This window comes from Pituophis catenifer, unplaced genomic scaffold, assembly GCF_029215685.1.
Source record: "Pituophis catenifer annectens isolate HBS135680 unplaced genomic scaffold, rPitCat1.0.hap2 SCAF_4, whole genome shotgun sequence".
In the NCBI taxonomy this organism is placed as follows: Eukaryota; Metazoa; Chordata; class Lepidosauria; order Squamata; family Colubridae; genus Pituophis; species Pituophis catenifer.
This window is the reverse complement of record NW_027256884.1, coordinates 54042161-54186339: the sequence shown is the minus strand read 5'-3', so window position 1 is coordinate 54186339 and position 144179 is coordinate 54042161. Positions and strand designations below refer to the sequence as shown.

General features: G+C 41.7%; 1 protein-coding gene across 1 annotated transcript; it reads left to right on the top strand.

The window, feature by feature from the left end:
* Nucleotides 1-54038: 54038 nt before the first annotated feature.
* On the top strand, nt 54039-143961 carry MBTPS2 (membrane bound transcription factor peptidase, site 2). The gene is made up of 11 exons (XM_070944025.1): nt 54039-54211; nt 56440-56585; nt 56851-56989; nt 60056-60159; nt 74173-74300; nt 76522-76640; nt 98161-98341; nt 105970-106064; nt 134978-135179; nt 140767-140842; nt 142785-143961. The coding sequence occupies exons 1-11, from the start codon at nt 54137-54139 to the stop codon at nt 143005-143007; spliced, it is 1488 nt and encodes a 495-aa protein (XP_070800126.1). The 5' UTR covers nt 54039-54136; the 3' UTR covers nt 143008-143961.
* Nucleotides 143962-144179: the final 218 nt, after the last annotated feature.

Here is a 144179-nt window from a genome sequence, read left to right as displayed (position 1 = left end):
GTTTCAAGACATGTTTAACCCGGAACTTGGCAAGTATGTGGGCACTCCCATTTTGTTTAGTCTAGACTCCAGCATAGCACCCATTCGGTTGAAGCCCCGGAGGGTTCCCTTTGTTCTAAAACCCAGAATAGACAGGGAATTGGATAAGCTTATCTGGCAGGGCATCCTTGAGCCGGTTGACCACACCAAGTGGAAGATCCCAACTGTTACCCTGGTCAAGGGTGATGGCTCTGTGTGCATCTGTGTGGACTATAAGTGTACCTTAAACAAGGCACTTCAGCAGAGTGCATATCCAGTACCCATAGTCCAACACCTCTTACATTCCCTTGGGCTGGGGAGAATTTTCACCAAATTAGACCTCGTGCAACCGTACCAACAATTGCCTGTAGATGGTGCTACTGTGGAGGCTCAAACTATTGTAATACACAGGGGGCATTCAAATGTCACAGTTTACAATTTGGTGTTAGCATTGCCCCGGGACATTTCCAGAGTATAATGGAAAGTCTGTTGCAGAAAATTCCCGGGGTAGTGCCATACTTTGATGATGTTTTAATTTCTGCTGGTGGCAAGTATAAGTATAAGTATAATTTTATTTCTATACCGCCCTTCTCCCGAAGGACTCAGGGCAGTGTACAGCCTATTTAAAAACACAAGACAAACATCAATTAAAAATTTAAAATTATTAAATAAATTCGGCTGAATTTAAAACCCCAAAAATTTAAAATACCCCAATTTAAAATTGTTATATTGATAGCCCAGCCTGGCGGATCAACAGGGTCTTCAGTGCACAGTGAAATACCCGGAGGTCGGAGATCTTACGAATTTCAGGGGGCAGTTCATTCCACAGGGCTGGGGCTCCCACAGAGAAGGCCCTCCCCCTGGGTGTCGCCAGCCGACATAACTTGGCCAATGGTACCCTGAGGAGACCCTCTCTGTGGGAGCGAACTGGCCGGTGGGAGGCTATTGGTGGCAGAAGTCGGTCTTGAAGGTACCTGGGTCCTATGCCATGGAGCACTTTAAAGGTGGTAACCAACACCTTGAATCGCACCCGGAGGACCACTGGGAGCCAGTGCAGCTCATGCAGGAGGGGTGTCACGTGGGCACAACGAGTTGCGCCCATAACCACCCACGCGGCCGCATTCTGGACCAGTTGGAGCCTCCGAGTGCTCTTCAAGGGGAGCTCCATGTAGAGAGCATTACAATAGTCCAGCCGGGAGGTGACAAGGGCATGAGTGACCGTGCGCAAGGCGTCCCGGTCCAGAAAGGGCTGCAACTGGCGAATCAGGCAAACCTGATAAAAGGTCCCCCTGGCCACGGCTGTCATATGCTCTTCTAAAGACAGCTGTGTATCCAGGAGGACGCCCAGATTGCGAGCCCTCTCTGTGGGGGGGTAAGGATTCATCCCCAATAGTCAGTGATGGCACCTGCTGACTATTTCGGGACGCTGGAAGCCACAGCCACTCGGTCTTGGATGGGTTGAGTCTGAGCCTGTTCCTCCCCATCCAGATCCGCACGGCCTCCAGGCAGCGAGACATCACATCAAGGGCATCGTTGGGGTGGTCTGGGGTGGAGATGTACAGCTGAGTATCATCAGCGTACAGATGACACTTCACCCCAAAACCACGGATGATCTCACCCAGCGGCTTCACATAAATGTTGAACAGAAGGGGCGAGAGGACCGACCCTTGTGGCACTCCCCATGCGAGGTGCCTCAAGGTCGACCTCTGCCCCCCTGCCAACACAAACTGTGAGCGGTCGGAGAGGAAGGAGGAGAACCACCGCAAAACGGTGCCCCCTATTCCTAATCCCCTCAACCGCTGCAGCATGATACCATGGTCGGTGGTATCAAAAGCCGCTGAGAGATCTAATAGGACTAGGACAGAGGAGCAACTCCTGTCCCGAGCCCTCCAGAGATCATCCACCAATGCGACCAATGCCGTTTCTGTGCTGCACCCCTGCCTGAAGCCCGACTGGCACGGGTCCAGATAGATAGCTTCATCCAGGTGCCAGGGAAGCTGTCGTGCCACCACGCTCTCAACAACCTTCACCACAAAATGAAGGTTGGAGATCGGACGGTAGTTGGCTAATTCAGCCGGGTCCAGGGAAGGCTTCTTGAGGAGGGGCCTCACTACCGCCTCTTTCAAGGTGGCAGGAAAGGCACCCTCACTCAGAGAAGCACTTATAATTCCCTGGAGCCAGCCTTGTGTAACCTCCTGGGAGGCCAGTACCAACCAGGAGGGACACGGGTCCAATAAACACGTGGCGGCACTAATCTTACCCAGAACCCTGTCCACATCCTCAGGAGCCACAGGATCAAACTCCTCCCAGATAATATTCTCAAGACCTACCCTCGTCTCCTCCCCTGGACTCATCCAATCGGAGTCCAAGCCATCCCGAATCCGAGCGACTTTATCATGCAGGAATTGCACAAAATCCTCAGCACGACCCTGCAAGGGATCTTCCCGCACTCCCCCCCCCCCCCGAAGAAGGGAGTGGGCCACCCTAAACAGGGCGGCTGGGCTGCAGATGCGATAAGAGCGGAAAAATAGTTAGATTTTGCCACTTTTATCGCCACTAGGTAGGTCTTGATATAAGACCTCACCTGTGTCCGGTCGGAATCGGATTGACTAGTCCTCCAAATGCTCTCTAGGTGTCTTTTCTGACGCTTCATCTCTCTCAGCTCCTCAGAGAACCAAGGAGCCAATTGAGATCGGCATCAGGTCAGAGGCCACAAAGGCACAACACAATCCAAAGCTCCGGTGGCCGCACTCTCCCAGGCGGCCACCAGCTCTTCAGTCGAGTTGTGTGTCAGAGTCTCAGGGAATGGCCCAAGCTCCGTCAGGAACCTTTCGGGATCCATCAGGCGCCTGGGACGGAACCATCTTATCGGTTCCGTCTCCCTGCAAACAGCAACTACATTCCCGTTTGCTGTCAAAATTTAGGTCTGTGGGGCTCCAAGTCAAGGGCAGCAAATGGCAGATTGGAGTCCCCAAAGTCAAATTCCTGGGTTACAGGATCAATGGGGAAGGCATCCATCCTACCCAAAGGAAAGTCAGGGCGATTCAGGAGGCTTTTGGTGTGGGGGCTGTGCTTAGCCACCGACTCCCTAATGGAACTGAGGCCCCAGTTGCCTACTTCTCCAGGATGCTATCCAGCTGGACAGGGAAGCGCTGGCTGCAGTGGCCAGGGTCAAGCGGTTTCACAAATACTTGTTTGGGATAGATTTTGAATTGGTTATGAACCACAAACTTCTATTGGAGGGAGACTGCCCCATGCCTGTGGCTTTATCACCTCATTTTACAAGGTGGACCATCTTCTTGTCAGCATACTGCTACAAACTGCTTCACCGGCCCGGAAAGACTTTGGGGCATGCCAATGCCCTCAGCAGATGCCCTCTGCCAGACTTGTTGGACGACCCAACCCCGGGCATTCCAGTCCTCCTCATTGACTGCCTAGACAGCTGACTGAGAAGGTCATCAGATGTTGTATCAAAATTGCTGTGTATCTATGTTCCTCTGACAAATGAACAAAACACTTCATATTAGTCGACTTTAAACAACTTGAAATAACTACCTACAACTACCGTGTGGAAGGGCTTCTTTATCATAAGCAATTCCATCATAATATTAATACATTAACATGCTTCAAAATACATTAACAAAAAAAATTATGTACGCATAATAATCATTTTATTTAACGCTGAGCTTGTTGATTGAAAGGTCGGCAATTCAGCGGTTCGAATCCCTAGTGCTGCGTAACGGGGTGAGCTCCTGATACATGTCCCAGCTTCTGCCAACCTAGCAGTTCAAAAGCAGGTAAAAAATGCAAGTAGAAAAATAGGGACCACCTTTGGTGGGAAGGTAGCAGTGTTCCGTGCACCTTTGGCATTTAGTCATGCTGGCCACATGAGCAGGGAGATGTTTTCGGACAGTACTGGCTCTTTGGCTTTGAAACAGAGATGAGCATCTCTAGAGTCTGGAACGACTAGCATATATGTCCAAGGGGAACATTTACCTTTATTTATGAATATTTACTTCCTTCAGTATTTTAAAATGCTATTTGCCTCATCATTTTTATACATAAAGGGCTTGTCATCTTTTGTGACTTCATATAAATTTTATACTTGATATAAAGCTGTCATGAAAGGATTAAGAAAAAGAAAAGGTGACAAAGAAAGCATATTTTTTAATAATTTATTTGATTCAATTTTAGTGGCACTCAACTTCTTTCCAATTCTGTACAACTTATAACATAAGCAAAATAAAATACCATAGGGTAAAGAAAAATAGAATAAAAATAAAACAAAATGGAAAATCCAGACATATGTCATAAAATTGAGTTCAAGCCACTCAAAATAGAATTTTCCAATAGTTCTTTTATTCTTGTGTATTCAGACAATAAGCAAGGCAAGTGTGCAATTAAGCTTAATTAGTTCCTTTATATTTGTACATATACTTGTCTAATTTCAAAGTTACCTTACCACAATAAGCTATGTGTCAGGGTTGCCTTCATCCATTTCCTAGGGGGAAAAAAACCCTTGGCTCCATAGATTCAGACAGTGGTGGGATTCAAATAATTTAAAAACTGGTTCTCTGCCCTAATGACTGGCTGGGTGGGTGTGGCTTGGTGGTCATGTGACTGGGTGGACATGGCTGGGTGGTCATGTGACTGGGTGGGCATGGCCAACTTGACATCACTCATGCTGAGGGGCACTTCACCCCGCTTGCCTGGCTTCCTGAGCTCTTCTGGTCTTTGTCTATTAATTTGTCTACTACTACAATGTCTGGTTGATTATCTAATGCCTGCCTGTCTTTCTGGATCTGGAACTCCCACAGATTCTTAGCTCTATTATTCTCCACAATCTTCTGTGGAAACTCCTTGATGGCTGGCTGGCGAATTCTGGGAGTTAAAGTCCATACATCTTTCAGCTGAGAGACAATGATCTTGTTGTGACCCCGACTCCCGAGCCTGTCCTAACAGAGGAAGAGGAGTCAGAAGGTGATGGGGAGGAACTGAAAAGGCCTCCCTCTCCAGGACCCTCCTTTCTGGCAATGCCTCAGGTTCCATCCAAAGGCCAGGAGGAACAGCCTGGGATGTGCCAGGAGGAAGGCATATCGGAGCACCAATTGATAGGGAGCGAGGAGAATGAATCCTGGCTTGATCCCAGGAAGCATTGGAGGGAGAAGCGTGCACAGCAACGGAAGAGGCATGGGAGGGCCAGAGATTGAGCTGAGTCATGGAGCCACACCCCACCAGGAATAAAAGCAGGTGGGATTGCTCTTCAGGCTTTGTGACGGACAAAGTTAAACCCTGAAAGTCACATTGTGATCTCTGAAATTCAGCTTGGATATATTTTGGACTCAACATTGACTAAATTCTTGTCTCGTGGATAATTTGTTGCTCCTGGAACAGACTGAAGATAAGTCCTCTTCTGCTTTATGGGAGTGAAACCTGTCTTGGCAGGCATTCAGCAGTTTGCTGCTAAAACTTTGGTCTGCCAAGAATTCTAATCTGTTTACCTAATAAAAAATTGGCAGGCGTGCTTGGTATTACGTTTGCCTGTGTGAGGAAGGGGGACAGAACAGATCTACCCCTTGGGTTCTATCTAGTGCGGTAAATCCCTGCTTCTATGGATCGGGTGCTTAGTGCCTGTTCTTGTGCTGTTATGATCAGTGATCAGTGCTGCCTTTTACACACACACACACACACACACACACACACACACACACAGAGCACAGGTCTAATTTGCCAAACTAGGTTAGTTGGTTAGTTGGCCAAACTAACCCCTCAGTCTCCCCTACATTGGGTTCAGCAGCAGCTTCGATTGGGTTGCTCCATCGGCAGTGAACAAACAGCCCCATCGTATTGTGCCTCCTCCTGCTCCCAAGCGTGCCCAGCCTTGCATGGCCTTTCCTTCGCCCATGCCATTTCCCGCCATTTCCCACTTGCCTCTGAATGCCGGTTGAATGCTCTCCTCCCAGGCCTCTTGCTGATGGCTTCCTGGCACTTCTTCTCCTTGTAGCACTGAGCTTCTTGGCTTTTGAAATCCAGCATGGATTTCAAGTTCCAGCTGCCGAGCCCAAGCAGCTGATGGATGCTGGATTTCAAAAACCAAGAAGATGGAAAGCAACTTTTCAAAGCAAAGGAAGCAAGGGAAGGAACTGCAGGATTAATCAAAAGTTAAAAGGTGTCTTGTGATTAAAATCGCTGTTAGATGTGGACCAGGGGTGAAATGCTCCTGGTTTGGACCAGATCACCCGATACAGTAGCAATGGCGGCGAGTGGTTCGGAGAACCAGTAGCAAAAATCCCCCCCCTCCACCATGCCCAGCTGAGCTGCACGAACATCAGAGGCTTTTTTTTTTACTTTTAAAAGCATTTTTTCTACAACCTCTTCTGATGAAAAAATGCTTTTAAAAGTTTTTTTTAAAAGCCTCTGGTTGATCGTGCGGCTCAGCTGGGATCGTCAGAGGCTTTTCAAAGCATTTTTTTCTGCAACCTCTTGGCCGACAAGGCGGTAAAAAAAAATGCTTTGAAAAGTCTCTGACGATCCCAGGTGAGTTGCCTGATCATCAGAGAGGCTTTTCAAAGCATTTTTTAAAAAGCCTCTCTGACGATCCCAGCTGAGTTGCCTGATCGGCAGAGGCTTTTCAAAGCATTAGAAAAAATGCTTTGAAAAGTTAAAAAAAAAAAGTTGGCCACACCCACCCAGTCACCTTACCCCCCACACACCAAGCCACGACCACAGAACTGGTAGTAACAAATTTGACATTTCACCCCTGATGTGGACTCAGAGTGAGGAGCCAGGATGCGGCATGGTGCAGTAAAATAGTTTATTTCTGCAGTTTAAAAAGCAAGCAGCAGATGCACCGGCAGCTCCTTTTAAACCCCGGAGCTGTCCAGCATTTCATCCACTCATGTTGGTCCATTCTCCTGCCTTGGAGTCTGGACCAATGAGGGGGAAGTTGTATAACATGACTTATTTATTTATTTATTTATTAGTTTGATTTATATGCCGCCCTTCTCCGGAGACTCAGGGCGGCTTACAATGCTTTTAAGCAATAGCCTTCATACTTTTGTATATACCTCCTTAGTAGGGCGGTGTTCTATTTTATACAAAGTCAGCTTATTGCCCCCACAAACCAGATCCTCATTTTACCTACCTTGGAAGGATGGAAGGCTGGGTCAACCTTGAGCCTGGTGAGAATTGAACTCGCAGTAATTGCAGGCAGCTGGCAGCTAAATACTACTTTAACAGTAGTTTAATCCACTGCACCACCAGGCTTCTCATTAATATTCAACACCCTTCCCCTCCTGGTAAATTCAACCAAACTTACGTTACGTAATTGCTTAGGTAGGTGGGCCTCCGATGGATGCAACTGGACTTGCGCAGTTCTCTTGAATTGGTTTCGGTGACCTGAACTGTCGGGCCTGCGTCCACTTGGGATTCTGCCTCTGGGAGTGCCTCGATAGATTCTCGAGGCGTGGCTGGTTCCGCGGGCCCAGGCTCTTCGGAAGAACTCCACTGGGTCTCCCCACCTCCTAGGCTGTTGTTCTTTTGTGTGTCCCCCCCCACCCCGGTAAAAGTGGGCTGTAGTGAAGTTTTGTTAGGTTGCAATTGTCGGGTTCTGTGAATACCAGTTGCCGGTTGTTGAAGTGTTTCTGGCTCCAGAGTTGGTCGATGTGTCTATTCCAGATCTTACCATCATTTAATTCTACCCTGTAAGATCTTGGCCCAGTAACTTGAGTTATTTTTGCCGGTACCCACTTTGGGTCGCCCATGTAATTGTAGGCATACACTAAATTCCCCACTTCAAATGACCGGTATTTACTGGTTGAATCTATGGGTACCTCTGCACTATAATTAGGGTGTAGTCTGTACAACTGACAACTTATCTTCTGGCCCATTAACAATTCTGCTCGGCTTTTGTGTGTGGTTGCATTAGGCGTAATGTGTTGGACTAAGAGTTGGACTATCTATCTTTTCCTGCCAGTCCCCTGGGCCCATTCAGGCTAGTGTTTCCTTTGTTGACCAGACCATTCATTCCCCTAATCCAGCGGTTCTCAACCTGGGGGTCGCGACCCCTTTGGGGGTCGAACGGCCATTTCACAGGGGTCGCCAAAGCCCTCTCTCGCCCACCCCCACGCCTTCACTCACCCTCACCCTCTGCCTCTGTTGGATTGCCCGGTCGCCGTTCGCTTACCCTGCCCACTCCCAATCTATTGCTGCCTCCGGAGTCCCAGCTGATGGCTAGAGGGAAAAAAAACTTTAAATTCTTGCCGCGGGGCTTCAAAGAGCTAGCTGCAAAGAAGTAAATTCCTGGAGCAGATTTTTTCCCCTCTAGCTATGCTGAAAAAGCGAAATTGAAAGTAAGCAGGCTGCAACGTGACAAAATGAGGCAGAGAGATTTCTTTTTCTTTTTCCTCACCAAAAAAGGTAGGTGCAAAACTGCAAACAATGGGAAATTTAGGGCAAAAGAGGAGAGTTCCAAGATTTTAAAACACAAAAGAAAAAAAGCTCTATTTAACTAGGGAATTGTAATAATTGAGATACTATTAATTGGTTAAGTTGTGGTTTGGAGGAATATATGGGGGAAATTATTTGGTTTATTATTATTGGTAAATATAATTAATTGATTTGTAAGAAATTGGATTGCATGGAAATAATTGGAATATTCATGTTCATATTGATTAATATACAAAAAGGATAGTTATATAACTAATTGATTTATATTAAAATGTTGAATTTATATTAAACAACTGTATTACATAATTAACCAATGTGAGGATGGATATTAAAATAGATGACAATGTATAATATAGAATAGAAGGGAAAAATTGAATTTGATTAAGATTAGTGATGAGGATGAAGGGTAATATTGTTTTTTTAAAAAAATAGATGAGGAATAAATATGGTAAAAAGGAAATATAGAAATTGTAAATTTAATTGAAATGACTAAATACTGTGTTGGAAGAAATATCCTTCTGGGTTCTGCTCCAAGTGGGGAAAAAGACACTGGAAACATGGAGACTGCTTGGAAAGATGGTTTAATGGTGGACAGGATCACATGGCTTGATGGGGCCCATTGTGTTAGTTTCTGTTGCTATTGTGTTGCAAATGTCCTTTGACAAAGGATTGACTTTCTGCCTCTGGCCCATTAACAAAGGGTGGGGGGCAGGAAGGTGGGAGCTGCTTTGTCTGTAAAATATGCTTCTCCATTTCTCATCCAGGTAGGGAAATATAATATTCTGCCTTTTTAATATTTCCCAAAATATTTCATTCTTCTAGGAAAGGGGTGGGTGCTAACCTCCTACAACTGTTTAAATTTGTGAACCGGCCAAATACTCTGTTCAAAGAAAATACGTTGTATGTTTGTATGTGTGTTTCTAATTATTGCTATTTATTGCGATTTGTTCTCTTTTATTCTTTAAAGTTTAACAATTCATTCTTTATTTTAATATCTTAATATTTGTTTGGGGTTAGCTTTCTTCCCTTTCATCTTTTTTATTGTACAGCAATCTTTCTCCTCAAATTTACCACCTCTGTCTTTTCTTTCTTTCTTACTTTCTCTTCCCCCCTCTTCTTCTTCTCCCTACTTCCTCTTTCTTTCTCTTTCTCCTCCTCTCTTCCGCCCTCTCTTACCTTCACTCCTACTCTAATTTCCCTTCCCTTCCTTCATCCCTCTCTACTGCTGTATCCTTTTATGCATATGGACTACTCAGAGGGCTGAAAAAGTTATTTTTGACTGGTCCTCGCACTTCTAACCAGTCCTTGAACTTACGACTGTCCTCACAATTTACGTATTTGCGCTATCTTGTCACCATGGTGAAGAGAAGCAGCTGTGAAATGAGTGACACGGTTGTTAAGAATGGTATAATGGGCATAAATGATGACCAGTCATAACTGCGAAGACCGGTCAAAAGTGCAAGGACCTGTCAGAAATCACATTTTTCAGCCCTCTGGGTAGTCCTTTTGTGCACAGGGACTACTCAGAGGGCTGAAAAAGTTATTTTTGACTGGTCCTCGCACTTTTGACCAGTCCTCAAATTTACAACTGTCCTCACATTTTACGTTTTTTGCCCTATCTTATACCATGTTGAAGAGAAGCAGTTGTGGAATGAGTGACATGGTTGTTAAGAATGCTGCACAGGCATAAATGTGAGGATAGTCATAAGTGTGAGGACCAGTCAAAAGTGCGAGGACCTGTCAGAAATGACTTTTTTCAGCCCTTTGAGTAGTCCCTATACATATAGCCCTGGCCACCCAGTCACATGACCAGCTAGCCACGCCCACCCAGTCACATGACCTCCAAGCCACACCCACAAAATAAGCCATGCCCACAGAACCGGTAGCAAAAAAATTTAGAACCCACCCTTGGTTGGGGGTCACCACAACATGAGGAACTGTATTAAAGGGTCACGGCATTAGGAAGGTTGAGAACCACTGCCCTAATCCATTAGCTGCCGGATATGCCGGGGCTGCCAGGGCATGTCTGATTCCTTGGCTGGCTAGGAATATTTCAAACTGGTTGGCTATGAACTGGGGCCCATTTTCTGACATTACCACGTCTGGTATTCCATGGGTGGCAAACAGTCTCCTCAAGACCCTGATGACTGCTTCTGTCATGGTTGTTTTCATGAGAGCCACTTCGAGCCATTTGGAATATGTATCTACCACTATGAGAAATGTTTGGCCACGTACCAGCCCAGTAAGGTCAATGTGTATGTGTGCCCATGGAGATTTTGGGGTTTCCCAGCGTGGAAACGCTTAATCCCTGCCACTGCTGCCAATGCCTCTTTATCCAGTTGGCTCTAATTGTGTTCAGTTTTTGACAGCGTTCTTGAATAAAAAGCAATTGGTGCCTCTGTTCCGTTTGATAGACTGTGGCTGAGGACTGCTCCAATCCCGAATGGGGATGAATCGCAAGTCAGTACGAGAGGCAGTGTCTTACTATATGGCATGAGGACGCTCTTAGAAGTTAATAGTTCTTTTACTGCCGCAAAAGCAGAAGCTTCTTTTCCTCCCCACTTCTATTCTGCTGACTTATCAAGCAATTGATGCGGCAGCAGTTGTAAAAATTCAATAGCCCCAGAAATGCTTGAAGTTCTGTTTTATTTGTCGCGGTGGGGGCTTCCTTAATTGCCTTGATTTTGCCATTCGTGGGGTGGATGCCTGCATCATCAATTAAGTATCCCAGAAATTTGACATTAAGTACTGCTATTTGACATTTTTCCTTCTTTATCTTAAGGCCAGCCTCTTGGAATCTACTGAAAACTCATCTCAGTCTAACAACAATTAGTTCTGTGTTCTCTGAGGCCACAAGGACATCATCAAAGTAAGGCACCACCCCTGGAATGCCATGTAGGAGGCGCTCCATTAAGCATTGGAAAATTCCTGGGGCCACACTAACCCCCCTCTGGGGTTAGTGTGGCCCCAGGAACTAAGCCCCCCTCTGGGTCACAATTGTTTGTGCCTCTGCAATAGCCTCATCTACTGGTAATTGTTGATACACTTGGGTCAAATCGAGTTTAGCAAAGATTTTTCCTTTTCCAAAGGAATGCAACAGATGTTGTACTATTGGTACTGGGTAGGCGCTCTGTTGCAGTGCCTTGTTTATTGTTGCCTTATAGTCAGCGCGTATGCAAACTGACCCATTGTCAGGTTTCAATATCGTCTTCAAATAAAATAAATTGCATTTCCAAACAGATAGTCTTTGAAGAAATCTTTCATTTTATTAAGCATGACAATCTGGCCCCGATAGTGGCATAGCCAGTTCTAGCTCCCTGACCCCAGACCCTCCCTTTCCATTCCCCAAATCTCTGTGTCTCATTGGCCTTCTTCCAAATCACTCTCCCCATATCTACTACCTAAGCTCCCAGGAATGCCCCCCTCCCTCTTATCTCCTAGGGGATATTATCTTCAATGAAAATAAGTAGGTGAAGTGTCAAACGGCCTCTTGCCAGCTGGCCCCTCTTCTTCTTCTTATGTCAGCACTAGAGTAAATGCAGGTTGAAGTGCTGACATCCAGTCCCTCCCCCTTCATTTTTCCAGGGTGGCCTGTGTAAGACAAACAGCAAGTTAAGTACCATTACCTCATCCGGGGGTATGTGACCCACCCCCTCCTGCCTTGCCCGGGTGATCTGCATGGAACTTGGCTATAAGGTGGTCAGCTTGGATGTTTCTGCTTTTCACCCAGGAAGCCTCTGACAAGGGGTAACCCTTCCACTAGATTAAGTATTGGAGGTGACCCCTGTGCCACCTCGAATCGAGAATTCGCTGTACCTCATAATGAGTGTGGCCCCCAATGACTAGGGGCCTGGGGGGTCATGTGGCACCAGCTTAAAGTTGACCCCACCACAGGTTTCAGGAGGCTACTGTGGAAAACCGGGTGTATCCTCCCTAGTAGTCGGGGCAGCTGCAGTTGTACTGTAACCGGGTTGATTACTTTTACTATAGGGAACGGTCCTATAAATTTCGGGCCCAGTTTCCTACTCGGGAGTCTGAGTCTCAAATACTTGGTAGAGAGGTAGACCTTTTCTCCCACTCGGAATGGTCTTTGGGGAGTTCGGTGCTTATCTGCTTGCTTCTTATAGGATTGTGTCACTTTGGCTAATGCCTTCTTGACATTCTCCCAGGTTTCTTTCAACATTTCCATCCAATCGGTCAAACTGACTGAGGAAGGGGGTTCTCTTGGGTACTCTGGCATGGGGACAAAATCCATACCACTCACTACCTTAAATGGGGTTAGTCCTGTGCTACTGTGGACAGCATTATTATACGCGACCTCCACAAAAGATAGGAGGTCCACCCAATTAGACTGTTGGTAGTCGACGTAGCACCTCAGGTATTGTTCTATCATGGCTATTCAGTCTCTCTACCCTCCCATTGGTGCTCAGGTGAAACGCTGAGCTGAGGCCTTGGGATGATCCTATGGATCGTAGGAATTCTCTCCAGAATTTTGCTGTGAATTGGCCACCTCGATCGGAGATGATTCTTTTGGGTACTCCATGCAGGTGGTAGATGTGTTTCAGGAACAGTTTGGACAACTGGCGGGCTGAGGGTAGTCCTCAAGATCAAGAGGGGCCTACACAGTGGTGGGATTCTGGGGGTTCTAGGGGGTTCGGCTGAACCCTTTGTTAAATTGCTGGCTCGTCCACCCCTCACCCCGCTCCGCCTCCCACCTGCGCGGCGCCAGCCTACCGTAGCCAGGGGTAGGCAATTGTGGCTCTTTTACAACCTGTGGACTTCAACTTCCAGAATTCCTGAGACAGCTTGGCTGTCTCAGGAATTCTGGGAGTTGAAGGCCACAGGTTGTAAAAGAGCCACAATTGCCCACCCCTTCCCTAGCCTGAGTTCCGCTGCCTGGGATCCACGTGGGCTGCCACATGGTTCCCCACTGGCTCTGGACGCAAGAGAGCAGGATGAAGAAAGCAGCTTCCACGCCTTCACTCACCCTCACTCTCTGCTCTGTTGGATCGCCGGCCGTGCGGTTACCCCGCCCACTCCCCATCAATTGCTGCCTCCGGAGTCCCAGCTGATGGCTAGAGGGAAAAAAACTTCAAATTCTTGCCGCGGGGTTTCAAAGGGCCGCCCTAGAGCCAGTGGTGCAGCTGAACCCTTTGCTAAATTGCTGGCTTGCCCCGCCCCTCCGCACCACTATTTATTGCCAATAAATAGTGGTGGGCGAGGGGCGGGGGAGCCAGCAATTTAACAAAGGGTTCGGTGTTTTTTTTTGTAATTTTATGGCCCACGGAGCTTCAGCAGAGGCTAATTGGCCTCCCAGCTCTCAGCTGATTTGTCTCAGCTGTTTTGCTCAGAGCTCTTCTGCTTCCTTGCAAAGAGTGCTGATTTTTTTCCCCCTACCATTGCTAAGAAACGAAACTGAAACTGCTTTGCTGTTGCTGCAAGGTTGGAAAATTAGGCAGGCAGAATTCTTTTCTTTTTCCTCACCAAAAAAGGTAGGTGCAAACAATGGGAAATTTAGGGAAAAAGAGGAGAGTTCAGGATTTTAAAACACAAAAGAAAAAAAGCTCTATTTAACTAGGGAATTGTAATAATTGAGATACTATTAATTGTATATTTCTGAAAGAAGAAATGGTTAAGTTGTGGTTTGGAGGAATATATGGGGGAAATTATTTGGTTTATTATTATTGGTAAATATAATTAATTGATTTGTAAGAAATTGGATTGCATGGAAATAATTGGAATATAAATGTTCATATTGATTAATATACAAAAAAGGTAGTTATATAACTAATTGATTTATATTAAAATGTTGAATTTATATTAAACAACTAATATTACATAATTAACCAATGTGAGGATGGATATAAAAATAGATGACAATGGGAAGGGGTATAATATAGAATAGAAGGGAAAAATTGAATTTGATTAAGATTAGAGATGAGGATGAAGGGTAATATTGGTTTTTTACAAAAATAGATGAGGAATAAATATGGCAAAAAGGAAATATAGAAATTGTAAATTTAATTGAAATGACTAAACACTGTTTAAATTTGTGAACCGGCCAAATACTCTGTTCAAAGAAAATACATTGTATGTTTGTATGTGTGTTTCTAATTATTGTTATTTATTCATATTTGTTCTCTTTTATTCTTTAAAGTTTAACAATTCATTCTTTATCTTAATATCTTTATATTTGTTTGGGGTTGGCTTTCTTCCCTTTCATCTTTTTTATTGTACAGCAATCTTTCTCCTCAAACCTACCACCTCTGTCTTTTCTTTCTTACTTACTTTCTCTTCCTCCCCCTCTTCTTCTCCTCCCTACTTCCTCTTTCTTTCTCCTTCTCCTCTCTTCCTCCCTCTCTTACTCTCCCTCCTACTCTAATTTCCCTTCCCTTCCTTCATCCCTCTCTATTGCTGTATCATTTTATGCATGTGGACTACTCAGAGGGCTGAAAAAGTTATTTTTTTACTGGTCCTCGCACTTTTGACCAGTCCTCGAATTTACGACTGTCCTCACAATTTACGTTTTTGCCCTATCTTGTCACCATGGTGAAGAGAAGCAGTTGTGAAATGAGTGACATGGTTGTTAAGAATGCTACAATGGGCATAAATGATGACCAGTCATAAGTGCGAAGACCAGTCAAAAGTGCGAGGACCTGTCAGAAATCACTTTTTTCAGCCCTCTGGGTAGTCCTTTTGTGCATATGGACTACTCAGAGGGCTGAAAAAGTTATTTTTGACTGGTCCTCGCACTTTTGACCAGTCCTCGAATTTACGACTGTCCTCACATTTTACGTTTTTGCCCTATCTTGTCACCATGGTGAAGAGAAGCAGTTGTGAAATGAGTGACATGGTTGTTAAGAAAGCTGCACGGGCATAAATGTGAGGATGGTCATAAGTGTGAGGACCGGTCAAAAGTGCGAGGCCCAGTCAGAAATGACTTTTTTCAGCCCTCTGAGTAGTCCCTATGCACATAGCCACACCCACCCAGTCACATGATTGCCAAGCCACACCCCCAACTAAGCCACGCACACAGAACCTGTTGTTAAAAACAAGGTTGTAGATTCCCTTGCTGTTCTTTTGGAGTAGCACAGCCCCCACTGCTACATCACTGGCATCTGCTTGGATCATGAAGGGTTGTTCGGGGTCATGATGCTTTAGGATCGGTTCTTTTGCAAACATTTCTTTTAGCGTTTCGAATGCTTGTTGGCAGGCTAGGTCCCACTGTAGAGGTTGTCCTGGGCGGGGTTTTGTTGCTAGACTCCCTGTTTTTAGGAGGTCTGTCAGAGGTTTGGCAATTCTTGCAAAAGAGGGGATGAATTGTCTGTAGAAGTTCGCGAACCCCAGGAAGCTTTGCAATTGTCTACAGGTGTGAGGGGGTTGCCAGTTTAAAACTGATTGTACTTTGGATGGGTCCATTTCTATCCCCTCATTCGACACTCGGTAGCCTAAGTAGTCTAGTCATGACTAGTGGAACTCGCATTTTGATAGTTTGACATATAGGTTCTCCCCCAGCAGTTTTTCCAGCACTTGGCGGACGAGGGGTATGTGTTCGTCTATGGTTTCCGTGTAAATGAGAATGTCATCTAGGTAGAAGAGGACCCCCTTATAGAGGTGCTCATGTAGAACCTCATTTATTAATTGCATAAACACCGCTGGGGCTCCCTGCAGTCTGAATGGCATCACCTTAAATTGGAAACTCCCTAGGGGCAGTTGAATGCTGTTTTCCACTCACCCCCTTCCCTGATGCGTACCCGGTAGTAGGCTTCGCAGAGGTCTAGTTTGGTGAAAACTTTCCCTTTGGCCAGATGAGCTAGCATGTCTTTCATGAGGGGAAGGGGATATAAGTTGTGTACGGAGACAGCATTGATAGCTCTAAAATCAACCACCAGGCACATAGAGCCGTCTTTCTTCTCTTTGAAGAGGACCAGTGCCGTGACCAGTGGTTTCGCTGGTTCAATGAAACCCCTTTGTAGGTTCTTGTCTATGTAGTTCCGCATTTCTTGCATTTCACGGGGCGTCATGGCATACAGTTTGGGTTTAGGTAGTTTTGCCCCAGGGATGATCTCGATGGCACAATTGGCCTTGTGGTGGGGGGGCAGAACGTCACACTCGGCCTCGCTAAACACCTCTGCAAGGTCTTGGTACTCCTCTGGGACTTGTTCTGTCTCATGGGAGCTGTCGGATGCGGCCGCCAGGTGCTCTGGTGTGCCCTTGGGGGGGACCCTTGTTGTGGCGGGAGGAATTGGGTCCCCTGCATGGGGGGCATCTCGCCTGGTTGGAGCGGAAGGGGTTGGGGGCCCTTTGCTATCCTCAGTCTGTGGGTTCCCTCTTGTCACCAGATGATGGGGCCCCATTTGTCTAGCCAAGAGAGTCCCAGTATGACTGGATCTGTCATTTTGGGGACTATTATGAACCGGATGGTTTCCCAGTGATCCGCTAGCTCCAGCTTCACTGGTTCAGTCAGGTGTGTGGCGTAAGTTCCCCCCACTAGAGACCCATCAACTTGTTCAAATCGAATTGGGTGGTTGAGCTTTTTGACTCGGATCCCTAATTTTAGGACTGTGGGTAGGTTAATCAGGCACCTCATGCAGCCCGAATCTATTAGGGCTTGGAAAGTCCCTTGGGTCCAGGAAAAAGAAAAGGGTGGATGGGTCCATTCACCATTGGGTTGTCTTCACCCTCGTCCTCGCTGTCATTGATTGATTTCCATCATCTGGGATCCCCCTGGTTTCGGTTAGGTGAGCAAAGACTTCTAGCCCTGGGGGATTCTCCGTGGTGCGTTGGTGGTGCGCTTGGGCCCTCGTTCCGGTCGTGCCTTGGGCGGTGGGTCTGATCTCGGCCTCAGGGTACCACGCGCTGCGGCCATGTCACCAATTCCCCCACACCTGTAGCACCTCAATGGGCTCCGCGGGACGACAGGCCTCTGGGTGGGCTGTGGTGCTGTGGTTTCTCGTCTAATGGGTGGTCCCTGGTCCGGTTGGCCCGTCTGCTTGCTATCTGGTTGCTTTGACATGTCGTTGGCTCGCAACCCTCTGTCGACTTTTATCGCTACTCAGAACCATTCGGAGAGCCGGTTCGGGATGTCCCGATAACCGGTCACTTGGGCGATTCGCTTGTCTAGGCTTGTTCTAAAGAAATACACCAGTAGTCACTCTGGTAAGGGAGGTAAGGTCCCAATGACTCTCCTGAATTCACGGATATGCTCTCTGATGGGCCTCCCCTTCTACATTAGGTTCCTGAGCTCGTCCTCCACATGGGGGTCCTTCTCTACCTCCTCAAACCGGGCTCGTAGTAGTTGTAAGAACCCATCTGCGTCTTGCAGTTTGGGGGCCCTGTTCTTGTAGATGGCTGCTGACCACCTCCTTGCTTCTCCCTCCAACCTTTCTGAAATGGCACTCACTAGGGCTCTGGGAAATGGGTAGAGGTGTCCATAGCACTCAATGTAGATCTCAGCTGTATCGAGGATTTGGGCTAGCTGGTCTGGAACACCATCGAACTTCCCTCTGAAACAGGGTGGGTCCTCCCTCGCTGCCCTCTCCTCCCAGCGCGGGGCTCTGTAAGCCTGGCCTGGGTGCTGCTGATCCTCTTCCTCATCTCTCATTCTAGGATGGGGAGGGGATGTCCTATCCAGACTGCTCTGCTTGCTGTGTAAGGGAGGAACCCATGGATGCATCTTCGGGCTTCTTCTCCTTCTGCTGGGGGGGGGGGAAGGGCTGTGCTTCAGCCTACAGCCTCTTGGTTCATCAGTCCAGATGGATTCCCTCTTCTCTTTTGGCCTGCATGATGCCCCCTCCTCCCCAAGGATGGCACGGTCAAATTTCTCTTTCAATTCATCTATGGGGCTCTCGAGTGGCTTTCCTGAAGCTTTTTGGTGCCTGGCCTGCTGCCAGTCCCATAGCCAGTCTGCTCTCCCCAATTCACTTAGGGGTTTCCCCTTCCCCTGAATGCTCGGGTGGGGAAACTCAGCTTCTTCAGCTTTTGGCAAAACCCCCGAATACTTATCTTTTCTCTTCTTGGGTTGTGGAGCGATTGTCTGATCTTGGCTGTCTGGCAGCTTCGATGGGGGTGGGGGGTGGTTTGAGGCCTCGTAATATCTTGAAGCCCCATAGCATCCAAGCTGGCTGGGATCAGAACTGGCTTTTTTCCAGTTGCCTGGATTAGGCTGTCTTCGGATAGCTTACTTTCTGCCATGATGTCAGGGCTGTGCCTCCATTCATTCCATACATCTGGAAGGGAGCTGGAGGTTTGGAGGTCAGCCAGCTTGGCTTGGAAAGGAGAGCTGGTTATCTGTCAGGTTTCGATATCGTCTTCAAATAAAATAAATTGCATTTCCAAACAGATAGTCTTTGAAGAAATCTTTCATTTTATTAAGCACGACAATCTGGCCCTGATCGTGGCATAACCAGCTCTGGTTCCCTGACCCCAGACCCTCCCTTTCCGTTCCCCAAATCTCTGCATCTCATTGGCCTTCTTCCAAATCACTCTCCCCATATCTACTACCTAAGCTCCCAGGAATGCCCCCCCTCCCTCTCATCTCCTAGGGGATATTATCTTCAATGAAAATAAGTAGGTGAAGTGTCAAATGGCCTCTTGCCAGCTGGCCCCTCTTCTTCTTCTTATGTCAGCACTAGAGTAAATGCAGGTTGAAGTGCTGACACCCATCTGGTATCACAGGTGTGACTATAGGTGTCTCCCACCTAGCGTGGGTGGCTCCAATTTCCCTGTGCAATTAATTTGTCTAATTGTTCATCGACCTTGGCCCGAAGAGGAATAGGAATTCACCTCGGTTTCAATCTGACAGGGTAATGCTAGGGTCTACATTGAAAGATATAGGGGTCCCCATATAGTTGCCCAGGCTTCCATTGAAAACATCCTTGAATTCCGACTGCAACTCTGCTTGCAATTCATTAGGGTCCTCTCCTTGTAGGGAATGTATGATTAGTTCTATGTCAATGTCTTTAAACCATTCTACCCCAAGCAGGCGGGGCAGGTTGTTAATGGCAGGTGGCCTTGAATTCCTTGAATTTGACAGAGAAAAATCCTGTTCCCAGGACTGGGATTTAGTTTCCTTGATAATCCTTTAGTTTGATTTGTTGTGGCTCCAGTTGTTGCCTGGTTATTTCTGGGACTGCCTTCTTTATAGTTGCCCAGGATACTATGGAGATATAGGATCCACTATATCTCCATACTACACGGCTCTTTCCCAATTTGTACTGTGATGTGCATTTTTTTCCCTGTATAGGCATCAGAATGCCCTATTATTGTGTGCTCATAGTCCCTGTCTCTTTTGGTTCTGTTTCCTTCCTGCCTGTAGTTTGAGTTTGGTGCCCTCTGGAATCCCCTTTGTTATGGGTCATGTTGCCTGTTGGGAGGCTGTCTCTGATTGGGATATGCAGGCAGGCTCGCTCTGCAAGCTTCTGCAATGTGCCCCCTCTTTTCACACCATCAGCATATGGTATTCTTAAACCTACATGCTGACCTGGGGTGATTCCCTGCACACCATGGGGTTCTCTGCTGTGCCTAATTTTGCCTTCGGTTTCTCTCTGCTTTGAGTCTATAGATATAATCTTCTTCTTCCTTGCTTCTCTCTTCTTCACCCCTGTCTATGTATCTATAGTCAGCCCCCCTGGAGGAATGGACACTTCCTGTCTTGGGGTTATCGGTCACCAGCTTATCAGAAAGTTCAGCTGTCCTCACCTCTTTTAAAGTGAGCACTTTCTTAGTTACTACTTTCCTCTGCAGTCTCAGGTCTCATTCCCACAAGGAATGCCTAGTAGCATTTGATCTACCTTTTCAAATTTGCAACCAGCTGATATATCCCTCAACTTGGTAACATATTCATTAATGGTCTCACCTGGTTGTTGCTCTCTACGGTAAAACTCAAGTCGGTGGGCGAATGGTGATGCCGTGGGGGCATAATGTTTCTCCAGCATTTCTTGTAGTTCTTTCCATTCCATGGTTTCGATGTTCTTTGGAGCAGCTAGGGTTTGAGCCATCTTGTACAGGCGGTTGCCGCAATAGCTGAGGAATAGGGCTCTATTCCTTTCGTCCCCAGTTCCTTGCAGGCCATTAGCTTCCAGGAATATCCTGAATTGTCCCATATATGCGAGCCAGTTGTGTTGGTTCAAGTTGAAAGGTTCGGGGTGTGTGTAAGTAGTCATCCTGCCGGCCGGTGTGGGAAGAAAAGGCAATCTGGTTGGAGGGGGAAAAAATGGTTGTCTGTGCCATGCAGTGATTGTCCTTTGTTATCCTCTAGGATCCCACCTTCATCGCCAGTGTTAGATGTGGAGTCAGAGTGAGGAGGCAGGATGCGGCATGGTGCAGTAAAATAGTTTATTTCTGTAGTTTAAAAAGCAAGCGGTAGATGCGCTGGCAGCTCCTTTTAAACCCCGGAGCTGTCCAGCATTTCATCCATTCATGTCGGTCCATTCTCCCATCTTGAAGCATGGACCAATGAGAGGGAAGTTGTACGACACGACTTCTCCCTCATTAATATTCAACAATTGCCATCAACTTTCCTAAAGTGATTTGAAACAACCCCAAGGGTGGGATGGGGTGCTACAATGAAGTTTCTAAAGTGTGCATGCTATCACCCACAAACTGCATTCCCCAGCTTCTCAGCAGGACCTCTCCGGGCTAAGCTCACATCATCCTCCCTGGTGCTGCTTGTTGGGCCACGCTCCACCATATCTTTTTAGCTATGCTGGTGTGAAAGGGCTGGTTGCCATGGTGACAGGACATGGGGAAAGGGCATCGAACTGCAGGCACTCACAGCTATGACTGGCATTCTGTGTGATTGACTGAATCGGGAAGTGAAGTTCTCGCGGAGAGTGGGTGAGTCCAAGGAAGCAGGGTGTCATTGCTTTGAGGTGCCGCCCCCCCCAGTTCCCCGCAGGCTCCTCCAACAGGAGGGAGCATTCATATAATTTTTTTTCACCTCGTCTCAAAACAGATCGTGTCTTTTCCCTTGTAACCGAGCCCCACTTCCTTCATTCAGGGTGGGAGAAAAGCACCAAAGTGCATGACATTTTAGATATGCTCAGAGGCACTGCAGTCTCCATCATGCTGTTTTTGGTGTTTTGCTTCTGCCACATCCTTGGAAAACAGGTGCCTGAGTTGACATTTCTGTCTGCCTTTTATCTGCTGCAAGGGAAGATTAATTTCTTTTTTATAGATTAGAAAATAATATGAGGGATTTTTGAGGAGAAGGCCCTGTGCATTTGTGGTGTTGGAATGGATTATATGTCTACTCCTAGTGACCCTATAGATTTTAACTGTTGGAATTAAGCTCTTGGAAACTTTTGGAAGTATTCACTTGTGGTGACTGAGAGCAAAAGGTATTTAATGGCAGTACATTAGAAGTACCTTAGAATTGAAAACAACTATTTTTGATGACCATGCTTTATGAAAATAAAAATATTAGACCCTGTTTCCACACAGTTACTTTGTACTGTATTTTCCAATTATTTAAATAAGCTCATGTGATAACTTTTCCTACAAACTGTTCATGTTGACTATTTTAATAAGCTCTCTGAATTTGCAGAAAGGGTCCTCTGAGAAGGGTGGATTTGCAGTATTAAAAAATAAGATAGAGAATGGTGATTTAATGACTGATCTATATACACTACCAATTATCTGCGGCCTGGGGTCCTCATTTGTACCACCCAGAGGGCAAATCTATGCCTGTACATACTTTGCTAGTTGCTTGGCAATTTATCTACTCCACCTGTATGTATATATTCTTCAAAATATATTTAAACTTTTTTAAAAATGGGAAGCTGATTTGCCACAAAGCAAAACACCATCCTTCAGAAAAACCATTTATTTCATTTATATTCCATCATTATTTTGATAAGTAATTCAAAGCAGCAAACATTCCAAATATCCCTCCTCCTATTTTCCCCACCACAGTCCTGTGAGGTAGGCAGGGATGAGAGACGGAATCATTGGCCTGAAATCAGCCAGTCAGTTGTTAACTCACTGAGCCATTTCTGAACTTTCCTGCAATGTGCAGCCAGTGTTTTGTTTAAAAGTGTGTCCACCTGTCTTGAAAAAGCAGAAAAATTATAAGCATAGAACTGTGCATTGCTATGGTGGACAGGGATGCATTTGTCTGCAATTCTTTAAACAAAATATGAAGTTCCATAATCTCAGGGGGGGAAATGCAGCTACCTTAAAGAATTGCAAACAGGTGCCATATTCCTTTCTCTGTGCTCTCCAATATATATATATATATATATTTGCATTTGAATCAAAAATGCAGTGGTACAGTACAAGAAGGCAAGTAAGAATACACAATCAAGAAATATTATTGACTTCTGGTGGCACCGTAGGCGCCGAAGATGCTCCTTTTGTGAGTGCCAGCCCCGCAATCACATAAAGCCACTAGAACAGCGCATATCAGCTGTCTAGCGGCTTGGAAACTTTCTCCCCGGGAAAAGGGGAGGAAGAGAGCAGACAGGCGTAGGTAGAGCTCCCCAAGAAGCCCCAGGAACAATTCTGGGGCTCGAAGGGTGAGAGCTCCCTGGAAGCCTGACAGAGCTCCAGATCCAGGACGATTCTGCTTTAAGCAGAACAAGACGCCGTGACCACCCCTGCAAACAATGCTTTGAATTAAATAGTGGATTTGGAAGCAGGCTGAGCAAAGCCAGGAGACATCAGATTTGCAAGTACTAAACTTTAACTCCAAATGTGTATTACTTCCTTCTGAGCTATTAAGGGAAGAAAGTGAAACCAAGATGGCGATTGAGCTCTAATGGGGCGTGAAAGTGAAAGTTAAAAGGAAAGTTCCATTTAGTGCTGGTAGCCCCTGTTTAAAACTAGAGATCTCTGCTTTGAAAGAAAGAAGATTAAAGGTCAAAAAGACTATAGTAGTGTTCTTAAAAAAAATGATTGACATTATTTAAAGATTGGAAACTTTTGGATTTGGTGGATCTGTTGTTCTGGTTGCTGAATAAATTTAAATTGGAAATTAAAAATGGCTTCAAAACAAATAAAGACTGTTGTTAAAAGTGCTGGGAGCTCGCCAGCTCAAATGTCCAAATTGCAATCCCTCACTGCTCCAATGGAACCACCAATATTAACACTTGAAATGTTGCAGGAAGCCCTTAAAACACAAGCCTCTGTTACAGAAAAAAAAATTACTTCAGCATTTGAGGATAAAATGCGAGATGTTGCTGATGAGATGGCTGGAATTAAACAGTTTATTCAAAATCAAAATCAGGAAATTAGAGAAGATATTGTCATGGCAGTCCAAGGTCTGGCAAGCCATATTGAAACACTAGATGAAAGAGTGGAAGAAATTAAGCAGTTTAATGTGAATTTGGAAAATAAAATGGAAGAGGTTCAGAATAAGATGGAAAGAGCAGAGGCCGATGTAACAATGATACAATATAGAGACATGGAATTTGCTTTGAGAATAAGAGGCCTGAAGGAAAACAAGCAAGAGAATCTGAGAGAGATTTTTTCAGAAGCATTTGCACAGATAATGGGAGAACAAAAAGCAAATCTTGAATGGCAAGTTGACAAAATTTACCGAGTCAATTCACGGGTCGCCAGACAGAAACATTTACCAAGAGACATTGTAGTTTACTTTACTACAAGGAGAATACGCAATGAAATTTTACAAGCCACCTTTAAAAATAAATCTCAAGTGCAGGGGCAGGAGGTTTTAATACTGAAAGAAATCCCCCCTAAAATGTTAAGAGCCAGAAGGGATCATACCTTCCGGGTGGAAGAACTGAGAAACCATCAGATACAGTACAGATGGGAGGTTCCAGCTGGACTAATGGTGAATTATTCAGGAGAAAGATATCGTCTTAATTTAGTGTGGAAGGCAAGAGATTTTTACACCAATGTACTAAAGGCTGGATGCCCACGGTCCGCAGAAGCCAGAAGGAAGACGGAAGTAGAGGGGACAAGAAAGGGGGAGAAGGAAGAATCGTTGGTACAGGCCTAAAGGGGAGCTTTGATTATTCAAGAAGATTTAATCCAACTTTTGACTACTGTTCAAGCTTTGGAGGTATTTGAAAAAATAGAAGAACCTAAGGATCAAAGACAGACTCGAGCGGCAGCCAAGCGTCAAGAAGAATTAAGAGTGCAGCAACTTCAGATGACAACTCAAGAAACTACAAAGACAGAAGCAGTGGAAGGAGCAAGGCCCAAAAGCAAAATGCATGGAGATTTCCAGCAAATGCTCCACAAGCTTCAGGGTGCCAAGAATGGCAACTAGATTTCTGACTTGGAATGTTAATGGCTTAAATTCACCACAGAAGAGGAGAAAAATATTTCATTATCTGAAACAGTTTAAAAATGAAGTAATCTGTCTACAAGAGACTCAAATTAGAAGGAAAGATCAAAAATATTTAATAAATGCAAGGCTAGGTACACATTTTGTTGCATCTGCTCCTGAGAAGAAGAATGGTATAGTTATATACCTAAAAAAAAGATTTAATTGCTAAACTAAAAGTTGGTATCTTGCAAAATGAGGAGAACTTGGTAAAACAAATTAGAGACCAAAGTCAAATGCATATAAAAAGGTTGTATAATGTATTAGTAGAAATAGATTCAGAAACAGAGCTAGTTAAGGACTGTATGATAAAATGGGCACAGAATATTGAAGAACCAATAATGATGGAAACATGGGAAAAAATATTGGTTAGAAATGTAGTTTATGCAAGCCCAAAACTTAAGAGAGAATTTTTATAAAATGTTTTACAGATGGCATCTAGATCCTAAAAAGCTAGCCTGTATGTATCCAAGTTTGCAGCCTAAGTGTTGGAGATGCAAATGTGATGATGCTACGTATTATCATATATGGTGGATATGTAAAAAAATTAAGGCATTTTGGATAAAAATATGGTGGATTATCCAAAACATTCTCAAGAAAAAGATAAAATTTACTCCACAGTTCTTTCTGTTGGGTATAATTACAGATTGTACGGATATAGAGACTAAATTGATTTTAAATTTAATAACAGCAGCCAGACTTCTGGTGGCGCAGTATTGGAAGAAGAAAGACTTACCTTCTATTGAAGAATGGACATTAAAAGTAATGAATTTAGCAGAGATGGCAAAAATTTCGGCATACTTGAAGGACCATTCAAATGAAAGATATATATCAGAATGGAGAAGATGGTCCGATCAAAACAAATATCAGACTAAAAAGTTTCAAATAGCTTATGAATGAAACCAAAATTTTCTTTTTGAATTATGTTTTGTTAGAAGAAAGAGGAGTTAAACAGCAAGAGGGAGTTTGGACATTACAGAAAGTTAGCATATTTTAGTTTATGTTTGTTAAATATTATACCCTGTATTTGCTCTGGGAAGTCCAGGTGGGGGTGGGGGGAGGGGGGTTGGAGGGAGAGGGGGGATGAGGGATGGGGGGTGGGTGGAGGAGGGATGGGGAGGGTAGGTGGAGGAGGAATGGGGGGGAGGAGGGATGGGAAAAATTGTTGTAATACTTGATAAAACTTTTTAATAAAAAAAATGTTATTTGAAATAGGTGTTTTGTAAACTTAAAGTTATAACAATATTTACAAATATATACAATATTTTCCCATATTAATTAGACTCTTAGATAATTTTTATATGTGGACTTTACATCTATTTTCTAGCCAATTGTACCCTATATTCCAAATCTTGTAATATTCCGTTTCTTCTCTATCTTTTAGTTCCATGGTTAACTTGTCCATCTCTGCACAATCAAGCACCTTTTTTATTATCTTTGTGTCAGAAGGAATGTTGTCTTGTTTTCAATTTTGAGCAAAAGTAATTCTAACTGCGGTTACTATATGGAGTATAATATATTGCATTTTTTTGCATATGTTTTCTCTTATTATGCCCAATAAAAATAATTCTGGTTTCAACTCAATTTTCTGTTCCGTAATTTCTTCTATCCCATTCTTTATTTTGACCCAGTACTTCCTTGCTTTTGGGCAAGTCTACCACATATGGAAGAATGATCCTTGTTTGTAGTTACATCTCCAACATTCCGTCAATTTATTCGGAAACATTTTAGCCAATCTTGCTGGAGGTAAACGCCAACAATAGAACATTTTGTATAGGTTTTCTTTGTGGGATGCTGACAGTGTTAATTTGTAATTCTTCTCCCATAATTTTTTCCCAGTGTTCTAGTTCAATGTGATAACCAAAAATTTTAGCCCAAATTATCATAGTCTCTTTAACTGTTTTCTCCTCCATTTTAAATCTTAAAAAAATAATTATATGTTTTTGATATCATTTTTTCCTCTGTCCCCTGTAATATTTTATCTTGTAGAAGCCATATTGTTCTAGGTTTTTTGTATCTTGTCCGAATTTGTAGATATAGTCACCAATCTATCTCTATTCCTTGGCATTTTAACTCTTGGTTAGACTTTAATTCCCCTGCTCATCCAATATCTCTTTATATCTTACTATCTTATTTAGATCTAATACATTGGGATAAATCATTGCCTCCATAGTTGACAACCAGATTGGAATTTTAATATAATGATTTTTCTTGATTTTCTCCCAAATATATAGCAGGGCATCTCTCACTTGGTGTCTCTGGAAATATGAGTGTGATTTGTTTCTCCCTTCCCAGATAAATGCGTGCCAGCCAAGTTGCAGATCATGGCCCTCTATTGTCAGTATTCTTTTGTTTTTTTTTTTAATTTATCCAATCTTTTAGCCATGTCATGGCTGCTGCATGATAATAGAGTTACCAATCTGGGAGTCCAAAGCCTCCCTTATTTCTACTATCCTGAAGAAGTTTTAATTTTATTCGGGATTTCTTCCCTAGCCAAATAAATTTTATTATTACTTTGTTTAACTCTTCAAAAAATTTCCTTCCTAATTTTATTGATACAGTTTGGAAGAGGAATAAAATTTTAGGTAATATGTTCATTTTCATTGTAGCAATTCTTCCAATTAGTGATAGTTGTAATTTCTCCCAGTTATCAAAATCTTTTTTGTATTTATTGTAATAATTTATTATAGTTGTCCTTTTTTATAGATGAACATTTTGCTGTCAGCCAAATTCCAAGATATTTCACTTTCTTAATTATCTGAATTCCCAATTTCTCTTCCAATTCCTCTTTCTGACTATGGGTAAGGTTCTTAGCTACCGTGTTTCCCCCAAAATAAGACAGGGTCTTATTTTCTTTTGATCCCCGAAATGTGGCCTTGGCCTTATTATTGGGGGGGGGGGGTTTCTTATTATTTTTCAGGTGCAGGAGGCCCCTAAACATAGGCCCACTGCAGGGAGACTGGTGCCGGAGCGCCAACCAGCTGCTTTACTGGTTCCGCTCAGGCCACTGTCTCTAGCAATTGTGGCAGCTTTTAATTTGCTTCCCATGCAAACAGCATGAGGTGAGGTGAGGTAAGGTGGGCAGGGGGGCGAATGGTGGGGGAACATGCCCCCCGCGCACTTGCCATCCACCCGCAAATCGTAGCTTGCACGCCCCTTCTCTTAGTGGCAGCCAAAAGAGCAGCCACAAACAAACTCTTGCCAGCCCTAGCCCTGTCGACTTGGGGGGAGGGGTACTGGCACCAGAGCTCCGAGCAGTGGACAGTGTCAGCTGTCTGCACAGCCATGAAGTAGGATCTGCGTGGCCAGTTCTTGCCTGCAGAGTTGCCAGTGAGGATCAGGTCAGAGCCACTGCCGCTGCCACATGAGATCAGCAGGCCAGATTCGGTGAGCCCGACACATCGCTGCCATTAAGGAGAAGAGAGAGAGAAGGCGCTGCAAGAGAGCCCATTTCTGACGTTCTTCTCCTCCTGAGCGGCAATAGCATGTTCAGCTCCCCGAATCAGGCTTGGTGATCTCAGCCCATTAGGGGGAGTGGCAGTTGGGGAGGGGTGTGGAAGCAGAGAAGCGGGAATTCTGCTGCTCACCCAAACCCCAGATCTCCTGTTTGCCCTGCAGGCTCTTCAAGAGGAAGGTGATCAAACTTTTGCAATCCAAGCCAGCGCTTCTTCTTCCGCTCCCCTTTCCTCCCCCCTGGAGCCGAAGCAGAGAAAAAAAGGATGGCTGGGAAGAGTTTAAAAGAGAGAATCCAAGGTGCTGGTTCTCAAGTTACACACCATGGGGTGGGGAGGCTGGGGCTTCTTCTCCTGCTCCCCTTTCCTCCCTCTAGGGCTGGCAAGAGTTTGTTTGCAGCCACTCTTTGCGGCCGCTACTAAGAGAAGGGGCGCGCAAGCTACGATTTGTGGGAGCAGCCTCTGCAAGGCTGTTCTGGGTGGATGGCAGGTGCGCATGGGGCATGTTCCTCCACTGTTCGCCCCCCCCACCTCGCCTCCTCACCTCATGCTGTTTGCACAGCAGCTGCACATGCGTATAAGTTTTTTGGGGGGGCTTATTTTCTGGGGGGCTTATTATAGCGCGTGCGCTCGAAAGCACAATTGGGCTTATTATGGGGACATGTCTTATTTTTGGGGAAACACGGTATTATCTTTGTCTTCTCTTCATATATTTTAAGCCCTGCTACTTTGCCAAATTCTTCTATTTCTTGTATTAATGTTGTTCCTGTCTCTAGTGGGTCTTCTATAATAAAAACCAAATCGTTGGCAAAGGCTTGTATTTTATACTCTTCCTTTTTTATTCTTAATCCTATTATTTCTTGCTTTTGCCTAATGTGTCAGTAGAATTTCTAATGATAAATAAAAGGGGAGATAATGGTCATCCCTGTCTTACCCCTTTGGTTATGTTAAATTTGTGCGTTATTTCCCCATTTAGTATTATTTTTGCTGTTTGAGTGGAATATATCGCCCTGATCATCCCTATAAATTTTTCTCCAAAGTTCATAATATTTAATTGATTAATGAGGAACTGCCAATTTAAGTTATCAAAAGCTTTTTGCGCATCCACAAATATCAGTGCTATTTGCTTCTCGGGATGGGCTTCATAGTATTGAAGTGTTGAATGCCCCAACACTGGAAATTTTTAAGAAGATGTTGGATAACCATTTGTCTGAAGTGGTGTAGAGTTTCCTGCCCAGGCAGGGGGTTAGACTAGAAGACCTCCAAGCTCCCTTTCAACTCTGTTATTCTATTCTATTCTATTCTATTCTATTCTATTCTATTCTATTCTATTCTATTCACACATTCATTATCATTCTTGTATTATTTCTCAATTGCCTTTTTGGTAAAAACACATTTTGATCAGGGTTAATAATTTCATTTAATATTTTTTTTAATTCTTTCCACAATTATTGTGACAAATATTTTGTAGTTGGCATTTAGTAGCGAGATTGGCCTATAGTTTTTGATCTGTTGACTATCTGTACCCTCTTTTAACATTAGCGTAATGTATGCCTCTATCCATGAGTTTGGTAATCTGGCTTGTTCTAATGCTTAATTATATAGGTCCAGCATTGGTGTCCCAAGTGGCTTTTGAATTTTTTTGTATAGTTATGCAGGGATTCTGTCTGGCCCTGGTGTTTTATTATTTTTTTGTTTTTTAATTGCCTCTTTTATCTCCATCGTGGTGATTTTATCGTTCAGCATTTCTGTTGCTATATCCGGAATTGTAGGCAGATCCCTCTCAATTAAGTATTGCTTAATATTTTCTTCTGATATATCCTCTTGGCTATATAATTTTTAAAAAATATTTTGGGTAATGTTTTTTTTCTTCTGTCTGATAGTGAAGGTTCCCATTCTCGTCTTGCAATTGTTTTATTAGTTTTTTCTCTTTCTCTTTCTTCAATTTGTGCAACAGCCACCTCCCTGTTTTATTCACATGTTTGAAGAAGTTTTGTTTTGCCATTCTAAGGTTTTGTGCCATTTCTTCTTGTGTCATTAGATTTATTTTATGTTTTACTAAGTCCCTTTCTCCTTTCATTTTGTCATTTTGGGGTTCTTTTTGCAATGCAAGTTCCAATTCTTTAAGTTTTTCCTGCAATACCATTTGTTGTTTCTTCTTTTCCTTATTCCTTCATGCCACATAAGATATTGTGAAGCCCCGGATATATGTTTTAGTTGTGTCCCATAGGTTTTACAACATTGTTTATTGTTTATGTGTAAGTCTCAGTTCTCTCTTTGCTCTTGTCTCTCTTTGCGCTCTTGTCCTCGCACCTTCTCTTTCCTGGTGTTCCATTTCCTTCCATTCTCTTACATTTTGGTCTGACTCTTTTTCTTCTAATTGCTGTTCTTCTTGGCTTATGTTTTCTGTATCTTCTCTACTATCTTGTTCTTCATCTGCAGCTAGGTAGTGTTCATAGAATTCTTGCGCCTTGTCCAAAGTGTTAATTCTAAATTTCTTTTCTTGCTATGAGACCAGCATACCTTCAGGAATGAGCCATTTAAACATGACCTTATATTTAACCAGTTGCGAGGATAGAAAATGGTAGTTTCTTCTTTGTTCCCTTAGGACTTGGTTCAGGGTTAAGATTTCTTTTCTTTTGTAGATCAGCGGCTCATCTCTTGTCCTCCTATAGACTTCATCCCTAGTTGTTTTCCTTGCAAACCTCACATGGACATCTCTTGGCAATTTATGTCGACATGCATAATTAGTATGGATTCTATAGATCTTATCTATGTCATTTTGAGTCTCTTGTTTACTTTTCTGCAGAACGTCGGCTAGCAGTTCTACCATGAGGTTTAGTAGGTCTTCTTCCTTGTTTTCTATTACATTTTGGAATTTCAGAAAAAAAGCAGATTTCTCCATTTCCAGGTGGACTATTGCCTCTTCCAAGTCTCTAGACCAGTGGTTCTCAACCTTCCTAATGCCGCGACCCTTTAATACAGTTCCTCATGTTGTGGTGACCCCCAACCAAGGGTGGGTTCTAAATTTTTTTGCTACCGGTTCTGTGGGCATGGCTTATTTTGTGAGTGTGGCTTGGAGGTGATGTGACTGGGTGGGCGTGGCTAGCTGGTCATGTGACTGGGTGGCCATGGCTATATGTATAGGGACTACTCAAAGGGCTGAAAAAAGTCATTTCTGACAGGTCCTCGCACTTTTGACTGGTCCTCACACTTATGACTATCCTCACATTTATGCCTGTGCAGCATTCTTAACAACCATGTCACTCATTTCACAACTGCTTCTCTTCAACATGGTATAAGATAGGGCAAAAAACGTAAAATGTGAGGTCAGTCGTAAATTCGAGGACTGGTCAAAAGTGCGAGGACCAGTCAAAAATAACTTTTTCAGCCCTCTGAGTAGTCCCTGTGCACAAAAGGACTACCCAGAGGGCTGAAAAATGTGATTTCTGACAGGTCCTCGCACTTTTGACCGGTCTTCGCAGTTATGACTGGTCATCATTTATGCCCATTATACCATTCTTAACAACCGTGTCACTCATTACACAACTGCTTCTCTTCACCATGGTGACAAGATAGCGCAAATACGTAAATTGTGAGGACAGTCGTAAGTTCAAGGACTGGTCAGAAGTGCGAGGACCAGTCAAAAATAACTTTTTCAGCCCTCTGAGTAGTCCATATGCATAAAAGGATACAGCAGTAGAGAGGGATGAAGGAAGGGAAGGGAAATTAGAGTAGGAGTGAAGGTAAGAGAGGGTGGAAGAGAGGAGGAGAAAGAGAAAGAAAGAGGAAGTAGGGAGAAGAAGAAGAGGGGGGAAGAGAAAGTAAGAAAGAAAGAAAAGACAGAGGTGGTAAGTTTGAGGAGAAAGATTGCTGTACAATAAAAAAGATGAAAGGGAAGAAAGCTAACCCCAAATAAATATTAAGATATTAAAATAAAGAATGAATTGTTAAACTTTAAAGAATAAAAGAGAACAAATAGCAATAAATAGCAATAATTAGAAACACACATACAAACATACAACGTATTTTCTTTGAACAGAGTATTTGGCCGGTTCACAAATTTAAACAGTTGTAGGAGGTTAGCACCCACCCTTTTCCTAAGAAGAATGAAATATTTTGGGAAATATTAAAAAGGCAGAATATTATATTTCCCTACCTGGATGAGAAATGGAGAAGCATATTTTGCAGACAAAGCAGCTCCCACCTTCCTGCCCCCCACCCTTTGTTAATGGGCCAGAGGCAGAAAGTCAATCCTTTGTCAAAGGACATTTGCAACACAATAGCAACAGAAACTAACACAATGGGCCCTATCAAGCCATGTGATCCTGTCCACCATTAAACCATCTTTCCAAGCAGTCTCCATGTTTCCAGTGTCTTTTTCCTCACTTGGAGTAGAACCCAGAAGGATATTTCTTCCAACACAGTATTTAGTCATTTCAATTAAATTTACAATTTCTATATTTCCTTTTTACCATATTTATTCCTCTTTTTTTTTTAAAAAAAACAATATTACCCTTCATCCTCATCTCTAATCTTAATCAAATTCAATTTTTCCCTTCTATTCTATATTATACACATTGTCATCTATTTTAATATCCATCCTCACATTGGTTAATTATGTAATACAGTTGTTTAATACAAATTCAACATTTTAATATAAATCAATTAGTTATATAACTATCTTTTTTGTATATTAATCAATATGAACATGAATATTCCAATTATTTCCATGCAATCCAATTTCTTACAAATCAATTAATTATATTTACCAATAATAATAAACCAAATAATTTCCCCCATATATTCCTCCAAACCACAACTTAACCAATTAATAGTATCTCAATTATTACAATTCCCTAGTTAAATAGAGCTTTTTTTCTTTTGTGTTTTAAAATCTTGGAACTCTCCTCTTTTGCCCTAAATTTCCCATTGTTTGCAGTTTTGCACCTACTTTTTTTGGTGAGGAAAAAGAAAAAGAAATCTCTCTGCCTCATTTTGTCACGTTGCAGCCTGCTTACTTTCAATTTCGCTTTTTCAGCATAGCTAGAGGGGAAAAAATCTGCTCCAGGAATTTACTTCTTTGCAGCTAGCTCTTTGAAGCCCCGTGGCAAGAATTTAAAGTTTTTTTTCCCTCTAGCCATCAGCTGGGACTCCGGAGGCAGCAATAGATTGGGAGTGGGCGGGGTAAGCGAACGGCGACCGGGCGATCCAAAAGAGGCAGAGGGTGAGGGTGAGTGAAGGTGTGGGGGGGGGCGAGAGAGGACTTTGGCGACCCCTGTGAAATGGCCGTTCGACCCCCAAAGGGGTCGCGACCCCCAGGTTGAGAACCGCTGCTCTAGACACTACCATCAATTTTTGTTCTGTTATTTCTAATTTCTTTTCTCTTTGTTCTGTTTTTTCTGTTCATTTCTGGCTATCGCCTCCTGTATCGTTCCTATTCTATCATCCAGTTTATGGATGTCTCCTTTCACCTCCCTAATCTCGCTCTTCATTTCTTCATGATTTTTCATTATAGACTCCTGTGTTTTCATCATCATTTCTTGGATCATAATAATGGTTGACTGCATGTTTTGCAGACTCAATGTAGAGCCTGATTTCTCGCCACCCAACATATTTTCTATTGAGCATTGTCCCGATGGGGAGGCTATCATCGGTATTGCTTTTTTTCCTGTTTTTGTCATCATCGTCATACTTGTCATTTTCAAACTCCTAAGGAAGTTCTTCCTCAATACTATAAATCAACTACTATTTACCTATCAAAAATAAATATAAATCCAAAATAAACTAAAATAAACTAAACTAAAACCTATCAGGTTTCCACTTGTCTTATATATAATTTCCCTAATCTAGACACTTGTCATATATCAGTTGTTATTTGGAATTAGATAATATATAGTATATTATATTGATATATCTACAACAATGACCACGTTATCCATAATATAATATAATCTGTAATATATTGTAATCTAAGATTAATAATATAGTCTAGAGATTCTGAATATTGATATAGATAACAATCTATATCACCTTACAGCCATAAAGTTATAAATATTATACAAGTTTTAAGAGTTATGCTTTAGGTATATATAGAATTGTAAAGTTAAATGTAATTTTTTAATATTTTATAAATCAATGCACTGCTGTACAGTTTATTTTTAGATATTTATAGCATACTAAATAATATTCTTTTAAGTTAATTCTTTATAATATATATATATATATATATATATATATATATATATATATATATATATATATGTATACATGTGTATATATGTATATATGTATGTTTTCTCAGGTTTTGGCGGGTGTTTGTATGTAGGTCTTTGGTTATTCGGGTCTTCTCCCACGTAAAATTGGAAGTGTCTTGGCGACGTTTCGACGAAGTCTCATTCGTCATCTTCAGGCTGGTGTTCTCGGCTTCGTGCTTCCAGGAGCAATGTGAGATCGCAGCTGTCTCTTCCTTTTAACTGCTAGTGGGGGTGTGAGCTGATTGGGTGGGAACTTGGCTGTGTTCTGATTGGGTGGAGGTGTGTTCTGATTGGTTAGGGGCTTGGCTGTGCTCTGATTGGATGGGGGGTTGGTTGTGCTCTGATTGGCTGGGGGTGTGTTCTGTTTGGGTGGGGGCTTGGTTGTGCTCAGCTTAGTCTGAGTTGCAGGGGGATTTGAGCTGGTGAGCTGCGTTGTTGTTGTTTGGCTTCGTGTTTGTGGCCGTGCGAGCTCTTCATGGTGGGTGTCAGTCTGCTTCATGTATGGATTGGAGGGGTTTAAAGTGGCTAATGATGCAGCTGCGGTCTGGCTTCTGGTCCTTGGTCGTGGCTCATTATCAGTGTGGGTTTGAGTCTGCTTTCTGCGTGGATGTGTGGTGGTGACATCCTGTGTGGCTCTCGTGAGTGTGGGTCTGGTGTCATTCGTCGTGTTAGGGACTCGTTTGTCAATAAGGGCGGGTTTGCAAATGGCTGGTAGGCGGGAGGTATCGTCTCGTTTGTTCATGCTGTGTGGGCGTTTTTCTATCTCGATGGCTTCTCTGATTATTCTGTTGTTAAAGTGTTCAGTTTTGGCGATAGTTCTGGTCTTTTTAAAGTCAATATCATGTCCTGTGGCTTTAAGGTGTTGGACCAGGGAAGAAGTTGTTTGGACAAATCCAAACAACTTGCTGTCTGGAGAGCCGAAACACAGACCACCCTCAAGACAGACACACACACCAACAAACTCCTTAGACTACAAGAACGCCAGAAACAATCCCCTCCACCCTCACAGCCACACATGAAACAAACAGTGCATAACATCTCAGATAGGATCCTCACCAAAGCCGAAACCAATGTCCTTTCCAAAGGATTCAACTTTGCAGTCGCTCCCAAAAGCATCCCCACTGAAACCATTATATGCGGAGTTGAAACCAGCCTGACCAAAATCAACCCCGAGGACGCAAACAGAATCAGACTCGAAATCACCAACATCCTCTGCACCAACAAGCCACCCAAAAGTAACTTACCCAAAGAGGAACAGACAGCACTACTTAACCTGAAAGAAGACACCAGCATAATAATCCTACCAGCAGACAAGGGCAATGCCACGGTGGTTATGAACACATCTGATTACCAAACCAAATTAACCAACCTATTCCAAGACTCCATATACAAACCCCTAAACACTGACCCCACCACCTACCTGGAAAAAACCACCAGATCCAAAATAAAAGCCTCCCCCATCAGCGAAGAGATTCAGCAAAGAATCATACCCAGAGAGAAATCATCCAGATGCCCTAAGCTTTATGGTCTCCCCAAGATACACAAAGAAGGAACCCCACTTAGACCCATAGTCAGCTCCATAGGCTCACCTCTACAAAACCTAGCCAAATTTCTCGCCAAACAACTACAGCCCTATGCAGAATCCATCACCTCATACGTAAAAAACTCATTCCAGTTCATAGACATCATAAAGCAACAAAACTTACAGCCCAGTGACCTACTCGTGAGCTTCGATGTCATATCCCTCTTCACCCAAGTACCAATCAAAGAAGCCTTGACAGTTATCCAAAACAAATATAACCCCCCCAAGCACATCTTAGATCTGACCAACCACTGCCTATCCAACACATACTTCATCTATAATGGACAGAAATACAAACAAACAGAAGGAGCACCCATGGGATCACCCCTCTCACCTGTCATTGCCAACCTCTATATGGAATACCTTGAAACCCAAGCTCTAGAAAAATCTGATCACAAACCCAAACTCTGGCTCAGATATGTGGACGACACCTTCATAATCTGGCCACATGGGAAAGAAAAACTGGACAACTTCCTCACACACCTCAACAGCCTACACCCCAAAATACAGTTCACCATGGAAACAGAAGTGAACAACCAACTTCCCTTCCTGGATGTCTTAGTCTACAGAAAATCCAATGGCTCCCTAGGACACACTATCTACCAGAAGAAAACACACACAAACCGCTATCTGCACGCACTCTCACACCACCACCCTGCCCAGATCAACTCTGTAGCCAAGACACTCATTTCCAGAACAAAACGCTTAGCTGACGAACAACACCTAAAAACCGAACTACACACTCTCACTAACGTACTAACATCCAATGGATTCCAAAGAAATAAGATCACCAACCTAATCCAAAAAGAAACCCCCACTAAAATCCAAGACAGAGAACAAGAAAACGGCAAAGCCCTCCTCCCATACATAAAAGGCACCACAGACAGAATAAGCAAAATCCTCCACAAACATAACATCAAGACAGCATTCTGCACAAACCGAAAAATATCCACCATCCTAAGGAACCCCAAAGATAAAATTGAGTTAGAAAATCAAGGAGTATATGAAATCCCATGCACCGCCTGCCCCACCACATACATCGGACAAACCAACAGACGAATAAGTGCACGCATAGAAGAACACAAGAACTCAGTCAGAAAAGAGGAACCAACTTCTTCCCTGGTCCAACACCTTAAAGCCACAGGACATGATATTGACTTTAAAAAGACCAGAACTATCGCCAAAACTGAACACTTTAACAACAGAATAATCAGAGAAGCCATTGAGATAGAAAAACGCCCACACAGCATGAACAAACGAGACGATACCTCCCGCCTACCAGCCATTTGGAAACCCGCCCCTATTGACAAACGAGTCCCTAACACGACGAATGACACCAGACCCACACTCACGAGAGCCACACAGGATGTCACCACCACACATCCACGCAGAAAGCAGACTCAAACCCACACTGATAATGAGCCACGACCAAGGACCAGAAGCCAGACCGCAGCTGCATCATTAGCCACTTTAAACCCCTCCAATCCATACATGAAGCAGACTGACACCCACCATGAAGAGCTCGCACGGCCACAAACACGAAGCCAAACAACAACAACGCAGCTCACCAGCTCAAATCCCCCTGCAACTCAGACTAAGCTGAGCACAACCAAGCCCGCCCCAAACAGAACACACCCCCAGCCAATCAGAGCACAACCAACCCCCCATCCAATCAGAGCACAGCCAAGCCCCTAACCAATCAGAACACACCTCCACCCAGTCAGAACACAGCCAAGTTCCCACCCAATCAGCTCACACCCCCACTAGCAGTTAAAAGGAAGAGACAGCTGCGATCTCACATTGCTCCTGGAAGCACGAAGCCGAGAACACCAGCCTGAAGATGACGAATGAGACTTTGTCGAAACGTCGCCAAGTCACTTCCAATTTTACATGGGAGAAGACCCGAATAACCAAATGTCATGAATAAATGCCTTGCCTCTGATCCAGAGCTAGATTCAGGGGGGCTGGACAAGCCAGCCCCCAAGGTCCACCCTAACCCAATAACCCCTCCTTACCTTAGCCACGCCCTGGGGGTACTTAAGGGTCAGCCATGCGGCCCTGCCTCAGTTCCAGACTTGTACCTGCAACGACAAGATGCATAATCAATAAACGATAATTGATCTAATGAAAACCTGTCTATGGAGTTATTGGGCATGATCCTCGAACACATTTAACAAAATGGTAGCAGAGGATGGTTTGACAGCCCAATCCTAATACTCCACAGCATGCAAAGAGCCACAATAGACAGGGTGAATACCAGAGCATTCAACAAGAAGATGGCAGAATGATCTGCCCAACCCGAAACCACGCAAGGAGAGGCCCCCGAGACGAGCGGCCTACTCCACCACCCAACCACCCCGGTCAGAAGCAACGAGGGGTGGACGAAACACGAAACCTCAAAATCCACCGAAAAGGCCAAAGGAAACTTCGCGCCCTTTTTACGGCGGCCATCTTGGGAGGCGGCGTCATCAAAAATGGCCGACCACCCACCAATAGACTCCCGAGATTCAAATCCCATGGCGGGAATCGGGGCCTACTCAAAAACAACCGACCAAAAATACTACAAAAAGCACAAAAGCCCCAAGCCAAAACCTACAGGCCCGCCTACCGAGCCCGAGGTCAATAAAGCCATCGAACTAATCGCCGCGGCCCTAGGGGACAAGGTGAAAATACCGAACATACACCCCGGTGCCAGGCCAAAAAGCAAAGGGGACCCTAGCGCGAAGAGGGCCGGCACCGACACCCACCCTGGGGAACTAACCACCATCGCATGGACCCAGGGCCACCCAGAGCCCCTAAGGAGCCTACCCACAAAAACGAGACACCAAGGGCGATGGGATTACTCACCGGACCAACGACCGGGACCAGATCCATGGACCACGAGGCCATCCGCAGGCAGGGGACGTCCATCGGCGGGCAGGGGGCTCGGCCCGACACCCACTGGCGACATCCGCACGAGACCGGGCCATCCGGGACCATTCGCGGCCCCAGCGGGACTCCCAGCATCCACCGACGATCCTCACCGCTTCCCGAGACTCCAGACGGCGATCCGCGACGTTCCCGAGCAAGCGAGGCCTACCAGGAAGGAACCGAAGGCCCATCCGGAAGATTGGGGCCTTCACCTGGGAGCTGCATGAACGAGCTCCTCACTCCACGGCGACTGGGGAGAAATGAACCTCACGCATGCGCAGCACATCCCTGTAAGAGAAACGGAACAGGACATAGAGCTACACCGACGCAAGCACATAGAGACAAGTCAGTTCAGACTTGCCACAGTCGTTCCTCTGCCTTATTGTGAGTATCCTTATGTGAGGAACCATGGACAGCGACATAATGTAAGTAATTTAACTTACAATTCAGGGACTTTGCCCAGTGACTTTCCCAAACTAAGGCTAGATGGGGAGAATTTTCTGGACTGGAATCAACAGCTCCAAGCCACCCTGCTAAAGGAAGATCTATTGTCCATGGTTACAGACCCCCCAGAAAAACCCTGGACTTTTGAACTAGATTGCATCCACCACAAAGCATACTGTATTGTCATTGCCAGCATTACCCCCAGTATTTACCCCAGCATTAGCCACCACCTGACTGCTCTAGAGATAATACAGAGAATGCACAAACTATTTTACTGCCAAAGTGTTGCCAGCACCACCAGACTGTCCAGGGAATTTTATGCCACCAAACTCAAGGCAGGGACCCCAATGAGCGAGCATTTACTATCACTAAATAACGCCAGATCCCAGCTGACACAAAGGGGGGAGGTCATAAGTGAAAGGACCATGATAACTCGTACATATGGACCTAGTGGGACCACTAAGACCCTCCATCAAGTACAGGAAAAGGTACTTCCTGACCATAGTAGATGATTTCAGCTGCTATGGCTTCGTGTACACCCTAAAACACAAGAATGAGGTATTCCAAAAATTTAAGGAATTCTATGCGAGGGTGGAGACACAGCATAATACCAAAATCAGGCAAATAATGACAGACCGGGGTTCTGAATTTTTATCAAGCGACTTCTCGCGGTGGCTGAAGGCACGCGGGATGGTCCATTACACGACTTCGCCATTTTCCGCCTTTCAAAATGGCGTGGCAGAACGAAAAAACAGGACACTGCAGACCATGATGAGGTGCGCGCTAGAGGATGCCGACCTAGGGCAACATTTCTGGTCCGAGGCACTCATTTATTCGAATTATACTTTGAACAGGCTATGGTCCAGCGTACTGAATAAAACTCCATACGAGTTGATGTACCAAAGGAAACCACAGGTGTCACACTTACACATATTCGGGGTCACAGCAGATGTGCACATTCCCAAACAACTCAGACGTAAGGGAGACAGGGTATCCAGGAGGCTGAAGTTCATGGGATATGAACCAGGGACAAAGGGATACAGGTTCATAGACAACAACAACAATTTCGTGATATCACGAACAGCTGTCTTTCACGAAAATGCTAACTGGTCCAAGATACACCTCAACGAGGTGTCCCTTAGCAAGGCCGGACCAGGGGATGATCAAGGGGAAACAAAGCACCAAGCAGGAAGGGGCACAGAGCAGGGAAAGAGCAGACCCAAAGGGCAGGAGATATCAGTGAAGGGATGGAAGGAAAACCACCCATGCATCAAAGTGGGCTCACTCACCGAGAGAGAAGCTAGGTACATGCATGACACAGAGACACCTCCTGACAGGCCAGTCAGGGTAAACAGGGGCAAAAAGCCAGAAAGGTTAGGGGACTACGTACTATCCCTCCACACTAACTAACTAACCCCCAACACATATGAGGACGTACTGAAGTTACTGGATGAGGAGAGAGAAAAATGGGAACAGGCCATGGAAAGGGAAATGGACAGCCTGAGGGAACTAAACGTATACACTCCCTCTAAAGTCCCAATAGGAAAGACAACCATAGGCACTAGGTGGGTCTACAAGGTTAAAACATTAGAGGGAAACAAAGCGCTCTACAAAGCTAGGCTGGTGGCACAGGGGTTCGCCCAGAAATATCCTGATGACTACACGGAAACATACTCCCCCACGGTCAGGGCTGAGAGCGTGAAGTGTACGCTGGTAATTGCATCACTGCTAGGGTTAGAAGTGCATCAATTCGACGTGCAAACCGCTTATCTGCACGCTGAACTCGATAAAGAGATATACGTGAGAGCGCCACCTAGCCAAAACACCAAGAAGGGAGAAACCTGGATCCTAAACCAAAGCTTGTATGGACTCAAACAGTCAGGGAAACGTTGGTACGAGTGTCTATCCAAGACACTGAAATCCATGGGATTCTCAGCCACCTCGGCCGACAACTGCTTCTTCACCAAGAAGTCAGACAGTTCCCTCGAGTATGTTTTGATATACGTAGACGATATATTGTATATCGGTGATCAAGCTAGCAGATGTAATAACTTCGCCAATGAGCTGGGAAAACACTTTACGCTAAAAATATTGGGCAAGGTAGATAAATACTTGGGGGTGCAAATCACAAAAACAGACAAAGGTTTCCAACTGTCACAGAAGGAAAAAATTTTGGAACTAATACATAAATGCAACATGACAAACGCCAAGGGGTGTGAAACACCAATGCAACCAGATTTCTTGAAGGACATGTATAATGAGGCTGAGGCGTTCATGGACAACACATTATACAGATCCACCATAGGCTCCCTACTATACATTGCAAACTGGACTAGGCCAGACATCGCCCTGCCAGTTAACTTGCTGTCACGACATGTGGGTAAGCCTACTGTGTACCACTGGGAAGCCATCAAAAGGGTATTGAGGTACCTAAAGCAGACCTCCGAGGCTTGCCTATCACTAGAGCCCGAGAACACCACAACACCCACACTCACGTGCTATGCAGACGCTGACTGGGCTGGGGATGTGAAGTGCAGAAAGAGCACTTCGGGTTACGTATTCTTTCTAAACAACAGCCCAGTTCATTGGTACACAGGCAAACAGGACCTGGTAGCCACATCCACTACAGAGGCCGAGTATATTTGTTTGTCCAAAGCCGCCAACAACCTGGTCTGGTTTGATGACCTGCTCGCTGACATATGGGCCGAACCAAACTACCCCATCATCATGCATGAGGACAATAAGGCCGCCATGGAAATATCTAAGGCTGAAGCAGTGGGTCAAAGGTCGAGGCATATCGATATAAAATATAAACACGTTAGACAGTTCGCGAGCATAGGATTCATAAGAGTTATACATTGTGACACAGAAGAACAAACAGCGGACATTCTAACAAAACCATTACAAAATAAACAGCACACGTACCTCGCATCAAAATTAGGTGTCCTCTTGAAAAGGACACCTCAGGTATGCACCACGCAAGGATACCTCGGCCAGGCATTTAAAGGGGGTTTTGTCATGAATAAATGCCTTGCCTCTGATCCAGATCTAGAGGCAGGGGGGCTGGACAAGCCAGCCCCCAAGGTCCACCCTAACCCAATAACCCCTCCTTACCTTAGCCACGCCCTGGGGGTACTTAAGGGTCAGCCATGCGGCCCTGCCTCAGTTCCAGATTTGTACCTGCAACGACAAGATGCATAATCAATAAACGATAATTGATCTAATGAAAACCTGTCTATGGAGTTATTGGGCATGATCCTCAAACACATTTAACACCAAAGACCTACATATATATATATATATATATATATATATATATATATATATATATATATATATATATATATATATATATATATATGAATTAAAAGGAATATACATATATACATATATACATATATACATATATACATATATACATATATACATATATACATATATACATATATACATATATACATATATACATATATACATATATACATATATACATATATACATATATACCTAGGTCTTTGGTTATTCGGGTCTTCTCCCACGTAAAATTGGAAGTGTCTTGGCGACGTTTCGACGAAGTCTCATTCGTCATCTTCAGGCTGGTGTTCTCAGCTTCGTGCTTCCAGGAGCAATGTGAGATCGCAGCTGTCTCTTCCTTTTAACTGCTAGTGGGGGTGTGAGCTGATTGGGTGGGAACTTGGCTGTGTTCTGATTGGGTGGAGGTGTGTTCTGATTGGTTAGGGGCTTGGCTGTGCTCTGATTGGATGGGGGGTTGGTTGTGCTCTGATTGGCTGGGGGTGTGTTCTGTTTGGGGGGGGCTTGGTTGTGCTCAGCTTAGTCTGAGTTGCAGGGGGATTTGAGCTGGTGAGCTGCGTTGTTGTTGTTTGGCTTCGTGTTGGTGGCCGTGCGAGCTCTTCATGGTGGGTGTCAGTCTGCTTCATGTATGGATTGGAGGGGTTTAAAGTGGCTAATGATGCAGCTGCGGTCTGGCTTCTGGTCCTTGGTCGTGGCTCATTATCAGTGTGGGTTTGAGTCTGCTTTCTGCGTGGATGTGTGGTGGTGACATCCTGTGTGGCTCTCGTGAGTGTGGGTCTGGTGTCATTCATCATGTTAGGGACTCGTTTGTCAATAAGGGCGGGTTTCCAAATGGCTGGTAGGCGGGAGGTATCATCTCACCAGATTATGAAGGTGTCATCTACATATCTGAGCCAGAGTTTGGGTTTGTGATCAGATTTTTCTAGAGCTTGGGTTTCAAAGTATTCCATATAGAGGTTGGCAATGACAGGTGAGAGGGGTGATCCCATGGGTGCTCCTTCTATTTGTTTGTATTTCTGTCCATTATAGATGAAGTATGTGTTGGATAGGCAGTGGTTGGTCAGATCTAAGATGTGCTTGGGGGGGGGGGTTATATTTGTTTTGGATAACTGTCAAGGCTTCTTTGATTGGTACTTGGGTGAAGAGGGATATGACATCGAAGCTCACGAGTAGGTCACTGGGCTGTAAGTTTTGTTGCTTTATGATGTCTATGAACTGGAATGAGTTTTTTACGTATGAGGTGATGGATTCTGCATAGGGCTGTAGTTGTTTGGCGAGAAATTTGGCTAGGTTTTGTAGAGGTGAGCCTATGGAGCTGACTATGGGTCTAAGTGGGGTTCCTTCTTTATGTATCTTGGGGAGACCATAAAGTTTAGGGCATCTGGATGATTTCTCTCTGGGAATGATTCTTTGCTGAATCTCTTCACTGATGGGGGAGGCTTTTATTTTGGATCTGGTGGTTATTTCCAGGTAGGTGGTGGGGTCTGTGTTTAGGGATTTGTATATGGAGTCTTGGAGTAGGTTGGTTAATTTGGTTTGGTAGTCAGATGTGTTCATAACCACCGTGGCATTGCCCTTGTCTGCTGGTGGGATTATTATGCTGGTGTCTTCTTTCAGGTTAAGTAGTGCTGTCTGTTCCTCTTTGGGTAAGTTACTTTTGGGTGGCTATGTAGACAACACCTTCATAATCTGGCCACATGGGAAAGAAAAACTGGACAACTTCCTCACACACCTCAACAGCCTACACCCCAAAATACAGTTCACCATGGAAACAGAAGTGAACAACCAACTTCCCTTCCTGGATGTCTTAGTCTACAGAAAATCCAATGGCTCCCTAGGACACACTATCTACCAGAAGAAAACACACACAAACCGCTATCTGCACGCACTCTCACACCACCACCCTGCCCAGATCAACTCTGTAGCCAAGACACTCATTTCCAGAACAAAACGCTTAGCTGACGAACAACACCTAAAAACCGAACTACACACTCTCACTAACGTACTAACATCCAATGGATTCCAAAGAAATAAGATCACCAACCTAATCCAAAAAGAAACCCCCACTAAAATCCAAGACAGAGAACAAGAAAACGGCAAAGCCCTCCTCCCATACATAAAAGGCACCACAGACAGAATAAGCAAAATCCTCCACAAACATAACATCAAGACAGCATTCTGCACAAACCGAAAAATATCCACCATCCTAAGGAACCCCAAAGATAAAATTGAGTTAGAAAATCAAGGAGTATATGAAATCCCATGCACCGCCTGCCCCACCACATACATCGGACAAACCAACAGACGAATAAGTGCACGCATAGAAGAACACAAGAACTCAGTCAGAAAAGAGGAACCAACTTCTTCCCTGGTCCAACACCTTAAAGCCACAGGACATGATATTGACTTTAAAAAGACCAGAACTATCGCCAAAACTGAACACTTTAACAACAGAATAATCAGAGAAGCCATTGAGATAGAAAAACGCCCACACAGCATGAACAAACGAGACGATACCTCCCGCCTACCAGCCATTTGGAAACCCGCCCCTATTGACAAACGAGTCCCTAACACGACGAATGACACCAGACCCACACTCACGAGAGCCATACAGGATGTCACCACCACACATCCACGCAGAAAGCAGACTCAAACCCACACTGATAATGAGCCACGACCAAGGACCAGAAGCCAGACCGCAACTGCATCATTAGCCACTTTAAACCCCTCCAATCCATACATGAAGCAGACTGACACCCACCATGAAGAGCTCGCACGGCCACAAACACGAAGCCAAACAACAACAACGCAGCTCACCAGCTCAAATCCCCCTGCAACTCAGACTAAGCTGAGCACAACCAAGCCCCCCCCCCAAACAGAACACACCCCCATCCAATCAGAGCACAACCAACCCCCCATCCAATCAGAGCACAGCCAAGTCTCTAACCAATCAGAACACACCTCCACCCAATCAGAACACAGCCAAGTTCCCACCCAATCAGCTCACACCCCCACTAGCAGTTAAAAGGAAGAGACAGCTGCGATCTCACATTGCTCCTGGAAGCACGAAGCCGAGAACACCAGCCTGAAGATGATGAATGAGACTTCGTCGAAACGTCGCCAAGACACTTCCAATTTTACGTGGGAGAAGACCCGAATAACCAAAGACCTACATACAGACACCCGCGAAAACCTGAGAAAACACACACATACACACACACACACACACACACACACACACACACACACACACACACATATATATATATATATATATAATATTTATAAGCCAAGTCTAGCTTTTATATAAACACTTATATGTGTTATGGCCCACCAGCAGCCTGCGCGGATTGTGGCTGATCCCGATGAGGAGGAGGCTGGTGTGGTGTCTCGCCAGCAGCCTGTGCAGCCGGTGCTTGAGTCAGACAGTGAGGAGGCTGAAGAGGATGTGGTGCCAGAGGCAGAGACTCAGCCAGGGCCTTCAGAACCTCCAAAGACTCCTTCAAGTGAAGAGAGTGAAGTGGAGAAGCCTCTTCTCAATGCTCGAGCACGCAGGGCTGCCAAAAGGCAGGAATGGTTACTCAGGAGGAGGTCTCCTCGAGAGTAAGGCTTGGGGTTAATTGGCCACTCCCTTAGTCTATTTAAGTTTGCACACAGATAGCAAACGTTGCTGGAAATAACGTTTGGTCCTACGCAGAGCATTTTGAGAGTGAGTTTTTTGTTACAACTTGGTTTCTGGGCTGATTGCCAACCCTTGTCAGACTTTGTTTGTCTCTGTAATTCATAGCAGGCTGATAAGGACATTTGTGGTTAAAGCCTGCATTTTGAAAGGGGTCTGTTTGTATTAAATGGAGTTTTTGGAGCTGTGTGTGTGTGCTACACTTCTTGGGATCCGTAGCTGGGGCAGAACAATATGTATATAGATATAAATAAACTTCTCTGCGCATGCTCGAAGATGGCGGTGTTGGGTGAGCTCCCGGTCTGACGATGGGGGCTATTTGGTCTTTTCGGGGGGTGCAGGGTCGCTAAAACCATCTGCGACCCGAGCCCCAGTGAGGAGAGCCCCTGCCCAACCTGGGGAGGATTTTCGCTCCCTCTGTGACATCGTGGTTGGAGCGAGGGGCTAGTGGTTTGGAAGAGGCCCTGGAGAGTGCCGGGGACGCCGAGGACGCCACGGAACGCCGCAAAATTGATGGCAGCGGCGGCGGCGACGCTGTGGGACCACCCTGGGCGCTGCGGAACTGCCTGGACCCCCGCGAGGCTATGGCGGCGATGAGGGCGCCGTAAAACAGCTGAGGGCGCCGAATAACAGCTGAGGGTGCCGAGAAGGCAAAGGCGGTGATGGCGGCGGCAGTAGCAGCGGTAACGGCGGTAGCAGCGATGGTGGGAGCAGCTTGGTGTAGCCGCAGAGAGAGAGTCATCTGGCTGCGGCCTTTATTTTTCATCAAAGAAGAGGGGTTGGAGGGGGACGGTGGCTCTGGCGGTAGTGTGAACGGCCGTGGGGCGATGCCCCCCCTCCTCCCCTCCCCCCCCACTCAAAGCAACAGAGCCAAGGCGGGGCTGGCGGAGGAGGCCAGTTGGTGGCGCTGGTTGCCCCCCCCATGCATCTCTTACGGTGCTGGGGTGGGGGGGGTGACACTGGCGCCAGTGATGGCGTCTGCCGCAGAATGCTGCAATGGTAGTTTGCTGAGAATGAAGAGGAGAAGCTGAAGTAAGTAGGCCTGGACTTATAGTTCGGCAGAGGAAGAGATGTTACCGTCCTCTGGGGATATTGTTTTTCCTCTCCCTGCCTTCCTGCACCCCCCTTTTTATGGGGGGAGGGGCTTATGAACTGCTGCACTCTGGACACTTTGGACCCCCCCCCCCACCATGTTCCACTCATGCCCTCGCTGGCAGGAGAAACTGAGCACCATTTGAAAGAACTGAGGGATTTTTTGTATCCCAACGGGGAGGATAGAACACTGCCCCCGTTAACTTCTTGTAACGGGACCGGCCGTCGTAAGAGGATGGTTGGCTATTAGCCTCTGTTGGAGAAAAAGAACATTGGACCTTCTCCCTGTTGTGAGAGGACAGTGGAGTCCAGCTCTACAAATGGACATTTTGTGATCCTTATGCTCAGTTATCCCTTTGGACTATGATAGACCCCCGGACTGGCCTTCTTTCCCATCTTTGGTTCGGTTGATGCTCCAAAAAGCTGACCTTCTCGCACTGCGAGACTCCCCCCTCTCGCAGGCCTGGCCCTCCACATTATCGAGGGCCTATCTTGATAACGGGCTTTGGAACCCCGAGAGATGGCATGTAGCGAAGAGGGGGTTGAGGGGTTTTTTAGTTAAATTTTTAAAGAAAATCTTAAGGGGACCCGGGAGGGTGGGTGGGGGTTGTAAAAGCGGGCCTGGGGGGGTCCGGATAGCGACTGAGCGGGATGACACCCCTCCTGTGCGAGCTGCACTGGCTCCCAGTGATCTTCCGGGTGCGATTCAAGGTGTTGGTTACCACCTTTAAAGCGCTCCATGGCATAGGACCCGGGTACCTTCGAGACCGACTTCTCCCACCAATAGCCTCCCACCGACCAGTCCGCTCCCACAGAGAGGGTCTCCTCAGGGTGCCATCGGCCAAGTTATGTCGGCTGGCGACACCCAGGGGGAGGGCCTTCTCTGTGGGAGCCCCAGCCCTGTGGAATGAACTGCCCCCGGAAATACATAAGATCTCCGACCTCCGGGTGTTTCGCTGCGCTCTGAAGACCCTGTTGTTCCGCCAGGCCGGGCTATTAACATAACGTTTTAAATTGGGGTATTTTAAATTTCTGGGATTTTTAATTGGAGCCTAACTATTTAATGATTTTAAATTTTAATTATTGTTTTGTTTCTGTGATTTTAAATAGGCTGTACACCGCCCTGAGTCCTTCGGGAGAAGGGCGGTATAGAAATAAAATTATTTATTTATTTTATTTATTTATAAGAGTAGCATATATACAAAATAGCTATAAAGTTATATCTGGTTTATATTTTTTTTACTGTTAATAGGTATGGTCCATTGTCCAAGTGTCATGGAGAAATCTCCTTTAGGGTCACTAATTATAGTCAATAAGGTCCACCAATATTTGGAGATAACTGACAAATTCTTTGTCTATTTCTATTGCTATTGCATCAGCTGTTCTTTGTCTCTTTCTTTCTAAAATGTCACCCTCCTCCTATTTAGCACAGTCACCGTCTCTTCTCCACTTCACCATCTCTATCCAAAACTTCTTATAGGAATTCTCTTTCCAAACTGCAAAGATTCGTCATAATCCCAGTCCAAATGCTTAGTCTATCCTTAAGATTTCCAGGAAGTACCAACTCAGACCTTCAATCACTCCTTCCTCTTGATCTGTCAATATCAGTATCTGTCTTCTCAAGCCTCTACTCCCACCGCTAAATCACCACTTTTTTTCCACCTTGGAGACTCACTTATCAGTGGATATAGTTCGTAGGTCTCAAGATCTCAGAGGGTCAATCAGGATTGATATTCGTCAATCTCCTCCGATATTTCATGCTACTTCCCTCTCTTCTCTTCCTACTGCATTCAAACAGGCTGTCACACCTCTGGATCCACCTTAACGGCCGATCTCTTTCATGCCAGATTCAAGAGGTTTCTCTTACTGTAATGGGAGATCACTCTTCTCCCTGTTACCCCCCGAACTTCCCCTCTATATTGCTGGTCCCTCCAGGATCCAGCTTTGCCTCTAAGGGCCTCCAAATGTGAAAAATTGGGCAAAAGAAATGGAGCCCCATTTCATTCACACCGTGCCACCATGATGTCACTACTGGAAGTCCAAAAGGCTTCAAATTTAATTGAATATATATAATTAAGCTAAAAATGCAATTCCAGTAATTTAGGATTTGCTCACAGAAATTCCCAGATTAACCCATGACATCTCCAGCAAGTGATAGGAAGGCTCTTTTTCCACCTAAGGCCCAGAAGTAGTACTGAGTTAAATAGACTATAAGCATAAAGGTAAAAAATGATATATGCAGTGTTATCTTCATTTTAGATGTCTCAAGGGTTTTGTGGCTCCTGGTGTTTTTGTTTCTGTGGGAAAGAATCCCAGGGCAATAACCATATTGAATTCTACGGTATAATGCAATATCGAGTTTTCAATTTCAATTGTATAAAATGTAAAGGATGTATGTGTTTTTATTTTTATAGTTATAATATACAGTGAAGATGGCATTTAACTTTGTTGTACCATGTGCAATGACAATAAACTAACTAACTACAATGCCTTTTCAGTACCACATCTTGCACTTTGAGAGTTCATATTTTTTTCTTGTTTTTTTTTTATTCTCCATATTTTTTTTAACATTATTATTCACCACTGGCAAATGGTTCTAAATATGTTTCCCCCTTGGATTTCTTGGGGTCATTTTCCAATAAAAGGTATTCTCTCACCCAGTTCACATACCACTCACTTTATCTGCTCCAGCACTGTTTTAGGTATTCAGCCTGTCTTCAGCTTCATCACAGCCATGTTTGCTGCTGCTGCTCCAAGTCTTCATGAGGGGGCTTTCCTAGTCAGGGAGAAGAGATGTGGCTCTCCTCGACCTGCCAGGTGATTTCCCTTTATTTCACCACCCCTCCAGGGTGGCTATGGTTCAATTTTGAGCCCTCCGACAAGGAGAGAGCAGAGCAGGGCCGCAGAGTTTGTAGTCCAGCTTCAGAAGGTGCCGGAAGTACAACCAGAAGTCCTCTGCTGCCTCTATCAATGTCTTCCCCTTTGCACCAGAAAAATTAAAAGCATCCATCATCTCTCCCTGATCTGATCAATTTTTAATCTTTTGCCAATAACATGTGTGTTCCACCCACATATTTTGGCAAAAAAGGGGGGTTGTAGGGAGTTGTAGGTCTCAAAGAAGGGATTAAGTTTGCTTATTTAAAGAGGACGTGCCTCTGGTGCAAATGTCACGCCCCCTGGAAGGCTTGGTCGCTCCAGTCGTTCTCTTAGAGTGGGCTGCCTGTGAACAGTTGAGATAATTTTGAAAAGATCTTCGAAGCCTGCCCTTCAATTGCTTTTGAGTTTGGAAAAACTCAGTTAACAGTTTTTAGTTTAACAGACTAACAGACTGCCAGATCTCCAGCTTTCTTCCCTTGATCCTTTCCCCTCATCCTCAAGCGAAGCAGCTGCTCTGAACCATTGGCTGAAATTGGGTTGTGTGAACTGATCAAAGTCTGAGTGTTTATCCTGCATCACTAGGGGTAAACTAAGCTGGTGGGGTTGGGAGAAAGAAGGGGGAAGGAAGAGTTTGGAATGGTTTCCTGCCCCCCTCCAGCCCTCCTATCTTTTCCCCTGCTCGAGAAGTGGCTGCAAGAGGCGTTGTTTAGCTGGCTCAGGTAGGATTAGCTACCAGACTGGGGAAGCCGTGGTGAATTCCAGGCTGGCAGTCTGGGTGGGGGGGGGAGAGTGGGCAAGAGAGCAACACAGCCCCTTGTGTTTTGGTGGTGTGGGGTTCTGAGCATGCAAGAGAATGGCCGTCAGGAGAAAAGTTTTTTGGGAAGCTCCAGCAACTGGAGGAAGGCGCTTTTCTTGGTTGTTGTGTGAATTGGCTGAGATTGTTCTTCGCAGCGCTCCTGGCCACCACATCTCCTTTTGGACCTGTAATCACTCTCCTTAGGAGGGAAGCCGACAGTTGGGCACCCAGCCGGCCCTCTTTCCCCCCCCCCCACTGGTCCTGCCACCACCACCCCCTCGCCCCCAGCAACGGCGATTCTCATGCTGTCCAGCAGCACCAGAGCAGCTAGTGGGGCAGAGAGGGCGGTGGCAGGCTGTGGCGGCAATCCGTTTGCACCGGCTAAGAGACAGAGGCTGCTCCTGGAGCAGCCAGGAAAGGGAGAAGCCACCAGCGGGGAGGCAAGCTGTCCCAAGAGGACTGGAGGAGAGCGCAGCTCCTCACTCATGGAGACCCACCAGACGGGAAGCGGTCGCAGTAAGCGACAAGATGCATGCTGGCCAGGAAGCAGCCATGCTCCCTGGTGGGAGAGGGTTGCATCAACCTTTGCTGGTGTGAACGGCCTGCCCGCCTCATGCTCCGGGCAGCGTCCAGCATGGCTGTGATGGCTGGATGCTGCCCGGAGCGCAAGGCTGGCAAGCCGTTCATGCCAGCAAAGTTTACTGCAGGCTTTCCAAACCCAAAACAGGGTGGGGGAGTATGAAGTGCATGTGTGGGGGCGTGCATGAGTGGGGGGCCTGCGCATGCACAATGCGGGACAAATTCACAGGAGGAGCATGGGGGGTTGTCCACGCATGCACATGTAGGTGGGTTTGCACTGCATTATGGGTGCTGGCATGCGCGCACACACACACTTTTGGCATGCAACAAGAAAAAGGTTCGCCCTCACTGGTTTATGGGATTGACATGGTTGAAGGGAATCAAGGCCAAACTGCCTTGGATTTCACATGTACATATGCAGTCCCATCAGAAGTGTAGCCTCCCCCCCTGGAGTTATTCTAGGGGCAGAGCATATAGGAATCGGAAGAAAAATCTGGTCTGGTTCCAATCCGGGAGAAAGATGCTGGAAATAAAATGGAGACAGGCTGGAAGGAACGAAGTTCTCTGTTTATTTAGTTGCCAGTAACTTTAGTAACAGAAGCATGTTTCTGGGGTGGCTGACAAATTAGCTTGGTGAGTGCACGGATTTTTATACAGTTAACAATATTTTGTAATTTTGAGGTGTGCTTTTATTATTTGATTGGTTTTACTTGTTTAACAAAGGCTCATTATGGGTCTTAATTATCAGCTTCCCTTGGTCCTAATCCTGTCCCGCATGTGTAATTGATTTTATCCTGTTATCCTTGATCTGTCTATTGCCTCTAGCATGCTTTTCTTATTGGATCGGCACGCTTGAGTCATTGTTTCTCAACGACTGGGGTACTCAAGTTTATGATTGCAACACTGTTTCTCTTTCACAGCGTGAGCTCAGGTTTGTTTGCCTGCAACTATTTTCTATTAGAGGAAGAAAAAAAATGGAGATGGTGTTCGTTTACTTTTAGCAGCGTCTGTATTTCTTTTCCTTTCTTTTTAGTTTTATTCTAGCGATTTTGGCACATACGCAGAAGGATTCGGGTGGGATGCATTCTTACCACAGAACGAATGCTGTGTTACAGGTGCCCTTTTGCAGTTTACGGATCCAGGAAATCAAACGAGTGAATTTGGAATTCCAAACTTCCCTCGCCTTAAATTCACGCTAGGCATACGTTCCACAAGTAAAGATAAATGTTTAGTTTATAAGTACCAGACCAGTACTGTACATTTATTTTTAAGTAAGCTATGGCAGCTGTGGAGTGTGTGGAATAAGGAAAAAACATTGTGGACTCCTAAGTATAACATAAAAGGCTATAGCGTCAACTGGTCTTCAGTTGATCGTTCCAAGAACCTTGCTAAGCATCGGAATGGCTCGAAGGAATTTTTCAGAGCAAGCATTCCTGCAATTGAAACACAAGCGCATACAGAAGCACGCACGCAAACATTCCGGGGGGCGGATTTTGGGTTTCCGCTGGAACGTCCGCTGGTTCCTCGGAAATTGAGTTGAATCATGGGAATTCTGGGAGTTGAAGTCCACAAGTCTTTAAAGGGCCATAGTTCCCTACTCTTGTAATCTACGCTAATAAATTTGCTTTCAATGTGCCACGAGTGTCTTTACTTCCAGTACAATAAACTTGACAGTTTCCCCTCCTAGACCCTACCTATACTATACGCTGTCGCGAGGAGGGGACTTCAAGCCTTCTAGCTGCCTGTCTCCCTTCTACATTTTCATTATATTAAATACATAGTGAGAAATTACGCAGTGAGATTTTTCTTCCGAACCCGGCCATTTCCCAGTTAGTGAAACGCAAAGGTGCTTTTCAAAAGGCAACTGGACTTTCACTGAAGAAACTTCTTGGATGAGAAGCGAAACGTCTTCAATGAAAGTCCAGTTGCCTTTTGAAAAAGCACCTAGGGGACAACCATGACCTGGTTAACTGAGAATCTCCACAAACGCATAGTGAAACGTTAGCGAGCGTTAAAAAGCTTTCTCGAGAAAAATGAAAATCCAGGGGTGCAAGTAGGTGGAAAAGATGTGCGTTCGGACTTTTTAAATAGATAATTATGATTTGAATAAAACGTAAAAACAACAAAGACTTCCGCTGTTCTTCACGCAATATGTTAATTCCCCAGTATTTCCATTTAAAGGAAGCCGTCTATCAAGTGCAAAGTAGAACCTGAAGTTAACGCCAAGAATTAAACACTCAACACACTAGGTTACTCCCGGTGCTTTTTTCCGGAAGTCTCTTTCTCAGGAAATGCGGTTGCCTCACCCTAGTTCCGAGGGACATTTTGTTCCGGGCCGTAAACTGTGAATCGCGGCTTGGTCGCCGTGGCCACTTTTGTTTTGCTTTGCTGCCGTCACTATGATTCCCCTGCCTGTGGTGGTCTGTGTGCTGGGGGGTTGGTGCACCATATACATAACCGACACGGTACTGAAGGTAAGACGGGAGCCTTTCCCTTTCTTAGGCCCTTGTATGGGAAATCTTTGCGGGCGATAGGTTCCTCAAGTCTTCAGAGGAGGAAGAAGAGCAGCTCATAGCGGCCACGAGCCTTTTCCATGTTCTGCACAACTCTCGCTCGGGCTTTGCCCACCTTGCCTCGTTTGCAAGGCCTGACCTGTTAGCGGTTTTCGAGGGAAAATTACACGCTTCATTTATCCAAAAGTTGCTCACACCCTTCACCTCCAACCTCTCTAAGTTTTATTTTAAGACGTGCAGAGTAAGACCGAAACGTGATTGGTTCCTCTGCTGACCACTTGTCTCTCTTAGGTGCTTTATAGGCGCGGGGATGGGCCAGAAATAAGGCTGGTTAGGCTGCCTCAGCCGCCCAAGGAAAAAGGATCCAACCTTTTTTGTATGTGGCTTTGTGAGTGTGGGAGCCACTTTTTGTACAGGTAATCCTGGACTTACAACCACAATTGAGCCCACAATTTCTGTTGCTAAGTGAGACATTTGTTAAGTGAATTTTGCCCCTTTTTATGACTTTTCTTGCCACCATTATTAAGTGAATCAGTGCAGTAATTAGGTTCATAACATGGTTGTTAAGTGAATATAGACTTTGCTTGTCAGAAGGTTGCAAAAGGCGATCATATAACCCCGGCGTACTGCCCTTCTTATAAATGAGTCAGTTGTCAAGCATTTGAAGTTTGATCATGTGACCTTGGGGATGATGCAAAGGTTGTAAGTTGTAAGTGTGAAAAATGGTCACAAGTCCATTTTTGCAGTGCCATTGTAATTTCGAACAGTCACTAAACAAACTATTATAAGTTGAGGACTACCTATACTTTTTTACGTGATCACTGTAACCTTCCCAGAGATCTGGCATTGGACAAGCAAAGTCAACAGGGGAAGCCTAATCCATTTAATGACTACATGATTCACTTAACAACTGCAGTGATTTACTTAGCTGTGGCAGAAAAAGTCATAAAATGGGGCAAAATCTACTTAGCTGCTTTATTTAGGAATGGAAATCGTGGGCTCTATTGTGGTCATAAATGTATTCAGAATGAATTAGGCACATGTTTTCAGTTTGGAAGTGCATACACTGCAGTCACAGTAACATTCCCCAAACCTTGCAAATCTCTTCAAATTCTGTTGTCAAATTCTGGTTCTTCTCATTTCATCTTCTCTTTGATTTTGTTTTAAAATGAAATTAAGAATGTGCAGTTTTACTTCAGATATTCATTCATCTCAGTAAGTATATTAGTTTCATTGGTTTCATTGCTATTACAGGAATCTACTGCTGCAATTTCTTTCAAAATAGCAAACCTTTTCCAGAAGTTTGATGTGCATTCCAGAAAAAATATTGATAAATAACGCACTGTTGATGCTTTACATTAAGATATCCAACTTTGGCAACCTTAAGACTTGTGGACTTTAATTTCCAGAATTCCCCAGCCTCCCCTGCTTTACATCTAATCCAAAGAACAGCTGAAAATAGTCAAAAAATATAGCAGAGATTGAATAAGACATAGTCCAAATTCTGCCTCTCCAGTGTGGACTCTTGATTGCCATTATGCTTACAGCAGTTCTGTTGATACTTGGCAAGTTCTCGCCTCTCCTGACATTTTATATTGAAACATAAGAGAGAAAACCAGCTTTCAGCATCATCTTCATTTCATGTCTGTGAACTCCATATGGATCCATATATTTTTTAAGGAAATAAAAATGGTGGATGGCTTGGCTCAGTACTTATTTCAGAAGAATACATATCTTTCAGCAGTAGCGTGTTCCACTTACCTTCGCTACTGGTTTGGAATCGGGAACAAGCGCAGAGCCTCCCACCGCCACCACTACTGGTTCACCCGAACTGGGGCGAACCAGTAGAAACCCACCACTGCCTTTCAAGACCAGGATAAATATAAGCATATAAAGAACAAGATAAATATAAGAACAAGAGAAAGAGGCAAATAATGTTCTGCTATATTGGTGTCTTGTATATAGATAGGGCAGCTATTTTGTGAATGAACCATTTGCTCTTAATAACCATTTTGCTGGAATGTTCATCATGTTCTCAACATACCATATGTTGGCTTGCCAGCCCTCATTAGTTACAGACTCATTTTCCATAAGTAAAAGAAAACATGAGATATTTGTGCAATCATACTTCTAATTTGCAAAGTTCTTGAGTTCCTTTTTTGTTTTACTGTATTCACCTTCTCTTACAGTCATCTTCTCTGAAAGAGCCTTATGAGGAATGGCTTGTATCCTATGGACTGTCAGTCTCTCCATTCCATGTGCGATGGCAGACAGCTTTTTTCAACCGCCTTTTCTACACCTGGGGAAGATGGAAGCCAAGATTTCTTTATCTCTGGTATTGTTTCAGAAATACCATTCAGGCGTCTATGAGACAATTACTGGAAATTCTTCCTTCCAATTCTTCCTATCAGAATGGTTACTGTTCTGAAACTGATTGCTTATATGACAGCTAAATAGGATGCCATTTTATTTTAGAGTTCTTTTTTGTACAATGAATGCATGTGTAGGAAATTGGAAACTTAAGTATTTGAATTTGCCATGTGTGCTTACCAAGTTGGAGATGATACTAATTTATAACAATATTTACATGCTTGCTTTAGGTTTAACATAGGGATGGTTTTTGGCATAGCAGCTATGTTTGGTTCTGTGGTTCTGCTTGGGAAGACATTGACACAGACTCTGTCACAGATGTTAACTGAAAACCCTGCTAGTCAAAGTGATCAAATGCTGCAGGTTGTGGTGAGTTTTATTTCTATATTTATAATCTAACCAGTGAAAGAAAACTTAAAATCAGTATCTTACAAGAAATCATTCAGACTTTAGCTATGCCGATATGTCTTAATATTTATTTTTATATTGGAAGATTTCTGGGGCTACTTTTCCAGAACCCAAGGTAACCTAAAGTACCTATGATACATGTAGGCAGAAAAAAAATGTTCAGGAAAATTAAGTATGGCATGTAAACACATAATCAGATAATATTTATGGGGAGGTGAGATAACTCTTCCCCTCCCTATGTTGTATTTTTATTAATATGTTCTTAATATTTTATTTGCAATAAGCAATCAATATCAAGACAAAATAGTATTAGCACATTAAAATCAAAATATATGCCTTTTAACATGTTTTGCATTCATTTGATCTATGTACAAATTCATTCTATCTGTAGATAGCTATCCAAAACTATTGAATGCAGTGGATTTTGAATAGCGCTTTTTAAAATTGATTTATACCATCAAGTCAGTGTTGACTGTTCGCAGCCATATAGCTTTTTTCCAGGATGAAGCACGTTAACATATCTTAAATAGACTTTACCAATCTGGTGCCCTCTGTGTGTTCTGGCTGGCCATATATGAAGATTGGCTGAACTAAAGTTGAAAATTTGTGGAGGGACAACAGTTGGAAAAGTCTAATTTATTTTCTGTTTTAAGAACATAAAAAGAGGTAAGTGTCTATGGAGACTCTCAATCACCCAGGTCCTGGTTGTCTTTTTCAAAAGGCAATTAGACTGTTGTTTTTTTCCTTGAAAATGTTTCACTCTCATCCAAGAAGCTTCATCAGTTCTTCAGGATGAGAAGTGAAATGTTTTCAAAGAAAAAATGAAGAAAAGTCCAGTTGTCTTTTGAAAAAGCACCTTTGGGACAATAAAATAGTGCCTTTCTTCACTAGTCCTTGTGATTTGGAATTAGGGGTTCTTCAACCAGGATAGTATGTAAATATGACCAGATTATATCTGGTTATAATTTTCCTCTTTTCTGTCTTTTCATGAAAATGAGTTCTTTATAAGAGCACTGGAAAATCTGTAGTAGTTTTTAGGGCAGCTGTGTTAACAGAATGCAGGAAGACCCGAGCCGAGGATTTTGTCCAATATCTGTATGACAAAATCGCTCAGATTCGGGAAGATCTGGACTCCGACTGGACAGTCTCGGGGAGGGACTGGGGCAGGTCTTGAGAATGTTATCTGGGATGAGTTTGATCCTGTGACCCCTGAGGACGTGGACAGGATTCTGGGTAGACTGAACGCGACCACTTGTTTATTGGACCCGTGTCCCTCCTGGTTAGTGTTGGCTTCTCGGGAGGTGACACGAGGCTGGTTCCAGGGGATTATAAATGCTTCGCTGGGTGAGGGTGTCTTTCCTGCCGCCTTGAAAGAGGCGGTGGTGAGGCCTCTCCTCAAGAAGCCTTCCCTGGACCCGGCAATGTTGGTAAATTATCGTCCGGTCTCCAACCTTCGTTTTGTGGCGAAGGTTGTTGAGAGTGTGGTTGCGCAACAGCTTCCCCAGCACCTGGATGAAACGACGTATCTGGATCCGTTCCAGTCGGGCTTCAGGCCCGGGTACAGCACGGAAACGGCATTGGTCGCGTTGGTTGATGATCTCTGGAGGGCTCGGGACAGGGGGTGCTCCTCTGTCCTGGTCCTGTTAGATCTCTCAGCGGCTTTTGATACCATCGACCATGGTATCATGCTGCACCGGTTGGAAGAGTTAGGGGTGAGAGGCACTGTGTTGCGGTGGTTCTCCTCCTTTCTCTCTGACCGGTCGCAGTCTGTGTTGACAGGGGGACAGAGGTCGACCCCGAGGCCCCTCATATGTGGGGTGCCGCAAGGGTCGGTCCTCTCACCTCTCCTGTTCAACATTTCTGTGAAGCCGCTGGGCGAGATCATCCGTGGTTTCGGGGTGGAGTACCATCAGTACGCTGATGACACCCAGCTGTACATCTCCACCCCGGATCACCCCAACGATGCCCTTGAAGTGATGTCCCGGTGCCTGGAGGCCGTACGGATCTGGATGGGGAGGAACAGGCTCAGGCTCAACCCATCCAATGGCTGTGGTTTCCGACGTCCCGATATAGCCAGTTGACGCCATCACTGACTATTGGGGGCGAATCATTGGCCCCCACGGAGAGGGCTCGCAACTTGGGCGTCCTCCTGGATTCACGGCTGTCTTTAGAAGAGCACTTGACGGCCGTGACCCGGAGGATTTTTTATCAGGTCCGCCTGATTCGCCAGTTGCGTCCCTTTCTGGATCGGGACTCGTTACGCACGGTCACTCATGCCCTCGTCACCTCCCGCCTGGACTATTGTAATGCTCTCTACATGGGGCTCCCCTTGAGGAGCACCCGGAGGCTCCAACTGGCGCAGAGTGCGGCCGCGCGGGTGGTAATGGGAGCGACATGGCGCTCCCATGTAACACCTCTCCTGCGCGAGCTGCACTGGCTCCCGGTGGTCTTCCGGGTGCACTTCAAGGTTTTGGTTACCACCTTTAAAGTGCTCCATGGCTTAGGGCCTGGTTATTTACGGGACCGCCTACTACCACCAATAGCCTCCCACCGGCCAGTACGCTCTCATAGAGAGGGACTCCTCCGGGTGCCGTCAGCCAAACAGTGTCGACTGGCGGCCCCTAGGGGGAGAGCCTTCTCTGTGGGGGCACCTACCATCTGGAATGAGCTCCCCCCGGAGATACGGAGGATCCCGGATCTGCGCTCCTTCCGCCGTGCTGTGAAGACCTTTTTATTCCATCAAGCGGGCTTGGCCTGATCTCTTCCCTTTTTAAATATGTAAATTTTAATCTGTTTTTAAATTATTGGGGTATTTTAATTTGTCTGGGCCAAAAAGTTTAATTTGATTTTATCGGGTTTTTAAATTTTGTGTATTTATGTATTTTATTGTTGGCTGTTCACCGCCCTGAGTCCTTCGGGAGTAGGGCGGTATACAAATCAAATAAATCAAATAAATAAAATAAAATAAAATAAGACCTATCACTGCATCTCTTGCTGCTTTGTATCTTGTTATGTCTTTGAAAACAGGTACCTGGTGTAAACCTTCCCATCAGCCAGCTGTCCTATTTCTTCACAGCAATCCTCATCAGTGGTATTATACATGAAGTTGGTCATGGAGTGGCAGCTATTAGGTAATGCAATCCACATTTTGACTTTGTAACCAGAAAAGTATCATTTGCTAGAAGCCTTAATTTCTATGATTTCTTAATTTCTCATGTTTACATATACAGGTAGTCCTCAAACTACGAATGTAATGGAGCCTGCCAATTACATTTGTAACCTGCGGATTCGTAGGAGTGAATCGCGTAACTTGACTGTGATCACTCCCTGCCCACGTATTAGCTAATTGAATGTGCAGGTTGTTAAGCGTACATGAGGTATCTCAGGGTGGGGAAGGTCATGGGGGCCTAGCGATGGAACAGGCCACCTGCTTCAAACCACTCAAGGCCTCCCCTGACTCATTGGGTTACTTCATGCTCCTTCCTATGGGGTCCCCACAATTGCTCCCCCCTGTCCTGCCGCAGGTCACTTACCTTGTGAAGATCTGTATCCTCTCCAGTCTCTTTCCCATGGTTTCTTTGCAGTCTCGGCGTGAAGAGTGTTTGCAAGCTGACAAGACTTTGGGGCAGAGAAATTGTTTGCTTCAAGTCTCTGATTGGCTTGCAAATGCCTTTTGCACCATTCTAGTCTTGGGACGAAGAGCATTTGCAAGACGATGAGACTTTGGGGCAGTGAAATCGCCTTGCTTGAAATCTTCCATCGGCTTGTAAATGCTCTTCGTGCCGAGATTGGAATGGTATGAAAGGCATTTGCAAGCTGATGGAGGCTTCAAGCAAGGCAATTTCTGTCATAAGTAAATGCCTTATTCTATAACAAGAGATATGTATATATGTACAGGATATTAAGAGTTAATTTATTCCTCCTCCTTTAATGTATTCATGTGTAATCACCCCCTTCCTTGACTCCTCCCCTTTGATATAAATAGAGAGTGCATTCACCTCACGTTTGCTACTCACTGTAAATCTGACAGAATAAGTAGAATGCCTATTATGAATAAACTCTCCTTTAACTGAAGAAATTGCTTCTGAATTCATCATTGAGTCTGATCCTCAAAATATTATAACAAATTGGTAGCAGTCGATGGTTGAACTGACTCAATAAAATCCAACATGCCTAAGAAAGAAAACGAAATAAAAGACAAAGACCTCAGATCGGAGATACTGAGGCTAATAAAAAGTAAAAAAGATGACCACAAACTCATCGTGGAACTCCGAGACTTCTTGGAAGAAAATGGAGCAGCGAGAGAAAAAGAAATTGAAAAAGCCAAACCCGAAAATACAAAAATGGTGAGCGAACCTACAACGAAAGAAAAAATAACCAGAAGCAAGACCAGAGGTCCCGCTCAAAATTTTGAAAGGCAGCCATCTTCTCTTCAACCGGCCACAGAAATGAACACAGCTGAACCAATCAGAATGCACCATTCAAAAACTCTGGCGCGAAAAAACACAAAAAATAGCAAAAATTATATTTATTCTTCTGAAGAGTCAGAAACAGATACAGAAGAATCATCCACCGAACAAGAAATCGAAATTTCCCCCACACCACAAACGATCCAAAGAACAAAATACCCCAAGCAAGAAAGCTCCAAAGAAAAGAGACGAACCACAGCTGCCGGCAGAACACCCAAGATCGAGCCGGAGACCGAATCATCAGAAGGAGAGCACTACGAGGGAGCTACAGCAAAGAGAACCTCTCCCAGCGGCTTCAGCAGAGAAATGACCAACGCGCATGCGCAGATGAACACAGAGAACTACAATGAACTTTATGAAAAAGAAGAACCTTTCAAGCTCATCAGCAGAATACCCACACCATTCTGCAATTTTCAACATCTACAGGACCATGGACTACCCACAGTTGTAAGTAGTGGAAATAGTAATATTGGGAATCTACCTAGTGATTTCCCAAAACTTAGAATTGATGGCATCAATTTACAGGAATGGTGTCAACAAATTCAGATTGTCTTTATGAAAGAAAATTTATTATTTTTTATAACCAATCCTCCCAAAAGACCTTGGACTCTAAAAATGGACTGCCTGCATCACAGAGCATTCTATTTAATAATTTCTAGCATATCACCTGCCATGTACTACAGTATTAAGCATAATCTTACTGTTTCTGAAATAATTCAATGCATGTTTAAATTATTTCATAGTGAAAGTGTAGCAACAACCACTAGAATGTCTAAAGATTTCTTTTCAGCCAAATTAAGATCTGGAACCACCATAAGTGAACATTTAATATCCTTAAACAAAACCAGAGCAGAATTACATCTAAGAGGAGAAATAATATCAGAACAGACAATGAAAAGCGTTATCCTTAACTCATTAGATTCATCATGGGATAACTACATATCACATTTAGACTCAATCAATCTAGGATACTTATCCATAGAAAGTCTGTCAAATAAGTTAATAGCTGAAGATAATTTGAGGAAAAGTAGATACAATGCATACACAGAACACAGACAGGCAAAAGGAGTAGCCTTCCAAGAGAATCACCAAAAAACAATTGAATGTTACAATTGTGGATCCAGAAAACACTCTAAGGGAGATTGCCCCATGTTTCATAGGGAAAGACAAAACCGTGATTATAGGGGTAGATATCAAGACAGGCAATCATCTATTGATAGATACAGATATAGAGACTCCCCAAACTACAGAGAACGCAGAAAGGATAGGGATAATTCAAGGGACAGAAAATCAGGATCATTAAATGGATTAGATAAACATAACGATGTCATCACACAAAAATCAAAAAACAATACTTGGCTCATAGATTCAGGGGCGACTAATCACACAACAAATAACAAGAAAATACTGTCTTCATTCACAAATGATAAATTTATGATAAGAGTAGCCAATCAAGAAAATGTTCAAGTCATAGGGAAAGGAGATGTAAATATACCTGGTTTAGGTAAAGTAGAGGGGGTATTGTTGATACCAGAAATATCACATAACATACTTAGTGCAATGAAATTAAGCCAAGATTTCAACATAAATATAATCTTCTCTGGGGGAAAAGCAATACTAGAAAAGGATGGGACTAAATTGAATAGTGTAATTATCGAAGGGGGCCTACCCTTCCTTGTAACAGAAGATAAATGGTTGCATAACATCAATACAAACACTGATGACGACATTAACATAGACAGTGAACATAGTAACAACAATGACAATGAAGGACCCAATACACACTGTAACCACAAAGACACACCCACTAGTGATACACACAATAACAAAAGGCCCAATATAGGCAAACCAATTCATGATGAATGCGCACACATGTTGCATAGAAAATTGGGACATGCAAGTTTCCCTGTAATACAAAAAATGATTGAACATGCTGATGGCGTCAAAATAAAGGATTGTAAAAACTATTTGGAATGCTCAGTATGTAAATCCTCAAAACTCAGAACAAACCCAAAACCAAAGAGGGCAACAAGGACCTCTAACCAAATTTTTGATCTGGTACATATGGATCTGGTTGGTCCATTAACACCATCCATCACTTACAAAAAAAGATATTTCCTAACTATTGTAGACGACTATAGCCGTTATGGATTTGTTTATACTTTAAAACACAAAGATGAAACTTTCCAAAAATTCAAAGAATTTTACAAACGTGTAGAAACACAACACAATATCAAAATAAAACAAATCATGACAGATAGGGGATCCGAATTCATGTCAAAAGAATTCTCACAATGGTTAAAAGACAAAGGAATGCTACACTTCACGACTAGCCCATTTTCTTCTTTTCAGAATGGTACAGCAGAACGAAAGAACTCGACACTGCAAACCATGATTAGATGTACATTAGAAGATGCTGGTTTAGGAAAACAATTCTGGTCAGAAGCATTACTATATTCAAACTATACCCAAAATAGGACCTGGTCTAGCATCCTAAATAAAACACCATACGAAGTAATGTACAATAGGAAACCAAAAATATCACACATGCACATATTTGGAGTTACAGCAGACGTACACATACCAAAACAATTAAGACGTAAGGGAGATAATGTATCCAGAAGGCTCAGATTCATGGGATACGAAACAGGCACAAAAGGATATAGATTCATTGACAGTAATAACAAATTCATAGTATCAAAAACAGCAGTGTTTCATGAACAGGCCAACTGGTCTAAGATACATCTTAACGAGATAATCCAAAATACAAAACCCAACATTAAACAACAAGACAGAATAGAAAGAGAGAAACATGAACATAACTCACATGATGACAAAAACAAAACATGGACAGGTAACCATACCAGGATAAAAACAGATTCATTAACCAAAAAGGAAGCAAAGTATCTACACGATAATGAGAGCATTCCAATAAGAACAATAAGGTGTAACAGAAAACAATTACCTAATAAGTATAAGGATTATATAATGTGTGTGAATGACGAAACACCAACACCCAACACATACGAGGAAGTGTTAAAACTTTCCATGGATGAAAGAGAAAAATGGGAATTAGCCATAACAAAAGAAATGAACAGCTTGCATGAATTAGGTGTATTTACACCAGTCACTGCCCCTAAGAACAAGACAATTATAGGCACCAGGTGGATATTCAAAATCAAAGATTTAGAAGAGGGTAATAAACTATATAAAGCTAGATTAGTCGCACAAGGTTATGCTCAAAAATATCCTGAGGATTACACTGACACATACTCTCCCACTGTAAGAACTGAAAGTGTTAAGACAGCTTTAGTCATAGCGGCTATACTCAATCTTGATGTCTTTCAATATGATGTGCAGACTGCATACTTACATGCAAAGCTCGACAAAGAGATATATGTAAAGGCACCTCATAGCCAATGTACAAATAGAAATGAGACCTGGTTACTTAACAAAAGCTTGTACGGATTAAAACAATCTGGCAAGCGTTGGTATGAATGTCTAGTCAGTGTGCTTAAAAATATGAATTTCAAAGCCACAACTGCAGACAATTGCTTTTTTGTTAGAAAGGAAGGTGAATCATTAGAATTTGTGTTAATCTATGTGGATGATATTTTGTATATAGGCAAACATAAAGAAAAGAAAGACTTATTTGTATCCAAGCTAAGTGAACATTTCTCTTTAAAGTCGCTAGGAAGGGTAAACAAATACCTTGGAGTTCAAATCAATAAGACAAGAAAGGGATTCAAACTATCCCAGAGAGATAAAATTATAGAACTTCTGGAAAAATGCAATTTAAGAGATGCCAAGCCTTGCGATACTCCTATGCAGACTGATTTTTTAAGGAATATGGATGAATCTTCACCTGAGTTCGAGAACAATACATTGTATAGATCAATTATTGGTTCTCTTTTGTATATATCTAATTGGACCAGGCCTGATATAGCTCTACCACTTAATTTATTATCTAGACATGTAAGTAAGCCACTTATGTATCATTGGGAAGCAGTTAAACGAATACTAAGATATCTAAAACACAGCATAGATTTCTGCCTACTCTTAGAACCCAATAATATTAAAGAACCTATTATCACCAGTTACGCTGATGCAGACTGGGCAGGTGATATCAAATGTAGAAAGAGCACCTCAGGTTATGTATTATTTTTAAATGATTGCCCAATATTCTGGTACACTGGGAAGCAAGATTTAGTAGCGACTTCCACAACAGAGGCAGAATACGTCTGTTTATCTAAAGCCTCAAATAATTTAGTGTGGTTTAATGATTTGTTATCTGATATTTGGAAAAATCCAATACTACCATTTGTCATACATGAAGATAATAAGGCAGCTATAGAAATATCAAGATCTGATGCCATTGGTCAAAGGTCCAGACATATAGATATCAAATTTAAACACGTGAGACAATTATCTCAGGATGGATTCATTAAAGCAATCCACTGCGAAACCTCAGAACAAATAGCTGATATATTAACTAAACCTTTACCTTCTAAACAACACAAATATTTGACATCAAAATTACAAGTACTATATAGTTCTGAATCCAAATGCAATCATTGTCATATGTCGAATCGGCATTTAGAGGGGGATTTGTCATAAGTAAATGCCTTATTCTATAACAAGAGATATGTATATATGTACAGGATATTAAGAGTTAATTTATTCCTCCTCCTTTAATGTATTCATGTGTAATCACCCCCTTCCTTGACTCCTCCCCTTTGATATAAATAGAGAGTGCATTCACCTCACGTTTGCTACTCACTGTAAATCTGACAGAATAAGTAGAATGCCTATTATGAATAAACTCTCCTTTAACTGAAGAAATTGCTTCTGAATTCATCATTGAGTCTGATCCTCAAAATATTATAACAATTTCATTGCCCCAAACTCTTGTTGGCTTACACGCCCTCTTCAGCCAGATTTGTTACAGGCCTCAGTTCGCAAAGAACAGAGGCCTAAACTACTGTAGTGCAAGATCATGTGAGATCAGTAGTGCAAGATCTCACGCTACTGATCTCATGTGATCTCGCACTACATATGTTAGGCCTCTTTTCTGCAAACTGAGGCCTGCACGAGATCTGGGGCAAAAGGTTGTGCAAACGAAGAGGCCTTCCATCTGTTTGCAAAGCCTTTTGCCCTGGATTTTGTGCAGGCCTCTGTTCTTTGTGAACATTTGCAGAAAATAGAGGCCTAAAGTAGTGAGAGATCACACGAGATCAGTAGCACAAAATCTTGCGTTACTGGTCTCGCACTTTAGTATGTTAGGCCTCTGTTCTCTGAACCCTAACATACTGTAGTGCGAGATCAGTAGCGCCTGATTTTGTGCTACTGATCTCGGGTGATCTCTCACTACTTTAGGCCTCTGTTTTCTGCAAATGCACTGAAGCAGGCAATGGAATTGACAGCTCACTAGATCGTTGTAAGGTAAATGATCTCCATAGGCCGAATGGCTGTGGAGATCCGGGGGGCGGGGAATAGGTAGGGGAAATGTTGCACCTCTGTCATTGTTCATAAGTGTGAATGACAACTGTAGTGCTGCAACATTTGTAACTTCGGGACGGTTGTAAGTTCTTGGGGGGAGGGTAGGTTGTAACTTTGAACAGTGCTAAGTGAACTGTCATAACTCGGATTATCTGTATGAGAATATATGGGCTTCCAAAGAACAAGCAAGAAAATAAATTCTCAAAAACAAACAAAACAGAAAGATAAAATGATCGAGAATCTTGCAATGATTTTCCACTCAAAAGGAACTAGGCTACCCTTTATGAGTACATAGGATACCTAACCTTAAGATCATAATCTGCTACCATGTTTCCCTGAAAATAAGACCCAAGCAGAAAATAAGCCCTAGCATGATTTGTTAGAATGCTCCTAAGTATAAGCCCATTTCCATATACTTCTCATGCACTAGGGGAGACAGCCAACTGTCAACTTCCAACTGAAACTGGCAGCAGCCATCTTTCTATTTCTCAGTTGCCACACAGAGGGGGAAGGGAGGAAGGAGGTTGGAATGCATTACTAGACACAACAAAGAGCTTTCTCATGAGAACCAAGGTCATTTCTACTGGCAACAGGTTGGAGAAGGAGTGCCTGAAGAGCCCGCCAATTAACTCAATTGGACAACATGACCTATGCCACTTGGGGTTGGGGTTATTTCCTAGTTTAATTATAGTGAAACTGTGGGAAAGATTTAAACTTGATTTTCCTTTGAAGCTGTGCCAATATGATATACTCAATAGAGAAGATGCTTGAGAAGGGTCCTAGTCTCAGAGTTCTGATTTGCTTGGGTTCATTAGTCAGAGCCTTGACATTTTCCAGTATCTTCCCGGGTATTGATGTTAGGCTGATTGGTCTGTAGTTTTCTGGGTCTATTTTTTTTTCCTTTTTTAAAGATGGGAACCACATCAGCTCTTTTCCAGTTTTCTAGTAGTTCCCCGGTGCTCTAGGATTTTTGAAAGATGTGATGCAGTGGTTCTGAGATGACATTTGACAGCTCCTTTAGAACTCTGGGATATAATGTGTCACATCCCGGTGATTTGTATTCATCAAGATCAGACAGGTGTTCTCTTACCATTTTTTTTCTTATTTTAACTTTTATTTCATAACTATCTTTTACAGTTATGTTTTTGGTAGATTGGGCTATAGTTTCTTTTTGCATGAAGACTGATGCAAAGAATGAGTTAAGCAGCTCTGCTTTCTCTCTGCTGCCTGTTACTTCCTTGCAATCTTCCCTCTTTAGTGGACTAACTGTTTCCTTGACTTTTTTCTTGTTATTAATATGTTGAAAGAAACTTTTTAAAATTATCTTTGTCTTTTGTTGCAAGTCTTTGTTCATTCTGAGTCTTTGCTTTCCTGACTTCGTCTTTGCAGATTCTGGCTATCTGCTGATATTTTGCCTTATTTATATGTCCCTCTTTCCATTTTTTGTACTTGTCCTTTTTGCCTTTCAGTTTATCAGAGAGATCTTTGTGCAGCCATCCTGGTTTCTTCCTGGATTTCTTGTTTTTCTTTTTCAGTGGAATTGTGCTTGACTGGGCTTTTATGATCATATTTTTCAGAGTTTCCCAAGCTTCTTGAGTTGTTTTCCCCTTTATGATTTTCTCCAAGGAATCTTTCCCAAGTTCTCTCTGAGTTTGTTAAAATCAGCTCTTTTAAAATCTAAGACTCTGGTATCATTGTGTTCTAATGCTTGTGTTTGCATTATGTTGAATTCCAGTATGATGTGGTCACTTTCACCCAAGGTTCCTGCGGTTTCAACTGCCTCTATCATTTATTAGTAAGAATTAGGTCCAGTATAGCTTTACTTCTAGTTCCTTCTTCTACCTTTTGGACAACAAAATTGCCAGCAAGATTGGTCAGGAACTTAATCAATGTCTCACTTGGTGCAGAATTAGTCTTCCAGTTGATGTCAGGGTAATTGAAGTCCTCCATTACTCTTCTAGTGTGTTTCCTACTGTGTTTTCCCAAAAATACAACCTACTCTGAAAAGCCTGATTTTCACCCTTGTCCCTAATATAAGCCCTACCCCAAAATAAGCCCTTAGTTAAGCCCCGCCCATCATCTGGTTGCACGAGGTGGGGCTAGGCGCACGTGTAAAAATCAAGCTAGGGTGGAGGGAGGATGAAGCTGCCCCATGCACCCTGCATTTGTTTACCTTAGGACTGCCACAGCCAGACCTCCCACACCCGACACCTGTCACATCACTGCCCGAGTTCTTTTGCAACTACTTGTGGCTGCTCACAGCTAGACGCCACATGCTGCATTGCACTGGTGCTGGCAACTCAAGAGCAGGGGAATGTGACTGATGACACAGCTGCAGCCGCTCATGGCAGCATGCCACGTGGGTCATGCCGGTGCTGCCGCTTGCGGCAGAATGCTACAAGGCTTGTCATGCCGGTCCTGACGCTCACGTGCGCAATGTCGCAACACACCATGCAACCTCGTGCCGTGAATTGTGGCATTGACATGACAAGCGACACACATCCTGTCGTGAGCGGCAGCACTGGCATAACGAGCTATGTGGCATCTGGCCACGATCAGCTGCAGAAGTTGGGCAGCAGCACAACAGGGGTCAGGGCATGGGAGTCATGCCTGTGGTGATCCTAAGATAAGCGGATAAGACATGCCCCCAAAATAAGACGTGGTGCTTATTTTGAGGCTGAAAAAAAATAAGATTGGGTCGCAAAAATAAGACTGGGTCTTATTTTCAGGAAAACACAGCACATATATTTGTTAATTGGTTAGCAAAAAGTGCATCTATTTTTTCTGCTTGGTTGGGTGGCCTGTAGTATATACATCTATGGCAATGTCATTCTTTTTTTTCTTTTATATTGACCCATAAGCATTCTAGGAGGTTTTCGTCTTTGGTTTTGTGCAGTTCTGTAGCAATACAGTCGTCTTTTACATATAGTGCAAATCCACCTCCTCTTTTAGGGGATCTGGGTGTTTTTAACAGTTTACATCCTATCAGTATGTTCCAGTCATGGGTTTCATCCCACCAAGTTTCTGTAATTCCAACTCTATCGTATCTATCTTCATGTTCAGGGTAATTCAAGTTCACCCTGTTTGTTCTGCAAACTTTGTGCGTTTGTATATATATGAGATCTTTATGTCTGACTCTGGGTATGTTCCCTGTGTCTCCTATTTGGTGTTTGAGTTTGTCTTCCTTCCGATTCCTCATTACCTCATTATTTGATTTGTCTTCTAGGGGTTTTTGCTTGTAATTAGGTCCTGGAGATTCTAAAGATTGGTCATCCCCCCTCAATTTTAGTTTAAAGCCCTCCTGATAAGTTGAGCCAGTCATTTTCTGAAAACATTCTTTCCAGTTTTTGTGAAGTGGAGCCCCTTGCCAAAGCCCATCGCGGAGGTAGTGCACACCATGGTCCAGGAATCCAAGGTTCTCTTGGCGACACCAACCCTTTAGCTAGTGGTTCGCTTCTAGAATCCTTGTCCTCTTACTGGATGTTGACCTTTTGTTGGCAGTACAGATGAAAAAACTACTTGTTCACCTAACTCCTTAATTTTCTTGCCTAACTGCTCGTAATCAATAGTGTTTTCCAGTCCATTTTAGTGTCATTCATCCCTACGTGTAGTAATAGAAAAGGGTAGTAATCTGCGGGTTTAATTATTTTGGTTAGGTTCTCAGCTACATCGTTGATTTTTACTCCAAGAAGACAACATACGTTTCTTGATTGTCTGGTCTACAGACAGCTGGTTCTGTTCTCTTGAGAATTGAATCTCCTATCATCAACAGTCACCTTTTTTTTTCCTAGGGAGACTTGGGGTACTTTTCTACCTGTCACAAGCACTTGATGATGCTACATTGTTAGGGACATTTGGTGATGCTTCTTTTCTAGGTGTCTGCATGTTTTGCTGTCCCCAGCCTCCAGGGCCTCTCTAGGAGACTGGGGAGGGCAAAAACTGCCTTCCCCAACCCCCAGAAGTCCTCCGGAGGCTGAAAACGGCCCATTTAACAACTTCCAGTCCCATTGGAAGTTGTTAAATGGGCCGTTTTCGGTCTCCGGAGGACCTCTGGGGGGGTGGAGAAGGCCATTTTCACCCTCCCCAGACTCCTAGAGAGGCCCTGGAGCCAGGTGAGAAAGAAAAACGGACCTACCAGGCCATCGCGTGCCAGGAGTGGGGGGAGCGGGGGGGTCATATGGGCATGTGCCGGGGGCAGGGCACATAGAATTATGGGTGTGGGCATGCACGTGCGTGACCCCCCCCCCTCCAGCACGCGATGGCAAAAAGGTTAGCCATCACTGCTCTACACTATTACACTATTTCCTTTTACTGCTTGAGAAGTTTTGGGGCCAGGATGATAACTTTGTACTTTTTCTTTTTTGTCTTTTTCTTTCTTTTTCTTGGCCACAAGTCAAATATTTCTTGAAAGAAAAAACTAAATAACAATAGCACTTAGGCTTATATCAGGTCCGCCTGATACGCCAGTTCTAGATCGGGACTCCCTATGCACGGTCACTCAGGCACTCGTCACTTCCCGCCTGGACTACTGCAATGCTCTCTACATGGGGCTCCAGTTGGTCCAGAATGCGGCCGCGCGGGGGATTATGGGAGCGACGGGGCGCTCCCATGTGACACCTCTCCTGCGCGAGCTACACTGGCTTCCTGTGGTCTTCCAGGTGCGCTTCAAGGTGTTAGTGACCACCTTTAAAGCGCTCCATGGCTTAGGACCGGGGTATCTACGAGACTGCCTTCTGCCACCAATAGCCTCCCACCGGCCAGTTCGCTCGCACAGAGAGGGCCTCCTCAGGGTGCCATCGGCCAGACAATGTCGGCTGGTGACCCCCAGGGGGAGAGCCTTCTCTGTGGCGGCACCTGCCCTCTGGAACGACCTACCCCCAGAGATACGCATGATACCAGACCTCCGGACTTTTCGTCGGGCCCTGAAAACACATCTATTTCATCTAGCCGGGCTGGCTTGATCCCATCCTTGCGGTTTTAATTTGTAACTGGTTTTAACTGGGTTGTTTTAAATTGATGGCCAAAATTATTTAATGTCTTTTAAATTGCTTTTAAATTTTATATGTTGTGTTTTACCGTGGCTGTTCACTGCCCTGAGTCCTGTTGGAGAAGGGCGGTATACAAATAAAATAAAATAAAATAAATAAATATACTGCTTCACAGGGCTTTACAGCCCTCTCTAAGAGGCTTACCGAGTCAGCATATTACCCCCAACAATCTGCGTCCTCATTTTACCGACCTTGGAAGGATGAAAGGCTGAGTCAACCGTGAGAATTGAACTGCTGGCAGCTGGCAGTCAGCAGAGGTAGCCTGCAGCATTCTAACCACTGCGCCACCACAGGGCTTGTCTGATTCTGATTTCTATAGTCTATTCATTTATTTTATTTGTCAAATTTAGGTACTGTCCATCTCTCAGAGTTATGCTCACAGTTACTTGTTGCTCATATTACCTATTATTGTATCACTTACTTTGTCAATTAGTACTTTTGTGTTTCTAGTATATCTAATAGATCACTTTCAAAATTCATCATACTGAACTACTGCTGTTTGTACTCTTGTGTTAAAAATGATGGCTGTTCTTATGTTCTTAGTGCAAATACTAGTTTTGATCAAATGTCGGAGGGTGCCCCATTTCATAATATATAGTTTCTGTGAAATGCTGTAGCAGCAGTTCAGTTAGTAGTGTTCTGGTATGTTGTAAAATTTTATCTCTTAGGAGATACATTGGAATGAAAACCGGTTCTTTTGTGGGAAAGCAAACACGACTGCTTTAGAGACCATATATGATGAAGAATTACCTTCTGGGCCCACAGTACAAACCAGTTTCACTTGATTCCATGATAACACAGAGCAGTAGTCACTAACTGGTGGTGCATGGACCACTGGTGGTACGCGAGAAAATTTTGGTTGTAGGCAGAAAAATTATTTGCATTTTTTATATTTCACTAAATCAAGGATCCTCAAACTACAGCCCCTGGGCCAGATACATGCAATGAATGCTTTTGTTACTGCAGAGAGTCTCCCCCTTCGTGGTCTTTTTGTGTGGGTCGGAGGGGGGCAGAAATTCTGACTTGGGGTCTGCTTCAGCCTCCTGATACGGGGCTTTGGGCGAAGGCTGGGGAGAAGTGCCGCTGGTGGCGAAGAGCCAGAGGGCCTTGTTCCAGTGGGATTGTATCATGGCCTGGAACTGGCTGACTATCTTAGCTCACTGAGCCTCCAGGTGCTGGTTCCTAGCCTTGCACTCACGCAGGTCTTCCCTTTGTTTGGAAAGCCTATGCTCGTAGTCCTCAATGGGGTGCTTCTGTGCCTCCTTCTCAGTCAGATCCAATTTGAACTGAGCCAGCTGTTTTGCCAACTGTTTCTCATGGTGGCTGCTTAGCTCCAACAACTGCTTCCTGTTGGGGCCCTAAGGAGCCCAGGCCAGCAGGTGAGGAGTGGCTGGGAGGGCAGAGGCAAGTAGAGGCTGGCAAGGTGCCCCTCGACATGAGTGACATAAACTTGGCCTGCTCACCCAGTCACATGACCACCTAGCCACGCCCACCCACCGGTCATTAGATAGATCGTATTAGTGGTCCACAGGATTTAAAATTATAAATTTAGTGGTCCCTGAGGTCCAAAAGGTTGATGACCCCTGACACAGAGTGACTGATAAGGAAGGAGTTAACCTGAATTTTTTTCCTAATTTCTATTTCACTATAAACTATTGTCTTTCAATTATCTTTATGTTTGCTACCATAGCTTTAGACTACTTCTTTTTCTTTCATTGAACAGATCTGTTATATTGTGCTGGTTAGATATTGAATAACAGATCAAAAAACCCCTTTCCTAGCACCTTTGATCCTTAAACAAACCATAGTTGGTTATATACTGTACCCCTTTTTGGAGGGTAATAGTTCTGCCTGCAGATTGTGCTAAAGATTATAGTCAGATAATTGAAGTAAAGCACACAATACATAGAATGAAATTACATTAACTGCTATTCAGAATATGATTATGATTATTATTATTATTTTATTCTGAAATAACATTCTTCTTAGGTTAATGGCAATTCATCTGTATAACTATAGTAGTAGACATAGAAAATAAAATTCCATGCAGATACAGTGAAGCATGTTGATCTGTTTGGTTACATATATTTGATTCAATCTTAAAAAAATATTTTCTATTGCTTTTTAGAGAACAAGTTCGGTTTAATGGCTTTGGAATTTTTATATTTATTGTGTATCCTGGAGCATTTGTTGACCTATTCACTACTCACTTACAACTAATATCTCCCATTCAGCAGCTAAGAATATTTTGTGCAGGTAAGTTAATTGGGATTACTAGTGCAGTATATTTTATATTGTATCTGAAAGCATGGGTATTGCTAGACATACTGAGCATATCCTGCAAATTCTATAGGGCTAGCCAAGTTTTTGCATCATATTAAATATACTTAACATTTCTTAGAACTTGAGAGATGATTTTGCAATATGGAATATTCCAATTCTTCATTTTCCATTTTTTGTATATTCAAATTTATTTTTGTAATTTTTAAAATTTGTTGATAACATTGAATAGTCTAGCCTCTGTAAAAACATTCTCCAATACGTTCAAAGCTATTGAAGTATTGAGTCTGCTAAGGCCAAACAGAAACATAAAAAATGCTTGAGCTGTGTATATTACTGTTATTCAGATATTTTGGATAAATTAGTTTCTCTTGGTAATTTCTTTTTTTTAATGATATATTATTTACTTTTTCAAGGTGTCAAGTTCTCATGAAATTAAAATAGAATTTTAATTTATTTCTGATTAAGCCCCAAATATATATCATGCATTTGATTACCATGACAGCTGTTTTGTTCTCTTCATATTCAACCTGTGATTGATTCCTATTACAGATTGCAGGATTTATATATACCATATTTTGCTGCTGTAATATAAATCTATATATATATTGTTCAAAATGAGAAAATGGAAAGAGCCCAGGTGTCCCTAATTTCCTTCCAATTTTCTGTTGATATTAAGAAAGAAATCCCCGAGTTTCTTGGATACGTATGTCTTGGATTGGGCTATGTCTTCTTTCCTGTGCTTCTAATGATTTTTAATAATACTTTTGATATAATATTAAATATTAACAGTCAGTTATGGAATTGTACAATTTTCATATATTACTGGCAATTTGTTATATATATGAATAGTGTTTAGGTCATTGTTTCTTGGCATTTGTTCATGTCTTGGCAGTAGAAGAGATTAGCAGAAATTGGTTAGAAAAAAAAAAGGAACCATTGTAGATCACAATCTCAATCTGCTAATTGAGGTTGACTTTTAATAACGTTGGGATGACTTCAAATGGGAAATTAAACACTTCAAATAGTCATTTAATTTAGCCATTATAAATATTTCTGAATGAAGAGAATTAGTATTCTGGTTGAAATTATGCACCAGTTTAGCTTAAGACAGATGCGATTAAAGTGCTCTGTGAGTAAGATTTTCATTAAAAAGTAAGCCAGTAATAAAAAGTAAATATATTCTTAGTTGCATAATTATAAACAAGTAGCTTGTTCTATATTCTTCAGAACAACTGAGAGATTTGGGGAAATTCCAAGAAATGGGATTTGTGAACATTGTGTATATTGTGTACATTGTGAACAATGTACAAAATAGTAAAACTACATAAACTACATAGCAAAAAAGATTGAAAAAGAGCTAAAGAAACCGTATACCTTGGCAAGGGTTCAGGAGTCAGTACTGATTGGTATTTGGATGGGAGATTAGTAGGCTATCCCAGGGCTGTAAGTTAAACTAGGAAGTCAAGAAACTTCCTATAAGAAGGCAACAGTCAACCAATTCTATACTGTCCACATAGATGTGTATACGAAGACCATGGGAGTCATACTTGCTTGGCAGGGTTTTTTTTTTTTTTTTCTTGACCAAAATGACAACCATGTGTAATGAATTTTCCTATTGTGTTTCTCTTTAAATTTAGCAAGTTTTGAATGCTGAGAGCATTTTGTATACTTAAAATACTTATTTCACTTAACAGCAATCTTTGACTAGCTTTATTTTATTTTCAAATTCCATTTGTGTTCTAATATAAAACGAGTAGTTCCAGCTGTGAACTGACTTTTCCAGTTCATATTCTTGGCTATAATGGTACACAACTGCCATGGGCTACTCTGATTGTTTTATTTCATATTCATCTGGAAAACCTCTCAAGATATTCATTTTTATTGCCATAGCTGTGCTTGTCCTTTGTGCTGAAGGTCAGAGTGGTCCCCAGTCATGTTTATATGACTATCCTATGCATTTTTTAAATCAAGACTTCTGTTAACCATTATCTTGGAGCATTCACTGGTACAGTTCAGTTACATTTAAATACTTCATTTTCAAAATCTTAATATTATCTTTACTTCTGAAGCAGAATTTATGAGATTAAGATTAAGTTGCTATTGTAAAATAAAAAATAGTTCTACATGTTAAAATTCTGTTTAGCTTATTCTTGCATGGGTAGACATTAAATGCTTTCTTTTTCTGGTTTTGCAGGTGTCTGGCATAACTTTGTGCTTGGTGTTGTGGGTCTTGTATTTCTCTTCTTTCTACCTGCTATTCTTTACCCATTTTATTACACTGGTGCAGGAGCACTTGTTACTGAAGTCACTCAGGTAACAGCATTATAAATTCACCTCTTTAGAAGAAAACTTTGTCAAATTTACAATCAAACATAGTGGTGCTTTTTCTTTTTTCTAAAAGTGCTGGTGACATGAACTAGGACCGTGATGGCGAACCTATGGCACGCTTGCTGGAAGTGGCACATAGAACCATCTCTCCGGGCATGCCAGCCGTCGCCCGTTGTTTGTCCAGATTCTGGTGCCCTCATCTGCGCCGGCCAGCTGGTCTTCGCGCACGCATGTACCTGCTCTTCCGGTATCTGGTGCTCATGCGCCTGCGCGCTCCTGTTTCAGCACTTGGTGCCGAAAAGGTTCGCCAACACTGTACCAGGAGATTCGTTATTTGGAAATTATGGCCATAGAACTCCTGATGCTCAGTGAAATTCTGTTTTTATGTCATGGTATTAATTTAGTTGGTTTTCCACATTATATAATTGAAGTAATATTTGCCTATCTCCAGAACTGTAAAGCCTACAAACTTGAAATTTGGCACGTATGTTCCGCTTGGCTTCTAGGTGCTCGCTAAGAAAGGATTTTTCGAAATGACCATCCGATCATTAGTATTTCTTATATTATTATTAACACACTCAGATGCTAAGCAATTAGACGTTCTACTCCCCCTCTCCACCTAAAAAGAACTCTGTCACGTGGGCATGGCCAGTGTGTGACTCATCTGGCCTGCAGGCTGGGAGTTTAGATATTCTACTCCCCACCTGAAAGGGAGAGAAGGGGAAAAGATAGGAGAGGCCTCTGTGGGGCAAGCATGAGGGAGAGAAGGGGCTAGGAGAGGACCAATGGGGCCAGCCTGAGGGAGAGAAGGGGATAAGATAGGAGAGGCTTCTGTGGGGCAAGCCTGAGGGAGAGGAGGGGAGAGGAGAGGATCATTGTGGCCAGCCCAGAGAAGGGGGATAGGAGAGGAGAGGCTTCTGTGGGGCAAGTCTGAGGGACACGAGGGGAGAGGAGAGGCCGATCATAACTATTCATTAATTTTCAAGCTGTAAGTGTCAATTTATCAAGCCTGATCACATAGTTTCATAGTGGAGCACGGGTATCCAGCTAGTATATATGTCTCTCTCTGTGTGTGTATATAAAATATATATCCCGTTTACCTGCAAATAAGACCTCCCTGGATAATAAGCCCAATTGGGCTTTTGAGCGCATGTGTTAAAATAACCTCTCCCCGAAAATAGGCCCTTCCCAAAACTATTTAAATACATGCGCAGGCGGTCCCCATCATTTCCTCTGGTTAGGGAGACAAGAGCTGGAAATCAGGTAAGATGGCAAGAGAAGCCCTGTCTTGCTCCATGTGCCCCAAAATAGTAAGATGGCAAGAGAAGCCCTGTCTTGCTCCATGGCCTCGAAAATAAGGCCAAGCACTTATTTCGGGTTCAAAAAGATACAAGGGTCTTATTTTTGAGGAAACGTGTGTGTGTGTGTGTGTCTATGTATCTATGTATGTATCTGTAGATATGTACAGTCAGGTCCAGAAATATTGGGACATCGACACAATTCTAACATCTTTGGCTCTATATACCACCACAATGGAGTTGGAATGAAACAGACACAATGTGCGTTAACTGCAGACCTTCAGCTTTAATTTGAGGGTATGTACATCCAACTCAGGTGAACGGTATAGGACTTACAGCAGTTTGCATATGTGCCTCCCACTTGTTAAGGAGCCAAAAGTAATGGGACAGAATACTAATCATAAATCAAACTTTCCCTTCTTAATACTTGGTTGCAAATCCTTTGCAGTCAATCACAGCCTGAAGTCTGGAACGCATAGACATCACCAGACGCTGGGTTTCATCCCTGGTGATGCTCTGCCAGGCCTCTACTGCAACTGTCTTCAGTTCCTGCTTGTTCTTGGGGCATTTTCCCTTCGGTTTTGTCTTCAGCAAGTGAAATGCATGCTCAATGGGATTCAGGTCAGGTGATTGACTTGGCCATTGCATAACATTTCACTTCTGTCCGTTCAAAAACTCTTTGGTTGCTTTTGCAGTATGCTTTGGGTCATTGTCCATCTGCACTGTGAAGTGCTGTCCAATGAGTTCTGCAGCATTTGGCTGAATGTGAGCTGATAATATTGCCCGAAACACTTCAGAATTCATCCTGCTGCTTTTGTCAGCAGTCACATCATCAATAAATACAAGAGAACCAGTTCCATTGGCAGCCATACATGCCCACGCCATGACACTACCACCACCATGCTTCACTGATGAGGTGGTATGCTTAGGATCATGAGCAGTTCCTTTCCTTCTCCATACTTTTCTCTTCCCATCACTCTAGTACAAGTTGATCTTGGTCTCATCTGTCCATAGGATCTTGTTCCAGAACTGTGAAGGCTTTGTTAGATGTTGTTTGGCAAACTCTAATCTGGCCTTCCTGTTTTTGAGGCTCACCAATGGTTTACATCTTGTGGTGAACCCTCTGTATTCACTCTGGTGAAGTCTTCTCTTGATTGTTGACTTCGACACACATACACCTACCTCCTGGAGAGTGTTCTTGATCTGGTCAACTGTTGTGAAGGGTGTTTTCTTCACCAGGGAAAGAATTCTTCGGTCATCCACCACACTTGTTTTCCATGGTCTCCCGGGTCTTTTGGTGTTGCTGAGCTCACCAGTGCATTCCTTCTTTTTGAGAATGTTTCAAACAGTTGTTTTGGCCATGCCTAATGTTCTTGCTATCTCTCTGATGGGTTTGTTTTGTTTCTTCAGCCTAATGATGGCTTGCTTCACTGATAGTGACAGCTCTTTGGATCTCATCTTGAGAGTTGACAGCAACAGATTCCAAATGCAAATAGCACACTTGAAATGAACTCTGGGCCTTTTATCTGCACATTGTAATTGGGGTAACGAGGGAATATCATACACCTGGCCATGGAACAGCTGAGAAGCCTATTGTCCCATTACTTTTGGTCCCTTAACAAGTGGGAGGCACATATACAAACTGCTGTAAGTCCTACACCGTTCACCTGAGTTGGATGTACATACCCTCAAATTAAAGCTGACAGTCTGCAGTTAACGCACATTGTGTTTCTTTCATTCCAACTCCACTGTGGTGGTGTATAGAGCCAAAGATGTTAGAATTGTGTCATTGTCCCAATATTTCTGGACCTGACTGTATATCTTCAATTAAAACTTTGTTTTTTTCTACATTGAATACTCTTTGAAGTGGAAAGACAGGATATAAAATAAAGAAACTAAAGCTCTGTTTCACAATAATTCACTTTATTACTACTACTTTTCTTTGCTAAGATATGTGTGGTATTTTTTTTTATAAAAAGTTTTTTATTTCTTTTTAAGACAAAAAATATATAATACATCAGTCTTTCCATGTGTCATCTTGGTGTTTCTTCGATAACTTCTCTTTGTTACTCCTCCTCTTCTTATTTCTTCCTTAATAAATCCCATTTCTCTATTTCAATATTTCCCCCAAAATACATATATTTAAAGTAACTTTCTCCTGTTTGCTTATCAAATTCTTTATCTATATCTCTTTTCTATCCAATCATAAAATTTCCCCCATATCTTAAAATATTCCGTATCCTCTTTCTCTTTAATCAGTAAAGTTGATCTATTCATCTCTGCGCAGTCCAAATTTTTTCTTTTTCTTTTTTTTTAATTGAAAAGTTTTACAAAAAAAAATACAAAAAATTTCCCCCCCCGTTCCCCCCACCCTTTCCCCCTTCATCCCCCCCTCCCCCCGACTTCCCAGAGCAAAATACAAGGTATTTCATTTAATCAAACATAAACTAGATTTATCTACTTATCCTCAAAGTACTACCTCCCCCACTGAAACCTTAACTCCACAACAGATAACCAAATACTTCTAATGCTAACGTTCATTCATAAGCTATTTGATATTTTCTTGTCTGATACTTATTTTGAATATAATCAATCCATCTTCTCCATTCTGATACTTATCTTTTTTGCGTGTGGTCCTTCAAGTACGCCGAGATTTTCGCCATTTCTGCTAGGTTTGTTACTTTCAATATCCACTCTTCAATAGTAGGCAAAGAGTCCTTCTTCCAATATTGAGCTACCAGCAGTCTAGCTGCTGATATTAAGTTCAAAATCAATTTAGTCTCTGAAACTGTACAGTCCGTAGTTATACCCAATAGAAACAATTGAGTAAATTTCAACCTTCTTTTCAAAATATTCTGCATCACCCACCAAATTTTTATCCAAAATGCCTTGATTTTCTTACAAGTCCACCATATATGATAATAGGTTGCATCAATACATTTACATCTCCAACATTTTGCTTGCAAATTCGAGTACATACATGATAATTTCTTAGGATCTAAGTGCCATCTATAAAACATTTTATAAAAATTCTCTCTCAAATTTTGTGCTTGCGTAAATTTAACATTTCTGACCCAAATCTTTTCCCACGTTTCCATCATCACTGGTTCCTGAAAGTTTTGTGCCCATTTAATCATACAATCCTTAACCAATTCAGTTTCTGAGTCTATTTCCAATAATGCATTATACAACCTTTTAATATGCATCTGACTTGGATCTCTAATCTGTTTCACCAAATTTTCCTCATTTTGCATAACCCCAATTTTTTGATCCTCCCTCCATCTAGCTTGAAGCTGACCATACTGAAACCAAGTAAAAATTATCCCTTCTTCTTTTAATTCATCTAGAGATTTCAATTGCAACTTGCCCCTTTCCAAAAGAAGAAGCTCTTTATAAGTAATCACCTCTATTCTTTGCTCTGTACTTATATTTTCTATTACATGTCTGGGGTTTGCCCATATAGGTATCTTATAGTTCAGCTTATATTGATACTTTTTCCAAACCCTCAACAATGCATTTCTAAGTATATGACCCTTAAACACTTTATCCACTTCTTTTTCATACAACAAATAAGCATGCCATCCATATAACAAATCATAACCTTCTATGTTTAACATTCTTTTTTCAGTTAAGTTAAACCAGTCACTAATTTGTGATATAGCTGCTGCTTCATAATACAATCTTAAGTTAGGCATTTTAAGATCTCCTCTCTCACGTATATCCTGTATAATTTTCAGTTTCACTCTTGGTTTCTTCCCAGCCCAAATAAAAATATTAACCCCTTTCTGCCATTCCAAAAGATTTCCATCTTTTTTAAGCACTGGTATCATTTGAAACAAAAATAAAAACCTAGGTAATACATTCATTTTTATTGCTGCTATCCTTCCCAGTAATGATAGTTGTAACTTTTTCCATTTTTCCATTTCTTTCTGTACTTTTTGCCAAAGAATTTCATAGTTATTTTTATACAATTTCGTATTTGCGGCTGCAATATATACTCCTAGATACTTAACCTTTTTAACTACTTCAAACCCCGTTATCCTCCCTAACTCTTCTCTTTGAGTTATAGATAAATTTTTAGTTATCATCTTTGTCTTGTGTAGATTTACTTTGAATCCAGATACTTTACCATATTCAGCTACTATATCCAACATATAGGGAGCCACTTCTATAGGTTGGGATAAAGTAAGAACCAGGTTGTCTGCAAACGGTCTTAATCTATAATCCTGCTGTCTAATTACAATTCCTTTTATTTTGTCAGAATCACGTAGCTTATTCAACAAGACTTCTAAAGTTAAAATAAACAGCAATGGCGACAATGGACAACCCTGCCTCGTACCTTTCTCAATTTTAAACATATCTGTTAAACCTCCATGAATTATTATTTGTGCTGTTTGTTCCTGATATATTGCTCTAATTGAGTGTATGAAATACTCCCCAAAGTGCATTTTTTCTACTATTTTAAACAAAAATTGCCAGTTCAGTCGATCAAATGCTTTCTCTGCATCCACGAATATAAACGCTGCAGGGACCTGATTATTTTTCTCCAAATATTCCAATAAGTTTATAATTTGCCTAACATTATATTTCATCTGTCTCCCTTTTATAAAACCTGATTGATCATTGTGAATAATTTGTTGCACAACTGGCATTAGTCTATTCGATAGTATCTTAGCAAAAATTTTGTAATCCGTGTTCAAAAGTGAAATTGGCCTAAAATTTTCAGGTTTGATACAGTTTTGATCTTCCTTCGGAATCAATGAAACAAAGGTTGTTCTCCAAGAGGGTGGGACTCCTCCCCCTGATTGAATTTTACAAAATAGAGTTTTAAGCGGCTCTACCATTTCAAGCTGTAAGTTCTCTGCATCCACGAATATAAACGCTGCAGGGACCTGATTATTTTTCTCCAAATATTCCAATAAGTTTATAATTTGCCTAACATTATATTTCATCTGTCTCCCTTTTATAAAACCTGATTGATCATTGTGAATAATTTGTTGCACAACTGGCATTAGTCTATTCGATAGTATCTTAGCAAAAATTTTGTAATCCGTGTTCAAAAGTGAAATTGGCCTAAAATTTTCAGGTTTGATACAGTTTTGATCTTCCTTCGGAATCAATGAAACAAAGGTTGTTCTCCAAGAGGGTGGGACTCCTCCCCCTGATTGAATTTTACAAAATAGAGTTTTAAGCGGCTCTACCATTTCAAGCTGTAAGTTCTTATAATAAACAGCTGTTAGCCCATCTGTTCCTGGAGCTTTCCCTATTTTTAACTGCTTAATTGCCACAACAATCTCCTCCGAAGTTATTGGTTGATTCAATCCTTCCCTCTGTTCCAACGTTAGTTCCAAAATATTCCCTTCCTTTAGATATCTGTCTATATCTATACCTTGTATTGAGTCACTAGCATATAGCTTTGTATAAAATTCCAAAAAAGCCTTTTTAATCAAATTCTGTTGGTAAACTTCCTTACCTCTATATTCTATTTTACTAATGACTCGTGCTTTCTGTTTTTTCCTCAACATGTAGGCCAACCACCTACCTGGTTTATTTATTTATTTATTTATTTATTTTTCATATTTGTATACCGCCCTACTCCCGAAGGACTCAGGGCGGTGAACAGCCATAATAAATACAAATACATATAGAAGTTAAAAACTATTAAGAAACAGATTAAGTAATTTAGGCTCAAAGATTAAAAAAACATCCAAATTTATCTAGAGGTTTAAAACCCAATTTAAAAGACAGTTTAAAAGCCAATTAAAAAGGGAGAGTTAGGCCAGACCAGCTTGTTGGAATAGAAATGTTTTCAGGGCTCGGCGGAATATGCGTAAGTCTTGGATGTTTCGTAACTCTGGGGGAAGCCCGTTCCAGATGGTAGGTGCCCCCACAGAAAAGGCTCTCCCCCTTTATTGGAATTACAAAATGTATTATGTTTAGCATATTGTAAACTAGTTGCCACCTGATCAGCCATTAACATATTGAATTGCCCTCGTAGTATGTTTATTGTTTCTTTTACTTTCTTATCACCTGGATTAGATATCAGTAATTGTTCTTTCTTTTTTATTTTTTCCTCTATCTCTTTACGCTTCTTCTGTTGTTTTAGTCTGTATTTATTATTCATATGTATTAAGATACCCCTCATATAAGCCTTACTAGCATCCCAGACCATTTCCATAGGAGTACCCTTATTCATGTTAATAACAAAAAATTCTCTCATTTGTTTTTTAAGCTCCTTTACATTTTCTTCATATCTAAATAAATTTTCATTCACCCTCCAAGACCTCCTTTCTCCCCTCTACTGTTCAAATTCAATCCAGACCAGACTATGATCAGTTAAAGATCTTGGACATATCTTCGTCTTCTTCACCCTGGAAATAAAATCATTTGTGATTAGTATAAAATCAATCCTGGAGAAGGATTGATGTCTATCAGAAAAAAAAGTAAAATATTTTTCCTCCAGGTTACATTCTCTCCAGATATCTCTCAATTCTATATCTTCCATCATGTCAAAAAAAGATTTAGGTAGTTTTGCACGTGCTGAAGTCTTTGATAAGCTTTTTTTATCTTTCTGCGTATCAATTACTCCATTCCAATCACCCATTAGTATAAAAGATTTATAGTCCCACTGTATTATTTTAGTATGTAAAAATTTATAAAACTTGTCTTGTTGCTGGTTAGGGGCATATATTCCAATAAAAAGCATTTTTCCAGACTGTGTCAGTAATTCAATTGCAATATATCTTCCTTGATCATCTGCCTCAATTAGATTAGCTGATAGTCCTTTCCTTACATATATAACTAGTCCATTTTTCTTCTCTGGCGCTGATGCCACAAAATTTGTACCTAATCTTGAATTTATCAAATATTTTTGATCTGATAATCTAATATGTGTTTCTTGTAAGCAAATAACATCGTTGTTAAATTGTTTCAGGTAGTGAAATACTTTCTTTCTTTTTTGTGGTGAGTTTAGGCCATTAACATTCCAAGATAGGAATTTATTTGCCATCTTTAGCCTTTCGAAGCCTTGTAAGCATCAGCTGAAGCTCCTCCTCCACCTTACTCTTAGGCCTAACTCCCCCCACTGCTTCTGTTTTTTGTACTTCTTGAGATGATTCTTGAAATTGCTGCCCTTTTGGTTGTTGTTGTTGCAATTTATAAGTTGATCGGGTCAGTCATTGTGCTTTCGGCTCTCCCTTCTTAGGTGGTTCCAAAGTTGGGGGTAAACCCCCAAGATCCAAATCTTCTTCCATAATAATTCCTCCAGCTGCAACTTCAGTGTAGGTTTGTATCTGTTTTCCATCTTTTTCTTGTTGTAACATCTCCATTTTCTTCCTTCCCCCCCTCCCCCGGTGAGGGAGGGTATCAAGCCTGTAACACATTTACATAAAAATCTTTTGCCTTCCAAACTGTGTTTAACCGGTATCTTTCTCCTTTATAAGTCACTATTAAACCAATTGGAACTTCCCATCTATATGCCACCTGTTAATTTCTCAACTCGTTTACCAGAAAACCAAAGTCTTTCCTGCTTCTCAACATCTTTGGAGGAATCTCTTTCAAAACCACCACCTCTTGCCCAGCCATCTGAACTTTATTCTTGTAAGAAGCTTGTAAAATTTCATTTCTGATCCTCCTAGTTGTAAAGTAAATCACCACATCTCGTGGCAGCTGTCTTTGTTTTGCCAACCAGGAATTAACCCTGTAAATTTTATCAATTTGGATTGCCACATGTTCTGGTCTTTCTTTAATTATCTCAGCCATAGCATCAGCACAAATGTCTTTTAAATTTTCTTTACTATTTTCCTTCAGGCCTCTCAGTCTCAAAGCAAACTCCATAGATCTGTATTGTAACATTACCAATTCATCATCCACTTTCTCTGTTCTGGTCATGACATCACCCATTTTACTCTCCAGATTTAAATTGGCTTCATTAATTTCTTCAACTTTCCCATCAAGCTGGATAACAAGATTTGATAGTCCTGATACAGCAAAAACAATATCATCTTTTATTTTATCACGCTCCTTTGCAACTGCTCCCTTGATCGAACTTATGTCTTCCTCTGTTTTCTTAAACTTCCCTTCAACAAGTAATGTTAAATTGTTCATTGCTTCTCTCATTGCTGTTGCTTGATTATTCATGGCTTCTTTCATAGCTTCCTTAAAATCATTCAGTGCTGCGTCTTGACTCTGGGTCTGGCTCTGTGAATCAGCCGGAAGTTGTGCTTTCTGTGTCACCAGTGACACAACTGGGGAGCCTCCCCCTCCTTTAGCAACTCCTGGTTTCACTTGTCTAGAAGCCATTTTTTTTTCTTCCCCCCCCCTTTTTCTTTAAAAGCAACAAAGTCTTTAAAGATGTTAAATTATAGTCTCTAAATTGCCAAACAAGGTAGTTTTTTTTCCTTTATTCTCTTCCCTCCACACTCTCAGTTCCCAGCAGTTAATAGGCAGCTAATCCACTCTCCCAGCGCAGAGTTCTCAAGCACTTTAGTTTCAGGCTTTCACTTTCAAAGCCCTAACAAAGACGCCATCTTCCGCCTCCCGCTCAAGATTCAGATTGAAATAAAGTAACTTTGGAGTTAAGCTCTGTATTTTTAAGGCTTGTTCTCTTGTTTTCCGCTCTGCCTGCGCTTGAAATCAATCAAACTCACTTTTTAAAAGCAGGATCGGATCGCGGCTTCTCACCCTGCTTTTGCAGGGTCGTCCTGGCTCCGGAGCTTCTTGGCGGGCTGCCTGAGGAGCTCTCACCCTCCAAGCCTCTGGAAATGATCCAGAGGACTTTCGGGGGGCTCTACTCTCGCCCACCAGCTCTCCTCTCCTTCTTTTCCCGAAGGAGAGTTTTTTCAGCCGTTTGACAGCTGATTTGCACTGTCAAAGCGGCTTTAATGGAGATGCAGGGCTGGCGGTCATAAATGACCATCCACGGAGCCTGCGGTGCCAACCGGAAGTCCAATTTTTTTCTAATTACTTCCCCTTCTAAAGGGATTTTCTCTCCTTTCCATCTTTGTGCAAATATTATTCTTGCTGCAGTTATTATATGTATAATCAAGTATACATTTTCTTTACTAATTTTCTCTGGTAGGCTACCCAGTAGGAACAACTCAAGTTTTAAATCAATATATTGTTGAGTCATTTCTTCTATCCATATCTTAATTCTGCTCCAATAATCTTTAGCTTTTGGACAAGTCCACCACATAGGATAATAAGATCCTGGTATTTGGTGGCATTTCCAACATTTAACTGATTTATCTTTAAACATTTTTGCCAATTTTTCAGGAGGCATATGCCATCTGTAAAACATTTTATATTGATTCTCTTTATATGCAGTTGACATTGTTAGTTTATAGTTCCTTTCCATAACTGTTGCCATCTATCAAGCTCAATTGAGTATCCACAATTTTTTGCCCATGCAATCATTGTTTCTTTTACTTGCTCTTCTTCTAATTCAATGCTAAGCAAAAAGTTATAATTTTTAAAAATTATTTTGTCCTCTGTTCCCATGAGTATCCTATCCAGATCTGTCATTTCTAAATAGAAACCATATAATTTTGCATTTTTTTCATATCTTGCTTGTACTTGCATATACATATACCAGTCCATCACAATCCCTTGTTCTATCGATTCTTATTTTCCTTTCAATTCCCCCTTATTTGTAAGTAAATTTTTATATCTAAAAATATTTTTAAAATTAATCATATTTGGGTGTATTAGTGCTTCCATTATTGATAGCCATGTTGGAATTTTCACATAATACTTATCTCTAATCTTCTCCCATACTAATAACAATGCATTTCTTACATAATGTCTATGAAAATATGTATGTATCTTATTTTTACCATACCATAAAAAAGCATGCCATCCCAATTGTAAATCATGTCCTTCCAAAGTTAATAATCTTGTATTTCTTAATTCTATCCATTCAGGTCAGTGTTGCTGCCTGGTAGTATAATTCCCAGTTCGGTAGTCCAAATTCTCCCCTTATTCTTACATCTTGTAACAACTTTATATTAATTCTCGCCTTTTCCCCTGCCAAATGAACTTCCTCATTATTTTATTAAGGTATTGAAAATAGGTTTTTTCAATTCTTATTGGAATTGTTTGGAATAAAAACAATAGTCTCGGTAGTATATTCATCTTGATTATTGTGATCTTTCCCATAAGTGATAGTTGTAAAGTTTTCCATTTTCCAGATCTTTCTCAATTTGTCTTTTTATGTCAGGGCATTTATTAATCCCATGTTTGGCTCTGGGACTAATTACCCTGGTTTAATTAGAGGAGATGAATCGAGGCTTATTCTTGTTTGCAATATTCCAAAAAAGAAACGCGAAGAAAGGTTTCTAATAAAACTCATTTATTTGTTATAAAGAAAATAAAACACCTCACTAACTAAGAAAAGTTAATTGCTACATTTTTGAAAGTAATTCTTGCCGGCTATCTCAGCCGGACCTTGCTGGAAAGAGAACAAAGGAAAAAGTGTGTGAAGGAATGTGGGTGGATACGGAAACACGTAGCTTACTGATAAGAAGTTGGCAAGCTACGGAGAGTCTGACAGTCCAGAAATAATGAGCTCAGCTGGCAAATAAAATAACGCAGTGACATTCCCCTTCTTTGCCAGTTGAGCGAATATCAGTACATCATCAAATAAGGCACATCTTCATACGCAGATATTCGTGTTGAGCTGCTGGAAGTGGTTTGTTGAGCATATCAGCAATTTGATCATGTGTAGATACATATTGAATTTTGACAAAACCTTTTTTCACTAAATGTTTTATGTTTTGATAACGGATGTCAATGTGTCTGGACCTAGAACCTGTGAAATAAGATTCAGAAATATAAACCACCGATTCATTGTCTTCCATCACGGTGATCGGTCGGATCGGGTGTGTCCAGATATCTGTGACTAAAGCATCAAACCAAGTTAGAGAATTACATGCATCTGAAACACAAGTATATTCAGCTTCAGTAGATGAACAAGAAACAAAATTCTGTTTACGTACTTGCCAATAAACAGGACATCCATTTAAGAACATCATATAACCTGAAGTACTTTTACGTGATTTCTTATCACTTGCCCAATCAGAATCTGCATAACAACATAATTCTGCATAATCAGTATGTGTTGGTTCTAACAATAACTTCAAGTGTTTAGTGTATTTTAGGTATCTCAGTAATTTCTTAATGCATGTCCAATGAAACTGTTTTGCCTTACCTACGTGTCGAGATAAGAGATTAGCACTAAGTGCAATGTCGGGTCTGGTCCAACTACTAATGTACAATAGTGACCCAATGACTGAACGATAAAGTGTTTGATCCTCGAACTCAGGACTTTCTTCATGTGTCAAGTTGTAAAAATCTGTTTGCATGGGTGTCTTTGTTGTGTTAGCATCCTTCATGTTGCAATGATGCAAAACTTGTTCAATTTTATCTTCTTGTGAAAGACTAAACCCCTTCTGTGTTTTTTTAATCTGAACACCTAAATAAGTGCTAATGTGACCCAAAGATTTCAATGTGAAGTATCTCTGCAAAGCTTTGGCAAAAATTTCACTCATTTGCTTATTTGGACCAATATAAACAATATCATCAACATAAACAAGAACTATCTCATATGCATTGTTAGATCTTTTTGTGAACACGCACTCATCAGTTTCGGACTTAATAAAGCCCATTGAATTTAGTTTGTCAGTAAGACATAAATACCACATTAAACCAGATTGTTTCAGACCATAAAGACTTTTGTTTAGGAACCAGGTATCCCCTTCTTGCTGTCGGTATCCTGGAGGACTTCTCACGTAGATCTCTTCATCTAGGTCTGCATGTAGATAAGCCGTGTCAACATCAAACTGGAAAACTTCTAAACCAAGGATAGTTGCAGTTGCTAAAGCAATTTTTACACTCTCAGTTCTAACTGTCGGTGAGTAGGTATTTATGTAGTCCTCGGGATAACGTTGAGCGAAACCCTGAGCTACAAATCTGGCCTTGTACAATGACTCACCATTTGGCTTCTTTTTGATTCTGTAGACCCATCGAGTGCCAATGATCTTTTTGTTTGCTGGAGGTTTTGCAGGTGTAAATACCTTAAGTTTCTTTAGACTGTCCATTTCAACTTGCATTGCTTCATACCATTTGTCTTGCTCTGAATCAGGGAGCTGCTTGATTTGTGTGAAATTATCAGGTGGAAGTGTAACATTGCAAATCAAAGGCAAGGGTGCTTTTGTCAGTTGCCAAGAATATCATTGTGGAGGGATTCCTTTTGTGACCCTCTTGGAACGTCTCGGAACAACTGTCCAGTCTTCTTCTGCTTCGTCCTTGTCCTCACTTTCGTCGCTAGCGTCAGCATCTGCGGCTTGCGAAGATGGAACATCAGGTTGAGAAGAATCGGTGGTGGAATCTTGATCATCAATCTGCGTAGCATCAGCAGTATCATCTCTGGGAAAATAAACTCCAGGATCATTGGAATGAATCCTGGACCAGTCAATATCTTCTTCAAAATTAGCAGATTGGGAAATCACAATTGCATGTTTAGAGTCAATAAATCTGCTCCATTTTGAGTTATCATCAATACCCATAAATCTCAGTCTCTTTGCTGCTGGACTTCCTTTTCTTCTTTGAGCTAAGGGAATGTTCACCATAGCATATGAACCAAAAATATGGATGTTTTTAGGATCAGGCTTGTAGCCATACAACATGAAGAAAGGAGTCTGATTTGTTACACTGCTCCAAGTACGGTTGACAATGTAATTTGCGTACTTGATAGCTTCACCCCAGTATATCATATCAAGGTTGGCGTCTTCTAGGAGACAACGCATCATGGTTTGCAGTACCCCTTGTCTTTGTTCTGCGACTCCATTATGAGCTGGTGTGTAAGGGGCCGAAGTCTGATGAATAATTCCATTCTTACGCATCCAGTCCTGGAAATGCTGAGACATGAACTCGGCACCACGATCACTCTGGATTCTGGCGATGCGAACTTGGTGTTGGGTAGAAACAAGGGTTGCAAAGTCTTTAAAGATCTGAAAAGTCTCTGATTTTTCTTTCATAGGATATACATATCCATATCTAGAGTAATTATCAACAATTGTTAGAAAATATATTTTCTACCACCAAATGATGGCGGGAAAGGACCAACTATGTCAATGTGAACCAAATCAAAAATGCGTGTTGACAGGCGTGTAGCGTGTTTGGGAATGGCTGCTGCTTTGGATTTGGCCTTCTTGCATACAGCACAATCCAAAAACACCTTACACCCCTTTAGATCCAAACCTTTTGCGAACTCCGGCATCTTCCTAAGAACACGGAAACTGGCATGCACCAATCTTCTATGCCATTTGTGGATACACCTGGAATGCAAAGGTTTACCAGTTAGTGAATTCTCAACATTAACATTTTTATGCGGAACCTCAGGCTTGCTCTGAGCAACCTGTTTACCAATTCTATTTTTGTTGGCTTTAGGAGCCTTTGGAATAGCAACAGGATCTCTCACTGGAGCATCTCTCTCTGGGCCTGTGCCTTCCCTTTTTGGAGTTTGTATACATGCCTGTGTTTGCGGTTTAGGCTTTGGCTTTAAGTAATAAACACCACCAATTAATATGGTTTCAGCAACAATATCTCCATCTTTAACTATGTAACTTGCTTTTTCAAGGTGGTGAACCTGGAACTTTAACATTCTAGACAAGTGACACTGACTAAGCAAATTACTGGTTGCTGTTGGTATGTAATAAACATCAGGAATGAATGCATCGAGCTCTTCAACATAAACAGTTCCTTTTCCTTTGACCTGACAAGGATGATTTGAAAAAGAATAAAGTTCACGTAGTTCTGGTTCAGGCTCGTGCATCTCTGTAAAAAGTTCCTTTCTGTAGGTAACATGCAATGCTGCACCACTGTCCAAAGTCCACAGGAGTCGTCTGTCATACTCTGGTTGAGGTTGTGGATCATTGGTTAAAGCCAATGTGGCGAGTGGAGTTTGTGGATCACGCCGGGGACCACGACGACCTTGTCTTCCGCCTCTGCCTCTGCCTCTGGAATCTGTTCCTCTGGGCTGGTACGTGACGGGAGCTGGAACTCGTTGGGGACAATCCCGGGTGGCATGTCCCACACGATCGCAGGTGTAGCATCTTGGCATCCTAGGAGCATAGGTCCTTCCTCGGAAGGGGCGTCTAGCTGGAGCTCTTGATGCGGGTGGTCCTCTCAAGTGTGGCGTGGCCAACATGAATGCCTCTTCTTCAATTAAAAGTCTACAGACATTGTCCACTGTGCGTTGAGCAATTGGGACTTGGTTAATTTTTGTAACAGCATCTTTCCATTCATAATTCAAAGAGTTAATAATGATGCTGATCATTTGAATATCTTCAATGTTATGGCCTCTTTCTCTCAATTCTGTTCTCAGACCTTTCAGTTTGGTCAAATGTCCTCCAATTTGTTCACCAGGTTTCAATCTCGAACCGTGGAGTTCAGACATGAGTAAACATGAAGATTCAATTGAGATAGGCCTGTAGCAATTTTCCAATTCAGCCCAAATTTGTCGGGCTGTTGTATTTGGTGGAAAAGTGACCTGCAATTCAGTATCCATGGACATCAATAATGTTGTGCGAGCCCTTATCTCTAAATCTCTTATTGCAAAATCCGATGGTTGTGCAGGAGGGTTAAATACCATACAATGAGTGCCTTCTCTAAGAAGCAATAGTGTAATCTCACTGACCCAGGCTTTGTAATTGTGTCCTGACATTTTTAGTTTTGACTCACCAGTTAGTGGAGAGACAGAAAATGCCTGGTAAGGAGCCTGCACTTGGTACGCTGGCTGTGCTGGCAGAAATGCTTGTGGTATTTGCTGTGCCTGTTGTGGACCTAAAAATGGTCTTGGTTGTGCCATTGGAAGTGGGCCAGGAGGTGGCCTTCTTTGCACTTGTGGCTGGGGCACATATGCAGGCATTTGTAGCTGCTGTGGCTGATGCACTGGAATCTGTTGTATGCCAGTTGCCATTTGTGCTTGATCTGCAATATTGGCATGACCTGCTAGAGATGCAATCATTTGCCTTTGCTGCATAAAGTTTGCCTGTGTTCCATCTAAAAGGACACCAACACCACCAGGGGGTGTTTGAGTTTGGGCCTGTGGAAACACTTGTGGCATTTCAGCTTCCTGTAATAAAATACTTTCGCCAGCAGATGGTGCTGCACCTTTAGCTTCGGGCAGCTTTGTAGTTACAAGAAATGATTGCGTGTGACAGGTTTATTTGTAACTTGATCAGGGAGACTTTCATGTGACGTATGCAGTGCCCTCTGTCTTAATTGTCCTGACACAAAATCCACCAGGGGGAGTGTCTTTGGCTCCAAGGAAGAAGACAATATGGTGCTTTTTGAAAAATTTAAGTTATCTCCCTTATCTTGCTCAAACATAGATATAGCCATTTTTGCCTGGGATAGCTGCTGTTCATAGAGTTTTATACGGTCACGATAGGCTTTCATAGCCAGCTCATCCAGGGTGAGCTTAGAGCTTCGAGGAGAATAATGAATTGTTTCTCTCTCTGCGTGGGAGGAATTTTGCTCGGTAGTTTGCTTTAGCCTTGCACCGAGCGTTACAAATTCAGAAGGTTCTGGGAAGACAGGTTGAGAGCTGGCATAATTAGAAGGGGGAGTTACTGACCTCAGTCGTAGTGCTTCTCCTTCAAAAACAGCTTCTGTCTTATCTCCCTCCATTTCTGTTCCCACGGCTTTTTCTTGTTTCAGGCGTGTGGCTGTAGTAAGGGGCTGGAAATCTGAAAATCTCCTGTCTGCCACCTCTTCGTTGGAAAGATCAATCAAATCATTTACGAAGAGTGGTCTTAGTTTCATTTTGCCTTTTTTCTTCTGTTTCGGCATTTTAGCAAAAATAATTAGCGTACCTCAGTAGCTAAAAACTAATTGCCTATGCGCTCTTATCAGAAATAACAAAACAAGGAAAAAGCCATAAATCAACCGTCCGAGTGCTACCAGATGTCAGGGCATTTATTAATCCCATGTTTGGCTCTGGGACTAATTACCCTGGTTTAATTAGAGGAGATGAATCGAGGCTTATTCTTGTTTGCAATATTCCAAAAAAGAAACGCGAAGAAAGGTTTCTAATAAAACTCATTTATTTGTTATAAAGAAAATAAAACACCTCACTAACTAAGAAAAGTTAATTGCTACATTTTTGAAAGTAATTCTTGCCGGCTATCTCAGCCGGACCTTGCTGGAAAGAGAACAAAGGAAAAAGTGTGTAAAGGAATGTGGGTGGATACGGAAACACGTAGCTTACTGATAAGAAGTTGGCAAGCTACGGAGAGTCTGACAGTCCAGAAATAATGAGCTCAGCTGGCAAATAAAATAACGCAGTGACATTTTATGTTGTAATAATTATCCTGTTTTATCGTAGCACATCTTGAAGTTAGTTGTATTCCTAGATATCTCACTTTTTTCAGAATTTGTATGTCTAAATAAAGTCACCCATTATACATATATTTTCATAATTCTTGTTTCAAGAATTTTATAAGAAATTACACAGGAAAATTATAGAATTGGATTATGAAAATATATGTATAATGGGTGACTTTAATGCTGTAATGGATGTTGAGTTGAATGATAATTTGGAGCATAGATCACTATCAAAAGTATTTGTTTAAAATTCATTTTTGTTTCTACCATTAGAATTCGATCTTCATCCTCAAATATTAATTTAGGCTCTAATTTTTCTTTACAATATAAAACTACTCACCTTTTGCTTTGTTGTATCAATGAAGTGAATACCACTCCTAGATTTGGATAGTCTAATAATTTTATGTGTTGTTTTCTAATGTGTAGTTCTTGTAAGCATGTGATATCTGTCTTTAGCCTATTTAATTTGTTAAAAATTCTATTCCTTTTTGTCGCCGAATTCAGTCCATTTATGTTTATAGATATTGCTTTGATTTCTTCTTCCATATTTTGTTTTACTTGTTATAGTTTTTAGTTTCATCGCTCTTGTCTCTCTTTGTTCCTTTGGATCCTTTGATCTTGCTCCTTCTCTTATTGCTCTTTCTTCCTGTTCCTTTGTGGTTTCTTATTTTCTTTCCTCTTCATCCTTTTGTTTAGACTCTCTTGCTGCTCCCACTTCAACCTCTAATGATCCACAAAATTGTTCATAAAATAACTTTGCTTTTTCGATTGAATCTAATCTGTGTCTTTGTTCTTGCCATGTCACCAAGATTCCTTCTGGTATCAACCATCTAAAACTCACTCCTTTTGTTATTAAGAATTTTGTTAGGAACTGATATTCTCTCCTCAAATCTCTAACTCTTTTAGGTATTTGTCTCAATACTATTATTTCTTTGTCTTTGTATTTCAATGCTGTACTTCTTGTTACTTATAGTATCTGTCTTTAGTGCTTTTTGTGTGAATCTTACATGTACTTCTCTTGGCAGTTTATTTCTCATTGCATATCTGGTATGTACTCTAAAGACCTCGTTGATCTCATTTAAAATCTTCTACTTTGGTTCTTCTATTGCTTCTGCCAGTATCTCAGCAATCACCTCTGGTAGGTTTTCTCCTTTTTCCTCTTCTATATCTTGAAATCTTAGATAATACTCAGAACGGTCCATTTCCAACATATATTTTTTTCTTGATTTTTATCAACTGCTATCAACTTTTCTTCTAACTTTTCCACCTTCTTTTCTGTCATTTCTGTTTCCTCTACTTTTTGAATTCTTTCTTCATTTTTCCCAATCATCTCTTTCATTTCTTTTAGATCCTGCTTCAAATCATCATGGAGGGACTGTATAAGATTTTTTAAGTCCAATGTTTCAGAGGTTTTTGTTTCTGTCGATGATGGGCTTGCTGTTGGGTGCAAATATGCTGTAAATTTCTTCATCTTGATGTTATAAATTTATAATCCACTTTTGCTTTATTTATAATCCAATTATCTAATCCTCCCCGATGGTTAGATTAGTAAAAAGGAAAAAAGAGCAGAAAAAATCAATCCCCCTTAAAAAAAAAATACGAAAGTTATTCCAATAATAAAAAGGGAACAATAAGAAGAAAGAAAAAATAAAAATAAAAACCACCCTTAAAGATAAAAATCACAAGAAAAAATAAAAAACAAATTTAATTCCAAACAAATTTTCTTCAGACTCTTCTTGTTTTAATCCACCTTCTCAACAGACTAGTTCTTTTAGAATCAAAAATAAAAATAGACAAGAAAGAGAGTGTGTGTGTGTGTGTGTGTGTGTGTGTGTGTGTGTGTGTGTATGTATATGTATATGTATGTATATATATATATATATATATATATCTTTTTCTTTTTCTTTCTTTTTCGTAGGCTTTTATGTGCATATTCTTTCTAGCCAGGTTTTACCTATGTAAGCTATGATGTTATGCAGCCCTGGTTCTGTGAAATCTCATTCACAAGTTTCTGGGCTTTTTGTTTCTTGCTGGGCCCAGAAACTTGTGAATGAGATTTCACAGAACCAGGGCTGCATAACATCATAGCTTACGTAGGTAAAACCTGGCTAGAAAGAATATGCACATAAAAGCCTACGAAAAAGAAAGAAAAAGAAACATTGTACCTTTACAGGGAGGATACCTGAGAAGAGGGTGTGGCTCACTGATGAAGCCTTATAAAGGCAGAAATAGCTATCTTGAGTCTCCCAAAGGGCAGCAGAGTTTGCTGTCTGTCAGCAAGAAACAAAAAGCCCAGAAACTTGTGAATGAGATTTCACAGAACCAGGGCTGCATAACATCATAGCTTACGTAGGTAAAACCTGGCTAGAAAGAATATGCATATGTGTGTGTGTGTGTGTCTGTGTGTCTGTGTCTGTGTGTCTGTGTGTGTGTGTATAAATTTCATATTATCCACTCCTTATTCCCTTTATTTAAAAAGTCCAAGAAAAGCAGGAAAAAAAAATCCAATCTCTAGTCAATTCAGCAAAGTTTAAATACATCAAAGTTGAACATCAAGTGTTCAACAAAAGTAAATAAGGGAATAGGCAAAAAAAAAATTAGAAAGTACAAACTAAGTTAACAATCTAGACCTTCTCTCTTAAACATCTGCTTCCTTTTCTTCGCAGACAGTTGTCACGGTCAGCTTTGAAGTTAAAATTAATTCAAAGTCTTTTTCCCCCTTTTTCCTTTGCCACTAGGTGGCACTGCAGGCTAATTCAGTCAGTAGAACAAAGCATTTTCAACACTCCTAAGTTTTTACTGTTAATTAGTTCTATTCAAACTTTAAACTCACAATTGTTTAGAACTATTTCATCTCTTTGTAAAAAAAAAAAAAAAAAAAAAGAAAATTCAGCTTTCTCCATTTAATTAAGCTTAGTTTTCAAAAAAAAATCCCAACTTCTTTTTTTTCTCTCCAGAAAAAAAATCCTTTTATCTGATACTTTCGCTTTCCTCACTGCTCAATGCTGGATGTGAGAGTTGAATACACAACCGCTCTCACTCCTCTCTTTCAGTCTCTTATTTACTCTATTCACCACAAGTGGGTATGAAGGGAAACTTCTTTTTCCCAAAAATAAAGATTTTTCTCACCTCGATGTCACACACTTTTTAAGCTTTCTTCTTCCATTGTGGCCGCCCCAGCTTTTTAATGACCTCTAAGGTCATTTTCTCCGCCGCCCAGTTTGAGGAGCTTCTCCTGACTAGCCAGGGGGTTTATGACCCCCCCTGTGCCAGTCAAACCATGCTCCTCTTGTTCGTCATCCCTACAGGATGACTTAGGTCACTCAGGACACTGGACAGCGGAGATATCGGCAGTTCTTCTGGGAGCTCCCAAAGAGTCTGTCATGTCGCTGCAGCATTGGCCAGGCCTCTCTGATATGTGTGGTGTTAATAGTGAAGTATATGAAATAAATCTAATCCTATGTGATATAATGAAATATAAACAGGTCTACATATGAATTTAATAAATCAGGTTTAAGTGTAAACACATTCTATTAAAATGGGAAAGATTTGATACTGAGAAAAATCACATTTGCATCAGGAGTATGTTACTGATATTGAAGTGGCTATTCATATTGTTTTACTTAGTGCTAATCACTGTTTATCAATCTGGATGGCCAGAATAATCAGAAGAGAAAACACTTTTTTTTCATACTCCACTGATTGGTTTGGTTAAAAGAGAAGTTTGTTTCACTCATTCCTCTTCAGATCGTGGTTAAACTACCGTGCCAACAAAACAAAACTAGGTGGTCCAGGATTTATGAACTTTTTTTCTTTTTTAGGATTCTCCTGCTAATGGTCTTAGAGGTCTTTTTGTTGGTGACCTTGTCACCAGTCTGCAAGATTGCTCAGTTTATAGTGTGGAAGACTGGAATGCCTGCCTGGGAAAGATCTATCAGAAGCCACAAAATGGCTATTGCATAAAATCATCAATACTACAGCAGCTAAGCTTCTCAACTAGAGGTACAATTGTTTCTAGATTGCATCTAATTGTACTTTTATGATACATTGTAGATTGTTCTTATATAACTGAAGAATCACCTGGAGATGTAAGGAAAACAGCTTTCCCCATCTGAATAAAAGACTGGCTTCTCTGCCATGAGGGCCTGCAGGCTTAGTTTGGGCCCAGTGTCAGCCCTGGAGCCATCTTTAAATGGGAGTCTTCAGGGCTGGCACAGCGGTGGCTGGGCAAGCTGTGGGAACAGGAGGGAGGAGATGGAGATAGTGTGGGAGTTGGAACCATAACAACATTCTTTCTCCTGGGAATCAAGGACGTCTTGCCAGCACCCGAGGAATGAACAGCTGTCAACTGGAGTTGGGACAGTAACAGGATTGGACCACGTGGTGCACATGTGGACTGAGGGAAAGGAACTTTGATTTTACTTTGGGTGGGGAAAACACGGGGCTTTCAGATTCGGGTTTTCCCCAAATGTGCCAATATATATGACATCTCTAATAAATCTATACCCTGAGGAAGATGCCTACCTTGGAGTTTTGAATCTGTTGAGGGTATTACTTGGAACCCTGACACCTAGACTGGCCAGCAACAAGCAGTCTCCTGCTTGCTGCTGACAGGCTAGTTCAAAAGAGCAGCTTCAGGGATTGGGGTATGCTAGCCAATCAACAAGGGGCTTGCAGTTCAGCCCAATGAGATAAAGGAAGCAAGCTTCTTGTTGATTGGCTGCTGCTAAAGCCTTAATCCCTGAAACTGTCCTGAAGTGGGAGACTGCTGTGGTCCTCCCCAGGCCTTTTCTACTACTGAGGCCTGCTGGCCACATGGCCCCAAGCCGAAATGTTTTATTAGAAGCTGGCGAAAATGTTTTCCTTAGATTTCACATTCTTACTACTTCATCTGAATAAAACACTTTGGCTTCTCTGCCAGTGGGTCATCTCTTCTGGAGCTCTTGAGATCTTCAAAAAATAAGTAATCCATGGGAAATGGGGTGGGGAAGAATAAGTGGAATACTGGACGCTAGCAAAACAGGCCCAGTCTGTGGAGACCCAGCAGGGCAGGATGGGGGGGAGAAGCAATTGTGGGGACCCCAGGGGAGAATGAGGTATCTCATTGGATTGGGGGAGACCTTGGATGGCCTGCTCCAGGACTAGGCCCCACATGCTCTTTCCCATTCTGAGATACCTCATGTGCATTTAATGACCTGCGCATTCGATCAACAAATGCATTAAGGAAAGCAGGGAGTGATCATGTTCATTTCATGTGATTCAATCAAATGTATCCTCAGCTTACCAATGTAATTGCCAGGCTCTATTGCCGTAATGGCGAGCCTACGGCACGTATGCCAGAGATGGTATGCAGCACCCTCTCTGGGCACACGAGCCATCACCTCAGTTCAGTTCCACCATGCATGCGAGCGTGCCTCCCACCGGCCAGCTGGTCTTCGGGCTTCTGCTGCACATGTATGGGGGCGGGGCGCATGTGGGGAGGCTGCACGTGCACGCAGGGGGGTTGGGATGCATGCAGTGGGTGTGTGTGAATGTGTGGGGGTCAAGTGCGCATTGCATTTTGGGGTTTTGGGCATGCGCACTTTGGGCACTCGGTCTGGAAAAGGTTAGCCATCACTGCTGTATTGCATTCGTAACTCGATTACCTGTATAATGAGAGTGAGGGAGGGTCTTAGGGAAGTCCTGTATTAGCACTTGGCCACCACAGGTCCTGTGACCATGACCACCATGGCCATACCCACCATGGCCACGCCTGCCCATCCTGGCACCAGCCCCCACCGGCCCTCCGAGGTCAAACACAACCCTGATGTGGCCCTCAATGAAATTGAGTTTGACACTCCTGACCTAGAGCCTGCTAGTGCAAAATAATATTGTGAATTTGTTGGGCTCTTCCTATATTCTGGTCTCCCAGGTAGCAAATTAATCTATGTTTTTGGCTTCATCATTCAAACACATGGCAGCTGCCGAGTGTTGAGTATTTGCTTGAGTTGGCCAGCATTCCTTTGAGCTAGCCAATAGGAGATTGCAAAAATGTAAATCAGCCATGGCTCCCTTTCTCTGCTATTTACCTTCCAAAACTCATATTTGTGAAAAGATAGAGAGAAAGAAAAACAAGTTAGCCAATGTTTTAGTAAGGGAACAATGCATGGGGAAAGAATAAGCCAGGGCACCAATTGGTCATCGGTCCATAGAGAAAGAAGAATCCCAAAGGAACAGTGGGTTGAAGTAGTTTTCACCAAGGGGCAGCAACTCTTCCTGTAACTCCAGAGGAAGCCATTTAACAGTTTTTCAGTGTTTGCTCTGGAGCAGAATCTAAGCTGATGAATTTGGAGAGTTTGGCTTGGCTTTCCTCACAGCACTGTCAGAACATATAAGGACAGCATTAATTTCAAAACACATCTGCAGTTGTTAGTTGCGAAGTTGTGTCCGACTTATCACGCCCCCATGGACAACGTTCCTTCAGGCTTTCCTGTTCTCTACCATCCTCTGGAGTCCATTAAAGCTCATGCCTACTGCTTCAGTGACTCCATCTAGCCACCTTGTTCTCTGTCATCCCCTTCTTCTTTTGCCCTCAATCTTTCCCAGCAGTAGGCACTTCTCCAGTGAGACCTTCCTTTTCATTAGGTGGCCAAAGTATTTGAGTTTCATCTTCAAGGATCTGGCCTTCTAATTTAATTTAATTTAATTAATTAAATTTATATGCCGCCCCTCTCTGAAGACTCAGGGCGGCTCACAATACATTTTAAAAATCATTATAAAAAACATTGAAAAATTAAAAAATATTAAAAACATTAAAAACTTATTCACACCATTCATGGCCGGATTTCGCCAGATCATAAGAGCGAGATCAACAGCCCCAGGCCTGCCGGAAAAGCCAGGTCTTCACCACTTTTCGGAAGGCCAAAAGGGTGGGGATGGTCCGGACCTCAGGAGGTACCTGGATCCAGAGAGCTGGGGCAGCCACAGAGAAGGCTCTCCCCCGCGGGCCCGCCAGCCGACATTGTTTAGCTGACGGGACCCGGAGGAGACCAACTCTGTGGGATCTTACTGGTTGCTGGGAGCTATGCGGCAGAAGGTGGTCTTGAAGCTAACTGGCCCTGAGCCATGTAGGGCTTTAAGGTAATAACTAACACCTTGAATTGTGACCAGAGAGCAATAGGGAGCAGTGCAGCTCGCAGAGAATTGGTGTAATGTGGGTGTACCTAGGTGCACCCACGACAGCTCTCGCGGCTGTGTTCTGGACCAACTGTAGTCTCCGAACACTTTTCAAGGGTAGCCCCATGTAGAGCGCGTTGCAATAATCTAACCGTGAGGTGACAAGGGCATGAGTGACTGTGAGGAGAGCCTCCCGATCCAAGTAGGGTCGCAATTGGTGCACCAGGCGAACCTGTGCAAAGGTCCCCCTAGCCACAGCAGTCAGATGTTGCTCTAATGTTAGCTGTGAGTCTAGGAGGACACCCAAATTGCGAGCCCGTTCTGAGGGGGACAATTTCTCCCCCCCCCCCCCAAAACCAAGGATGGACAATCAACATAGTCCTAAGGAGGCAATACCCACAGCCACTCGGTCTTGTCTGGGTTAAGTCTGAGCCTGTTGACTCCATCCAGACCCTCACAGCCTCCAGGCACCGGCACATCACATCCACTGCATCACTGAATTGATATGGGATAGAGATATACAGCTGGGTATCATCCGTGTATTGCTGCTATCTCACCCCGTGTTGTCGGATGATCTCACCCAGCGGCTTCATGTAGATGTTAAATAGGAGGGGAGAGAGGACCGAGCCCTGAGGCACCCCGCAAACGAGGGGCCTAGGGGTCGACCTCTGTCCTACCAACACCGACTATGACCGACCAGAGAGATAGGAGGAGAACCACTGTAACACGGTGCCTCCCACTCCCATTCTAAAGAGCAGTCAGGTCTGATCTCCTTTAGGACTGACTGGTTTGATTGCCTTGCAGTCCAAGGGACTTGCAGGAGTCTTCTCCAGCACCATAGTTCAAAGGCCTTAATTCTTTGGCGCTCCGCCTTTCTTATGGTCCAACTTTCACAGCCATACATTGCAACTGGGAAAACCATAGCCTTGACTATACGCACTTTTGTTGGCAGGGTGATGTCTCTGCTTTACAGTATGCTATCTAGATTTGCCATAGCTTTCCTCCCCAAGAGCAAGCATCTTTTAATTTCTTGGCTGCAGTCCCCATTGGCGGTGATCTTGGAGCCCAGGAAAATAAAATCTGTCACTATCTCCATTTCTTCCCCATTTATTTGCCAGGAATTAAGAGGGCCAGATGTCATGATCTTAGTTTTCTTAATGTTGCATTTCAAGCCAACTTTTGCACTCTCTTTCTTCATCCGCATCAAGAGGCTCTTTAGTTCCTCTTCGCTTTCTGCCATTAGAGTGGTATCATCTGCATATCTGAAGTTGTTATTTCTCCCAGCAATCTTAATTCCAACTTTTGATTCATATAGTCCCGCCTTTCTCATGATGTGCTCTGCGTACAAGTTAAATAGGCAGGGTGACAGTATACAGCCTTGCCGGACTCCTTTCCCAATTTTGAAGCAATCAGTGGTTCCGTGTCCAGTTCTCACTGATGCTTCTTGACCCGCATATAGGTTTCTCAAGAGACAAATAAGATGGCCTGGTACTCCCAACTCTTTAAGAACTTGCCACAATTTGTTGTGATCCACACAATCAAAAGGCTTTAGCATAGTCAATGAAGCAGAAGTAAATGTTTTTCTGGAACTTCCTAGCTTTCTCCGTGATCCAGTATATGTTGGCAATTTGATCTCTAGTTCCTCTGCCTCTTCGAAATCCTGCCTGTACTGTCCTGCCTGTATGTCCTGTCCACATACTACTGGAGCCTAGCTTGTAGGATTTTAAGCATAACCTTACTAGCATGTGAAATGAGTGCAATGGTGCAACATTTGGTGCAACAATGGTGAACATTCTTTGGCATTGCCTTTCTTTGGAATTGGAATGTAAACTGACCTTTTCCAATCCTGTGGCCACTGTTGAGTTTTCCAAATTTGGTGGCAAATTGAGTGTAGCACTTTTACTGCATCGTCTTTTAAGATTTTGAATACCTCAGCTGGAATACCGTCACCTCCACTAGCTTTGTTGTTGCTCAGATTTCCTAAGGTCCATTTGACTTCACATTCTAGGATGTCTCGCTCGAGGTCAGTGACCATCCCATCGTGGTTATCAGGGATGTTAATCTCATTCTTGTATAGTTCTTCTGTGTAATTTTGCCACCTCTTCTTAATCTCTTCTGCCTCTGTTACGTCCCTGTCATTTTGGTCCTTTATCATGCCCAACTTTGCATGAAACGTTCCCTTCATATCTCCAATTTTCTTGAACAGATTTCTGGTCCTTCCTATTCATTTTTTTCCCCTATTTCTTTGCACTGTTCATTTAAGAAGGCATTCTTATTTCTTCTAGCTAGTCTCTGGAATTCTGCATTCAGTTGGGTGTATCTTTTTCTTTCTCCCTTGCCTTTCGCTTCCCTTCTTTCCTCAGCTATTTGCAAAGCTTCCTCAAACAGCCATTTTGCTTTCTTGTATTACTTTTTCTTGGGGATGGTTTTAGTTGCTACCTCCTGTACAATGTTGCGAACCTCCATCCATAGTTCTTCAGGCACTCTGTCCAGCAGATCTAATTCCTTAAATCTATTTGTCACCTCTACTGTATATTCATCAGGGATATGATTTAGTTCATACCCGAGTGGCCTAGTGCTTTTCCCTACTTTCTCCAATTTAAGGCTAAATTTTGGAACGAGAAGCTCATGATCTGAGCCACAGTCAGCTCCTGGTCTTGTTTTTATTGACTGTATAGAGCTTCTCCATCTTTGGCTACAGAGCACATAGTCAATCTGATTTCTGTGTTGACTGGTGATGTCCATGTGTAGAGTCGTCTCTTGGGTTGTTGGAAAAGAATGTTTGCTATGACCATCATATTCTCTTGACAAAATTCTATCAGCCTGTGCCCTGCTTCATTTTGTACTCCAAGGCCAAACTTGCCTGTTATTCCGGTTATCTTTTGGCTTCCTACTTTAGCATTCCAATTCCCCATGATGATAAGGACCTCATTTTTTGGTGTTAATTCTATAAGGTGCTGAAGGGCTTCTTAGAACTGGTCAATTTCATCCTCTTCAGTACCAGTGGTTGGGGCACAGACTTGGACTACTGTGATATTGAATGGTTTGATTTGAACTGAGATCATTCTGTCATTTTGGGGATTGTATCCCAGTATTGCTTTTCCTACTCTTTTATTGACTATGAAGGCTACTCCATTTCTTCTGAGGGATTCTTGCCCACAGTAGTATACCTGAAGGTCATCTGAATTAAATTCACCCATTCCTGTCCATTTTAGTTTGCTGATTCCTAAGATGTCAGTGTTCAGTCTTGTCATCTCTTGTTTGACCACGTCCAGCTTGCCTTGATTCATGGATCTTACATTCCAGGTTCCTATGGAGAATAGATCTTTACAGCATTGGACTTTCCTTTCATCACCAGATGCATCCACAGATGAGCGTCCTTTCGGCTTTGGTCCAGTTGCTTCACTCTTTCTGGCACTACTAGTACTAGTCGTCTGCTCTTCTCCAGTAGCATATTGGACACCTGACCTGAGGGGCTCATCTTCCAGTATCATATCTTTTTGCCTTTTGATACTGTCCATGGGGTTTTCATGGCAAAGATACTGGAGTGGATTGCCATTTCCTTCTCCAGTGGATCACGTTTTGTCAGAGCTCTTTGCTATGAGCTGTCTGTCTTGGGTGGCCCTGCACAAGAGGTGGATTTCAGCAGGTTCTGACAAGTTCTGGAGAACTGTTAGCAGAAATTTTGAGCAGTTTGGAGAGCCGGCAGCAAAAATTTTGAGTAGTTTGCAGAACCGGCAAATGCCAACTCTGGCTGGCCCCAGAGCGGGGTGGGAATAGAGATTTTGCAGTATCGTTCCCCCAGGAGTGGGGAGGGAATGGGGATTTTGCAGTATCCTTTCTCTGGAGTGGGGTGGGAATGGAGATTTTGCATTATCCTTCCTCTGCCACGCCCACCAAGCCACACCATGCCCACCAAGCCACACCCACAGAACCACAGAAATCCAAAAATTTGGATTTCACCACTGCCTGCATGGCATAGCTCATAGCTTCATTGAACTATGCAAGCCCCTTTGCCACAACAAGACAATAATCCATGAAGGAGTTTGGTTTGGCTTTCCTCACAGCACTGTCAGGACATATAAGGACAGCATAAATTTCAGAACACATCTATTACTTGTCATAGAGACTTGAAAGCAGAGTGTCAGTGCATTTTTTTGAATTAGTCTTTTGCAACTTCTTCAGTAGTCCACCCCCACAATAGATGTTAGTATTGTCCTACACATTATTGTTTTATATCAAAGTATTTTTATAAAGATGAATGGGAAATAGTCACTGGAAATGGATACTGATGGATACTTTTAGCTGTTCCTGACTATCACTGGAACTGTGGTTGTATATGCACAAACAACCCCCACCCACACATAGATAAAAACCCTGCAGGAAGTGGTGATGGTTGAGTTCTTAGTACATTATAGACTAGTGTATCTATAATATCTGAAAACATAATAAGTTGCCTTTGCCTTTGTCCTTAGGTTTTAAAAGACTTGATGGCACTGTTGAATGTTGTAACAACAATAGCCTCTCAGATATCTGCTTTTCATACAGTAATAATCTGAACAGCCACATGGTAAGTTTTTATGTAAATAGATGAGAAAAGTACATTTTTTTCTGAATTCAATAGCATAAAAACTAGTCTTACGTTAGAATTATTGTATCAGAAATTAAAATTAATAAAATGAATTTATGAAAAAGGGATGTGCATATTTTTTGTTTAAAAATACTGTCACACTTGATTGCTCTAACTAACTTTTTTCAAATGTTAGGTTTGGCATAAATAACAGGATGTCGCAGTAAATAAGGTTTGATAGTGGATATAGAGCAAGACTAAACTTTAGTCTTAATGCAAATAACCACATTTTTGTGCTGAAATGGCGTGTTAATATTTTTTTTAAATGCCCTTTTTACTTTTAATATTAAGAGAACATATATTCTTCAGGATTGAAGGTTCTAGTTGTGTGCTGAGCTTGGTTGTTTTCATGTAGATATTTCTTTGCCAAGCTAGGTAAAAAGGAGTCCCTGTGGATTTTACTCCACTAGTCATTGCTAGGGGGAGATGCTCATCTCCATTTCAAGGCCATTGAACCAGCACTGTCATTTCTGTGGTCATGTGGCCAGCATGAAGTCATGGAGTACTGTTACCTTCCCACCAATTTGGTATCTATTTATTTATAGATAGTCCTCAATTTACAACCACAGTTGAGCACAAAATTGCTGTTGCTAAGTGAAACATTTGTTAAGTGAATTTTGCCTCATTTCTTGCCACAGTTGTTAAGTGAATCACTGTAGTTGGATAGTTAGGATGCAGAAAAAACAATTGCAACCAGTCTGCTTTCCATTGAAGATCTGGGTACTGTATGGGTCAGAAAGAGGGATAAGAAAATATCTAAAGACCCCTCACGTCCTGGACACAAACTTTTCATTTATTTATTTTTTGTTTGTTTTTTTTATATATATATATATAATACATTTATATCAGGGGTGAAATCCTATGGGTTTGGACCTGTTCGGGCGAACTGGTAGGGATGATTGGTATCGGTTTGCCGAACTGGTAACAATCATCCCTCATGGCCCCGGCCCTGGTCGCTCCGTCGCCTGCTCACCACTTCTGGGTCGCTCGCTGCTTCTGCCCAGCTACCCGACCCCCAACCTATATAAGTTCCCCTTTGCCATGCGGCCCAGCTACTCGCTTCACCGACGCCTACTCACTCGGATGCCTCACTCAGATGCCTTGTCAACGGCCACTCACTCAAAGAGGTAAGCATTGCTGGTTGCGGTTTGGCATGCCCCCCACAATTCCCGGGCTGCATAGTTTGCATAGCCGCCAGGGATCGGTTGCGACATAGTGCGCCACACACACACACACACACACCAGGTCCCTGGGCTTGCCTGCCTAAGCCACCTAGTTAACTACCAACCTTCCCCCCAGCCTCCAGCTTCTTACCTTTGTTTTTCGGACTGAATCTCGAGCCGCTGGTCACAGAACACCTGCCTTGCTTCGCCTGCTGCAATCCATCTCATTGGCAAGCAACTGAACCTGCCTGCCTGCCTGTCTTCTGCCTTCAATTAGGTAAGTAAGTGGTTTTTGTTTTGTTTTTTTGCTTTAAAAAAAATAGTTAATTGGGGGATTTTTTAGGAATTTTTTTTTTTTAGGAAATAGCCATTTAAAATGGTTTTAGCTGCTTTTATATTTTTAGATTTGTGCAGCTTTCTGAGATTTTGTGTGTTTCTGTAGTGTTTCACACTCACTCCACAAACACAAAATCTCACAAAGCTGTATGTGAAATTTTGTGTGTAAAGTGTGATAGTTGGTTTTTTGAGTTCTCTGTGACTGTGAGGTTCCTGCTTGTTGTTGCAGGGGACATTTTGTGTGCTTTTACATCAACTGACTCACTGTATGTAAAAGCATACAAAATGGTCCCTGCAACAAGCAGGAACCTCACAGAGCCACAAAGAGCTCAAAAACCAACTATCACGCTTTACACACAAAACACACTTTACACACAAAACAACACAAAGCTGCACAACTTTGTTTTGTGTGTAAAGTGTGTTTTGTGTGTAAAGTGTGATAGTTGGTTTGTGAGCTCTTTGTGGCTCTTTGAGGTTCCTGCTTATTGCAGGGGCCATTTAGTGTGAAGTCCAGCTGCTTTTGCATTGTGTGTGAGCCAGGTGTGTTGCTTTTGTGTTGCTTGTGTGTAAAGTGTAAAAGTTGATTTTTGAGCTCTTTGTGGCTCTCTGAGGTTCCTGCTTGGGTTTTTTTTAATCAAGTTTTTATTATTTTTTTTAAATTTATACATATCGTTAGGTGAATGGCGCGATGTTTGAGTATCATACATTTCAATACATACAAACATATTCCTAATTATTACATTCCATTTTCCTTATTCCATATTATTTACTCCTACCTTTTACACAAAGTTTTAATTTTCATATAAATATTAACAAGTATGCAATAACAACTAAACCAATGTGCTTTAGCATCCGTATTATTTTCCATTATAATTTCAATACAGCAAAAAGAGGGTTATGGGGTTTTTTAGGAAAATTTCTTAATAAGATTTTAAGGAATTCTGGGAGGGGGGTAGATTACGTGGGTTCGGGGGAAGACCCGTGGGGGAGGGTATCTGGGCCAGCCGTAGGGCGTGGCATGGGAGGTGTGAACTCTGGGGTCAAGGAGATGATTAGATCTTACGATACAGATGCCCATAACATCGATACTGTAGGTGGGAGGGGCAGATATGGCGGGAGCAGGGGGCCACATCATCCTACGGGAGTGCGTCCTCGCTGTTTACAAGCGGTGGCGCGCTCCGACCCTCAAAGCTCTTCTCGTTCCCCAGGTTGTACGGAACCTCGGGCCCCAGGCCTTCGGCTGATGCTGTGCAACGCCAGGTCTGTGGTAAATAAAGCCCCCCTCATTTGTGATCTTATTCAGGAGGGGGGTGCGGACCTGGCGGGTATTATGGAGACCTGGTTGGGCCAGGAAGGGGGAGCCCCCCTTGTTGATATGTGCCCACCAGGTTTCCGTGCTTTCCATCAGCCAAGGTCTCAGGGGAGGGGCGGAGGGGTGGCGGTTGTTATTAACGAAGGTCTTGGACCAAGGGAGGCCACTGTTCCTCAGACGGCTGGATGTGAGTCCCTTCTTGTGAAGTGGGGTCATAGGGTGCAGTTGGGCTTGCTAGTCACGTACCTGGCTCCCTGCCATGTGGCAGCAGCCCTGCCTGAGCTGCTTGATGTTATAGCCGCAGTGGCTGTTGACACCCCCAGGCTTATGGTCATGGGGGATTTTAACCTGTCATCAGTTGGCGAGACATCTGAGGTGGCTCGTGAGTTCATGGCTTCCATGACAGCTATGGACCTGACCCAGTTAATTTATGGCTCTACTCACATGGGGGGACACACACTGGACCTTGTTTTTGTCTCTGGACAGTGGTTGAGTGATCTCGAGATAGGGGATATAGTGATTGAACCCTTGTCATGGTCAGATCACTCCCTCCTTCGCCTGGACCTTCGAACCGCCACACCCCGCCGCAGGGAGGCGGAACCGACCAGGTGGTTTCGTCCCAGGCGCCTGATGGATCCTGAGAGATTCCAGATGGAGCTTGGGCCATTTCCTGAGGTTCTAGCACACGACTCGGCTGAGGACTTAGTGGCCGCCTGGGATAGGGCGGCGGCTGATGCTTTAGACCGAGTCGTGCCTTTGCGGCCTCTGACCCGGTGCCAGTCTCACCTGGCTCCTTGGTATACTGAGGAGCTGAGGGAGATGAAGCGCCGGAAAAGACGCCTAGAGAGCAGTTGGAGGGCTAGTCGTTCTGAATCCGACCGAACACTGGTAAGATCTCATATTAAGAATTACCTAGTGGCGATAAGAGTAGAGAAGAGTAACTACTTTTCTACTCTTATTGCGTCATCAGATAATCGCCCAGCCGCCCTGTTTAGGGTGACCCGCTCTCTGCTCCATCAAGAGAAGAGCCCTTGGAGGGTAGAGCTGAGGATTTTGTACAATATCTGTATGACAAAATTGCTCAGATTCGTGAACAGCTAGACTCTGACTGGATTGATCCAGAGGAGATGACAGGGGCAGGTGTTGTGGCCCCGCCCTCTGAGCCTGTCCCATCGGAGGAAGAAAGCTCCGAGCATGAGGAAGAGGAGTCAGCCAGGCCTCCCTCTCCAGGCCCCTCCCCTCTGGCATTGTCTCAAGTGCCGGCCGAGGGAGAGGAGACAGCTGATTCGAATCAAAGTGATAATGAAACATCATTCCTGGACGCACGCCTCCGAAGGCGTGATAAACGTTTGCAGCAGCTTGGGAGGGGTGCTAGGGATTAGAACTGAGTCACTGGACCACACCCCAGAGACTATATAATAGAGGGTAGTGGTCAAAGGATCCTTGTGACGAACAAAGCAAAACCTTGGACAGTCACTAAAGCCTCGTCCGGAACTGCTGGGAGGAATATTATTTCTGTTTGGACTTTCTTGAACGTTCGTATCTTATCTGTCTGTTTGTGAAAATAAAGTCCCTTGGCAGACGGTGTGTCTATCGCTGCCAAGAGGGAGATAAGAACTGGGTGCGTTCCAAAGTGTTTCCTTAACCCTCGGCTGGCTGTGTGTGTGTGGGGGGGGACGGGGACAGATCAGCAGGTCCTGAGAATATTATTTGGGAAGAGTTTGATCCTGTGACTCCCGAAAGCGTGGACAGGATACTGAACAGACTAAATGCGACCACATGTTTATTGGACCCGTGTCCATCCTGGTTGGTACTGGCCTCCCGGGAGGTGACGCGAGGCTGGCTCCAGGAGATTATAAATGCTTCTTTGAGTGAGGGTGTCTTTCCCACCGTCTTGAAAGAGGCGGTGGTGAGGCCCCTCCTCAAGAAGCCCTCCCTGGATCCAGCTGTATTAGCAAATTATCGTCCTGTCTCCAACCTTCGCTTTGTTGCAAAGGTTGTTGAGAGTGTGGTTGCACGACAACTGCCTCAGTACCTGGATGAATCGAACTATCTAGATCCGTTCCAGTCGGGATTCAGGCCCGGGTACAGCACAGAGACAGCATTGGTCGCATTGGTTGATGATCTCTGGAGGGCTCGGGACAGGGGTTGCTCCTCTGTCCTGGTCCTACTAGACCTCTCAGCGGCTTTTGATACCATCGATCATGATATCATGCTGCACCGGTTGGAAGGGTTGGGGGTGGGGGGCACTGTTCTACAGTGGTTCTCCTCCTTTCTCTCTGACCGGTCGCAGTCTGTGTTGACGGGGGCAGAGGTCGACCCCGAGGCCCCTTATATGTGGGGTGCCACAAGGATCGGTCCTCTCACCCCTTCTATTCAACATTTATGTGAAGCCGCTGGGTGAGATCATCCGTGGTTTTGGGGTGAAGTACCATCAGTACGCTGATGACACCCAGCTGTACATCTCCACCCCAGACCACCCCAATGATGCCCTCGAGGTGATGTCCCGGTGCCTGGAGGCCGTACGGATCTGGATGGGGAGGAACAAACTCAGACTCAACCCATCCAAGACCGAGTGGCTGTGGTTTCCGTCGTCCCGATATAGTCAGTTGGCGCCATCTCTGACTATTGGGGCGAGTCGTTGGCCCCCACAGATGGGGTTCGCAACTTGGGCATCCTCCTGGACTCACGGCTGTCTTTTGAAGAGTATATGACGGCCGTAGCCAGGAGGACTTTTTATCAGGTTCGCCTGATTCGCCAGTTGCATCCCTTTCTGGATCGGGACTCGTTACGCACAGTCACTCACGCCCTTGTCACCTCACGCCTGGATTATTGTAATGCTCTCTACATGGGGCTCCCCTTGAGAAGCACCCGAAGGCTCCAACTGGTCCAGAATGCGGCCGCGCGGGTGGTAATGGGAGCAATGTGGCGCTCTCATGTAACCCCCCTCCTGCGCGAGCTGCACCGGCTCCCAGTGGTCTTCTGGGTGCGCTTCAAGGTTTAGAGCGCTCCATGGCTCAGGACCAGGGTACTTACGAGACCGCCTCCTGCCACCAATAGCCTCTCACCGACCAGTTCGCTCCCATAGAGAGGGACTCCTCAGGGTGCCATCGGCCAAACAATGTCGACTGACGGCCCCCAGGGGGGAGCCTTTTCTGTGGGGGCACCTACCATCTGGAACGGGCTTCCCCCGGAGTTACGAAACATCCAAGACTTACGCATATTCTGCCGTGCCCCGAAAACATTTCTATTCCAACAAGCTGGTCTGGCCTAACTCTCCCTTTTTAATTGGCTTTTAAACTGGCTTTTAAATTGGGTTTTAAACCTCTTTAGATAAATTTGAATGTTTTTAATCTTTGCGCCTAAATTACTTAATCTTTTCTTAATAGTTTTTAACTTCTATATGTATTTGTATTTATTATGGCTGTTCACCGCCCTGAGTCCTTCGGGAGTAGGGCGGTATACAAATATGAAAAATAAATAAATAAATAAATAGTATAACCCTCAAAAAAAATATATGAAATTGCCTGTTTTCTTTTCTTCTGTACACCATATTTCACCCATTTTTACAACAATCCCTCTTCTTTCCTCTTCTTTCTCCTCCCTCTCTTCTCTACTCCCCTTTCCTTCTCCTCTCCTTCCCTCTCCTTCCCTTTCTCCTTCTCCTGTCCCCTCTCTATTTCCCCTCCCTCTTCTCCACTTCTATCTCCTTCCCTTTCTACTCTTCCCCTCCCCCACTTCTCTCTCTCCTTTGCCCTCTCTACCCTTACTCTTTCTCCCCTCCTCTCCTTCTCCCTTCCACTCCACTCCATTTCCCTCTCTTTTCGTTGTTGCATATAATATTGCCAATACCTATAAAACATGGTGTATTTTCCAATTAAAATGTCTTTCAACTATAACCATACAGTTTCTTTAAATTGCCTTCAAAAATCAAAGAAATAAACTTAATCACTTAAACATATATTGTTAATAATATCATCATAATTATACTATCATAGTATTAATTAATATTCATGTTAATTTTATACAATCATTCTAATCACATATATATATGCAATTGCAATATTATTCTTTTAATACTAACTTCACTTCATTAATCAAACAACATCCCATCTAAGTATCAGTTTCTTACATCCTCACATTTCAAACTTACCACTATTTTCATTCTTTGTGTCTATTTTTCATATTTCTTTTCCTAACTTATTTGACTTTGTGATACATTGCTTTACACCCTTCCATTCTAAACTTCCACTAATATTTTTCTTTATTTTTTCCTCCCCTTCATGATATTATGAGGTTCCTGCTTGTTGCAGGGGCCATTTTGTGTGAAGTCCAGCTGCTTTTGCATTGTGTGTGACCCAGTTGTGTTGCTTTTGTGTTGCTTGTGTGTAAAATGTGAAAGTTGATTTTTGAGCTCTTTGTGGCTCTGTGAGGTTCCTGCTTTTTGTATGCTTTTATATTGTGAGGGACTCCCACTTCACTAGTCCTCAGCTAACAAAGCTCCTTTTTTTCCTTTTGCAGTAGCAACCTTTAACAGGAAGGATGAAAAGGCAACAGACTTTGGTCGGTTTGTTGGCCAAGAAACCAAAACTGGCACAACAACCATCAGAATTGGCCTTGGATGATCCAAAACTATCACAAGCACCACCACTTCCACCACTTGAACTTGGACTCGGAAAAAGCAGCAAGTCAAGTATTGAGTCACCCGAGCCCAAAATTGAAATAATTCTTCCTGACTGCTGGACATTGCAACAGTACAGCAACTTCCAAAAGAAGTATGAGGGATTGAAAGTTTAAAACAAGAAACTAGGTTGCAAGTACTGTGTGACACATGAGTTCACAATAGAGAGCAGTGTTCATGTGTCCAAAGAATGGAAGCATTTCAAGATTGAGGCATCTGGGAAAAATAAGGAAGTGCAGCATGCGTCTCTAAGGAAGAAAATGAGAGAACATTTCACATGGAAATCGCACACCATTTGTAGAGACAACGTAAAACAAGGGGAGCAGGATGCCATAACAAAAGCTATGGGCAAGATATCTGAAAAGTGTTTAGGCACCACTTGTAAAATGTTCAAAACTGTTTACAGCCTGGCAAAAGCATGTAGACCAATTTCAAGCATAGAAGAATTGATAGAATTGCAAACTGAAAATGGAGTAGATTTGGGAATAGGATTGCATTCAAGGCCAACAGTTGTGAAAATAGTTGAGTGCATTGCAAATGAAATTAAAACCGAAATGTTTACCAGCATCATTGCGCAGAATCTGAAAATATGTTTGATCATTGACAAAGCGTCAACAGTATCCTGCAAACCAGTTTTGATAGTTTTCGTAAAAGTTGAGGACTCCGAGAACCCACCAACAATTTTTGTTGAGCTTGTTGAATTGAAGAAACAAGATGCAGAGACAATATGTTCTGCAGTTCTGGAAAGTTTACGCAAAGTTGGGTTTACCCAGAACTATCTACAAAAAATTTAATAGCGTTTTGCTCTCATGGTGCCAGCGTTATGCTTGGGAGAAAATCTGGAGTGAGCACTAGAAAGCAAAAGAGTTTCCACACATCATCATATGGCTTGAACCATCGCCTCCTACTTGTTTTAGATGACACCATAAAGGAAATAAAGCAAGTAAATCATTTTAAAATATTTATAGATAAGATATGTTCTATTTTTCAGCAATCCAATAAAAACCGAATTGAACTTGACAAAATATCTGAAGAACTTGACATTAACATCGTAAAGATTGGTAGAGTTTTTGGGGCAAGATGGGCTGCCTGTAACTTATGGGCAACCCTAGCTGTATGGCGTGCTTATCCAGCGCTACATCAGTATTTTCATGCGAATGCAAAATACTCGGGTATGGCTGCCCGTCTGGAAAATAAATATTTTCTAAATGATTTGGCATTGATGATCTATATTCTGGAAGAAATCTCACTTCTTTCAACTGCACTGCAAGTAATACGGACATAATAAAGGCTGAAAAACTGGTGAGAAGATCAATGAAAGCATTTGAACTGCTTACAAAGGGAAAGGGTCCATATGAAAGAAAAGTTGATGGACTAATTACTTCAAAATCTTCAAAAATATAAACTTTGTAGAAAATCATCGATTTGTTGGACTTCATTGGGAAAGACTTTTAGGAAGCATCATAACAAATTTGCAGAAAAGACTAATGGATTATGAACATTTAAAAACAGGTAGCCAATTGCAGGACACCATGAATAAATTACAGTTTCTACATTTTTTTGGTGCCAGAGTACTGGGATTTTGCAGAAGTAGTAGTTTCAGGGACAGCAGCTGAAGAACAACTGCGCACATTTGGTGACATTTTCAATTACAACATTAACATCAACGACTATAGAGATTTTGTGGAGAATATGTTAAAAGATTCGAAGAACTATGCAATTCCTGACAGTATTAAAAAGCTAAAGATATTGTCAGAACAATTGCTATAAGTTCTTCAGAAGCGAAAAGGGGTTTTTTGAAAATGAACATCATATGTTCAGAGAGTAGAAGTCACCTAACCGTTTCTAATTTAACCAACCTCATGACTTATTACTGGACTACCTCTTCCAAAATGGGACCCTATTCCTGCAGTGAAAAAGTGGTTAAGAGAACACCATCGCTCAGCCGATGATCCGAGAATCAAGCTCAAGAAAAGTGGAAGTGAGTGCCAATGAAAAAACAATGTGGAAACATCTTAAAATTAAAGAGTAACACTTTTATGTAAGTATTTGTGTACCTCTTTTATTGTCTCGTGTACTTCTTTTATTCTTATTTAAGTATTAAATGGTTAAATTTGGATATCATGGTATATCTTCTTTTTGTAGGTCATTATTATCATTGGTGCAAAGAAGTGACATCAAAGACAACACTTTTATTGCTCTTACGTAAGTATTTGTGTACCTCTTTTATTGTTTTCTGTACTTCATTTATTCTTATTTAAATATTAAATGCACGAAATAATTGGTATATCTTCTTTTTGTAGGTCATAAGGGCAAAGAAGTGATGTCAACTTGGCCACGCCCACTTGGTCACATGACCACCAAGCCACGCCCACTTGGTCACATGGCCACCAAGCCACGCCCACCCGGTCACATTACCACCAAGCCATGCCCATGCCCACCCAGTCACATGACTACCAATCCACACCCACAGAACCGGTAGTGAAATTTTTTAGATTTTACCATTGATATATATTGTGTGTGAACAGAGTTGGTTCTGGGTATCATTCATGTTAATCCAATTCATAATAACAATACTAGTAATCCCTATCACATTTCTCAAATTTAAGTAATCCTCATTATATTATTCAAACATACATATTAAAAAAATGCCTAACTCCTCATCTTTATCTCTACCTTCATCTACATCTTTCTTGTTCTATCTAAACATTTCTCTATTATATATGAACAAATTTAACTCTTTCATTTATATTGATCCAATTCATGCTAACATTAATCTTAACATTTATGAAATTTATATAATCCTCATTATTTATACATCTCCTCTTTAGTATTTCAATTCTTATCAATTTTTTCATATTAATCCAATTCACAATAGCAGTATGAACAAATTTAACTAGATATCATTCATGTTGATCCAATTCACATTAACTTTATTATCTCTATCACATTAATCAGATTTATATAATCCCGTTACATTGTTTAAATATACATTTTAAAAAATACCTAACATCTGTAAACTTCTAATCTGTTATTTTTATTTGTTCTATTAAAAAAATGTGTTTTAATATTTCCCTAATTTTATTTTTGCCTCTCTAGCTTATAATAGGCTACTTTAATATTTAAAGGGCAATTTTTTTACCCCTCATCTCTTCCCTTTTTTTAGTGCTTCAATTCTTATCCATTTTTTAATTCAACTCCCACACTCATTTTTATCTCTATCTTCATTTATCTCTTTTTTGTTCACTCTAAACATTTCTCCCAGTAGAATTTTGTACTGCCAATTCTCCCAATTATCTGCCCATATCCTAATCTCCTTATCAAAAATATCTTCCTGCCTCTCCAATTGTTGATTTATCCATTTTGTTTTCTTCAGTATTTCATCCTTTGTCCGCTGATTTGTCAGTCCCCTTTTTTGCTCCAGTCCTTGGTTTAGTTGTTGATGTGGCCAATCCTTCTGTTCTTTCCACTCCTTTTGCTTGTCCTTTATCTGGTTTTCCTCTTCATCAAGCTGTTGCTTTATTTGCTGATTTTTCTGATCCATATTTTTTCCCTGTTGGTGTTGTATTTGCTGGTCCATTTCATCCAATCTTTCTGTTGCTTCCACCAGTTCATGTACATGTACATTTTGGTCTTTGTTTCTCATTCTTTGCAAAATACACTCTGTTTTCTGATCCATACCATCAATTAAGTTCAAAATATTTTGGAATACCAAGGCCATCACATTAAGAAATTCTCTTGTTTCCAGAGCTGTTCCTTCAACTCCAGCCATAATGACAATAAATGTAGGGTGAACAATCATGCCTCAATCGAATCCAGCATCCAGAGAGTCCAAGATCCTGGGAGTATGCTTTGATAAATAAGACTCTTCCCTCAAATTCCCACACTGCCTTCTTTCCAGCAGATATTTATTTCACTCAATCTCCATTTCTTTCAAAACAAAATCAGTTATCTAGATGGATCAATCCTAGCCTTTACTTAGTACTCTGTAAGTCCAAAATATTTTCCATATAAAATACACTGCATCGCGGTGGTACAGTGTGGATTCCGGGGCTCTGGGAGAACGCCGATATCCCAGCCGCCTTTGGGGATCCCCAGGGAACATAGCTGACCTGTAGGGACAGCGAAGAATGGAGGCACAGGCTGGCACGGACAGGGAAATCGCAAGTTCCCTGAAGTGCCGGCGATCAGCCTCTGACTCAGCAGCGAGGGAAGGCAGCCATTAGAGCTGTCAAAAGCTGGGGCAGCCACAAGCAAGAAAAGGAAGAAGAGCGAGGTGATCATCTGGGTGAGAGAGTGAGGTCTTGGAAACAAGATTCCTTTTAATATTTTTCTCATGAACTTTTAAGAACTATTTAAATTAAAGAGAACTGGCAAAGAATAGAGGAAGGGAGCGGAATAAGGCTACCTCCCCACCTCCAGAATAGCGGTGAAGAAGCGGAAGCCATTAATAAAGACTAATTAGTAAAATTTAGCAGAGAAAATTGCAGAGATACTAGCAGAAGCAATGGAAGAAAGTAAGGAAGGGATATTAAATGGGATCGACGAGATATATAGAGTGCACACAAGATATGCGATAAATAATCTGCCTAGAGAAATTCATGTCAGATTTACTAAGAAAACATTGAGAACAGAGATATTGCAATTGATGGGAAACACGACGATAAAGCACAAAGGGAGAGAAGTAGTGGCACTGAAACAAATTCCAAGAAGAGTGAGAGACCTGAGAAAAGAATATTAAAATCTCATGAAATGTTTGATAAAGAGAGGAACTAATTTTAGATGGTTGATTCCAGAAGGAAAATTGGTGAACTGGCAAGAACAAAGATACACATTAGACTCAATAGAGAAAGCAGTTATTTTACAAACAACATATAAATGTTCAAGAGGAAGAAAGATTGAGAGATGAACATGGGGATGGATGACAGGAGGAGAAGAAAGAACAGCCAAGAGAGATAACAAGAGAACAAGAAGAGAGTGTTAAGAGAAGGAGCAAGAGCAAAAGAAGTTAAAGAACAAAGGGAAATAAGAACGACTAGATTGACAAAACAAGTAAATAAATAAGAAATGGAAGAAGAAATTAAAATAATATCTTTGAATATCAATGGACTGAACTCAGCAATAAAAAGAGGGAAAATATTTAATAAATTAGGGAAGCTAAAATTAGAAATTATATGCTTACAAGAAGTTCATATTAGAAAGCAACATAAAAAACTTTTGGAGCGAATAAAATTGGGGACATTGTATACAACATTGGCTTGTCAAAGTAAAAGAGGAGTAGTATTTTATATCAAACAGACAATTCAATCCAAATAAATATTTGAGGATGAGGAAGGAAAAGTATTAATGGTAGAAATTGTAATGAATTACAAAAAATATTACTTGTGGGTATATATGCTTCAAATGAAAATCAAGAAGAATTTTATGCAAAATTACACAGGAAAATACTAGAATATAAATGTAGAAAATTGCATAATAGGAGACTTTAATGTGTTTGTTCATAATGAGATAGACTATAAATCTACAAAAGTGAATGAAAAACCAAGAAAGACACTTCCGAAAACATTTCACACAATAGTAGACGAACTAAGCTTACAGGATGCTTGGAGAAAAAGAAACCTAAAGGAAAAACAATACACATTTTATTCAAACAGGCTTATGTTATGGTCAAGAATAGATATGATGTGGATGTCCATAGATTTAATATCCAAGATAGACAAGATTGATATAGAAGTAAATATATGGGCAGATCACAATCCAATGATGATATGGAAAGGACAAAGAAAAAGAATGAGATGGACATTAAATCAAAGTTTATTAAATGAGAAAGACTGTATACAATATATGGAAAAAGAATTGACTTTTTTCTTTAAAGAAAATAGAAAAGAAGATACATCATTGCAAAATGTGTGGGACACTAGTAAAGCATATATAAGGGGTTTGGCAATGACCTATACAGGAAAAAGAAACAAACAGAACAGACAAGCTCAAAAGAAATTGGAGAAGGAATATAAGAAATTAGAGGAAGAATTGAAAAAAAATCAAAACAAAAAAAAAATCAAAAACCTAATGGACTTGAAAAAACATAAATTGAACTTAATAGAAAATGAAGACCTAGCAAGGAAAATAAAATCATCAAAACAATTTTTTTTGAAAATGCAAATAAACCAGGAAGATGGCTAGTATATAAGATGAAGAAGGAAAAAGAAAGGAAATTGATAACCCAATTATTAGATCAAGAGGGAAAGATATGCTACCAAAATGAGGAAAAGAAAAAAATAATTGAGGAATATTATAAGAAATTACATCAACAAGAGCAGATATCAGAAGGAAAAATAGAACAATATTTGGAAAAAGTAATGACTCCTAAAATACCAGAACAATTTTAAAAAGCATTAGAAGAAAGAATATCAATGATGGAATTGATGGAGGGAATTAAAAAGCAGAAGAATGGAAAAAACCCGGGACCAGATGGATTACCAGCAGAATTATATAAAAAGTTGTAAGTTGTACTAAGCAATACACTGTTACAAGTATTTAATGATTTACTAATAGAACTCAAGGTTCGGAATTCATGGATGGAGGAATATATAACTCTTATACCAAAAGAATAAACAGATTTACAACAAGAGCCTTGGTAGTACAGGGGTTTAAGGCACCCTGTTATTAAGCTGGTTATTAAGACCAGCTGCCTGCAATTACTGCAGGGTTCGAATCTCGCCAAGGCTCAAGGTTGACTCAGCCTTCCATCCTTTCTAAGGTAGGTGAAATGAGGACCCAGTTTGTGGGGGCAATAAGCTGACTTTGTATAAATATACAAAAGGATGAAGGCTATTGCTGAGCACATTGTAAGCCGCCCTGAGTCTTCGGAGAAGGGTGGCATATAAATCAAATTAAAATATATATATATATATAAAGAATTATAGACCAATTTCATTATTAAATGCAGATTATAAAATATTTGCATCAATTATGGTGGAAAGATTGAAGAGGTTGTTAAATGTATTTATACATTCAGATCAAAATGGTTTTCTGCCTAACAGATGAATTAGAGTCAATATAAGAATTATACTGGATACATTGGAATATTACGAGGCACATCCAGAGAAACAAATGGCATTGTTGTTTTTAGACACGCAGAAAGCATTTGATAATGTGAATTGGCAATTTATGACTTTACAATTACAAAAGATGGATTTGGGGATAGATTCATTAATATGGTTAAGACTATATTTAAAGACCAATCAGCAAAGGTAATAATAAATGGTGAAATGACAGAGAAAGTAGATATAAGAAAAGGAACTAGACAAGGATGTCCACTATCTCCACTATTATTTATTTTGACCCTAGAAATTTTAAACAGAAAAATAAGACAAGATAGAAAAATAAAAGGGATGAGAATTAAAAAAGAAGAATATAAGCTACAAGCATTTACGTATGATTTAGTATTCATTATGGAAGAACCAATAGAAATGGGCCTAAAGCTAATTGAGCAAATAGAGGAATATGGAGAAGTAGCTGGATTGAAAATAAATAAAGACAAAAATTATAGTTAAAATATGAGAGAAAAACAAAAGAAGCAACTAACGGAGAAGTTAGATATTCAAATAGTGAAGAAAGTGAAATATTTGGGCATCCAATTAACTTCAAGATGTATTACAGTGAAGGAAGATAATTATAAACTAAGAAATCAAATTGAAACAGATTTGGAAAAATGGAAAAAATTACAATTATCTTTAATGGGAAGAATATTAATCAAAATGAATGTATTGCCAAGACTCTTGTTTTTCTTTCAAACAATTCCGATAAAGTTGAAGAAAAAATACGTTGAGAGTCTGAATAAAATGATGTGGAAATATATATGGCAAGGGAAAAAAGCAAGAATTAATCTTAAACTGCTTCAAGATTCTAGAACTAGAGGAGGATTTTTGGTCTACCAAATTGGGAATTGTATCACCAAGCGGTGATGTTAACTTGGATTAAAGAATGGATTTTATTGAGAAATACAAGACTATTGACTTTGGAAGGACATGATTTACAACTAGGTTGGCGTGCTTTCTTATGGTATGGAAAAAATAGGATACATGGATACTTCCAGACACATTGTGTAAGGAATGGCTCATTAGTGGTATGGGAGAGAATAAAAGAAAAACATTATATGGAAATACCAATGTGGCTTTCAACAATAGAAACGTTGACACATCCAAATATAATTAATATGGACAAGATTGTAAGATACAAGGACATTTTAACAGAAAAGGGAGAACTAAAACAGAAACAAGATTTAGAAAAACAAAGGATTGAGACTGATTGATATACCCGGCTGCAGAAACAATCAAGATATGATAAAGATTTGAAACAATATGGTTTTAATTTGGGGAGATCAGAGTTGGATCAGATAATGACTGGAAAGAATGAAAAAATGATTAAAAGATTGTATAATTATTTGTTGCAAATTAGACTAGAAGATGAAGAAGTAAACGAGACAATGATAACATGGGCGATAGAATTAGAGAAATGGCAACTACTATGGGAAAGAAATTATAAATTGTCAATGGCAACTGCATATAAAGAAAATTTATATAAAATGTTTTACAGATGGCATATGCCACCAGAAAGATTAGCAAAAATGTTCAAGGATAAATCAGCCGAGTGTTGGAAATGTTCGCATTTTCCGGGATCATATTATCATATGTGGTGGTCATATATAGAAGCAAAAAATTATTGGTCTAGAATACAGACATGGTGTCTGAGACATGGTTGGAGGAAATGTTACATAAACCTATAGAATTAAAACCATAGTTTTTTTTTTTAATTTGGTATTCTGCCAGAGAGATACCGTAAAGAAGATGTGTATTTAATTATACATATAATAACAGCAGCAAGAATTGTATTTGTGCAAAATTGGAAGACAGAAAAAATCCCATCAGAAGGTGAAGTAATAAAAAAGATTTTAGACTGTGCGGAAATGAATAGATTAATGCTAAAAGATAAAGAGGAATTGGTGTATTTCAAAACATGAAGATTTTATGTATGGTTAGAGTATATATGTATGTATGTTTAGAAAAGAAATATGAATCAAAGATAATAGATAAATGATTTAGATAAATAGAAAGTTAAATGAGGGAGAGGATAAAAAAGAAATAGAAACCCAGAGGACACCAGAGTAAATGGAAAAGGGGGATGGGGGGGGAGAGAAAAAAGATTATAAGGGTAAATGTACAATTATGATGATAAAAGTGACAGATTGAGTAAAATTGAAAAGAAACCGAAAAGAAAGTATATATTATTAGAATATTGGAGTTGCTCGGATACCAAACAAGGAAAATATTCCACAACAAAGGAGAAAGAAAGGAGAGAGGAGTAGACTTCCGGCGTTGACATCATTGCAAAGTGGGAGACGGAACGAAGTGTCATCCCCGAAATCCCAAATATTCTCTGCTAGGAGCTCTTTATGAGCAGCTCCGATCCTGGAGAGATTGGAAAACAAAAAGGGAAGGTCTGAAGACCCCGGGGCGAATAGCAATCAACCGAGAGGACAAAGACAAACCTCTTAATCCAGTGGAGAAAGAGTCGACCTCCAGGGCAGACCAAGAGCGATGGCGGCCGCATAGCGAGGAAGCGGAAAGTGAAAACAGTTTCCGATGGTGACCGAGGAGAATCTGGAAGAAGGAGAGATGAAAGTTTGCTGATCGGAGGCACGAAAGGAGAAAGACATGGAGGAGAAGGAAAGGCAACGACTAAAAGGAAACAGAGCACAGAATGGAGAGAAGAATTGGAGAAGAGGTTAGTGCGAAAGAAGGAAGATCCCATAAGGTGGATTTAAATAGACTGAGAGGATAACTGGAATGGAGATAAGAACTTAAAAATAAAAAGAAGCAGAGAGGGTGCCAGAAGAAAAGAAGAGAGAGGAAACAGCGAAGAAAATATATTGGAAAATATTCTAAGGTACTTACAATATTGGAAAAAACATTTAAGGATTAATAACTGATAAGTGAATGACAATATAAATATAAACTCTGCAATTATAATATCGGAAATATAAATACAAAAATACTTAAAGAACAAGAAAGAAGGAAGACAAGATAATAGAATAATAGAAGGACTTGGGGATAGGACTGGAGGATTGAAGGAGTCTGATGCAACATTGATGTAATATTACTACAGACATTTGCAACAAGAGGCTAAGTAATAAAAGGAAACAACAAAATAAAATAATTATAGACTGTGAAAGTAAGGAAAAATAATAGAGCTTTTTACTGTTATTGAAAAGGGGGGAAATGTAAAAGATGGTAAATGATTAATGAAGCAATGAAAGATTTAATTGACTTGTTTGAATGAACTAAAGTCATAATCTTGTATAACTTGTATAAGATAAATAGAAAGTAATCAAAAGATAATTATTGATAAAGTTTAAGTAAGACAAAACATATATATAGAATTTCAATAATTGTATTGTGCAATATATAAGTATATAGTAAGTGGATGGGGGGAAAACATAAATTACTGTTGTAAGAGATAAAGATACTAAGAGAGACTGTCTTGGAAGACTGTGGATATAGTAAATAAGAATTACAGAGATACGTATATAAACATAATTAGAGAGTATTGGTTATATGGTTATATGATATTGTGGAAAAATTTTACCTGAGGCTTAAAAATGTCAAACACGGCAACTGTAGTTAAAACATAAAAAACCAACTACAATTCCCACTCGAATAGCTGCCTCCCCATCAAACCAAAGAACAATAGAAAATATGTTGGGGAAAGAAAAAGAGAAAACTGATTTGACAGTAAACAATATACAGAGTATGTTGCAGATGATACAGGAAACATTAATGAAAACACAAGAGAAAATTGCTGATAATCATGAAGAGGCAAAAATACATCATAAAAAAATTAAGAATGAAATAGGAGAGGTAAAAGAAGATATTAAAAATATGAACAATAAAATAGAGACCATACAACAAGCAATGTTGGAGAACGACCAAAGAATAAAAAAAATGGAAAGAAAAATGGACCAAATAGATGTCAAAATAGAAACGGTGGAACAGAAGTCATTACAACTAAATAAGGAGCTGTCAGACTCAATTGTGTTTTTAGAAATGGAGAAAGCGTCATATTTCCTACAGTTCCAAAGTATCGCAGAAGAGAAAGAGGAGGATTTGGGCGAAAAAATGGCAGAAATTTTGGCAGAATTAACACAAAGAAACAAGGTGGAAATAAGGGGACAGATTGACGAAATTTACTGTGTGCACACCAACTATATACGAAGACACAGGCTGGCAAGGGAATTACACATAAGATTTATCAAAAAAGCAGTGAGAGATGAAATTTATAAGAAATCAAGAGAAGAAACATTAACGTACAAAGGCAAAGAAATTATAATTTTGAAGCAGATACCACGAAGAATCCAGAATCAACGACAACAATACCAATTTTTGGCAACTCAACTGACCAGATATAAAGTGATGTTTAGATTGTTAATAGCAGATGGCATACTTATTACATGGCAAGACAGAAAATATAGAGTGGAGTAGAGTACAGTAGAGAAAGCACAAGAATTTTATAAACATTATCTTTCACAGGAAGAAGAACAAGAAAGCAAGGAAGAATCAGAGAGCAAAAGCCAGGAGGAAGATCAAATAAAAGAAATGGAAAGAGAAAGAGAAATAAGAAAAATACAGGAAAAAGGACGAGAAGAAAAAGAAGGAGCAAGAGGGAGAGTAAAAAGAGAGACAAGAAACACCCAAAAACAACTTCAGTAAGAAATAGCAGAGGCAATAAATCTCTTCTCTGTGAACATAAATGGTTTGAATGCACCAAAAAAAAAGAACACAATTTTTTACTAAATTAAAAAAACTTGAAACGGACGTGAAATGCCTTCAAGAGGTACACATTAAAAAAGGATACCAGAAACTATTAGAGAACCCAAAATTAGGAAGACTATATACATCATTAATACAAAAGAAAAAAAGAGGAATTGTTATATATGTAAAAGAAAGAATAAAATCAAAGTTAATTCATTCGGACGAAGAAGGTAGAATGTTAATGGTAGAATTAGAAATTGAACAAAAACAACTGTTATTAATAGTAATATATGCTCTCAATAAAAATCAACATGAATTTTTTTAAATGCACAATAAAATAATAGAACTAGGATATGATAATATTTGTTTAATTGGGGACTATAATGCAATAGCAGATATCAAAAAAGATTACAAGAGTAATAAAAATTTTTTAAAAAAAGAAAGATATATTACCAAAAGAATTCTTTAATATGACAACAGAACTGAAATTGTGAGATGTATGGAGAGAAATGAATAGTGAAGAGAGCCAATATACATTTTATTCACACCCACATCAATCCTGGTGCAGGATTGATATGACTTGGATGACAGTGGAAATACAGACAGCAGTGGAAAAAGTAGAAATAGTAAACGAGTGGGCAGATCATAACCCAATAAGTATAAAATGGAAAGGACAAAAAAGATTTAAAAGATGGACATTGAATCAAAATATATGCAAAGACAAAGAATACAAACAGATGTTGGAAAAGGAGTTGAAGATATTCTTTTTTTTAATTGAAAAAGTTTTTCAAATACAAATTTTTCCCCCTTTCCCCCCCCCTCCTCCCTAACCCCACCTCGCCCTCCCCTCCCCCTGTGGCTTCTTCAAGGTACAACCCAAATTCATAACAGATTATATAATACTTTACCATCCCCTTACTCCATCCCCCATATGCTGACCCTTTCTTTCTAATAATATTATTATATCCCCCTTATACTATACATTTCGAAATAACATTCTACTATAACATTATATAATAACTCCTAATTTAGCATAGTAATATTATTATATCCCCCCAATTTAACAATTTCTACTCATGATCTACTCTTTTACTCCTCCCCCATACATGTCTCTTAAATCAAGTCTTTTTTGTATATTAATATGACATTTCAAAGCAACCTTCCACTATAAAACTATATAATAAATCCTAATTTAACATTTATTCAACTCATAGTCTGCCCATTTCCTCCACCCCCATAGATATATCTCTTAACTCAAATCTTTTACATATATTCATATCTAAACATAATATCCCTTTTCTTCAACTAAGCAATCAATAAGCTAACCTATCTCCACCCACTTTCCTACAGAACTACCATACATAATAGTTCTTGATATCTTTATTCTTCTGCCCACACCACTAAAAAGTATTCCCTTATATAAATAAAATCCTCAAATGACTTTAAGCTTGTAATCCATATAATATCTTCTGTAGTGTCTTTCAGCTGGATTGTTAACTCCATCACCCATATTAGGGTAACATCACATCCTAATTCCAACAGTATGTTCGGTATCTTCAATTACCATCTGCCCCCGTCAACAATAGATGTCTTGATATATAAAAAACAACCAACCGAGTGACTTTATATTTGTATTCCATATAGTGTCTATAGTAGTGTCTTTCATCTAAATTATTAATTCCAACCACCGTAATAGGGTAACAACCAGATCTTCTGCGTGCCCCAATCCCATAACTCTCTTGCCTTGTAGCTCAACATAAACGTAATACATTTATCAAAAAATCCAAAATAGATAATTCCAATCCATTCAATTTAAGGCCCTTTTCACATCCCAAAAGTAGAGCACTGCAGAGGTCTGTCACTCTCCTCAGGATAATATAAATCAATACTTTGCCTCAGCTATCTTTTCATATATTCAGTCATCTCTTAGATAACTGGCATTGCACTGTTGTTTAGTTTAAAAGTTTTTATTTTTGTAAGACCTGCTTCTTCTTTTCTTGACTTTTTGTGGGTTAGATCTCCATCCTGATTTCCTTTCTATAAATTGTGTATCAACTATTTGGTTTTCATGCTGATCTATAACTTGATCTTGTTGATTTTGCTTTTGTAGCTTAAGTCTCCATTCTGGTTTCTTTTCTTTGAGTTGTATGTCAACTGATTGATTTCTATGCTGGTCTGTAACTTGATGAATCATCACATTAGAATCCAAAGCCGCCTCTCTTGTATTTATAAATAGTCCAGCTGTGACCTCTGAAGGAGAATCCAGAAGCTGCTCATCTACAAAGTCCTCTGTAACTTGTTGTTTTTCCATTACTTCCATCTGCTTATCCTGAATTTCTATCTCTTGTTGATTTTGCTTTTCTTTATTCCACTCATGTATTATACATGAAGATGTTGAACCCATTTTAAGAACCTTATAGTAAAATTCTTCCACTTTTTCAACAGAATTTAGTTGGTATCTTTCTCCTTGATATCTCAATATTATGCCAACTGGGACATCCCACCTGAATGAGATGTTTTGTTTCTTTAGCTCAGTCACCAAAAATCCGAATTTCTTTCTATCTTTTATTATCTTGGGCGGCAACTCCTTATATATCCAGATCTTTCTTCCATACAATTGTAGAGTGGAATTAAAAGATTTTTGCACAATATCATTTCTTATTTCTTTATCTGTAAAATAAATCACCACATCTCTAGGCAGTTGCCTTTGCTTTGCAATCCAAGAATTTACTCTATAGGCCTTGTCGATCTTACAAGATACCTCCTCTGGATGAATCTTTAAAATCCCAGCCAGAACTTCAGCAGATATTTTTCTTAAATCATCTCTATTATTTTCCTGTAACCCTCTCATTCTAACCGCAAATTCTGTGAGCCTGTATTGCATCATTGTAACTTCTTTTTCAATCCCTTGTTTTATATTTTCTGCATTGTAAGTCTTGTGATCAGCTTCCTTTTTAGACTTTACTTCAGAGCTATTGTCTTGAATATTTATCAAATCATTTTCCATTCTTTGTATTTTATTGTTCAAATTATAAATCTTATCATCAACTTCCTCCATTTTAGACTCTAATAACTTGATATTTGTATCCATCTTTATAACTATTTCTGAAAAAGCATTAGTCACTGTTACAATCTTTCTTTGTAAGTTATCATACTTTAATTGTATGAATTCTTTAATTTCCTGCTTAAATTTTTCAAAATTCTGGTTCACAATCTCGTCATGTCTTGCCATTTCCTTCAAAACAAATTCTTTTAAATTAAAATCATTCTTCTGAGTCTGTAAACTCGAAACTTGTTCACATAATTGTAAATGGGGGAAACCCCCCCCCCCGCTGCTTGTTTGTCTGGCTTTGTTAATTTTAACGCCATCCTGCCACACAGACAAACTCTTTTTGAAGAAAGAGGACTTCTCACCAACAAGATCAATATCAGATCTCCAAGAAAAAAAAAGAAACTTAGAAATTTTTCTTTTCTCTATTCTAGCCAGCACTGTTTGCTCCGCTACTTTGTAACTTGTTACAGAAGGACTTTCACTTTCGGCTACTTCTCAAGCCTCAGCGGTCGCCATTTTAAGCTTTTTTTTCCCCTTCACTTAGAAACGCTTATAAAATCATTAAAGATACTTGCAATTTAGGGTCCCAAGTCCAGATCTCATCCTCTTTAATTAAGCAATCTGTTGTTTTCGTTGAAAGGTTTGATCTCGTCGCCTGGCTCTGCAAGAGGCAGAGGTCTCCCAAAGCCCGGAGCAGCGGCGAAGGAAATAGGGAGCCTCATCCTGCTTCGTCCCCAAGAGTAAAAGAAAAACTCTGGGGACTTCGCAGAGGGCTCTACCTGCCCTCGCCTGCTCTATCTCACATTTCCTTATGGAAATGGAGTTTTTCGAGCCGCCTTTCAGATGTAAAGGCGGCTCTTTACGAGCGACGGGGCTGGCGGTCTCAAAGGACCGTCTGATGGCGACGGAAGTCAAACTGGAAGCCGAGTTGAAGATATTCTTTAGTGTGAATAAAAAAGAAGATACATCAATACAAAACCTTTGGGACACGCTAAAGGCATACATCCGTGGACTGACAATGGGTTATAACGCAAGGAAGAAGAAGGAAAGGAAATGTCAACAAGAAAAACTACAGAAAGAACTTTAAAAGTTAGAAAGAAAATTACAAGAAGATCCCCCAAAATAAAAAAATAAAAGAGGAATGGAATATAGACATAAAATAAATTTAACAATCCAAATGGAAATAGTGCAGAAAATAAAGATGTCAAAACAAAACAAATTTAAACATGTGAATAAAATGGGTAGATGATTGGCCTATAAATTAAAAAAAGATAAAAGAATGATATATCAATTGAAAGATGAAAATGGAATAACCCAACACAAAAGGGAGGACAAAAAGGAAATTATACAAAAGTTTTTCTCAAATCTATACTGTCAGGAAGAGATAGCAGAAGAAAAAGTTAAAGACTATATAGAGGGAACAAACTTGTGTAAAATTACGGAGGAACAACAAGAAATACTAAATAGACCGATAACTGAAACAGAATTTGATATGGCAATGAGAAAATAAACAAAACACCGGACCCGGACGGACTCCCAGTAGAGTTATATAAAAATACTCAAGAAATGCTGGGGGGGGGGGGGATGATGTTGGAAATATTCAATGAGGCTCTAGAATAGGCAAATATACCTAAAACATGGACAGAAGCAATAATCACCCTTATTCCCAAAGAGGATACAGATCATCAACAAATACAGAACTACAGACCAATATCATTGTTAAATACTGATTACAAGATATTTATGTCAACCATAGCTGAAAGAACAAAAAAAATCTTGAACAAACATACATTCAGATCAAAATGGTTTCCTGCCAGGTCGACAAATTAAAAACAATATGAGAACAATAATAAATACCCTAGAGTTTTGTGAAGCAAATCTGGAAAAACAAGCTTCACTGGTTTTCCTTGATGCCCAAAAGGCATTTGATAATTTGAACTGGAAATTTATGTTAAATCAATTGAAACTTATGGAATTTGGGACTAAATTTGAAAATATGATTGGAAAGATTTACACAAAACAAACGGCGAGGGTAATCATGAATGAAAATATGACAGGGAAATTCAATATAACAAAGGGGGTGAGACAAGGATGCCCACTTTTTCCACTTCTATTTATATTAACTTTAGAAACACTTTTGAAGAGAATTAGAGAAGATCAAGAAATAAAAGGGTTAAAGATAAAGACAGAAGAATATAAGCTTCAGGCTTTTGCCGATGATTTAGTGTTTATAGTGGAGGAACCATTAGAATCAGGCCCAAAATTTATTTAAAAAATAGAAGAATTTGGCAAAGCAGCGGGACTTAAAATTAATAAAAATAAATCTAAATTATTAACTAAAAATCTTACAAAGATACAAGAGAAGGAATTAGAATGCAGTACAAAAATTCAAATAACCAAGAAAATAAAATTTGCCTTACGTAAAGGGATTTGCCTTACTGCAAGATGCTCCTCAATTAAGGAAGACAATTATGACAAATTACTACTGTAAATTAAAAAAGATTTAGACAATTGGAAAAATTTACAAATTTCATTTATAGGAAGGATCATTATGATCAAAATGAATATTTTGCCCAAAATACTATTCCAAGTTATACCAGTAAAATTAGAGAAGACTTTCTATGAAACATTAAATAGAACAATTACCAAAAGTATATGGCAAGGAAAAAGACTGAGAATTAGATTAAAAACATTGCAAGACACAAAAGATAAGAGGAAGAGTAGCACTCCCAGATTGGGAAATATATTATCAAGCATCTTGTATAACCTGGCTGAAAGAATGGATGGAGTTAAGGGACAAAAGAACATTAGTGATTGAAGGGCACGATTTGCAAGTGGGATGGCATGCATTCCTTTGGGACGAAAAATATAAAATACATGGCTACTTTAGAAGACACATACTAAGGAATGCATTGCTACAAATTTGGATCAAGATTAAAAAAACAACATTACACAAAAATACCCATTTGGATTTCACCTACAGAAATATTAAAACATCCAAATTTAACTGAGTGGGACAAGATAATAAGATATAGAGATATATTAAAAGAACAAGGAAATCTGAAAACAAAACAGGAATTGGAACAAGATCTAAATAGAGAAGTCGATTGGACATATATGCAAATTCGGTTGAAATATAAAGAAAAAACAAAATTAAATGCGATACACACTGAACAAAATGAATTGGACAAAATTATACAAGGGATGGAGGAGAAATTAATCAGTAGAATATACAAATTTTTGCTGCAATATAAAATGGAAGAAGAAATAGTTAAGGATACAATGATTAAATGAGCAAAAACCTTTAACCACACAATAGAATTGGAGAAATGGGAAAAAATGTGGCAAATAAGGAAAACCAGTTGAAGATATTTCATAGATGGCATCTACCCCTGGCTAGACTTGCAAAGATGTGTCCGAGTAAATCTCCAGTGTGTTGGAAATGTAACGAGCTATGGAACACACTACCACCTTTGGTGGACATGTCCAGCTGCAAAGAAGTTCTGGGCTAAAATGAAAGAATGGCTAGAAAAAATAATAAAACAACCTATAAGCGGAAAACCAGAGACATTCTTATTAGGGATATTTACGGAAAAATATACCAAGGAAATAAAATATTTGATCTTACACATTATAACAGCTGCCAGTATAGTATAGGCACAAAACTGGAAAAAACCCCGCATGTAATTAAAATGCCTTATTTTTATCCTTTCTTTAAGAAAAATATGTGTATGTATGATCAATTATGTATAAGAGAATGTACATTTACATTGTGTGTACAAGAAATAAAAATTTTAAAAAAATCAAAACATTTTCCAAGTTCTTTAAGTCTACTCTGTATTTTTAGTCTTTTATTCTAGGTTCCCTGGATCCCTGTAAGTTTCCAGGAGTCTAGGAGTCATTTTCCCTTCCGTCAGTAGATGGCGCTCTCAATTTACTTTTCAACATAAATCTCTAAAAAAAATATTTTCCACCATTTGCAAAGTTATTTTTAGAGTCTCTTCTCTAGGGTTTTTTCTTATCCCTGGGGTAACTTTAAAGAAAAAAGAATCACCTCACCCAGCAACACAGTCTCTGTTCACTGCTCTCTTTGCTCCTGCACTGTCTTGGGTATTCTGGCTGGCCCCTGCTTCATGGCAGCCATTCTTGCTGCCACTGCACCTCATCTTCGGATGAGGGGGCTTTCTGAGTCAGGGAGGAGAGATGTGGCTCTCCTTGACCTGCAAGGCCGTCCCCCTTTACTTCACCACCCCTCCAGGATGGCTATGGCTCAGTTGGAGCCCTCTGACAGGGAGAGCTCGGAGCAGAATCGCAGAGCTCGTGTTCCTCAACCATCAACCATCTTTATTTCGTCTACCCTATACGATGATCTTCAACACTTCTTTTTCCCTCTCCCCTTTATTCCTTTCTCATTTTTCTTATTTTTCAACCATTCATACCATCTACACGACACTTTGTAATATACTGTTTCCTCTTTCTCCTTGAGTTCTTTTGTTAATTTGTCCATCTCTGCACATTCTAAAATTTTCCTAATTAAATCTTCTTCTGATGGTGGCTTTTCCTTCTTCCAATATATGTAGTATCAAATAATATATTTCCTTGGTATAATTTTCTATAGAAATCCCTAGTAAAAATTGCTCAGGTTCTCCCTTTATTGAATTCTGAGTTATTTCCTCTATCCACTTTTTAACTTTCACCCAGAATTTCTTTGCCACTGGGCAGGTCCACCAGAGATGATAATATGTTCCATAGTTATTCTTACATTTCCAGCATTTCGGTGAATTACTAGGGAACATCTTCACTCTTCTAGCTGGTGGAAAGTGCCATCTATGAAACATTTTCATCTGGTTTTCCTTTTATGCCATTGATATTGTCAATTTCATATTTGTTCTCCACATCTTTTCCCACTTCTCTAATTCTAATTCATTAATGCCTCAGCACACAGACAAATTCAACCACAGTTTCAACTGGGAAACTTGATACCGCACATCAGGGGTGTCAAACTCAATTTCATTGAGGGCCAAATCAGGGTTATGTTTAACCTGGGAGGGCCAGGGTGGGCTTGGCCGGGGTGGGTGTGACCAGCTTGACATCACTCGTGTCGGAGGTGCCTGCGGTGGCCCAAGCACTCTGCCAGCGAAAACGGACTCCCGAGCTCCATTTTTGGTGCCACAGCCTCCTGCAACCCTCTATCAGTGAAAACGGAGCTTGGGAGGGCCGTGTCTGTTTTCACTAGCAGAAGCACTGCAGGCCGGTCCTTCGCTGTTTCCATGGGCCAGATCTAAGTACCCTGCAGGCCGCATCCGGCCCCCGGGCCTTGAGTTTGACACCCCTGCCGTACATCAAACTAAATCCAAAAATGCTGGATAATTCCTAGTATTTAGATGTATCAGCTATCAACTGACCCATAAAGTCAATCTATACCCGTGATGGCGAACCTATGGTACGTGTGCCAGAGGTGGCACACAGAGCCCTCTCTAGGGGCACATGTGCCGTCGCCAGCTACTTTTCTGGTTTCCAGCATGCACATGTGTGCCAGCCAGTTGGTTTTCGCGGGTGCCAGGGTGCTGGAAAATGGCCCCCAAAACGGCCTGAAAACAGCCCAAAGAATGCCCCAAAACAGCCAAAAACCAGGTATGCGTGCGCTGGCCAGCTGGTCTTCGGGTTTCCGGTGCTCCGGCACACATGAAGACCAGATGGCCAGTGTACATGCGCCAAAAACCCAAAGACCAGCTGGCCGGCATGCACATGTGCACCAGCCACCTGGTCTTCGGGTTTCTGGCACTCCAGCGCGCACACATGCACGCACGTTCCAGTTTGGGCACTTGGTGCCGAAAAGGTTAGCCATCACTGATCTATACCATGTAAAGGATATAGCCTAGTCAAAGAAGAAGCAAACAGCTCAGAAGACATCCTTGTCAGCAGTCAACATCCTAGTAAAAAGTGTACAGTACCACACAAACAGTCCAAGAAGAAACAAAACCATAATAAACAATGAAGGAAGAAAGACTAATAGCCAGCTAATTCCACTCTCCCATTCATTTGATTATGTTCCCTGGTAAGGAAATGCCTGCAAGAAAACAGCCAAGCTCAGCAAACTGAAGAGCCCAACACTTTTTACCTGTCCAGTACCAAAAAGAGTTGCCAGTCTGCTGGGCCAATGATTCTATATTTCCCAAATCTCTTGTAATTGGATTTTTCTCTCATCTCTCCTCAATGTTCCCTCAGATAATTTATTTTGTCATTTATGCCACTTGGAATATAACCTTACGTTTATAGCATATCGTTGCATTTGCAGCCATAATACTTTTGAGATACTGCCTGGAAATCGTGGAAGTTTCAATTTTGTAGAGCTTGTAGAAGTCTCATTCTGAGCAAGTGATAATAAATATGTAAAATAACTAAAATGTAATTTTCCTTTTTTCTATCTAGCTTGCCAAGGCTTACGTATAGTGAATGTTTTTCAATAGCATATACTTAATACTTATTTAAATTTCAGACCCTGTATGCTTGTTTGCCAGCACGAAAAACTATTGAGGCTAGTCTGCTCTGCCAAACAAACAAAGATTGCCCAAAGGATTTTATCCCAAATACGTGTGTGACGCCTTCCTTGGAAAATTATACCAGGCTCATAACGGTGAAGCATCCTCCTCAAATTGATATGTTGTTCGTTGGTCACCCACTGCATCTCCAATATACAGGTATGTATGATTTGGTGAGGATGCTAACAGAATTTGAGCAGGTAAATACATAATATACAGATTACAATTGGTTGATTTTTTTCTTTAATTGCATTTCTTTCTTTCAATGTTAAGGTTTATCAGACATTACACAGTTTTTTTTACTGAGTGTTAATGATATTACCCTGTTTACACAGTAATCAAATTTATATATTTTCATTTAGATTATATGTATATGTATTTGGTCATGTATGCAAAATAAATATATGTACTTCAGTTGCAGAAAAGCTTACCTGCATAATATTTATTTATTTATTTGTTCAACTTGTATGCCGCCTTTCTCCGAATACTCAAGGCGGCTTACAATGTATTTAAAAACCATATATAAAAACATTAAACATTAAAACATTAAAAACAATTAAAACCCATTCACACCATTCATGGCCAGATCTCACCAGATCGCAACAGCAAGATCAACAGCCCCAGGCCTGAATCCCAAAGGAACAGTGGGTTGAAGTAGTTTTCACCAAGAGGCAGCAACTCTTCCTGTAACTCCAGAGGAAGCGCTTTAACAGTTTTTCAATGTTTGCTCTGGAGCAGAATCTAAGCTGATGAATTTGGAGAGTTTGGCTTGGCTTTCCTCACAACACTGTCAGAACATATAAGGACAGCATTAATTTCAAAACACATCTGTAGTTGTTAGTTGCGAAGTTGTGTCCGACCCATCGTGCCCCCATGGACAACGTTCCTCCAGGCTTTCCTGTTCTCTACCATCCTCTGGAGTCCATTAAAGCTCATGCCTTCAGTGACTCCATCTAGCCACCTTGTTCTCTGTCATCCCCTTCTTCTTTTGCCCTCAATCTTTCCCAGCAGTAGGCACTTCTCCAGTGAGTCCTTCCTTTTCATTAGGTGGCCAAAGTATTTGAGTTTCATCTTCAAGGATCTGGCCTTCTAATTTAATTTAATTTAATTTAATTAATTAAATTTATATGCCGCCCCTCTCTGAAGACTCAGGGCAGCTCACAATACATTTAAAAAATCATTATAAAAAGACACTGAAAAATTAAAAAACATTAAAAATTCATTCACACCATTCATGGCTGGATCTCGCCAGATCACAAGAGCGAGATCAACGGCCCCAGGCCTGCCAGAAAAGCCAGGTCTTTACCGCTTTTCAGAAGGCCAAAAGGGTGGGGATGGTCCGGACCTCAGGAGGTAACTGGTTCCAGAGAGCTGGGGCAGCCACAGAGAAGGCCCTCCCCCGCGGGCCTGCCAACTGACATTGTTTAGCTGACGGGACCCGGAGGAGACCAACTCTGTGGGATCTTACCGGTCGCTGGGAGCTATGCGGCAGAAGGCGGTCTCGAAGATAACTTGGCCCTTAAAGCCATGTAGGGCTTTAAGGTAATAACCAACACCTTGAATTATGACCAGAGACCAATAGGGAGCCAGTGCAGCTCACAGAGAATTGGTGTAATGTGGGTGTATCTAGGTGCACCCACAATAGCTCGTGCGGCTGCATTCTGAACCAACTGTAGTCTCTGAACACTTTTCAAGGGTAGCCCCATGTAGAGCGTGTTGCAATAGTCCAACTGTGAGGTGACAAGGGCATAAGTGACTGTGAGGAGAGCTTCCTGATCCAAGTAGGGTCACAATTGGTACACCAGGCGAAAGGTCCCCCTAGCCACAGCAGTCAGATGTTGCTCTAATGTTAGCTGTGAGTCTAGGAGGACACCCAAATTGCGAGCCCGCTCTGAGGGGGACAATTTCTCCCCCCCCCAAAACCAAGGATGAACAATCAACATAGTCTTTAGGAGGCAATACCCACAGCCACTCGGTCTTGTCTGGGTTAATTCTGAGTCTGTTGACTCCCATCCAGACCCTCACGGCCTCCAGGCACCGGCACATCACATCCCCTGCCTCACTGAATTGACGCGGGGTAGAGATATACAGCTGGGTATCATCAGCGTATTGCTGATACTTCACCCCATATCGTTGGATGATCTCACCCAGTGGCTTCATGTAGATGTTAAATAGGAGAGGAGAGAGGACCGAGCCCTGAGACACCCCGCAAACGAGGGGCCTAGGGGTCGACCTCTGTCCTCCTACCAACACCGACTGTGACCGACCAGAGAGATAGGAGGAGAACCACCGTAACACGGTGCCTCCCACTCCCAACTCCCTTAGTCATCCCAGAAGGATACCATGGTCAATGGTATCGAAAGCTGCTGAGAGGTCAAGTAGCACCAAGATGGAGGAATGACCCCCATCTCGAGTTCGCCAGAGATCATCCATCAGCATGACCAAGGCAGTTTCCGTGCTGTAGCCAGGCCTGAAGCCAGACTGAAAAGGGTCTAGATAATCTGTTTCCTCCAATGACCGTAGGAGCTGAAGTGCCACCACTTTCTTTACAACCTTTCCCACAAAGGGTAGGTTGGAGTCTGGAAGAAAGTTCTTTAATTCTGCTGGATCCAGGGAAGGCTTCTTGAGGAGGGGCCTTACAACCGCTTCCTTTAATAGTTGTGGGAAGGCCCCTTACCTCAAGGACGCATTAACTAAAGCCTGGAGCCAGCCTCGTGTCACCTCCCTGGTGGCCAAAACCAGCCAGGAGGGGCACGGGTCCAACAAACAAGTGGAGGAATTCATCACTCCTACAGCCTTGTCCACTTCTTCAGGAGTCACAGGCTCAAATTCATCCCACACAATAGGACTAAGACCTGCCCCCATCATCTAGGTCGTAATTGCCCAATCAGAATCCAGGTCCATCCGAATCTGAGCGACTTTATCCAACAGAAACTGCAGAAACTCCTCAGCTCTACCCTGCAAGGGCTCCTCCACTCCCCCTGCATTAAGGAGGGAGTGAGTCACCCTAAATAGGGTGGCTGGGCGCGAATCAGTGGATGCAATAAGTGCGGAAAAATGGAACATTTTGCAGCCCGTATCACCACTAAATAAGTCCTAATAAAGGCTCTTAAGTGTGTTCGGTCAGATTCAGAGTTACTGGTCCTCCAGCGTCGCTCTAGACGTCTCTTCTGGCACTTAATCTCCCGGAGCTCCTCAGTAAACCAGGGAGCTTTCCTGGATCCACTGCCATGGAGAGGTCGCAAAGGCGCAATCCGGTCCAGTGCCCCAGATGCCGCCCTATTCCAGGCAGCCGCCAGGGACTTAGCCGGACTGTGGACAAGGGAGTCAGATATCTTCCCAAGCTCCTTCTGGAACCCTTCAGGGTCCATTAGGTGCCTGGGGCAGAACCACTTAATCGGCTCTGCCTCCCTGCGATGGAGGAGTAGCGTCCTGAAGTCTACCCTCAGCAGGAAATGATCTGACCACGACAAGGGAAAAACATCTATACCCCTTAATTCCAAATCATATCTCCACTGCCCCGAGAGAAACACCAGGTCAAGTGTGTCCCCCCCCCATGAGTCGGATCCTGAACTACTTGGGTCAGGTCCATGGTTGTCATGGAAGCCATGAACTCCTGAGCCACATCTGAGGATTCGCCAAGTGACGGCAAATTAAAGTCCCCCAGTACCATAAGCCTGGGGAACTCCACCGCCAGCCCAGCTACCGCCTCTAGCAACACAGGCGGGGCTGTTGTAACACAGCTGGGAGGCAGGTACGTCAGCAACAAGCCCAACTGAACCCCTGAGTCCAACCTCAAGAGGAGAGACTCACACCCAACAATCTCAGGGGCAGGGATCCTGCGAGGGCAAAGACTCTTCCGGACAATAGCTGCCACTCCTCCACCCCTTCCTTGGAGTCACGGCTGATGCAATATCTGGAACCCGTCTGGGCACATCTCTGAGAGGGGCAACCCCTCTCCTGGCCCAGCCAGGTCTCAGTTATGCATGCCAGCTCAGCCCCCTCCTCCAGGATTAAGTCCCGAACGAGGGGGGCCTTGTTGACAACAGACCTGGTATTAAACAGCAGCAGCCTGAGGCCAGGGTCCTGACATCCCAAGTCACCAGGTATACGAGCAAGCCCGGTGAACCAGAACCAGAGGGGCCGGAACAAGTAATGGCTTTGAGACAGCGAGTCCTAGTTTCCCGATAGCGGCCTACCCCTCGGCTCCCGCCATATCTACCTCTCCCAGTCATAACCGCAATGTTCCAGCTCTCTAATACCCCAGAGATCCCCTCCCCCACCTCAGTGGCCCCCCTCCTCTCCGGCAGGCAAGGTACCCCACTCACACTGAGCCAGGAGCTTATTCTGTAGGCATACATTTCATAAACTCTAAAAAATAATCTATTTTATACATGTGTATGTATGTTGATCATTGGTTTCTTAATCTGCATGTATATAGACTTTCTTGAACTTCATAAAGTTTATATTTTCAGCTTTAAACCACTGACATTAAAAACAAATCTCAACATAGATAATACTTTTCAATATTTAGCCATAAATAGAATGGACTCTTTATAGATAATCCTTGACTTACATCTGGTTGCTTAGCAACTATTTGAAATTATGATGCACCTCCATGGGGTACTTACGATCTGGTTTCAATGGCCAGCCCCTATGCCCACATTTACATGACTGCATTTCCAGTGCCTGCATTTATGACCATTTCAAGTGTCCTGCAGTGACGTGACTGTGTTTTACAACATTTTTGCCAAACCTGGCATTTACTTCTGGTTTTTGGCAAAAATGCCCTTTAAATGAACTATTGTTTTGCTTAATGACCATGAAGTTCACTTAATGACTGCCACAAAAAAGATCATACAATGGGTCCAGTCAAGCGATGTTCCATTTTATGACCATCATGACTTACAGTCATGATGGGAAGGCTCCAATACAGTCATAACTCAAAGACTACCTGTATATGTTCACTAAAGGTAGTCCTCTACTTACAACTACAGCTGAGCCCAAAATTTATGTTGCTAAATGAGAAATTTGTTAAGTGAGTTTTGCCCCATTTTATGACTTTTCTTGCCATATTTGTTAAGTGAATCACTGCAGTTGTTAAATTAGTAACACCATTATTAAGTGAATCTGGCTTTCCCATTGACTTTGCTTGTCAGAAGGACACAAAAGGTGATCTTATGACCCCAGGACACTGCAATCGTCATAACTATGAACCTGTTGTCAAGCATCCGAATGTAAATCATATGACCCTGGGATCCTGCAATGGTCATAAGTGTGAAAAATGGTCATAAGTCACTTTTTAAAGTGCTGTTGTAACTTTGAATGGTCACTAAATGAACTATTGTAAATCGAGGACTACCTATACTTTATGTAAGCACCACATACCTAGGGACCTTAATGCTATAGGTTGTTGATATGGAATGTATTTCCTGTTTTTGTCTTTGCCTTTCTTCTATTAAAATACATATGTGTTGCTCAGATGCAAAGATCAGTTGCATGTCTATCATCCTTCTATAGACACTTGATTATAAAACAACAGTAAGTGTATTATGTGTTAGACCTGCTGTTTTCACAAAATATAGATCAAATATGAATATAACATAGTTATAGAAGTGATGATACCATACATCATGGGGAGTGAAACAAAAAATTTTATTTGTTGTGAACAGAGAGTTAGATATGATTTGTGTTGAAATGCTCCTTGATTTTGTAACAGACTTAGAAAAATTTTTCTTTGTTTAAGTGAGCCTCAGCAGCTTTGTACCTCGATACACCTTTCTAACTTTGGACCTTCCTTTAATAATGGAAACATTTTGTAAGTATCCTTTCATATTTGTATGGGCTTTTTGAGAGAAGACACTGCTAGTATCATGCATATAAAATATCCAAGGACCACAGCCATTTGATTTTTACCTTTTGAACATCCTCTTCTAACTTATTTTGCGTATTTTGCCTATTTAAGAGGGTGGAAGCTATTGGCTATGATGTAAAATTTTGATTTAAATAAACCAGTTGCAGGAAATGGTAAAATTAAAAATATACCTAACATTTTCTGTTTACATGTTTTATGTATATATTTAATATTATACACTGTCCATTTTCTTAATGGTTTACAAAGATACAGTAGAAACATCAGTAAAAGCATAAACAAATAGTTACAAATTAAAATGTTAGACTTTTTTTTGAAAAGCCTGACTAAATGAATTTGTTTATTTATTAAATTTATAAGGCTGCTAACTTGATAACAACTCTTGATGGCCTTGTCCATGGGAAGTGGGCAAAGCAGCCTAATTATTTTCTGTTGGAAAAAACAATTTGCTGACTTCCTTTTATGACAAAAAACAGATTAAGTATGTGGCTCGTCTCATGACTAGATTTCAAAACATTCTGGATAAAAATATGGAAATGAGCTGCACTTGTCAAGTTGAGTGTTGAGATCTCCACATACCAAGCACTTTGGAGTTTCTTATAGCGTGTCCAGGACTGCTTGAGTCCATTAAATCAAGGATTCCATTGGTAGTGGGATAGTCAATATAGCTATGGAAGCATGATCTTCACTTCAGTCATTTAAAACAAGATACATTTCTTTCAGTAAAAATCTGGAAAGGAGATTGAAACCATGTAGATTATAACCTGGGTAATTAGATCTGCACCACTCCTGCATCAAGTACCAGAACAAGTTGGGACTCATAAAGGACTCCTTGCCCCATTCTGTTTGGCTTCTATAATATTAGAATTTTCACATCTTGTAAGCCTATAGCCGTGATGGCGAACCTATGGCACGGGTGCCACAGATGGCACGCGGAGCCATATTGGTGGGCACGTGAGTGTTGCCCTAGCTCAGCTCCAGCGTGCATGCGGGCACCAATCAACTGATTTTCAGGCCTTCTGGTCCCACCGGAAGTCAGGAAACTAGCTGTTTACGGCCTCCAGAAGGCCTCCGTGGGGGAAGGGGAAGGCTGTTTTTGCCCTCCCCAGGCTCCTAGAAAGCCTCTGGAGCCTGGGGGGGGAACGGGCCTACCGGACCCACCATGCCATCGCGTGCCAAAAGTAGGGGGAAGTGTGGGGGGGTCATGTGCGCATGTGCGTGAGGACGGGGCACATTGAATTATGGATGTGGGCACCCGTACCCGCAACCCCCCACGCTCCCTCCACTTTTGGCACGCGATGGCAAAAAGATTAGCCATCACAGGCCTATAGGAACATGGTCATTACAAATACAGGTAGTTGTTTAATGACTGCCTCATTTCATGACTGTTGAGCAATATGTTTCATCATTTGTATGATAATGTGAATAATATACTGTATATTCTAATATGTTGCAATAGCATGTAGCTATTACTGAGAATTATAAAAATGAATATAGTGTTTTAGATTATCCATTTCCAAGCTGGAATATCTTTATTTCTTTTTTAAATATTAGAATATGCAGGCATTTTTAAAAATTATTTATTTATTAAATATGTAGACTGCCAACAGGTCTGGTATAAAGGCAAACTAGTTTTTTATGACCACTTTATATCCTTTCTCAACATGTTTTTTTCCTTATGTAAAGTCTCTCCCCTTATCTTGTATAAAAATACATTTTACAACTAGGATCTTACTTATTTTAGTTTTTGCTATCAATAAAGAATTATAAAGAATGAATAAAAATAATATTAGTTCAGTTAAATTGCTATGTTCCCAAAGTGCTGAAACCATAACATTTATATGTGTTTTTAAAAAATGACTATGATCATGCACCTTAACAAGCATAAACAGATATCTGATTTCGCTCTCTGGAGCACTGGCTGTTGTTAATGCAATTCCCTGTTTTGCTTTGGATGGCCAGTGGATATTGAATTCTTTCTTAGAAGCTACTGCTAGCAAATTTATTGTTGAAAAGCAAAACAGGGAGCTTCTTGGCTTCTTAATTTTACTTGCTGGCAGTGCACTCTTGGCTGCTAATGTGGCTCTAGGATTATGGGTTGTGACAGCACGATAACACAATAGCACATTTTGATATCATTTATTATGCTGGTACAGAAAACATTGAAATATATCACTTTCCAAAATGACAAATAGGTGTCATTTGAACACCTAACTGGAAAGAAAAATAGCTTTACTCTTTTAAGAATGTGTCCTTGGATTCCTTCAAACATATCTTTGAAGTCCTCTGACCCTGCCACTTGACCAAACTCAGCATTTATCTATAGAGGCCCCTATGGCTTATGTGTGACATATCCCTAGTTTTGGTTTGGCATTAGTCTCCCTAAATCATCTAAACGTTGTTCCCACACTGAGAAATAGATGAAATCCAGCCTCCCCTCCCCCCAATAAGACTTTCTCTGATCAAATCACATTTGCAAAGATAGAAACGGTGAAAGCCAGGCTGCACCTTTATAATTCGAAGAGTCATTAGAAAAGTGGCTTTAGTCTTAAACATTTTTTTAAAAAATTTGATTTATATGCCGCCCTTCTCCGGAGACTCAGGGCGGCTTACAATGTGCTAAGCAATAGCCTTCATCCTTTTGTATATTTTCTACAAAGTCAGCTTATTGCTCCCACAACTGGGTCCTCAATTTACCTACCTTAGAAAGGATGGAAGGCTGAGTCAACCTTGAGCCTGGCGAGATTCAAACCTGCAGTAATTGCAGGCAGCTGGTCTTAAACATTCTGATTTGTTCGCTAGATTCAGTGAATCATACATAGAATGTTATTCTTGATTGGGTAAAGCAGTGGGAACCAAGGTCATCTCTACTGGCAACAGATAAGATTGGAGAAGGAGTGCCCAAAGAGCCTGCCAATTAACCCAATTGGCCAACGGGACCTGTGACTCTAGGGGATGCGTTTTTTTCCTAGTTTAATTATACTGAAACCACAGGAAAGATTTCGATTTGTTTTTCCATTGAAACTGTGCTGGTATGATGTACTCATTAAAGAAACCCATTGAGAAAGAGCCAAGTCTCAGAGTTCTGATTTGCTTGGGTTAGTTAGTCGGAGCCTTGACATACGATTGTGCTGCACAATTATAATAATGACTTTTTGTGAAGCCTCTGGGTTTGTGTAGTTATGACATATTTATTTCTACTGAAGAATCTAATTATGATTTTTGTAACTGTATGTATATCTCCTGTACTAGATTATAAAATACAGTTTTTATTTATTTAAAGCTAT

Excerpts from the sequence above, each read along its gene's own strand:
- MBTPS2 (XM_070944025.1), top strand. The coding sequence starts at position 54,137 with ATGATTCCCCTGCCTGTGGTGGTCTGTGTGCTGGGGGGTTGGTGCACC. Across the intron at positions 56,990-60,055 it reads ATCAAATGCTGCAGGTTGTG|GTACCTGGTGTAAACCTTCC; the intron begins GTGAGTTTTATT and ends CTTTGAAAACAG. Across the intron at positions 98,342-105,969 it reads GCTAAGCTTCTCAACTAGAG|GTTTTAAAAGACTTGATGGC; the intron begins GTACAATTGTTT and ends CTTTGTCCTTAG.